General features: G+C 41.9%; 5 protein-coding genes across 10 annotated transcripts; 3 read left to right on the top strand and 2 right to left on the bottom strand.

The window, feature by feature from the left end:
* Window positions 1-39,895: 39,895 nt before the first annotated feature.
* LOC106611231 (protein transport protein Sec23A) lies at window positions 39,896-77,422 on the bottom strand. Of its 2 annotated transcripts, XM_014211225.3 has the most exons (18): window positions 77,271-77,422; window positions 72,967-73,200; window positions 68,075-68,219; window positions 67,356-67,672; window positions 65,949-66,093; window positions 65,315-65,473; window positions 64,375-64,490; window positions 63,914-64,037; window positions 63,540-63,620; window positions 63,212-63,301; window positions 55,503-55,609; window positions 54,549-54,702; window positions 54,064-54,141; window positions 53,702-53,863; window positions 52,084-52,170; window positions 43,509-43,664; window positions 43,355-43,420; window positions 39,896-41,366 (listed from the first exon to the last, which is right to left on the bottom strand). In XM_014211225.3, the coding sequence occupies exons 2-18, from the start codon at window positions 73,185-73,187 to the stop codon at window positions 41,277-41,279; spliced, it is 2,298 nt and encodes a 765-aa protein (XP_014066700.1). In that variant the 5' UTR covers window positions 73,188-73,200; window positions 77,271-77,422; the 3' UTR covers window positions 39,896-41,276. The 2 variants fall into 2 exon arrangements, with proteins under 2 accessions (XP_014066700.1, XP_014066701.1); XM_014211226.3 differs by lacking the exons at window positions 39,896-41,366; window positions 43,355-43,420; window positions 43,509-43,664; window positions 52,084-52,170 and adding an exon at window positions 52,200-53,321.
* Window positions 77,423-78,035: 613 nt separating this feature from the next.
* LOC106611232 (signal recognition particle subunit SRP54) lies at window positions 78,036-84,918 on the bottom strand. Its single transcript, XM_014211227.1, has 17 exons — window positions 84,831-84,918; window positions 84,326-84,440; window positions 84,130-84,227; window positions 83,889-83,980; window positions 83,717-83,801; window positions 82,958-83,062; window positions 82,783-82,849; window positions 82,624-82,681; window positions 82,297-82,447; window positions 80,561-80,709; window positions 80,321-80,421; window positions 80,135-80,221; window positions 79,908-79,981; window positions 79,547-79,655; window positions 79,264-79,434; window positions 78,868-78,963; window positions 78,036-78,626 (listed from the first exon to the last, which is right to left on the bottom strand). Exons 3-17 carry the CDS (start codon window positions 84,205-84,207, stop codon window positions 78,535-78,537), a joined length of 1,515 nt encoding a protein of 504 aa, XP_014066702.1. The 5' UTR covers window positions 84,208-84,227; window positions 84,326-84,440; window positions 84,831-84,918; the 3' UTR covers window positions 78,036-78,534.
* A 234-nt stretch (window positions 84,919-85,152) lies between these two features.
* Window positions 85,153-89,863, top strand: zgc:109986 (class I SAM-dependent methyltransferase). Its single transcript, XM_014211224.3, has 8 exons — window positions 85,153-85,320; window positions 85,432-85,553; window positions 86,167-86,305; window positions 88,085-88,206; window positions 88,361-88,471; window positions 88,581-88,687; window positions 89,263-89,353; window positions 89,467-89,863. Exons 1-8 carry the CDS (start codon window positions 85,224-85,226, stop codon window positions 89,581-89,583), a joined length of 906 nt encoding a protein of 301 aa, XP_014066699.1. The 5' UTR covers window positions 85,153-85,223; the 3' UTR covers window positions 89,584-89,863.
* Window positions 89,864-90,684: 821 nt separating this feature from the next.
* LOC106611229 (bromodomain adjacent to zinc finger domain protein 1A) lies at window positions 90,685-129,282 on the top strand. 5 transcript variants are annotated; one of them, XM_045723601.2, is made up of 26 exons: window positions 90,685-90,809; window positions 91,135-91,285; window positions 92,682-92,960; window positions 99,546-99,695; window positions 99,875-99,973; window positions 100,101-100,188; window positions 102,504-102,638; window positions 102,889-102,943; window positions 103,162-103,322; window positions 103,449-103,544; window positions 103,820-103,958; window positions 104,132-104,278; window positions 104,499-104,594; window positions 104,698-104,922; window positions 105,390-105,743; window positions 105,961-106,548; window positions 106,826-106,989; window positions 108,022-108,164; window positions 110,897-111,066; window positions 117,595-117,666; window positions 120,929-121,176; window positions 121,455-121,627; window positions 125,207-125,562; window positions 125,841-126,019; window positions 128,128-128,215; window positions 128,317-129,282. In XM_045723601.2, the coding sequence occupies exons 2-26, from the start codon at window positions 91,173-91,175 to the stop codon at window positions 128,487-128,489; spliced, it is 4,491 nt and encodes a 1,496-aa protein (XP_045579557.1). In that variant the 5' UTR covers window positions 90,685-90,809; window positions 91,135-91,172; the 3' UTR covers window positions 128,490-129,282. The 5 variants fall into 5 exon arrangements, with proteins under 5 accessions (XP_045579557.1, XP_014066694.1, XP_014066695.1 ...); XM_014211219.3 differs by having other exon boundaries at window positions 125,838-126,019; XM_014211220.3 differs by having other exon boundaries at window positions 90,685-90,923; window positions 91,143-91,285; window positions 125,838-126,019.
* A 267-nt stretch (window positions 129,283-129,549) lies between these two features.
* cf12 (cofilin 2) lies at window positions 129,550-133,841 on the top strand. Its single transcript, NM_001139701.1, is given in 4 exon segments — window positions 129,550-129,664; window positions 131,696-132,003; window positions 132,339-132,415; window positions 132,813-133,841. Coding segments are annotated over 4 exon segments (501 nt in total). The 5' UTR covers window positions 129,550-129,661; the 3' UTR covers window positions 132,926-133,841.
* The last annotated feature ends 10,338 nt before the right edge of the window (window positions 133,842-144,179 follow it).

Below are 144,179 nucleotides of genomic sequence, written 5' to 3'. Positions count from 1 at the left end.
GGGTCATATTATTCCACAGAGGAAGGAAGAAGGAGCCATGCTGTTGCTGTTGGTGGTAATGCACATCCCACCTGGAGGACTCCAGGACCCCTGGAGGACACTGTAGCTCAGTTGGTAGAGCAAGGTGCTTGCACCGCCAGGGTTGTGGGTTTGATTCCTGAGGCCTCCCATACGTAAAATGTATGCCCACATCATTATAATCACTTCGGGAAAAAGCATCTGCAAAATGGCCTAGATTATATTTTCAGTTCACATCATTGCTATTCATACTCACAATGATGAACAACAACCTTATGTCGTCACCCTTTCCTCCAGAATTAAAGTCTATCATGAAGTCTATTCCCCTCACACTCATTATAGCCTTCATCACCCTTTCCTCCAGAAGTACAGAAATACTGTTATAAAGCATTTAAAGAATAGTCTATTCCCCTCACACTATGCCTTTAACCCAAATGGCACCCTATTCCCTATATAGTGCACTACTTTTGACCGGAGCCCGATGGGAGCCTCACGGAAGCCCTATGGGCCCTGATCAAAAGTAGTGACTCAAGGCTGTGAAGTTAAAGATGCCTTCCGGTATCTTAAGCACGAATTGGATTTGTAACGTATCATACAAATTGCAAAAAACTAAACATGCAGGGTCACTTTAATTGAGTATAACAGGGCACAGGTAGCCAGGCTTGGATGGCAGCTGCATGCTGAGTCTGTCATCATTAAGGCTGACCTTGGGCCACAGGACACAAGGACGGCTGAGAGGGCTGGGACTGACTGAGAGAGGAGGAAGCACTGGGGAAGGCAGAGGCTGCGTCCCAAATGGCTCCCTATCCCCAGGACCTGGTCAAAAGTAGTGCATTATATAGGGAATTATTGAACTACATAGGGAATAGGGTGCTATTTGGGACAAAGTTTCAGTGACAACAAACTACAGTGGCAGCAGCCGACCATCCACCTGTACCAGGTCATTCTAGGGGACAGACAGAAGGCAAAGTCAGAAGCCAAAGTGCTGGGCAGGCAGCAGAGAGAGAGATTCATCACTATGTATCGCATCATCAGCTCGGGCCTCATTGTCTATTTAGGACCCATTTGCTCTGATAAAGCTTTATTACTGCCTGCGTTTCCCATTTGAAGCACCTCATAGTATTTATCATAAATGCCCTTCAGGGGCCAGTGATTTCGCTGGCTCACAGGCTGGCATGAAAGGACGATTGCAGATAAAATATTAAAGTAAAAGGTCCTCAGGGTATCTAGTGTGGATACATATTCACCTATAGTGTACCTGTTACTAATGATGAATGTAAAGGCATTGTGATTACTGTTTTATATGCATATCAGGTTAGGATGGGGGGTGTCTTTGTATGAAAGCCATCAAGACAACCCCAACGTCAGTTTACACAGCAGTTGGTGTCATCATCAAACACAACAAAGCAGGACCACATTAAAACGCATCAATGATTACAGCATATTATACAACGGGTGGGTCTATTCCTGGATTCTGATTGGTGTCTATTCCACAAGTTACCACCGGCTAAAGCTATGAGGTTGAAATGCCGATTTACTCTGTTCTATATGACTGCACAATCCACTGTCTCATCAACTTGATCTATACATTATCTCCCATTTCTTTTAGACTAGCTTTTGGTTTTTAACAGCAGAGATTTGTATAAACCTTGCTGTCTGTCTCTCCGACATTTGCAACATTCTTTCAATACTGAAATGAGATATTCAGCTGTCCCGTAGTAATGAACATGTCGGGAGTCGGGATGAGACAGACAGGCACACAGCTTTTCTCAGCTAGTCAAAATCATGAATCAGCTGGCATCATTTTTCAAGACATGTTAATAGAAAACAGCTAAAACTAAACGAAGTGCAGCTAGTTTTCAGTCTTTCCAGCTTCAGTTTGAAGTGATTGTGTTAGCTGTGTTGTTGGCTAGCTCCTCATTATTATGGATGTATCCAGATAAATGTCCATAGAAAACAGCTTTTAAACAAACGTAAATACAGCTATTTTGCTGTTATTCTGGCTGCGCTGTAAATTAGCCATAGTTGGCTAGCTAGCAAGCAAAGGATAAGAACTTTGCCAGCCAGTATGGCAACGGAACATTCAGAATGAATGACTGTCCATAGATACAGAACAAAAATACTTAACAACTGGGTCGCATCTCTGGCAACCGAACTGATAGAACGAATGACCAGCCGGCTTGGGTAGCAACCTTAGATGTGTGTCGGGACTATATCTCGTGGAAGGATGAAATAGTATGAATAAATTAATAAAAATAAAATTACTGAAAATATGTCAAACCTTATTTGAGTATGTTGGTAACTGTCACGTCCTGACCATGGTAAGCTGTTATTTTCTATGGTAGAGTAGGTCAGGGCGTGACAGGGGGGTTTTCTAGTTTAGTTTTTCTATCTCTATGTTGGGCTTTGTTTGAGATGATCTCCAATTAGAGGCAGCTGGTCATCGTTGTCTCTAATTGGAGGTCATATTTAAGTTGGTGTTTGTCCCACCTGGGTTTGTGGGTGATTCATTTTGAGTTGTGTATGTTTCACCTCTGCTTCACAATTTGTTGTTTTTGTCTTTCAGTTTATTTATGTATAGCATAGTTTCACAGTGTAAATAAAAATGTTGAACGACACACACGCTGCACCTTGCTCTTCTCATTCCTACGACAACTGTGACAGTAACCTGTTGTATAAAAGTTATAATGCCCTCGAAGCCGGTGTTTGGAGGATATATTGGCATGGTTCGCCGGCCCTCGACTTTGTCACCCATGCCAATAAATCCTCCAAACATGGGCTTCTCCTACATTATCACTTAAATAGACAATCAGGTATAATATCTGTTTGGCTAGTAATGCTGAGAAGGACTGCAATATGTGCTGAGGGTAAATGTGGAAAGATTATCGATGACAAACTATCATCAATCATCAGTTAATTTGATGTTATTTTTTTCTTTAGTTAATTTGGTAAATAACTCTTCTTGAACTGCACTGTTGGTTAAGGGCTTGTAAGTAAGCATTTCACGGTAATGTCTACACTTGTTGTATAAAGTTTGATTTGATTTGTTTCAGATGAGCACTGTAATTACTATATTATTGGCTGTTGAGCAAATGCTTGTAAACATTTAGATGAGGTGAGCTGAAGTAAATCATATGATGCATTTGACTATTCATAAATGCAAACACTACGACATGCCGGTAATGTAAATACATTAGCTTACTAATGATTGTTTATTGTTGAACAACATGTTAGTTCCAGGAAGTACGCAACACCACTTCACCTCGTTATGACACCTACAGCATACAAGACTCAGAACTACACTACAGGGGAAAACAAGCAGACCTGAGTTCACATATTTCAAATATTTGATCTGTGCTCGATTGAGCTTGCCTGGCATAATGGAACCAATAGAATAGTCTCAAAAGTGCAACCCCCACACATCTGGCACTCCAAGAAGACTCAACAAACAAGATTTCCAATATTATCTGAACCCAGATCTGGTGACGGGCAACAGTCAGGACTTTGCTAAACTGAGTAACAGTAATATGTTGAAGAGTCCGTGTTAACTCAGTGAAAACGAGATGCAGCACAACTCTAAAGATGTGACAGTGGCACACCATTTTCCTATGCAGTGATTTGAGATGTTCTGTTCTCAGACGTCTGTCTAATCAGTTGTAGTTCTATTTTCAGGTGTCTGTCTGTAACTGTTCTAGTTCTGTTTTCAGGTGTCTGTCTAATCAGTTGTAGTTCTATTTTCAGGTGTCTGTCTGTAACTGTTCTAGTTCTGTTTTCAGGTGTCTGTCTAATCAGTTGTAGTTCTATTTTCAGGTGTCTGTCTGTAAGTGTTCTAGTTCTGTTTTCAGGTGTCTGTCTAATCAGTTGTAGTTCTATTTTCAGGTGTCTGTCTGTAACTGTTCTAGTTCTGTTTTCAGGTGTCTGTCTAATCAGTTGTAGTTCTATTTTCAGGTGTCTGTCTGTAACTGTTCTAGTTCTGTTTTCAGGTGTCTGTCTAATCAGTTGTAGTTCTATTTTCAGGTGTCTGTCTGTAACTGTTCTAGTTCTGTTTTCAGGTGTCTGTCTAATCAGTTGTAGTTCTTGTGCATAGATGTGTGCCAACGTGAACGCCATAAACATGCATCGTAATCAATGAAGCCCGAGAATATGGGGACCCTGTCTTTCAAAGATAATTCGTAAAAATCCTAATAACTTCACAGATCTTCATTGTAAAGGGTTTAAACACTATTTCCCATGCTTGTTCAATGAACCATAAACAATTAATAAACATGCACCGGTGGAACGATCGTTAAGACACTAACAGCTTACAGATGGTAGGCAATTAAGGTCACAGTTATTAAAACTTAGGACACTAAAGAGGCCTTTCTACTGACTCTGAAAAACACCAAAAGAAAGATGCCCAGAGTTCCTGCTCATCTACGTGAACGTGCCTTTGGCATGCTGCAAGGAGGCATGAGGACTGCAGATGTGTGCAGGGCAATAAATTGCAGTGTTCTGCCATGGCCAGCAAATAGCCCAGATCTCAATCCAATTGAGCACGTCTGGGACCTGTTGTATCGAAGGGTGAGGGCTAGGGCCATTCCACCAAGAAATGTCCGGGAACTTGCAGGTGCCTTGGTGGAAGAGTGGGGTAACATCTCACAGCAAGAACTGGCAAATCTGGTGCAGTCCATGAGGAGGAGATGCACTGCAGTACTTAATGCAGCTGGTGGCCACACCAGATACTGACTGTTACTTTTGATTTTGACCCCCCTTTGTTCAGGGACACATTATTCCATTTCTGTTAATCACATGTCTGTGGCACTTGTTCAGTTTACGTCTCAGTTGTTGAATCTTGTTATGTTCATACAAATATTTACACATGTTAAGTTTGCTGAAAATAAACGCAGTTGACAGTGAGAGGACGTTTCTTTTTTTGCTGAGTTTAGAAGCGTCAGTATGTTAACTGGAGAATGACTGCCTTGTTGTTTGGTTAGACATTGTGTCTGGGGGTGATATGGGCAAGCAGCTTTTGTGTAAAATTACCAGTGGGCTTTCATCGATGTGAACATTAAACATAGCCTTTGTTTCGTGCAGTTACTGCTCATTACTCAAGGTGTCAAAGGTATCTTAGAATGCACAGCCGTTACCATAGAGACAGAAAGGCCCTGAGATAAAACTGGAGAACTGGATGCATATTAGTACAATATATGATAGATCTAACTCATGCGTAATATTCCCTGTATGACTTGATGAACTCGCTCTCTCACAGTGTACTCACACAGTATATTTTTACTCTCTGAAAGTGGAATGAGTTAACTTTTCTTTTCACAGAACTTTTCTATGTAATTCCACAAAATGTATTTATTTTATTCTGAACAAAAATATAAAAGCAACATGCAATAATTTCTAAGATTTTACTGTTACAGTTCATATAAGGAAATCAGTCAATTGACATAACTTCATTAGGCCCTAATCTATGGATTTCACATGACTGGAAATCCCACTTGGGAGCCAGGTCCAGCCAGTCAAAATGACTTTTACCCCTCAGAAGGGCTTTATTAGAGACAGAAATACTCCTCAGTTTTATCAGCTGTCAGGGTGACTGGTCTCAGACGATCCCGCAGATGAAGATGCCAGATGTGGAGATCCTGGGCTGGCGTGTTGTGAGGCCGGTTGGACGTACTGCCAAATTCTCTAAAACGACGTTGGAGGCGGCTTATGGTAGAGGAATGAACATTCAATTAAGCTTTGGGGGACATTCCTGCTGTCAGCATGCCAATTGCATGCTGCTTCAAAACTTCAAAACATCTGTGGCATTGTGTTGTGTGACAAAACTGCACATTTTAGAGTGCCTTTTATTGTCCCCAACACAAGGTGCGCCTGTGTAATGATCATGCTGTTTAATCAGATTCTTGATATGCCACACCTGTCAGGTTGATGGATTATCTTGGCAAAGGAGAAATGCTCACTAACAGGGATGTAAACAAATGTGTGTGTCACGTAGAGTAGGCCAGAAGGCTAAACTGGAAAACCTAACCTCTATCAAAATAAAAAGATTGCGGAGCCGCAAAAGTTCTTCTGTGCAAGGGTGTTTATTTACATAGTGATTCTGGAACAAAAACAACAGTACTGCCATCAAACGTATACCTTATGGGACAGCTAAAAACAATGCTGCCCCATCCACAGCTCAATCCAAAATGCCTCTCCATGAACTGAAAGAGAGGCTCCTTTTGTAGGGGTAGCCCCTCCCCTCAGAACAATTAACACTAATTAATTAAGCAATTACCTATTCAAACCTACATTTTCCATTTAACTAAACATACTAAAGTATATACATTGCAACACGTTTTTTATTAAACAATATCACAATATAACATTTACAAAATTACATCATTACTGACAGTGTCTTTCAATATGTCCATTTACATTAATGAGCCACTCGGGACAGGCACTACAAAGTCAACCCAATTCCCTTAGCTCGGGTCCTTATCCAGCATACCCGTAAACTACAGAGATGGAGAGAGAGAGGAACAGAACAAACAAACAACGCGCTCATCCATAACATCTAAGTATAATAAATATTGCTTATATTAAATATGAACACTTGTCTGTTTATTTCTTTTTACCATAACCGGTTACTGACGTAAGTGTGAAATGCATGTACTAAGATAGAGAAGTTAACTTGTGTCGACCCACATTTATCTGATAACGGAGCAGGGATGAGTGATGAATGTCTGTGTGCGTTAAAGTTCCAAATTCTGCCCGCGGCCAGTGACGGACTTCTACGTCACATTGTGTACAAAATGTGAGAAATATCAACTCCTGTATATATGGGAACTAAGGACTAGAGCTGGGCTGACATCTTCTCATCCAGTCCTTGTTACACCATCCTGTCTAATTGTTAGACAATCCAGTACTACTGAAACAGAGGAGTCTGCATCCCAAATGACACACTATTCCCTATACAGCCCACATACATTGATTGTGGATAGATACTCATTAGAGCAATGTGTCCGGACCTATATTATCCACCAAAGGAATAAATCTCAGGATTACCTGTCAAACTAGGATTATAGCACAGCAGAAAATTATTTAGAATTTCTCCCAATGTGTATCTCCTGTGTATCTAAAGTCAATGTATAGACAGCACATGTCCAATATGGTGTGGAATAATATGAATCAAGAGGAAAGGAAATGAAAGGAGAAGGGAAAGTGATATTAGAATTATGTTCTCAATGTTAACTTCAATTAAAATACTCAGTCTGCCACCTAGAATGTGTAAGATTCTGGTTGAATAACACAGACGGAGGCCCGGCTTACAAGAATCAGACGTGTTTATTCAGGAGAGCGCTCTGCCGTTCATTGTACAGAAACATCATTATATACCAGGCGCCGTATTTACACACACACACATACACACTAACATTAAGGCCCAGATCCCTTAACCTGTTGGGGCTAGGGGGCAGTATTTGCACGGCCGGATAAAAAACGTACCCGATTTAAACTGGTTACTACTCTTGCCCAGAAACGAGAATATGCATATAATTAGTAGATTTGGATGGAAAACACTCTAAAGTTTCTAAAACTGTTTGAATGGTGTCTGTGAGTATAACAGAACTCATATGGCAGGCCAAAACCTAAGAAGATTCCATACAGGAAGTGCCCTGTCTGACAATTTGTTATCCTTCTGTTGCATCTCTATCGAAAATACAGCATCTCTGCTGTAACGTGACATTTTCTAAGGCTTCCATTGGCTCTCAGAAGGCGCCAGAAAGTGGAATGATGTGTCTCCTGTCTCTGGGAGAAGAACAGCAGGAGATTTTGTGAGTGGTCAGGCTGGGAACAGTGACACTGGAGATGCGCATTCATGAGAATTCTCCATTTTTTTTCTTTCAGCCTTTGAATGAATACAACGTCGCCCGGTTGGAATATTATCGCTATTTTACGAGAAAAATAGCATAAAAATGAATTTTAAACAGCGTTTGACATGCTTCGAAGTACAGTAATGGAATATTTTGAAATTCTTTGTCACGAAATGCGTTCGCGCGTCACCCTTCGGATAGTGACTTGAACACACGAACAAAATGGAGCTATTTGGATATAACTATGGATTATTTGGAACCAAAACAACATTTGTTGTTGAAGTAGAAGTCCTGGGAGTGCATTCTGATGAAGAACAGCAAAGGTAATCCAATTTTTCTTATAGTAAATCTGAGTTTGGTGAGGGCCAAACTTCATGGGTGTCAAATTAGCTAGCCGTGATGGCCGGGCTATGTACTCAGAATATTGCAAAATGTGCTTTCGACGAAAAGCTATTTTAAAATCTGACACCGCGATTGCATAAAGGAGTTCTGTATCTATAATTCTTAAAATAATTGTTATGTATTTTGTCAAAGGGAAGTTAAAACTGTAGATCATTACCCAGCCGACAGTTTCATTCCTCTGAGATTAGGAAAACCTTGAGGGGGACTCCCTCTCATATCTTAAACCCTCAGAGTTCAAGCTAGGGCAGGTCAACCACAGTTTAACAGTTCTTGATGTTTACTTAAACACACAGACACAAATTCTTCTCTTATCCTAGTCCAACCTCGTTATACTTATGTTTAACCCTTTAGTTACTCATTCTACATGCTATATAGACCATATCCCTAATAGTTAAGTCTCAGGGTAGAATTATTTAATCACTACATTCAAACATATAAATCCCTTAACAATCCACCCTTAATTACTAAATAATACACACTGATACACCAAACGCTTATATGGGATCCTAAATGTCTACCTCAGAATAAACAAAAACAATACATGTATTTACATTCGATACTCATCAATGATTGTCCTAGGCCTACATCCAATTATAACTCTTCCGGTTAGGATTTTTATCATAATATTCATGAAAGGAACAATCAATCTAAACATGGAAGATTGTTTCATCAAACGTTGGCTCCTTGTAATTGAATGAATCCTCCACCAGACTCCGCTGCATGCATTTGTTGTCCCACTGGTCTGAACTTGGGATCGGTCCATATCTCACCATCTGTTGCGTCATTGATCTCTCCAGAATCCTATTAATCAAACCTCTCACACAAGGAATCAAACAACAACCACTCAACAATAACACACTAATACAGGTGAAAACAGCCCAGAACACAGTGATTCCAACATTTTTCCATTTCCCGAACATACTATCGAACCACCCTGTCAGGGAAGACTCCACCCCAGCGTTCTCTGCTAACTCATTTGCCAATGTGGTTAAACCAGCCAGGGCCTTGGTCACTGAACCATCTGGAGCTTTGTTATTTGGGATGAAAGTACAGCACATTGACCCCAATATCACACACATACCCTTCTCAGCCAGCAACATATCCAATACTATTCTATTCTGCCAGGCCATCAAACTAGTTGCTTCCATCTGTACGGCTAATCCTTTTATCGCATCTCTAGTATATTTGATGAAGCGCTGTTGATTATAATAGATATAATTTATCAATCCACATTCTTATTTAAGGTGGACGACCAGAAGATGCTTGATTCTAACCCTGCTAATATTTGGTTTCTTGCTTTAAATTCATCTGGCACCCCTCATGGAACCCCAATAATATCAATGTATACTCTATCGTCGAAGGACCCTAACGGAGCACTCCTCCTCTCTCTTCTACCTTGCTCTAGGTCTTTGTGTTGAATAAGGGTGAAAGGCATGCCTAAATGTATCAATGCACAAATACCTGTCCAATTCACAGGTAAATTCGGCCACAATTTCACCCCTCCACACAACCACCAGACATCAGCTCTTGGCTTCTCAATTTTACTGAAGTCCTCGGATCTCAACCATCCTGTCAGATCCCTCATAGTCTCATCAGTAGTAACATTTTCAGTCCTGTTACATCTTGCCACCTCCCTCACGTCTCTCCCATGAGTATTGTACCTGACCAAACAGTAATAGTCTCCTCCAGCCACTGCAAAGGGGGGAAGCCTAGATCTAATAGGCACATAGGGATACATATAATGTAGATCAGTACAGCTATCATTGTCAGGCTTTCCTGCTTTCAGGAAAAGCTTTACCATACACGCTACCCCTCTAGGTGAATTAGTCCCCTCAAGTGGGAATGGTGTAGTCGTTAATGGGGGTTTGGCTGTTCCACAGGCATCTTCCTTAGCCATAGACCTTGCTGTATATTGGATCCACTCCATCCATAAATTTGTATCCGCAAACCCTGGTTCTACCTCTATAACTTCATTAAGATCTTTAGTTTGAACTATCCTCACCGGTTCTAGACTCTGAATGACTCCCCGTGGGACATCCATTTTATCAGGGGTATTGCTTGTATCCTGGCTAGTCGTAGAACCATCTCTTATTTTGACCTCTACTACCCTGAATGGTACTATAGTGTCACCCAAGGTCTGGTCAAATCCCACATACCATATCCCAAAATCCTCTTGCTTTACGCCTTTAATGGTTATTCGTACCTTTAAACAATACCTCCCTTGTTCCGGATTACAGTCAAACACCTTGATTTTTACTATGCTCCATCTGTTTTTATATTGGGTGTGTGGATTGACATAGCCTTCTCTCTCTGTGTGAGCTATGACCTGCTTCCATGAGTTACACGGCGATCTACATAGATATCTTCCCCATGAAGTCAGAATCCTAGATTGCCATGAGGTTAGGGACCCTATTTGGTCTACATAGAACTCAACCGACACATCCTTTCCTAACTCTACTCTCACTTTCTTTTTATCCAGATTAAGTGACCTTTTGAACTTTAGTAATACAAAATCATCATCTTCTACATTATGGGTCAAATTACCACCTTCTGGCTTCTTGAGGGGTTCATGGTGTATTAGGCATATGGCTCCCACAATCAGACAGCTCAGACTGACCAGTACCCCTGTAAAGCCCCACCCCTTCCCGGAGAACATATCATTGGCTAGAGGTCAACCCATACTTTCACTTCTATGAACACACACAGTGAGGATCGGGCGGGTTAGGGAATCTTCGTTAGAGAGGTAACCCCCGAACCTTATTGGTATTCGGTTCTTCTCCTAACTCTGTGATTGTTCGACAGTGTCAGTGTGTCTTACCCTCCTGCAATTTCTGATATGAACCCAGGTAGCTCTTTCAGCTATCCTTATGGCGAAGGCTGTCAACAGGAGTACTTGGTATGGGCCCTCCCACCGTGGTTGCTTCCAGTCCATTTTCTTTAGTGATTGGACCCAGACCCAGTCTCCTGGTTGCATTGAGTGAATCACCTTCTCCTGTAAGTCACCTGTTGGACACACAATCTTGGACATACGGGTTTGGTTAACCTGTTAGGGCTAGGGGGCAGTATTGACACGGCCGGATAAAAAACGTACCCGATTTAATCTGGTTACTACTCCTGCCCAGTAACTAGAATATGCATATAATTATTGGCTTTGGATAGAAAACACCCTAAAGTTTCTAAAACTGTTTGAATGGTGTCTGTGAGTATAACAGAACTCAAATGGCAGGCCAAAACCTGAGAAGATTCCATGCAGGAAGTGGCCTGTCTGACAAGTTGTGTTTCATCTTGGCTCTTTTTATTGAAGACTGAGGATCTTTGCTCTAACGTGACACTTCCTACGGCTCCCATAGGCTCTCAGAGCCCAGGAAAAAGCTGAACGATATCGAGGCAGCCTCTGGCTGAAACACATTATCGCTTTTGGCAAGTGGCCGATCAGAGGACTATGGGCTTAGGCGCGTGCACGAGTCGACCGAATGCTTTATTTTCTTTCGTCTGTTTACCTAAACGCAGATTCCCGGTCGGAATATTATCGCTTTTTTATGAGAAAAATTGCATAAAAATTGATTTTAAACAGCCGTTGACATGCTTCGAAGTACGGTAATGGAATATTTAGAATTTTTTGTCACGAATTGCGCCATGCTCGTGACCCTTATTTACCCTTTCGGATAGTGTCTTGAACGCACGAACAAAACGCCACTATTTGGATATAACAATGGATTATTTTGAACCAAACCAACATTTGTTATTGAAGTAGAAGTCCTGGGAGTGCATTCTGACGAAGACAGCAAAGGTAATAACATTTTTCTTATAGTAAATCTGACTTTGGTGAGTGCTAAACTTGCTGGGTGTCTAAATAGCTAGCCCTGTGATGCCGGTCTATCTACTGAGAATATTGAAAAATGTGCTTTCACCGAAAAGCTACATATCGAGTGCATAGAGGAGTTCTGTATCTATAATTCTTAAAGTAATTGTTATGCTTTTTGTGAACGTTTATCGTGAGTAATTTAGTAAATTCACCGGCAGTGTTCGGTGGGAATGCTAGTCACATGCTAGTCACATGCTAATGTAAAAAGCTGTTTTTTGATATAAATATGAACTTGATTGAACAAAACATGCATGTATTGTATAACATAATGTCCTAGGGTTGTCATCTGATGAAGATCATCAAAGGTTAGTGCTGCATTTAGCTGTGGTTTGGGTTTATGTGACATTATATGCTAGCTTGAAAAATGGGTGTCTGATTATTTCTGGCTGGGTACTCTGCTGACATAATCTAATGTTTTGCTTTCGTTGTAAATCCTTTTTGAAATCGGACAGTGTGGTTAGATTAACCTGTTAGGGCTAGGGGGCAGTATTGACACGGCTGGATAAAAAAACATACCCGATTTAATCTGGTTACCACTCCTACCCAGTAACTAGAATATGCATATACTTATTACATATGGATAGAAAACACCCTAACTTTTCTAAAACTGTTTGAATGGTGTCTGTGAGTATAACAGAACTCATTTGGCAGGCAAAACCCTGAGACATTTTCTGACAGGAAGTGGATACCTGATGTGTTGTATTACCTTTAAACCTATCCCATTGAAAAACACAGGGGCTGAGGAATATTTTGGCACTTCCTATTGCTTCCACTAGATGTCACCAGCCTTTACAAAGTGTTTTGAGTCTTCTGGAGGGAGATCTGACCGAACAAGAGCCATGGAACGATGATGGCCCATTAGACACCTGGCGCGCGAGTTCATGTTGGGTACCCTCGTTCCAATACGTTATAAAAGAGTATGCATTCGTCCACCTTGAATATTATTCATGTTCTGGTTAAAAAAGGCCCTAATGATTTATGCTATACAACGTTTGACATGTTTGAACGAACGTAAATATATTTTTTCCCCTCGTTCATGACGAGAAGTCCGGCTGGCTTAGATCATGTGCTAACAAGACGGAGATTTTTGGACATAAATGATGAGCTTTTTTGAACAAAACTACATTTGTTATGGACCTGTGATACCTGGAAGTGACATCTGATGAAGAGAATCAAAGGTAATGGATTATTTACATAGTATTTTCGATTTTAGATCTCCCCAACATGACGTCTAGTCTGTATCGCAACGCGTATTTTTCTGGGCGCAGTGCTCAGATTATTGCAAAGTGTGATTTCCCAGTAAGGTTATTTTTAAATCTGGCAAGTTGATTGCGTTCAAGAGATGTAAATCTATAATTCTTTAAATGACAATATAATATTTTACCAATGTTTTCTAATTTGAATTATTTAATTTGTGACGCTGACTTGACTGCCGGTTATTGGAGGGAAACGATTTCCTCAACATCAATGCCATAGTAAAACGCTGTTTTTGGATATAAATATGAACTTGATAGAACTAAAAATGCATGCATTGTCTAACATAATGTCCTAGGAGTGTCATCTGATGGAGATTGTAAAAGGTTAGTGCATCATTTTAGCTGGTTTTATGGTTTTGGTGACCCTGTCTTTGAATTGACAAAACATTACACACAACTCTTGTAAATGTACTGTCCTAACATACTCTAAATTTATGCTTTCGCCGTAAAACCTTTTTGAAATCGTAAAACGTGGTTAGATTAAGGAGATGTTTATCTTTCAAAGGGTGTAAAATAGTTGTATGTTTGAAAAATTTGAATTTTGACATTTATTTGGATTCAAATTTGCCGCTCTTGAAATGCACCTGCTGTTGATGGAGTGCACCACGGGTGGCACGCTAGCGTCCCACCTAGCCCATAGAGGTTAACGAGAGTCTTGTCTTTAAAATGGTGTAAAATAGTCATATGTTTGAAAAATTGAAGTTTTTGCATTTTTGAGGTTTTTGAATAACGCGCCACGGGATTACACTGGCTGTTACGTAGGTGGGACGATTTGGTGCCACCTACCCTAGAGAGGTTAACAAACAGTCTTCTCATGTGCTCTGCTTGTATATCTTCAACTTCTATGTCTACCTGTTCTGGTCTCTCTAACTCTGGCCTTTCTATATGGTCTACCTGATTAGCTGAAATCTAATCCATTGCTTAACCTGTTGGGTCTAGGGGGCAGCATTTGCACGTCTGGATAAAAAAAATGTACCCGATTTAATCTGGTTACTAATCCTACCCAGTAACTAGAATATGCATATACTTATTATATATGGATAGAAAACACTCTAAAGTTTCCAAAACTGTTTGAATGGTGTCTGTGAGTATAACAGAACTCATTTGGCAGGCAAAACCCTGAGACATTTTCTGACAGGAAGTGGATACCTGATGTGTTGTATTGACTTTAAACCTATCCCATTGAAAAACACAGGGGTTTAGGAATATTTTGGCACTTCCTATTGCTTCCACTAGATGTCACCAGCCTTTACAAAGTGTTTTGAGTCTTCTGGAGGGAGATCTGACCGAACAAGAGCCATGGAACGGTGATGTCCCATTAGACACCTGGCGCGCTACTTCATGTTGGGTACCCTCGTTCCAATACGTTATAAAAGGCTATGCATTCGTCCACCTTGAATATTATTCATGTTCTGGTTAAAAAAGGCCCTAATGATTTATGCTATACAACGTTTGACATGTTTGAACGAACGGAAATATATTTTTTCCCCTCGTTCATGACGAGAAGTCCGGCTGGCTTACATCATGTGCTAACGAGACGGAGATTTTTGGACATAAATGATGAGCTTTTTTGAACAAAACTACATTCGTTATGGACCTGTGATACCTGGAAGTGACATCTGATGAAGAGAATCAAAGGTAATGGATTATTTACATAGTATTTTCGATTTTAGATCTCCCCAACATGACGTCTAGTCTGTATCGCAACGCGTATTTTTCTGGGCACAGTGCTCAGATTATTGCAAAGTGTGATTTCCCAGTAAGGTTATTTTTAAATCTGGCAAGTTGATTGCGTTCAAAAGATGTAAATCTATAATTCTTTAAATGACAATATAATATTTTACCAATGTTTTCTAATTTTAATTATTTAATTTGTGACGCTGACTTGACTGCCGGTTATTGGAGGGAAACGATTTCCTCAACATCAATGCCATAGTAAAACGCTGTTTTTGTATATAAATATGAACTTGATAGAACTAAAAATGCATGCATTGTCTAACATAATGTCCTAGGAGTGTCATCTGATGGAGATTGTAAAAGGTTAGTGTATCATTTTAGCTGGTTTTATGGTTTTGGTGACCCTGTCTTTGACTTGACAAAACATTACACACAACTCTTGTAAATGTACTGTCCTAACATACTCTAAATTTATGCTTTCGCCGTAAAACCTTTTTGAAATCGTAAAACGTGGTTAGATTAAGGAGATGTTTATCTTTCAAATGGTGTAACATAGTTGTATTTTTCAAAAATTTGAATTTTGACATTTATTTGGATTCAAATTTGCCGCTCTTGAAATGCACCTGCTGTTGATGGAGTGCACCACAGGTGGCACGCTAGCGTCCCACCTAGCCCCAAGAGGTTAAAGAAATAGATCCTAGTAAACCAACTCTAGGGATAATATCTGGACCTAATATTTTAGCTACCATAATCGTGTCCGCCAAGTAATTTGGGAACGCTTCTACCCATTTACTATTCTTATCTATTATTGCAAAACACCCTTCTTTCCCTCACTTTGGAATAGGTTATAACATATATCAATGAAGTCCATTTCTAATTGATGGAATGGATATTGTACCTGGGGGGTATTCTCCCAGTGGTGCTCTTACTCTACCTTGATGATTATTCTATGCACAAATAACACATCTGGAACAATTTTTTTTAAGTAATTTGTAATTCCGTATGCCTTTCCTAACTATTTCCATCATCCCCCCTGTTGATACATGGCTTTGCCCATGTATCAATATTGCTGCATATCTGAACAATGACTTCGGTAGTATGGGTAACTTATCCCTTTACCAAATCCCATCTGTATAGACCGCTCCTAACTTTTCCCATTTTGAAATCTCCTTAACTGGTGCTCTACTTTGACAGTTCTGTAATACCGTTTTGTCTATGTTCACTTCTTCTTTTAACAATTACTGTTTAAATGGCCATGGTTTAAGACTGGCCTTTTATGCTTCCTCATCTGCTTTCCTGTTGCCCTTGCTAATTTTATCCATTCCTTTAGAGTGAGCTTCACACCTACAAATAGCTAACTTTTCTGGCAACTGTACAGTATCTAATAAATTCAAAATCAACTGGGCATGTGTAATAGGTGTACCAGAAGTGATCACCATTCCCCTTGTAACAGAATCCTCAACTACCCGCACTGCCCCCCCCCCCCCCCCCCCCCACTCTAAATCACTCTTTATAGAAGCTGAGTCTATATAACATTCTTCAGTCATACCTCGGGATGATTTCTTTACCAAAACATTGGAGAATTGCATTGTGCATCTCTTTCTCTAATTACACCCCCCTCTAATAAGTCCTCAAAGGTGGGAGTAATCTTTTTTATGGCCTCGGCTTTTCTGTGGGGGTAACAACCACATTCAACAGGTTATCTAACCATTCTGTGTCACTTCTTTCTTCTCCTCCTCCTGGCCCCCCTCCTTTCTTCCTACTACCTCCCAAACCTTCAAGGTTCCAGCAGTGCGGGGGAGGACTTCTCCGTCTGCCCTCAAACTATCTGTCTGTCGCTCTTTCTCATAACAGTCAGTATCAAATATGGGTTGTTTCCAAATATTGACTAAATGTCTCCCTGTTTCCCTGTTGGCCCTCATGGTTTTAAGAAAAATCAACAAGTCTATAGTAGTAATCTCTGAGAGTATTCTATAGCTACTTAAGTTTCTCGATACCCTCTATGATCCTAAATACTTAACCTAAGTCTTCCATTATTAACTTATTCTTGCTACTTTATACCCTTATTCAACAACAAAATATAATAATACTATTATATCAATTTCACAGCCTTGTTGTGTTACATTTAATACACTGCCTTCCCATATGCTTAAATTACTAATTTGTCTAAGAACTCTTAACTTCTATGGGCTAGGTGGGACGCTAGCGGGACACAGCCCGTGGAATATCAGGGCGGCAAATTCAAAAACAACAAAATGTCATAATTCAACTTTCTCAAACATACAACTATTTTACACCATTTTAAAAATACACTTCTCCTTGATGTAACCACATTGTCCGATTTCAAAAAGGCTTTACAGCGAAAGCAAAACATTAGATTATGTTAGGAGAGTACATAGACAAAAATAATCACACAGTCATTTTCCAAGCAAGGACATGTGTCAATAAAACCCAAAACACAGCTAAATGAAGCACTAACCTTTGATGATCTTCATCAGATGACACTCCTAGGACATTATGTTACACAATACATGTATGTTTTGTTCGATAAAGTTCATATTTATATCCAAAAACAGCATTTTACATTGGCGCGTGAGTTTCTGAAAAAGTATTCCCACCAAAACGTCCGGTGAATGTGCACATCAATTTACAAAAATACTCATCATAAACGTTGACAAAATATATAACAATTATTTAAAGAATTATAGATGGACTACCCCTGGATGCAACCGCTGTGTCAGATTTTAAAATAGCTTTACGGAGAAAGCACATTTTTCAATATTCTGAGTACATAGCTCAGCCATCACGGTGAGCTATTCAGACACCCGCCAAGATCGGGGCAACCTACACTCAGAATTAGTATTAGAAATATTCTCTTACCTTATGTTGTTTTTGTTCCAAATAATCCATATTTATGTACAAATACCTCCGTTTTGTTCGTGGGTACAGATCAATTATCCAAAGGCATAACGCGCGAGCGCGGAACGAGAGATGAAAAGTCAAAATGTTCCATTACCGTACTTAGAAGCATGTCAAACGCTGTTTAAAATTAATCTTTATGGTATTTTTAATGAAGAATTGCGATAATATTCCAACCGGACAATAGCCTATTCATTCAAGAAGAAAAAGAAGGAACGGCGTGCTCGCGTGACCGCGCATATCCAATGCCAGGCAGACCACTCAGTAACTGAGCTCCTATACTCTGCCCAGTGACAGGAGAATGCTCAAACCACTTTCTGAAGGCTGTTGACAGCCAATGGAAGCCTTAGGAAGTGCAACGTCCCCCACAGACACTGTAGCTTCGATAGAGAATCAAAAGAAGAACTACAATTCTCAGACTTTCCACTTCCTGCTTGAATGTTTCTCAGGTTTTTGCCTGCCATATGAGTCCTGTTATACTCACAGACACCATTCAAACAGTTTTAGAAACTTCAGGGTGTTTTCTATCCAAATCTACTAATTATATGCATATTCAAGTTTCTGGGCCAGAGTAGTAACCTGTTTAAATTGGGTACGTTTTTCATCCGGCCGTGAAAATACTGCTCCCTAGCCCAGACAGGTTAACTCCATCATAATGATCAATTACACAAATTACCTTAAAATCCGTATCTTAAATGACCTTAAATTCACTATCCAAATGGCCCTCCCATGAGGCTGATCAGACCACAAAGGAACGCCATGATAGAGATCAAGAGTCATACCACCCCTTCACAGAAGTGTTTCTTACTATCTTAGACAAATTAAAGTTGACTTAACCTGTTAGGGCTAGGGGGCAGTATTGACACGGCTGGATAAAAAACATACCCGATTTAATCTGGTTACCACTCCTACCCAGTAACTAGAATATGCATATACTTATTACATATGGATAGAAAACACCCTAAAGTTTCTAAAACTGTTTGAATGGTGTCTGTGAGTATAACAGAACTCAAATGGCAGGTCAAAACCTGAGAGATTCCTTTACAGGAAGTGGCCTGTCTGACCATTTCTTGAACTTCTTTTCCATCTCTATCTTTTACTAAGGATCTCTGCTCTAACGTGACACTTCCTACGTCGTCCATAGGCGCTCAGAGCCCGGGAAAAAACAGAATGTCGTCATCCCAGCCTCAGGCTGAAACACATTATCGCCTTTCTCAAGTGGCCGATCAAGGGACTCTGGGCTTAGGCGCGTGACCCGACCGCCCCCGCCTTTGTGATTTTTTCCTCTGTTTGCCGAAAAGGAGATTCCCTGTCGGAATATTATCGCTTTTCTACGAGAAAAATGGCGTAAAAATTGATTTTAAACAGCGGTTGACATGCTTCGAAGTACGGTAATGGAATATTTAGAATTTTTTTGTCACGAATTGCGCCATGCGCACGACCCTTCTTTACCATTTCGGATAGTGTCTGGAACGCACGAACAAAACGCCGCTATTCGGATATAACGATGGATTATTTTGGACCAAACCAACATTTGTTATTGAAGTAGCAGTCCTGGGAGTGCATTCTGACGAAGACAACAAAAGGTAATCAAACTTTTATAATAGTAAATATGATTATGGTGAGTGCTAAACTTGCCGGGTGTCTAAATAGCTAGCCCGTGATGCCTGGGCTATGTACTTAGAATATTGCAAAATGTGCTTTCACCAAAAAGCTATTTTAAAATCGGACATATCGAGTGCATAGAGGAGGTCTGTATCTATAATTCTTAAAATAATTGTTATGCTTTTTGTGAACGTTTATCGTGAGTAATTTAGTAAAATGTTAGCGAATTCCCCGGAAGTTTGCGGGGGGTATGCTAGTTCTGAACGTCACATGCTAATGTAAAAAGCTGGTTTTTGATATAAATATGAACTTGATTGAACAAAACATGCATGTATTGTATAACATAATGTCCTAGGGTTGTCATCTGATGAAGATCATCAAAGGTGAGTGCTGCATTTAGCTGTTTTCTGGGTTTTGGTGACATTATATGCTAGCTTGAAAAATGGGTGTCTGATTATTTCTGGCTTGGTACTCTGCTGACATAATCTAATGTTTTGCTTTCGTTGTAAAGCCTTTTTGAAATCGGACAGTGTGGTTAGATTAATGAGAGTCTTGTCTTTAAATAGCTGTAAAATAGTCATATGTTTGAGAAATTGAAGTAATAGGATTTTTAAGGTTTTGAAAATCGCGCCACAGGCTTCAAGTGGCTGTTACGTAGGTGGGACGAATTCGTCCCGCCTAGCCCATAGAGGTTAAAACTCAGAAAATAAAACTTCAACGATTCCATGTGTGTGTAACTTCTAAGATTCCATATGTGTGTATACCCCTTTAAGAAATCTTGGCTCTAGGAAACATTCCAAAGAGAGACAATGAAGCACTCATTTTCCCAGAGAAATAAAAACACAAACACTTGGTCAGCATTCATTATACTACACCAATTCAGAACCCCAAACGTTGACTATAAACAAAACCTAATAATAATTCCACTGTAAACCCCTCAAATCATTAATCATTAGTTTTAAACTTCCTCAATGGTTATGTGTACTTAATTGAACATGCGCTACCCTTGGATACAATATTTTACTTCAAATCTATGAAACTCCTCTATTTAACATACAATTTGGCCCAAGCTTGCTTTACAACATTAAAACCCCTTCAGTCTGTCTTCAAACAGGCTCTCAAAGTGTTTGATAGGACTACCCTGCCATAAGACGCACACTACTGTGATTAATGTGCACGGTACCTGTAAAATAAAATTAACTCAACCTACAATTCACTTCACTGACCTGACGTTGTTCCACGTAATGGAAACAGATTTATAATGTTAGAATACTTTAACTTCCTGCCTAAATTCACTGGTGTTAACTAAACAATCAAACCAAGAATCATTAACCAGAAACTATCACACAACTTTTACAATTCAACTATCCAGACTTGAATCGCTTTACAGCCAATCTATATCCCAGCGAGTGCAACTAGCTCCCCTATTCTTTCCAGCAGACAAAAATATAATCTCTACTCAAACAACATTCTACCTTACCTCTATCGTAAGATTAAAACATATGTTACAACTTTCTCCTCTCTTTCGGCTTCACACTTATGAAATGTCTACGACTTTAAAAGTACCATGTAGATCGCCAAATTTATCAAATACTTCATTCAACTCCTTTCAACTAAAAAACAAATTTCGGTGGGTTCTACTCAATCGCAATCACTTATCCGCTCATTATAATTCATTAGATTTAGGTAACTGTCTCTTCCATTGAAACTGAACAAGCTATCAAAACGTTCAGTTTATATCTTAAACAACCACTAACAACCGTATCTTTCCAGGTAAAACATACCAACAGTTGAATGACAATCCGCACCTACAATTTTAATCAACTGATGCATAGGCTGAGAAACAAACCCAGGTCTCCCACATGGTAGGCAAGGATTCTACCTCTGAACCACCAATGCTATTGCTTAGGGTTGCAATTTCGGTGGTTTTGTCCTACTCGGCCACAATGTTTACAGGGAGCCTTACCTTCTCGAGCGAATTGTCCTGTCTTATTGCAATTCGAACACTTTCTATCGTCTGGTTCCATCCATTTTCTACTCTCCCTTTTCCCCCCTTTCTCTTTCTTCTTCTGACAATCTCGGTTTTTATGTCCTGTTTTGTTACAATGTTTACACGATGCCTCACAATCCCTTGCATAATGCATAATGCCCCGACTTCTGACAGTTGAAACATGTATTTTCCTTATTCCTATCCATTTATTTTTTCTTAAACACAGTTACCCCGATAGTTACTGTTAGATGCTCTAACTCAACCGGTTCACTCTTTTCCCAGTCTCGGTGATTATGGCCTACTTTATTGTAGTGTTTACACGGTGCCTCACAATCCCTTGCATAATGCATAATGCCCCGACTTCTGACAGTTGAAACATGTATTTTCCTTATTCCTATCCATTTATTTTTTCTTAAACACAGTTACCCCGATAGTTACTGTTAGATGCTCTAACTCAACCGGTTCACTCTTTTCCCAGTCTCGGTGATTATGGCCTACTTTATTGTAGTGTTTACACGGTGCCTCACAATCTCTAGCAAAATTACCCGGTTTGTGACAGTTAAAGCATCTATTTCCCCCTTTCTTTTGACTGTCTCTATCCACTTTTCTCGACTTTCTCAATAAGTTTGCTAAATCCTGTTCTCCTTTACTGTGTCTCTGTGGGGGCCTTGGGAGTCCTCTCCGTCTGAGAGGATTTACTACTCATGTTCGTTGAATTACTATCAGAGTTATTATGCTTCATCACACAATCTGTGTGTTATCTATTACTCTCTATGTGTGTTTTCTACCGTTATTATCCTTAACCTATATTACAAAATACATACCGTAATCTTTCCTAGAATATTAGAATATTTATTTGTATGAATCCTGATATATTATTTAGATCTCACACGTATACCACCATAAGTTATACTTATTTTTATGTCGTTCCTTGCGACTTTTGACTGATCAATATGTCTATCTCACACGCAAATAATTATCTCCTTATTCTATGTGTGTGCTTTTAAAACTCTGATTCAATTACTTCTATGTGTATTCCTTACCTACTGTTAATTTCCTCTAGGATCTTAGAATAATATTTTTTATGACTTTTGATAGATTATTAGGTCTCACATGTATACAACAATAAGCTATTTACCAGAGGTTGTAAGGCCCTGGTCAACAGCCCATTTTTCCGTTGTTCCTTATGGCTTTTGACTGATCAATATATCTCTCACACGCAATTATCTTCTTACCCCCGTGGAAATTTCCCAATGTGTCTGTGTTGCAATTACTATCTCTTTCTTGAAACTTTATCTATAGAGGTGACTTTTGATCGGACATTAGGTCTCATACGTATATGACTATAAGCTATTTTCCAGGGGTTGTAAAGCCCTAGTTAACAGCCTATTTTTCTGTCGTTCCTTGCAATTATTGACTCGTTAATATCACGTATCTCACTCCGCTATATTAGGTTTCCTTTCTTAAATGGATAATCAGACCTAGATGTGCGCCTCTGGAAGATCTGACCATCCCCCTTCTATCGTCGTTATTTAATTACTTCTATGTGTATTCAATTACTTCTATGTGTATTCCTTCTTTCCACTAGTTTCCAGTGGTAAATACCTCGTTATTCAGCTTGCATAATATATCCTTGATCAGGTTTAACAAATCGTTCTCTTAGATCTCAATATTAGCTAGTTTACTCTGGTAGTGCAGATACCCTATGTCATTTCGGACAAAGTCACTGAGGATTTAACAATTCCTAGGTGGCTTCTACTCCCAATTCCATAGAATAGTACCTATATCAGGGTTCTCTACACAACATTCTAAAGATAGGTCACCAGGTTAGGTCACCAGGTTAGAATACGCAATCAGATCTAGAGATCAATGTCCAAACCACACAAGAATCATAAAAATATTTCTCTGAAAGTAGCCTAGACGTCAATTCCCCAAATCCGTGAATAAAGACTTACTGACCTTTGTCTTGTAGGCTGGGAAAAGCAATGTAGGTTGGATCCCGTCACCGTCTCTGTCAACCTTAGATATTTACCGGCCTGTTATGGAACCCCAATTTCAGGGGACAGGTCTTTAATTAACGAGTCAATGACCCGCCCATGCACGGTTTTCGGCGTGTTACCTTAGGAAGACAGGGACAGATTTTTGGATCCGGCTCAAAGGACCAATTGATATGAGAATTATGTTCTCAATGTTAACTTCAATTAAAATACTCAGTCTGCCACCCAGAATGTGTAAGATTCTGGTTGAATAACACAGACGGAGGCCCAGCTTACAAGAATCAGACGTGTTTATTCAGGAGAGCGCTCTGCCTTCCATTGTACAGAAACATCATTATATACCAGGCTCCGTATTTACACACACACATACACACAAACATTAAGGCCCAGATCCCTTAACACTGTAGATCATTACCCAGCCGACAGTTTCATTCCTCTGAGATTAGGAAAACCTTGAGGGGGACTCCCTCTCATATCTTAAACCCTCAGAGTTCAAGCTAGGGCAGGTCAACCACAGTTTAACAGTTCTTGATGTTTACTTAAACACACACAGACACAAATTCTTTTCTTATCCTAGTCCAACCTCGTTATACTTATGTTTAACCCTTTAGTTACTCATTCTACATGTTATATAGACCACATCCCTAATAGTTAAGTTTCAGGGTAGAATTATTTAATCATTACATTCAAACATATAAATCCCTTAACAGAAAGCAAGGAAAGAAAGCATTTCCTCCTCCCTCAACAAAACACATTCTTTGACGTGAGGAATAAGGAAAACAATGCACATCTGTCTTTATATTCCTTTGACCTTTGTAACCGTGAGGCACATGCAATGAAAGTCATTCTGACAGCTACCAGCTCAGTGAAGGGACTGGCTGACCGTGTCTTGGGCAGAATGACAGGGGAGGCAAAAAGGCAGAGCGACCTGGAAAAAACTGGACTGGAGAGACCTGGACTAGACTGGATTGGAGAGACCTGGACTAGACTGGACTGGAGAGACCTGGACTAGACTGGATTGGAGAGACCTGGACTAGACTGGATTGGAGAGACCTGGACTAGACTGGATTGGAGACACCTGGACTAGGCTGGACTGGAGAGAAGAGGCAGACAGTAGAGAGGAGGAAAATGATGAAGGCTTCTTTCCAGAAAGTTAGATGACACATTCAGATTCCACTATAAATTAACTGACGTGATTTGACAAAAGTGTAAAAACAATACAATGACACAATGTTCTCTTCTAAAATGTGGCTGCCTGGCCATGTATTATAGCAGTATTGTTTATTCAGTCACATTACTTAGGCAACTGTCCTCTGCTGTCATTGCAATCAAGGGCTTGGAGGATTGAGTAACGGACAAACAGAGGATGAGCCTTACTGATCCGGTCCAAAGCAACACCACATCTAATCCACTGTTAATTAGCTCACAGAAAATGGTTCCAGCCATAAAAATCGCCTTATGTGAGAAAGTGAAGCTGAGTTAGTGATTGCTTAATACAGCTGAAAATCACGTCAGTAGGATAATTTTTTAGACATGAACGTTTTTCTTTAAGTGCATGGTAGCTCAATAAATCCATGAAATGGTTCACAGTCATATGTATATTTGGTTACGCTTTCTCAGATTTCTCAAGGTTAAATGTCAAATACACACAGGAGAGTATCTTGAATGTCAGCCCAAATGGACATCTGCTGAATCTGCAGAATGAATGAAAGAAATTCCTGAGGGATAATCTGAAACACATGGTCCTATGTTCCTATGGGACTTGAGCTGTAGTAGTAGTAGCTTTCTCAGGACGTCTGCTATTTGATATCCATCGGGACATGAGTCTTATCATTACATTGTCATACATAAGGCCTATTAAAGAGACTGGAAGTAGAACTAATCAACCAAAACATTTGTGCAAAGTGAGGCACATCGTTATTGGGTAATTTTTCTCAGTTGCAGTTTGATTTCTCGTCCTGGATTGGTCAAACTCGCTCTAAATAATTCATTTGACAGCCTTGGCAACAGAGCTATGTCATGAAAGTTCAGTTGATTGGCACAGAACATCAAGCTAAAATACCTTTTCACAGCTAAATGGTGAGAGATTTCTCTAACAACAGAAGGCAAATACTTTGATTCAGTCTACACGTCATTTAACTGCTACGGCCAATTCATACATCAGTGGTGTGTTTCACCCAAACTCTGGACTCTGTGATGAGCCTATAAAATAGCATGGCTATTGAAGCCAATTGAAGCACTAGAAAACAGGGACAAATTAGTATGAAAATAAAATATATATTTCAGAACTATTGTGTAGGTTGTGATGAATGTTAGTGAATGGCTCATTCATTATGTATAGTCAGATTATGAGATAAGTACAGCATTGCCTCATAAATCTAGTCACAGTCTCTTGGTATTACTATCATCAATAAACAAGTGTGCTGCCTACTTGAATAGCAATTAAACTCATGATGAGTGCATGCACGATATTATCACGTGATGATGTATGGAGTTTGATTGACTCTTCAGCACAGCGTACAAGCCGACCGCCATATAACCTTTAAACCTCCATATAGGCTTTAGTTCAATCAATAGCCATTAATTGAAATAATATACTTATGTGTAAAATGTTCATTCGAGCCAAAGTTGCCATGGAAACTCAACTGCAATTTATATCACTGTATAGGTCCCTTCATGTATTCATGTTGTATAAAAGCCTTTATAACTTCATGTTCTCTTTCACTGACCAGATCAAATGAAAACAAACTCAAATGTCACGCTTTATGCATCATGGATGTGTCATAGGGCAGATACGTGTTCTCACATCTGAATATATGGTTTCAAGTGCTGTACCATAAATACATGTTCAGCACAATGAATATATTGTCAGTCAGCCCGGAGCTGCTTATTACATGTATTTCTTTTGGTGTGCCAATCTGCCTCTGCTGAACTCTAATGATGTTGCCGCCTATCTAGCTCTCTGGGGGGTTGTTTGTCTCCATATATTACATTACAGCGTGTCTTCGATGTGAGACTGGGTGGAGGTTTAAGGTTGGAGAGTAAATCGGGAAAAGCAATCTTATAGCTGAGCTATAGCACTCTGTTCTGCTCTGACCTGAACATGACCTAGGCTGACAGCTTCCTCCTGATTGGATGGGGATGTTCCAGGCTCTATTCAATTCACATTGTGGAAGTTCAGCTTGACAGCGTGATTTAAATGTAAAAGGCAATGTTCTCACTTTAGCGGTAGTTCATGGTAAACGCTGCATATGTCGGCTGAATCGAAAATTACCTTCAGCTTTACGCCATGATTGAAATTTAAAAGTCAATGTTCCCGTTTTAGCTGAGACTGCATTCACGGTAAATGCTGCATATGTCGGCTCAATCGAAAATTACCTTTACATTTCTATCGTGGAATCTGTAACGCTTCAGCTTTCCAGACTGAACAGAGCCCCAAAAGCCTAAGAGATGGTCCTATTTGAAGGAACACGGCAGAAATTGATAAAGCAGACATTTCCATTGGACATTTGAGTAAATTGGACCAAATCTGAGAACATTCCTTGTCTCACCGTACAAAAGCCATAGATGATTAGTGAAATCTGTCCTCCACCCCCAGACATACCCGCAGGAATTTGGAGTGAAAATAGTGCCAACAGATTCAAAAAGGTTAAATACAGATTCAATTTATGTTGGCACTAATATAACTCCATATAGACATGCCTAAACCTTGCCATGTCTCTCTGATCAGTCCAGCTCTACAGCTGTATAGAAATGCATGGATCAAAACACATTTTCTTCCCTCCCCAATAACCTGTGCATGGTTGAATAAAAAAACAGATACTGTAAAATTGGTCACATAATTACTAAACAAGTTGTAGGAAAAACTGAAATGGATTTAAATTACTGGTACATTCAACCAAACTTGAAATTCTCTGCTGCAAGGCTCTATATACAGTTGAAGTCGATAGTTTACATACACCTTAGCCAAATACTTTTAAACTCAGTTTTCACAATTCCTGACATGTAATCCTAGTAAAAATTCCCTGTCTTACATCAGTTAGGATCACCACTTTATTTTAAGAATGTGAAATGTCCGAATAATATTAGAGAGAATTATTTATTTCAGCTAACTTGAGTCTAACGTTTCGGGTAGCCTTCCACAAGCTTCCTACAATAAGTTGGGTGAATTTTGTCCCATTCCTCCTGACACAGCTGGTATAACGTAGTCAGGTTTGTAGGCCTCCTTGCTCGCACACACTATTTCAGTTCTGCCCACAAATCTTCTATAGGATTGAGGTCAGGGCTTTGTGATGGCCACTCCAATACCTTGACTTGCTGTTAAGCCATTTTGCCACAACTTTGGAAGTATGCTTGGGGTCATTGTCCATTTGGAAGACCCATTTGCGACCAAGATTTAACTTCCTGACTGATGTCTTGAGATGTTGTTTCAATATATCCACCTAATTTTCTCCCCATGATGCCATCCATTTTGTGAAGTGCACCAGCCCCTCCTGCAGCAAAGCACCCCCACAACATGATGCTGCCACTCCCGTGCTTCACGGTTGGGATGGTGTTCTTCGGCTTGCAATCCTCACCCTTTTTCCTCCAAACATAACGATGGTCATTATGGCCAAGAAGTTCTATTTTTGTTTCATCAGACCAGAGGACATTTCTCCAAAAAGTATGATCGTTGTCCCCGTGTGCAGTTGCAAACCGTAGTCTGGCTTTTTTATGGCGGTTTTGGAGCAGTGGCTTCTTCCTTGCTGAGCGGACTTTCAGGTTATGTCGATATAGGACTCGTTTTACTGTGGATATAGATACTTTTGTACCTGTTTCCTCCAGCATCTTCACAAGGTCCTTTGCTGTTGTTCTGGGATTGATTTGCACTTTTCGCACCAAAGTACGTTCATCTCTAGGAGAAAGAACGCGTCTCCTTCCTGAGCGGTATGACGGCTGCATGATCCCATGGTGTTTATACTTGTGAACTATTGTTTGTACAGATGAACGTGATACCTTCAGGCATTTAGAAATTGCTCCCAAGGATGAACCAGACTTGTGGAGGTCTACAATTTTTTTTCTGAGGTCTTGGCTGATTTCTTTTGATTTTCCAATAATGTCAAGCAAAAAGGCACTGAGTTTGAAGGTAGGCCTTGAAATACATCCTCCAATTGACTCAAATGATGTCAATTGGCCTATCAGAAGCTTCTATAGCCATGACATAATTTTCTGTAATTTTCCAAGCTGTTTAAAGGCACAGTCAACTTAGTGTATGTAAACTTCTGACCCACTGGAATTGTGTTACAGTAGATTATAAGTGAAATAATCTGTCTGTAAACAATTGTTGTAAAAATGACTTGTGTCATGCACAAGGTAGATGTCCTATCCGACTTGCCAAAACTATAGTTTGTTAACAAGACATTTGTGGAGTGGTTGAAAAACTCCAACCTAAGTGTATGTAAACTTCCGACTTCAGCTGTAAATGCAAAGTACTACTACGGCACGGGGGGCTGCCAGGTCCCTCACAAAAGAGGTTTCTAAAGAACGGTTAAATTGCACCCTATTCCCTTTACAGTCTACTACACTTGTACTTGAGAGGTATAGACATGTTGAATGCACTGAGCTGGTTGTTTGAACTTCTGGCACACAGCTCGGACACCCATGCATGCCCCACAAGACATGCCACCAGAGGTCTCTTCACAGTCCCCAAGTCCAGAACAGACTATGGGAGGCGCACAGTAATACATAGAGCCATGACTACATGGAACTCTATTTCACATCAAGTAACTCATGCAAGCAGTAGATTTAAAAAACAGATAAAAATATACTTTATGGAACAGCGGGGACTGTGAAGCAACACAAAATGGGCACAGACGCATGCATACACACACATAACATACGCAATATACACACACGTACACATGGATTTTGTGTTGTAGATATGTGATAGTGGAGTAGGGGCCTGAGGGCACACACTTAGTGTGTTGTGAAATCTGTTGTAAATGTATTGTCATGTTTTTTTAAATTGCATAACTGCCTCAATTTGCTGGACCTCAGGAAGAGCTAATGGGGATCCATAATAAATCCAAATTGGATCAGGGTCCTTACTTAGAATGTCTGCTCACTTGTTCTCATGGCAACATACATACAGTACATACAACACTTTGATTTGTCTATTTCAGTGCCTTTTTTCATCAACAGACTACCCATTCTCTCTGCTGTTGTTAGTCTATTCTGTTATTTTCTTGTATTATATATACATTTAATATTTATACAGTATTTGTGTGGCTGATCTTGCCTATTGGTGTTATGTATTTTGTCATGTGTTCATGTTTTGTGCCGACCCCAGGAAGAGTAGCTGCTTCTTCTGCAACAGCTAATGGGGATCCTAATAAAATACCAAATAGTATGCTCTTGTATCTTTTCTTGTATGCTCTTGTCATTTGCTCATAACACTATATCAGTGGCTGACATGAAAAAAAAAATGGTGCTTTGCTTACTTTGAACAAATAGTACAGCTTATTAGGGAACGATGAGTAATTTGCCCTATGTAACCTGTAACGTGTGACCAACAATGCCTCATGTAAGGTTACAAGAAAATGTGCCGCTAAATGCAAAAGCTGACTCATCTCTCTTCAAATGTAATTTCAGGTTGTGTAATTTTGAGCCCTGATTGGAGTCCTTTAGGGCGGAACACAATTGGCCCAGTGTCGTCTGTCATTGTAAATAAGAATTTGCTCTTAACTGACTTGCCAAGTTAAATAAAGGTTACATTTTAAAAATGTAAACGTAACAATAACAATAGATACATTTTGAGGTCTGATCCAGTGAAAAGCTGCTTGCACAATGGCTGTGGTGCTATTCTACAACTGAAATGCCACACAGTGAACGTTCTCACTGTAAATTGATAACCTCAGTGTTCAGTGAGATCTGCTGCGCTCTGCTGGTATACAGTGCATTTGAAAATTATTCAGACCCCTTAACTTTTCCACATTTTGTTACGTTACAGCCTTAATCTAAGATGGATTTTTTATTTTTTTTGCCTCATCAATCTACAAACAATACCCCATAATGACAAAGCAAAAACAGGTTCAGAAATGTTTTCTAATTTAGAAAAATGAAATATCACATTTGCATAAGTATTCAGACCCTTTACTCAGTACTTTCTTGAAGCACCTTTGGCAGCGATTACAGCCTCGAGTCTTCTTGGGTATGAAGCTACAAGCTTGGCACACCTGTATTTGGGGAGTTTCTCCCATTCTTTTCTGCAGATCCTCTCAAGCTCTGTCAGCTGCACAGCTATTTTCAGGTCTCTCCATAGATGTTCGATCAGGTTCAAATCCGGGCTCTGGCTGGACCACTCAAGGACATTCAGAGACTTATCCCAAAGCCACTCCTGCGTTGTCTTGGCTGTGTGCTTAGGGTCGTTATCCTGATGGAAGGTGAACCTTCGCCCGAGTCTGAGGTCCAGAGCTCTCTGAAGCAGGTATTCATCAAGGATCTCTCTGTACTTTGTTCCGTTCATCTTTCCCTCGATCCTGACTAGTCTCCCAGTCCCTGCCGCTGAAAAATATCCCCAAGGGCATGATGCTGTCACCACCATGCTTCAACGTAGGGATAGTGCCAGGTTTCCTCCAGATGTGACGCTTGGTATTCAGGCCAAAGAGTTCCATCTTTGTTTTTTCAGACCAGAAAATCTTGTTTCTCATGGTCTGAGTCTCCTTTAGGTGCCTTTTGGCAAACTCTAAGCCGGCTGTCATGTGCCTTTTACTGAGGAGTGGCTTCCGTTTGGCCACTACCATAAAGACCTGATTGGTGGAATGCTGCAGAGATGGTTGTCCTTCTGGAAGGTTCTCCCATCACAGAGGAACTCTGGAGCTCTGTCAGAGTGACCATCGGGTTCCCCCGATTGCTCAGTTTGGTCGGGCAGCCAGCTCTAGGAAGAGTCTTGGTGGTTCCAAACTTCTTCCATTTAAGAATGATGGAGGCAACTGTGTTCTTGGGGACCTTCAATGCTGCAGAAATGTTTTGGTACCCTTCCCCAGATCTGTGCCTTGACACAATCCTGTCTCGGAGGTATACGGACAATTCCTCCGACCTCATAGCTTGGTTTTTGCTCTGACATGCACTGTCAACTGTGGGACCTTATATAGACAGGTGTGTGCCTTTCCAAATCATGTCCAATCAATTGAATTTACCACAGGTTGACTCCAAGTTGTAGAAACATCTCAAGCATGATCAATGAAAACAGGATGTACGTGGGCTTAATTTCGAGTCTCATAGTAAAAGGGTCTGAATACTTATGTAAATAAGGTATTTATTTTTTCTTTTCTATTTTACATTTGGAAAAATCTAAAAAAAACTGTTTTCGCTTTGTCGTTATGGGGTATTGTGTGTACTGAATGTCAGAGAATAGCTTTGTATCCATTGCAGTGCTCTGGATGTTCTATCGTGCTTTCTTTGAATGCCTGACTTTCAAACCGACATGTCTTTTCAATAAAGAACATTTATGCCAATTCAGTTAACTGCTCTGGTTCGCTTAAGTTCAGGTTGTGATTGTGCTTTACAACTTCAAGGAGATGGGCAGCATGTAGGAACATACAGGTAACTGCCAAAATAAAGGAAACAAATGAGTAAATTAGGAATACAAAGTATATTGAAAGCAGGTGCTTCCACACAGGTGTGGTTCCTGAGTTAATTAAGCAATTAACATCCCATCATGCTCAGGGTCATGTATAAAAATGCCCAATTGTCCATTGTTTTGGCTACCATGGCTAGAAGAGAGCTCAGTGACTTTGAAAGAGGGGTCTCAAAGGAGCATAGGGGGTTTAAAGTGTGTGTGTGTGTGTGTGTGTGTGTGTGTGTGTGTGTGTGTGTGTGTGTGTGTGTGTGTGTGTGTGTGTGTGTGTGTGTGTGTCAGTCACCAGATCTCAACCCAATTAAACACTTATGTGAGATTCTGGAACAGCGCCCGAGACAGCGTTTTTCACCACCAACAATACACCAAATTATGGAATTTTTCATGGGTCAATGGTGTCGCATCCCTCCAAAAGAGTTCCAGACACTTGGAGAATCTATGCCAAGGCACATTGAAGCTGTTCTGGTGGCTCGTGGTGGCCCAACGCCCTATTAAGATACTTTATGTTGGTGTTTTCTTTAGTGCTGACCCCATTTAGTCGACTGGTCGATTGTTTGGTCGTTAGGTTATTGGTCGACTGAGATTTCTTTAGTTGAGTAGCAGCAAAACATATAGATTTTTTAAAAATCATGGTGCGATTGGCACCTGTCTGAGCGGACTAATCCATTGTGGAGGCCATGGGGATGGCACAGTTCATCAGTCTAATATGTGCTACTGAAATTGTATCTGGTTAAATTACATAAGAACAATGGTGCAACACTAATAAAAATTATATTTATAACAAATGCGCTTTCTCCCGCGTTGGATAGTGGTCGGGGTCCGCGGTTCAGAAGCACATCAGTGAGCTGTTGAATTGGTGCCTTTTCCTAGACCATGTTGCTATGTGCATAATAGCAAAGTTAACCAGCATATTGGTGTTAAGAACAATGTGGGGGAAACAGCAGCAGAATGAGATGAGAAAACAGGCCTTGCCTTATTGTCTAAGAAAAGTGACGAGAGAGCAAACCTCAACTTAATTAGATCTATAATCAATAACCTAACGAATAAATGTGCCTGGATTTATAAATAATCAATATATCTACAGAAATAAGACAGATCCTGCTTCTGTTGCCTGTTTGAGTTTTTGTTTAATAATAGCCTACTGATTCCGCAAGCACCAAGCCTCACTCAATGACATGTCAAGTAAACTATTTTACAAATAATCTTTGCTATACTGTAATTTGTCATTTGTATTAGGATCCCCATTAGCTAACGCCGTAACGCTAGCTAATCTTACTGGGGTCCAACACCAATTAATAAGACTTTACAAACAATAACAAATCAAGACTTCACAAACATTCAACAAGTAGACAATTAAAATACCTGACAGGAAACACATTTAACATTCAGTTGATGCAAAAGGCTGCAGGGCCAGACGGATTACCAGGACGTGTACTGCGAGCATGCGCTGACCAACTGGCAAGTGTCTTCACTGACATTTTCAACCTCTCACTGTCCGAGTCTGTAATACCAACATGTTTTAAGCAGACCACCATTGTGTCTGTGCCCAAGAACATTAAGATAACCTGCCTAAATGACTACTGACCCATAGCACTCACGACTGTAGCCATGAAGTGCTTTGAAAGGCTGGTCATGGCTCACATCACCATTATCCCAGAAACCCTAGACCCACTCCAATTTGCATACCGCCCCAACAGATCCACAGATGATGCAGTCTCTATTGCACTCCACACTGCCCTTTCTCACCTGGACAAAAGGAACACCTATGTGAGAATGCTGTTCATTGACTACAGCTCAGCATTCAACACCAGTGTGCCCTCAAAGCTCATCAACAAGCTAAGGACCCTGGGACTAAACACCTCCCTCTGCAACTGGATCCTGGACTTCCTGACAGGCCGCCCCCAGGTGGTAAGGGTGGGTAACAACACATCCGCCACGCTGATCCTCAACACAGGTGCCCCTCAGGGGTGCGTGCTCACTCCCCTCCTGTACTCCCTGTTCACTCATGACTGCACGGCCAGGCACGACTCCAACACCATCATTAAATTTGCCGATGACACAACAGTGGCCCTGCAGCCTGATCACCGACAACGACGAGACAGCCTATAGGGAGGAGGTCAGAGACCTGGCCGTGTGGTGCCAGGACAACAACCTCTCCCTCATCGTGATCAAGACAAAGGAGATGTTTGTGGACTACAGGAAAAAGAAAACCGAGCACGCTCCCATTCTCATCGACGGGGCTGCAGTGGAGCAGGTTGAGAGCTTCAAGTTCTTTGCTGTCCACATCACCAGCAAACTAACATGGTCCAAGCACACCAAGACAGTCATGAAGAGGGAACAAGAAAACGTATTCCCCCTCAGGAGACTGAAAAGATTTGGCATGGGTCCTCAGATCCTCAAAAGGTTCTACAGCTGCACCATCGAGAGCATCCTGACTGGTTGCATCACTGCCTGGTATGGCAACTGCTCGGCCTCCGACCACAAGGCACTGCAGGGGGTAGTGCGAATGGTCCAGTACATCACTGGGGCCAAGCTTCCTGCCATCCAGGACCTCTATACCAGGTGGTGTCAGAGGAAGGCCCTAAAAATGGTCAAAGACTCCAGCCACCCTAATCATACACTATTCTCTCTGCTACCGCACGGTGCCAAGTCTAGGTCCAAGAGGCTTCTAAACAGCTTCTACCCCCAAGCCATAAGACTCCTGAACATTTAATCAAATGACTATCCAGACTCTTTACACCGCTGCTACTCTCTGTTGTTGTCATCTATGCATAGTCACTTCAGTAACTCTACCTACATGTACATACTACCTCAACTAACCGGTGCCCCCCGCACATTGACTCTGTACAGGTACCCCCCTGTACAGTCGTGGCCAAAAGTTTTGAGAATGACACAAATATTAATTTCCACATAGTTTGCTGCTTCAGTGTCTTTAGATATTTTTGTCAGATGTTACTATGGAATGTTGAAGTATAATTACAAGCATTACATAAGCGTCAAAAGCTTTTATTGACAATTACATGAAGTTGATGCAAAGAGTCAATATTTGCAGTGTTGACCGTTCTTTTTCAAGACCTCTGCAATCCGACCTGGCATGCTGTCAATTAACTTCTGGGCCACATCCTGACTGATGGCAGCCCATTCTTGCATAATCAATGCTTGGAGTTTGTCAGAATTTGTGGGTTTTTGTTTGTCCACCCACCTCTTGAGGATTGACCACAAGTTCTCAATGGGATTAAGGTCTGGGGAGTTTCCTGGCCATGGACCCAAAATATTGATGTTTTGTTCCCCGAGCCACTTATGCCTTATGGCAAGGTGCTCCATCATGCTGGAAAAGGCATTGTTCGTCACCAAACTGTTCCTGGATGGTTGGGAGAAGTTGCTCTCGGAGGATGTGTTGGTACCATTCTTTATACGGAGGATGGATGTGTTGGTACCAATCTTTATACATGGCAAAATTGTGAGTGAGCCCACTCCCTTGGCTGAGAAGCAACCCCACACATGAATGGTCTCAAGATGCTTTACTGTTGGCATGACACAGGACTGATGGTAGCGCTCACCTTGTCTTCTCCGGACAAGCTTTTTTCCGGATGCCCCAAACAATCGGAAAGGGGATTCATCAGAGAAAAGGACTTTGCCACAGTCCTCAGCAGTCCAATCCCTGTACCTTTTGCAGAATATCAGTCTGTCCCTGATGTTTTTCCTGGAGAGAAGTGGCTTCTTTGCTGCCCTTCTTGACACCAGGCCATCCTCCAAAAGTATTCGCCTCACTGTGCGTGCAGATGCACTCACACCTGCCTGCTGCCATTCCTGAGCAAGCTCTGTACTGGTGGTGATCCGATCCCGCAGCTGAATCAACTTTAGGAGACGGTCCTGGTGCTTGCTGGACTTTCTTGGGCGCCCTGAAGCCTTCTTTACAACAATTGAACCGCTCTCCTTGAAGTTCTTGATGATCCGATAAATGGTTGATTTAGGTGCAATCTTACTAACAGCAATATCCTTGCCTGTGAAGCCCTTTTTGTGCAAAGCAATGATGACGGCACGTGTTTCCTTGCAGGTAACCATCGTTGACAGATGAAGAACAATGATTCCAAGCACCAACCTCCTTTTGAAGCTTCCAGTCTGTTATTCGAACTCAATCAGCATGACAGAGTGATCTCCAGCCTTGTCCTCGTCAACACTCACACCTGTGTTAATGAGAGAATCACTGACATGATGTCAGCTGGTCCTTTTGTGGCCGGGCTGAAATGCAGTGGAAATGTTTTTTTGGGATTCAGTTCATTTGCATGGCAAAGAGGGACTTTGCAATTAATTGCAATTCATCTGATCACTCTTCATAACATTCTGGAGTATATGCAAATTGCCATCATACTAACTGAGGCAGCAGACTTTGTGAAAATTAATATTTGTGTCATTCTCAAAACTTTTGGCCACGACTGTACAGTCTCGCTATTGTTGTTTTACTGCTGCTCTTTAATTACTTGTTACTTTTCTCTTATTCTTGTCCGTATTTTTGAAACTGCATTGTTGGTTGGGGGCTCGTAAGTACCGTAATTTCCGGACTATTAAGCGCACCTGAATATAAGCCGCACCCACTGAATTTAAAAAAAAGTATTATTTTGAACATAAATAAGCCGCACATGTCTATAAGCCGCAGGTGCCTACCGGTACATTGAAACAAATTAACTTTACACAGGCTTTAACGAAACACGGCTTGTAACAAAAATAAATAGGCTTTAACGAAACATGGCTTGTAACAAAAATAAATAGGCTTTAACGAAGCACGGCTTGTAACAAAAATAAATAGGCTTTAACGAAACACGGCTTGTAACAAAAATAAATAGGCTTTAACGAAGCACGGCTTGTAACAAAAATAAATAGGCTTTAACGAAACACGGCTTGTAACAAAAAAATTGCAGTAAACAGTAGCCTACCAAGAAAGTCATTGGTCACCATCTTCCTTCTCCTGTGCACTGAAACCATCTCCTTCAGTGTCGGAGTTGAATAGCCTCAGAATTGCTTAATCCGATATTGGATCGTTTTCAGTGTCGCTCTCGTCACTTTCATCCGGAGGCAAATCCCCCGCTGAGCCCTCTTCAACATGCAGCAGTCCAGCCTTTCGAAACCCGTTGATGATAGTGGATTTTTTGACAATGCTCCACGCTGTCAGGACCCACTGGCAGACTTGACCATAAGTTGCTCTTCGCATGCAGCCCGTTTTAGTGAAGGATTTCTCCCCACTTGTCATCCAAGCCTCCCGCTGAACACGGAGCGCCACCTTAAATGCACGATTTACACTGATGTCGAGTGGCTGCAAATACTTTGTTGTACCCCGAGGGATCAGGGTGACAAAATGACTACCGTAATCAGAATGATGGAAGTTTGAGAGCGCTCGATTTAATCTAAACAATAAACAAAAAAGTTGTTTGACCTTAACCCGTTCGGCAATTTCATTGGTCTAATGAAAGCTTCATGCCGCCAAAAAACTGAGCACGTCACAGAATGTGTTTTTTTGGAGAAAAAAAATCCATATATTAGCCACGTCATTGTTTAAGCCGCGAGGCTCAAAGCGTGGGAAAAAAGTTGCGGTTTATAGTCCGGAAATTACGGTAAGCATTTCACTGTAAGGTCTACACCTGTTGTGTTCGGTGCATGGGACTAATAACATTTGATTTGATACACTTTGATGTTATATGGTGGTCGGTGGAGGAGGGAGGAGAAACAACGGGTGCTCGTCACACAGTCACTCGCTGTCTCTTTTTAAAACACAGAGTAACAAGTCTGGGCCCGGCACAATCAATTTGCTGGTTGGACTTCCTCTTGTAATTTGTGTTTAGTCATTGTTTAATCAAACAGTGTGCTTAAAACATCAGATAAGCTCAGTACATATATACTGCTCAAAAAATAAAGGGAACACTTAAACAACACATCCTAGATCTGAATGAAATAAATAATCTTATTAAATACTTTTTTCTTTACTTAGTTGAATGTGCTGACAACAAAATCACACAAAAATAATCAATGGAAATCCAATTTATCAACCCATGGAGGTCTGGATTTGGAGTCACACTCAAAATTAAAGTGGAAAACAACACTACAGGGTGATCCAACTTTGATGTAATGTCCTTAAAACAAGTCAAAATGAGGCTCAGTAGTGTGTGTGGCCTCCACGTGCCTGTATGACGTCCCTACAACGGCTGGGCATGCTCCTGATGAGGTGGCGGATGGTCTCCTGAGGGATCTCTTCCCAGACCTGGACTAAAGCATCCGCCAACTCCTGGACAGTCTGTGGTGCAACGTGGCGTTGGTGGACGGAGCGAGACATGATGTCCCAGATGTGCTCAATTGGATTCAGGTCTGGGGAACGGGCGGGCCAGTCCATAGCATCAATGCCTTCCTCTTGCAGGAACTGCTGACACACTCCAGCCACATGAGGTCTAGCATTGTCTTGCATTAGGAGGAACCCAGGGCCAACCGCACCAGCATATGGTCTCACAAGAGGTCTGAGGATCTCATCTCGGTACCTAACGGCAGTCAGGCTACCTCTGGCGAGCACATGGAGGGCTGTGCGGCCCCCCCAAAGAAATGCCACCCCACACCATGACTGACCCACCGCCAAACCGGTCATGCTGGAGGATGTTGCAGGCAGCAGAACGTTCTCCACGGCGTCTCCAGACTCTGTCACATCTGTCACGTGCTCAGTGTGAACCTGCTTTCATCTGTGAAGAGCACAGGGCGCTAGTGGCGAATTTGCCAATCTTGGTGTTCTCTGGCAAATGCCAAACGTCCTGCACGGTGTTGGGCTGTAAGCACAACCCCCACCTGTGGACGTCGGGCCCTCATACAACCCTCATGGAGTCTGTTTCTGACCGTTTGAGCAGACACATGCACATTTGTGGCCTGCTGGAGGTCATTTTGTAGGGCTCTGGCAGTGCTCCTCCTGCTCCTCCTTGTACAAAGGTGGAGGTAGCGGTCCTGCTGCTGGGTTGTTGCCCTCCTACGGCCTCCTCCACGTCTCCTGATGTACTGGCCTGTCTCCTGGTAGCGCCTCCATGCTCTGGACACTACGCTGACAGACACAGCAAACCTTCTTGCCACAGCTCGCATTGATGTGCCATCCTGGATGAGCTGCACTACCTGAGCCACTTGTGTGGGTTGTAGACTCCGTCTCATGCTACCACTGGAGTGAAAGCACCGCCAGCATTCAAAAGTGACCAAAACATCAGCCAGGAAGCATAGGAACTGAGAAGTGGTCTGTGGTCCCCACCTGCCGAACCACTCCTTTATTGGGGGTGTCTTGCTAATTGCCTATAATTTCCACCTGTTGTCTATTCCATTTGCACAACGGCATGTGAAATTTATTGTCAATCAGTGTTGCTTCCTAAGTGGACAGTTTGATTTCACAGAAGTGTGATTGACTTGGAGTTACATTGTGTTGTTTAAGTGTTCCCTTTATTTTTTTTGAGCAGTGTAGTTGATTTGATTAAACCACATAGGAAGTGTCAATATAAGAAAAATACACTTGAAAATTTGGACCAATCAATTGGACGACTCTTGGTTGACCAAGATTTATTTTAGTCGGGGACAGCCCTAGTTTCCTTTATTTTGGCAGTTACCTGTACAAGTTCATAAAATCAGATAAAACATCTAGTTGAAAACAGCATCACTCAAAGTAAATCAAATAGAAAGTGTTAATACACAACAAAAATGATTTTTACAGTAAGGTATTTTATTAGAAATGTCAAAAATAACACTGTTAGTAACAAGGCAGATATGATATGAGATCCGGAGAATAGGAAGGGTAGGTTTAATACCCTGCAAATCTGTCTGTATCGTGGAGCATGTTAGTACCACTGTCTGTGTAGTACAGATGTAGGATCTTCATTTGAGCTAGTTTGCTACAGCAGGAAAATAATCCTGCAGAAATAGAAAATGTAAATTATGTGGATTATAATTAATGCCATTTTTCTAGGGGTTGATACAATTTTTGTAAAGGAAAAGTCTGACATAACAAACTTCCGAAGCCTTTTTAAACCTCAAATACACTACAACTGTTAAATATAATGCATTGCAGGAAAGTTATTCCACAACAAGGTGATCAAATTACGATCCAACCTCTGTACTAGGCAGGGTTTTGTACCACAATGAGTGTTTGATATGAATGACTAACATTAATTAGATAGCACACACTAAAGGTCTGAAAATAACCTATTATTCTGTGGCATATGCAGGGAGAACAGAAAACGAATTAAATTAAGTTGTATTGGATTCCCCAAGCTTTACCAACTGACGATACAACACCCACCTGTTCTCTTTCTGTAGCCTGCAGCTATGACAGCTCTGACTGACTGGACGATAGTATTATACATTTCTCTGTTTGATATATATTTTTTTATAGAAACACAGACAGAAAATATAATATAAAGTAAGTCTGGATGCTGTATTGTTCTAGATAAAGTAGACGTATTGCCATTGAAGCATCAAAATAAAACATCCAATAAAATGTCTCCAACTGGATGTTGGGTTAGTTAGTGTTCTGAGGGGAAAGTACATCTACATAAATATCAGACTCATCTTACGATTCATATACTGATCCGGGACCAAACATTTAAGCTAGTAGTCACCAACTGATGTTTTCTTTTGTTTGTTCTTTTTACAATCATTGACCACCGACTAGTCGCATAAAAAGGCTGTTCTGCAGATCATTTTCTGTATTTCGTCACATTCCTGTATATAGCCATTTCCAATATTAAAAAGGAGAAAGAGGAAGACATATCGACTTCTGGTTGTTGACTCTCCCAAGTATAGTATGAGTTGACTGCTGTTGAGCAAACCTGGGTTCATATAGTATTTGTTTTCTCCAAATACTTTAAGTGTTTGAGCCTGTCTCGAGTGCCAGATGGGAGGGGTTTGCTTTTGGGTCTATTCCATTGGCTTTATTGCGCCAGACAAGCTCAATCAAGCGCAGATTAAGTACTTGAAAGAAAACAAATACAATCTGCACCCAGGTCTGCTGTTGAGTGGATGATGAGGTGGAACCATGGTCTGTGATGCTGACGTTCAGTGGTTACATAGGATCTGTCTCAGTCTCAGGCAGCGCTGGACACAGCCAGCTTCTTCAGGTGGTCCATGAATACCTGTAGACTGACATCATCTGTCAGGATTGGGGCTCCCGACTCCTACACAGAGGACGAGAGTGTAATTCAGTTATATAACCTGGAAAAGTGGTTACACCCTGGAGGCTCCTCAGAGGAGGAAAGGGAGGACCATCCTCAGTGAATTTCATAAAAATAATTAAACATGAAAAAAAGTGATCATTTTTAAATAAAACTATTCACGTCACCAAATAACGTATTCAAAAACACACTGTTTTGCAAAGGTCTACAGTAGCCTCAACAGCACTCTGTAGGGTAGCACCTTGGTGTAGCAGGAGGACCGGTTCTCACCCCCTTCCATAGACTTACACAGTAATTATGACAATTTTCGGAGGACGTCCTCCAACCTATCAGAGCTCTTGTAGGATGAACTGACATGTTGTCCACCCAATCAAAGGATCAGAGAATAAATAGTACTGAAAGCATAAGCTACATCTAGCTAGCGTTGCAGTGCATAAAATGTAGTGAGTAATTGACACAGAGAGAGAAAGACAATAGTTGAACAGTTTAACAAACTAATTTCTTCAAGGCAAGAGAGAGCTATATTTCGTTGTATTTTATCCACTTTCACTTATCTAATGAATGCAGCTAGCTAGTTTAGCCTACTCAAACACCCGGCTCAAACAGAGAGGGATGCTATGTTAGCTAGCTGGCTATGGCTATCCAACACGGTAACTCTTCCAAGTCAAGGTAAGCTTTTGGCTTTATCAATTTATTACCACTGGGGCCCACTGGTGTAACTGCTAAACTGCTTGCTGACTGTACTGCATGATTGTAGCTAGCGGGTTCACTATTGCGTTAGTTCTAGTAGCTATGTTGACTATGACGTCAGCTAATATGGTTACAAAGATGTATGCTGTTTGTAGCGATTAGCGGTTATGATATGAAGGTTTGGCTTGGAAAGTTTTTTTTGCATGGTCACAGACAGTTGATGTGTTGTACACTGAAGTCCACAAGCAAAGGGAAAAGGTGAGAGGAGGAGAGTGCGTAGATATAAGTAGGAATTATACAACGCGTAAAGTGATCATGCTGTTTGAATGTGGTAGCTATGAAAGTAAATTGTGTTTGCACGTGATCAGGGGTGTATTCATTCCACTGATTCTGTTGAATGAAATGGGGATAAACATACCTGAATTTGTCCAATAGAAACTCGTTTTCAACTGTTGGACTAATGATTACACCCTAGGTCAACTAGCTGCAGGCAATAGTGTGCAATGCGGTATTGAATGTGCCACTGTGTCACCATGATTACTCAAAATGTTCTCTCGAACTGTGCACTTAAGTTCTAAACTTTCATTCATAGACAAGGTTGTAGCAACCTCATGATCATTCGCTATAGGAAAAATCTGAGTATCCCGTAGTAGCCTAAACCTATCGATGTTACATTGAGCTGGATGAATGGATTATGAATGACAGTCATCCAATGTGCTGTAATAGAAATAAGGCCATGCTCATGAACAAAATGAGTGTCCTCCCTCATCTTAAATGGCACCGACCGCCACTAAGTTACACCTTCATTATCCACTAAAGAATGTAAGATGACTACACTAATTTGTGTAGACTTTACCAGCTTGTGTAAAAGAAACAGACAAGTAAGAGTTGAAGAAAAATTATTAGTCAAGAACAGGAGTAGGATTGTGTGCGTCTCAGGAGGAGTGTAATAATAATTCAAAAGGATCCATAGGTCCAGTACTCTCTGTGTGTCTCCTCTAATAAGCTGTAGTAGCAGCTGTAAGCCATGACAAACTGGTACAGGGACTCTCTCTCCAGCTACATAATGACTTTCAATACGACATTAAGCTGAGTCAGGCTGAACCACAGTGGACCCTATGCTCCTCCAGGATCAACAGTCACTATTGCACACACATGCCATTCAGAAAGAGACAACGTGCTTATCCTTTACATTATAAAATACTAAAAACACCATCCTTAGCAGTATGTACTTTTTATTAATAGTATCTTCTCTAGTTCCTGGGTAAAAAAATAAATGAAATAATCAGTAGAAGTCTTACCTGGCCCCATGCATACATGTTGTTGTGGGTTTGTGATGGGTTAACTTTAGATAGCAGGAAACGAGCCTAGAAAACAACAAGAACATCCATACAGGAAGTTGAATAGACTTGACAGTTGACATTCACATACATTTTAGCGAGTGTGTGTATGTACCTGTGATCCGCCAAACTCTGTGTCTATGTAGCGGGGCATAGGGAAGCGGCTGTGCAGGATCTCCTGGGCGTCGTCCGCTGGAGCCTGCAGCAGGTGGCGGAAGTTCTCGTACTCGGGCATCTCCTGGTAGCCTGCCTTACGCCACTGAGACACAGTCTGATGGATAGACAGAGAGAAAGGGTTAGAGAGAGGCCAGTTAGAGATGTCCTGAAGACATGAACAATTACATGTAGACGTTTACAGATCTGAGAAATTAAGAGAAGTCTGTTTAGGAGCAGATTGGTTTTGCTTGACATTATTTCAATAGCAATCAATGACACTGTGTTTAATGTATTTCTTTACAAAACAATACAAAACATACACATACAAACGCACACAAACATCAACGACCTCACACCCCCATCTCCAGCGCCCGCATCCCTCTCCGCCACATGGCCTCAAACTGCACCATTTTATTTCTCTCCGTCGACGACGCATTTTCAATATTTAGATAACAAAGCATCTGACATCTCCATTGTGTTAACTATGGAGTATTGGTTGATTTCCAATTTAAGTATACATTTTTTAAAGATGATTGCTGAGAAAAGTATCTCTATGCACCCTCATATGCCATATCTTGAAATATGCAAACAGATGAAAAGTACATTTACATTGTAATACTTCTGACAGCTAACTTTCTAACTCCACCCATAACTTTTGGACTTTATATCATTACCAGAAGGCATGGATAATTGAGTCATTGTTAGTTTTACACTTAAGACAGGTCGCTTGTATAATATTAAGCGTACATTTCTGTAAAATAATTTCGTTAGTTATGCTCCAACATTCCCTCCATCTTGTGCTAATATAAGTCTTGGTTCCAATAGTTTATATTTTTTCTAAGAGGTTGTCAGTTGGATATGCTCTCTGCAAGGTTCTGTATAGGTTACCTATCATATGAACATCCTTTTCTGACTCAAATAGGATTCCCTCAAGATTGCGCTGATGACCAAGAGATTTCAAATCAAACATTTTTAAGCTGCATGTATTTGAAAATATCTACATTGGTCAGTCCAAAATTGCTTTTTAATTTTGTCAAAGAAATAAATATATTTCCTATTACCAAGTCAGTTTTCCATGTGGACCATATTAAATCGGTGAATTGTGAAAAGCTATCCAAGGATTGTTCCATTGGGTTGTGTTTTTAGGTAGTGATAATAGTTATTGTAGAATATGTATCATTTTCATCAATATTGTTATAGTGTTCTTAACTATGAAGTTAATGTTATTAGCTTTATCCTTTGAAAATAGACACGTGAAAAGATTCTGGGGATGCACATGCTCATCTTCAATATGTACCCATTGTTCCTCTTTAGTGCACTTAACTATATGTCGCAAATAAAAGCCTTGGGTGGCGAGTTGATACAATTCCAAGTCTGGAAGGTTAAAACCCCCCTCAGACTTAGGAAGATCTAAAACTTAAATTTTTATTTCTATGAGTGTTATTTGCCCATAAAAAAGTATGTTATGAAGGAGTATAGTTTTTTTTAAAGAATGTCTTTGGTGGGGTATTTAGAATCACCGAGAATAAATATAAAATATTTGGGAGCTATGCCATTTTGAAGAGGTTTAATCTACATGTAAGATTTATTGGTCCATTTAATAAGATCTGCTTTCATATTGGTAAGTAATGGGATTAAGTCATCTTTATATACAGTTGAAGTCGGAAGTTTACATACCCCTTAGCCAAATACATTTAAACTCAGTTTTTCACAATTCTAGACATTTAAGTAAAAATTCCCTGTCTTAGTTCAGTTAGGATCACCACTTTAAAGAATGTGAAATGTCAAAATAATAGGAGAGAGAAGGATTTATCTCAGCTTTTATTTCTTTCATCACATTCCCAGTGGGTCAGACGTTTACATACACTCAATTAGTATTTGGTAGCATTGCCTTTAAATTGCTTAACTTGGATCAAACATTTCGGGTAGCCTTCCACAAGCTTCCCACAATAAGTTGGGTGAATTTTGGCCCATTCCTCCTAACAGAGCTGGTGTAACTGAGTCAGGCTTGTAGGCCTCCTTGCTCGCACACGCTTTTTCAGTTGTGCCCACAAATTTTCTATAGGATTGAGGTCAGGGCTTTGTGATGGCCACTCCAATACCTTGACTTTGTTGTACTTAAGCCATTTTGCCACAACTTTGAATATGCTTGGGGTCATTGTCCATTTGGAAGACCCATTTGCGACCAAGCTTTAACTTCCTGACTGATGTCTTGAGATGTTGCTTCAAAATATCCACATCATTTTCTCCCTCATGGTGCCATCTATTTTGTGAAGTGCACCAGTCCCTCCTGCAGCAAACCACCCCCACAACATGATGCTGCCACCCTTGTGCTTCACGGTTGGTATGGTGTTCTTCAGCTTGCAAGCATCCCCCCTTTTCCACCAAACATAACGATGGTCATTATGGCCAAACAGTTCTATTTTTCTTTCATCAGACCAGAGGACATTTCTCCAAAAAGTACAATCTTTGTCCCCATGTGCAGTTGCAAACTGTAGTCTGGCTTTTTTTATGGCGGTTTTGGAGCAGTGACTTCTTCCTTGCTGAGCGGCCTTTCAGGTTATGTAAATATAGGACTCGTTTTACTGTGGATATACTTTTGTACCTGTTTCCTCCAGCATCTTCACAAGGTCCTTTGCTGTTATTCTGGGATTGATTTGCACTTTTCGCACCAAAGTACATTCATCTCTAGGAGACAGAACGCGTCTCCTTCCTGAGCGGTATGACGCTGCGTGGTCCCATGGTGTTTATATTTGCGTGCTATTGTTTGTACAGATGAACGTGGTACCTTCAGGCATTTGGAAATTGCTCCCAAGGATGAACCAGACTTCTGGAGGTCTACAATTCTTTTTCTGAGGTCTTGGCTGATTTCTTTTGATTTTCCCATGATGTCAAGCAGAGGCACTGCGTTTGAAGTTAGGCCTTGAAATGCATCCACAGGTACACCTCTAAGTGACTCAAATGATGTCAAGTAGCCTATCAGAAGCTTCTAAAGCCATGACATCATTTTCTGGAATTTTCCAAGCTTTTTAAAGGCACAGTCAACTTAGTGTATGTAAACTTCTGACCCACTGGAATTGTGACACAGTGAATTATAAGTGAAATAATCTGTCTGTAAACAATAGTTGGAAAAATGACTTGTGTCATGCACAAAGTAGATGTCCTAACCGAAACTATAAACTATAAACTGTTAACAAGAAATTTGTGGAGTGGTTGAAAAACAAGTTTAAATGACTCCAACCTAAGTGTATGTAAACTTCCGACTTCAACTGTATGTGTTGTGTGTTGTCACTAATTAAGCATCCTAAGTATTTAATATTTTTTTGTGGTCAATATAAAGGATTGTTGTAGATCATGAGTTATTATTTTTCTTATTGCCATTATTTCGTTTTTTTCCACTTGAATTTGAGTATTCAGAAAGTATTTTTAGCGGGGGGGGCTTCCCTGTCTTGTACCTCTTTCTAAAGCAATTTCATGAGAAAATATAAACGCAACATGCAACAATTTCAAGATTTTACTGAGTTCCAGTTCATATAAGGAAATCAGTCAATTGAAAAATGTATTAGGCCCTAATCTATGGATTTCACATGACTAGGCAGGGGCGCAACCATAGGTGGGCTAAGGGCACAGGCCCATCCACTTGGGAGCCAGCCCCTCCCACTGGGGAGCCAGGCCCAGCCAATCAGAATTAGTTTTTCCCCATGTTATGTGACAAGACTGCACATTTTAGAGTGGCCTTCTATTGTCCGCTCTTGATATGCCACACCTGTCAGGTGGATGGATTATCTTGGCACAGGAGAAAGGCTCACTAACAGGATGTAAACAAATTCTTCCACCAAATTTGAGAGAAATAAGCTTTTGTGTGTATGGAACATTTCTGGGATCTTTTATTTCAGCTCCTGAAATGAACAGTTTACATGTTGCATTAAAATATTTTTGTTGACTATATTATTTCTGTATATTTTTGCTTAAGGTCAAAAGATTTGAATAGAAAAGACCATTCAAGACAGTCGAAAGCCTTTTAGTATCAACAGCCATTATTGATAAAGCGGGTGTAAAAAAACATTAGGAATACTTGTTCTTTCCATGACAGACTGACCAGGTGAATCCAGGTGAAAGCTATGATCTCTTATTGATGTCACCTGTTAAATCCACTTCAATCAGTGTTCACCAACCGGTCGTTTGCGATCGACTGGTCGATCTCCAAACCATTCTTAGTCGATCCCCATCGAAACATTTCTGAAAAAACCCAACAATAAAGCCTTGCGTACCTAATTTTTGCATTTGTTTTGCATTGTTGGCGGTAGGTGCATGTGATTCAGCAGCCCTAGTGCCGGGAAGGCAAAGTGTTCTCATTTTGAATCATTTCATGTGTCTGAAGGTTGAACTCTGCCTACTCGGCAGGCCCAGAGATCAAATCAAGGGCACCTAAAGGCCTACCGCTGGCCAATCAGACAGTGTCTTTCTCCACAGTTTCCACACGCCATATACTGTAAAAGGAAGCCTCTAACGCACAGAAAAGTTGATCATGTGAGATTTCAAAACTTTTAAAACCATAACTAGAGACAGACTCAACTAATACAGCAAAGAGCTGCTGTTTTATTGAGTAAGTTCATTTTAAGTTGTTATTCAGCACTATCAACACTTTGTTCAACAGTTTTATAAGCCATTAAATGCGTGTTCTCCCTACTTCCACTCACGCTACAACCAGCACTTAAGCTGCAATAAAAGAGTATAGCTCTTTTATTGCATTTCGATAAGCCTGCATTGTTATTATTTGCGGCTTGTTTTTTTTTGTATCAAGGAATACATTGCTTTCTCTGGTCATAGGAGTAACATGAATTGCTGCAAGAGGCAGAAATAATGCAATGCGACTTAGTCTTCCAACTGATGGCAAAACTTGTCTCCTTTTCTCAGTGGAGAGAGGAGGGACGGTGAGTCGGGTGACCAGCAGCCTCACCGCTGCTCCCTCCCTACCCTCAGACTGACTGTCAGATGCAGGCCATCAGTCCAGTAAATAAAGGCTAATTATTATGCTCACTCAGCTGTCTCACAAGTAATACAACAAATTATATATTACCAGTGTGATCATTTACAGTGAGGGAAAAAAGTATTCGATCCCCTGCTGATTTTGTACGCTTGCCCACTGACAAAGAAATGATCAGTCTATAATTTTAATGGTAGGTTTATTTGAACAGTGAGAGACAGAATAACAACAAAAAAATCCAGAAAAACGCATGTCAAAAACGTTATAAAATGATTTGCATTTTAATGAGGAAAATAAGTATTGGACTGGGGACTGTCGCCGGAAGCTCTGGACTGTTGATGCGCACTGGAGGCCTAGTGCGTGGAGCCGTTACAGGTGGCACTGGACTGGTGACACGCACTTCAGGGCGAGTGCGGGGAGCAGGCACAGGACATGCCGGACTGGGGGGCGCACTGGAGGCCTGACGCGTGGGACCGGCACAGGTTGCACCAGACTGGTGACACGCTCTTCAGGGCGAGTGCGAGGAGCTGGCACAGGACGTACTGGGCTGTGGAGGCGCACTGGAGACCTGGTGCGTAGAGCCGGCACAAATTGTACCGGAACGATGACACATTTCGCACGGCGAGTGCGGGGAGCTGGCACAGGACGTACAGGTCTGTGAAGGCATACTGGAGACCTGGTGCGTGGAGCTGGCACAGTTTTTACCAGACTGCTAGCATGCTCCTCAGGACGAGTACGGAGAGCTGACTCAGGTGGCATCAAACAGATAACACGCTCCTTAGGGCGAATGTCGTGCATCATACACCAACACAACAACTCTCTCATTTCTCTCTCCTCCAATTTCTCCCTCTTCTCCCAGATTGGCTCTGGTTCACTCCTCGGCTCCGCCGACCACCTCGTGTGCCCCCCCCCCCCCCCCCCAAAAAATGTGGGCTGTCCTTTGGGTTTTCTTGTTGCTGCGAACCCCGGCGTCGTCGCTGTCCTCCCTTCTCTCCTTGCGTCTGCCGCCAAGGAAGGCAATCCTGTCCTGCAAGGATTTCCTCCCAAGTCCAGGATCACTTCCCATCCAAAATCTCCTCCCAAGTCCAAGATGCTCTCTCCTCCTGGGCACGCTGCTTGGTCCTGTTGTGGTGGGATCTTCTGTCACGATCGTCGTAAGAACATTCAGACCAAAGCGCAGCGTGAAATCGGTTCGACATTTTATTTGAAGTGAACCGCACAAAAAAACAATAAAGAACAAACGAAAAGTGACGTTCTGGAGTGCTCACAGGCAACTACACAAAAATAAAACAAGATCCCACAAAACACAGTGGGGAAACGGCTGCCTAAATATGATCCCCAATCAGAGACAACGATAAACGGCTGCCTCTGATTGGGAACCATACCAACATAGAAATAAAACAACCTAGATTACCCACCCTAGTCACACCCCGACCTAACCAACATAGAGAATAAAAGGCTCTCTATTGTCAGGGCGTGACACATAGTATGAATACATAGTTATTGAATACATCACATATATACACTACCGGTCAAAAGTTTTAGAACACCTACTAATTCAAGGGTTTTTATTTATTTTTACTATTTTCTACATTGTAGATTAATAGTGAAGACATAAAAACTATGAAATAACACATCATGTAGAAACCAGAAAAGTGTTAAACAAATCAAAACATATTTTATATTTGAGATTCTTCAAATAGCCACCCTTTACCTTGATGACATCTTTGCACACTCTTGGCATTCTCTCAACCAGTATCACCTGGAATGCTTTTCCAACAGTCTTGAAGGAGTTCCCACAAATGCTAAGCACTTGTTGGCTGCTTTCCCTTCACTCTGCGGTCAGACTCATCCCAAGCCATCTGAATTTGGTTGAGGTCAGGGGATTGTGGAGGCCAGGTCATCTGATGCAGCACTCCATCGCTCTCCTTCTTGGTCAAATAGCCCTTGCACAGCCTGGAGATGTGTTGGGTCATTGTCCTGCTGAAAAACAAATTATAGTACCACTAAGCCCAAACCAGATGGGATGGCGTATCGCTGCAGAATGCTGTGGTAGCCATGCTGTTTAAGTGTGCCTTGAATTCTAAATAAATCACAGATAGTGTCACCAGCAAATTACCCCCACACCATAACACCTCCTCCTCCATGGTTTACGGTGGGAAATACACATGCGGAGATCATCCCTTCACCCACACCGCGTCTCACAAAGACACGGCGGTTGGAACCAAAAATCTCCAATTTGGACTCCAGACCAAAGGACAAATTTCCACGAGTCTAATGTCCTTTGTTTGTGTTTCTTGGCCCAAGCAAGTCTCTTCTTCTTATTAGTGTCCTTTAGTAGTGGTTTCTTTGCAGCAATTCGACCATGAAGGCCTGATTCACACAGTCTCCTCTGAACAGTTGATGTTGAGATGTGTATGTTACTTGAACTCTGTGAAGCATTTATTTGGGCTGCAATTTCTGAGACTGGTAACTCTAATGAACGTATCCTCTGCAGCAGAGATAACTCAGGGTCTTCCATTCCAGTGGCAGTCCGCATGAAAGCCAGTTTCATCATTGCGCTTGATGGTTTTTGTGACTGCACTTGAAGAAACTTTCAAAGTTCTTAAAATGTTCCGTATTGACTGACCTTTACATCTTTGTATACCCCCCTAACTGATTGGCTCAAACGCATTAAGAAGGAAAGAAATTCCACAAATTAACTTTTAAGAAGGCACATCTGCTAATTGAAATGCATTCCAGGTGACTACCTCATGAAGCTGGTTGAGAGAACGCCAAGAGTGTGCAAAGCTGTCATCAAGGCAAAGGGTGGCTATTTGAAGAATCTCAAATATAAAATATATTTGGATTTGTTTAACACTTTTCTGGTTGCTATATGATTCCATATGTGTTATTTAATAGTTTTGATGTCTTCACTATTATTCTATAATGTAGAAAATAGTAAAAATAAAGAAACCCTTGAATGAGTAGGTGTGTCCAAACACTTTTTTTGGGGGGGTGCATAAAAGACAAAAAATACCAGCAAATCAGGTCCAAGTGATTTTAATTATGGAAATCTGTCCCAAAGTATTCTGACGCATAATAGAGAGGTATACAAATGTAAGGTTTGAAATGATTATGTTTTAGTCAAATACTATATCTGTTTGGGCTACTTGCAGTCAATTTGCAGTCTGCAAATTATGTGTAATTATGTTCCGGCACCCTGACCATCCACTGCGGCTGAATCTAGTTGATGATCCCTGCACTAGTGCAACACTGGCATTACAGTCCCTACTACTCCCTCATCTATTCACAAATGTCAAATAAGGACAATAGTATCTGGCTGCAACCTGAAATGAAATCAGTCTAGTGTTACGATAGAACAGGGATCATCAAATAGATTCAGCCGCGTGATGATTTTTTCTTGAGCGGATGGTGAAGGGGCTGGAACATAATACAAAATAACTTGTAGACTGCAAATTGACCGCAAGAAGCCCAAACAGATATAATATTTGATGTAGTCTGTTAATAGGTATGTTGATTATGATTGGATGACTGATGAACATACCTCGCCATGGTAGATGAGGATCTGGAAGAAGGTGTCCATGAGAAGGATGCGATCAGGAAGGATACTGCTACTGTCCAGCAACACAGGCTAGGAGAAGAAAAGTTGAAAAGGTTCTACATTTAAACCACATGTAAACAATACTAATAGCAGGATACTGAACACAGGCTAGGAGGAGAGAAACATGACACCATCTTAAACCACTGCCCTCTAATTGAAATGTCATCCTTCTAATGCAGCTCCAATCAATAATACTGTTTAATGACTAAACCAGGTTTGTTGAGGTATGGGGTGGGGGTTAATCCCAGATACTGATAGGAATGTCACAATATCGGCATATTCCAAAACAAATGTCACAACACACCAACTCTCATCTCAGGTACAAAAAAATGTGTTGGTGTTTTAAAGGACACAAACAGCACAGATAGAGTGGTTCTGTTTAACTTTCAATGTTTAACAGGCGAGTAGACAGAATATAAAGTCAGAGCCAGTGGAAACATTACAACTGAATCCCAAATGGCACCCTATATAGTGCACTAAGGTCAAAACTAGTGCACTATATAGGGAATAGGGAGCCATTTGAAAACGTAGCCTAGGTCTCTGCTAATCTAAAAAAGGAATAGAGGTCGACCGATTAAATCGGAATGGCCAATTAATTCGGGCCAATTTCAAGTTTTCATAACAATCGGTAATCGGCATTTTTGGACACCGATTGTGGCCGATTACATTGCACTCCACGAGGAGACTGCGTGGCAGGCTGACTACCTGTTACGCGAGTGCAGCAAGAAGCCAAGGTAAGTTGCTAGCTAGGATTAAATGTGTGGATTAATTGTCGGAGTAGAGGACCTTGTGCATTTCAGGTAAAATAACAACCAATCTTTATATCCCAGGACAAATTAGCTAGCAACAGCAAGCTAGCTAGCTAAATTGCCATAAATGTTTAATGCTTTTCGACCTGTCCCCAAATTAATATAATTGGTTCAGAGTTTGTTTTGATATTTCAACCTGCGTGTCGTGATCGTGTTTGGTGTGAGGGTACAAAATCAACAGGCGCAGGCAGGTGACACGCGCGCGTCCGGTTTGGTCAGCATGTAAGTCCCAAATGGCACCCTATTTCCAACGTAGTGCACTATTTTTGACTAGAACCCCGTAGTGCACTATGTAGGGAATAAGGAGCCATTTGATGCAACCACTGTTAAATAACTTACCCATTTCAGAGAGGTGTGTACTACGCTGTCTGTCTGTAAGTTGTTAAAAATCACACTGTTGATATCTGCACTGAAAGAAACGCTTGTCTGGAACACATTACTGTACTCACACACACTACACTAATTAACCACAAGGTTATCTGTAATAAAAGGACCGGGGAATTTGTGCACTCTCTCTCTGTTGACCTGAGGAACACAGCTTGGCTTGTAGAATGTGAGTGGGAGGGAGGTGGGAGAGTCAGAGAGATTGAGGTCTTCATTAGGCATCCATGATTTACGTTTAGAAAGAAGACGGAAAGCACATTTTTCAATGGAAAAATTTGTTTGTGAGTGTCTGTGTGTGTGTGTCTGCTTGTGCATGTCTGTGTCTGTGCGCGCGTGTGTGTGTTGGTCTGTGTGTGTGTCGGTCTTACCTCTGGGGGCCCGTTGAAGGAGTAGGCATAGAGAATGGGTTGTATCATGATTAGAGACTGGGTCAGGTCCTGACGCATGAACTGGTGTCTGTAGTACGAGCTCTCATCTGGACTGTTGTTGAACACTTGCAGAAAGGGAGACCTTCTCAGATGGAACATAAACTGAGGGACAAATGAGAAGCAGGTTTTAAAAAGCATTCCATCATGCTGCCAAAGCTATAATGTGCATTTTAAAATCCTCTTCATACAAAGACTGAAACATTACTTAAAAATATATATTTTTACCGTTAAGCTATTTATAACACATCTGTGTACTAGCTATAACTAAGAGCCAATCAGTCATTCAGCACATGATCACTTACCTGGGGATAGAGAGAAAAGGTTTCTGAGAAGCGGAAGGAGTTGGGATCATCCTTATGATAATCTCCAAACTTCTGACACTGGAAAGGAGAGAGAAAAAGGCAATGAAACAGGAGACCAACCAGAAAGTCCTGCCTGCAACAGAGTCTACACTTAAAAATAAAACGTGACTTCACACTTCATCACACTACTTGAGCATGCCTGCTAGCCTGGAAATCGCTACTTTCACTGGTTAGCAGTAGGAAATAATGATATTGTTACATTTCAACATCTCCATTTACATTTTTTTTTTTTAAATGGTCCATTTATGAAGGCTCTGTGGAGGGGAAAATAAAGTAGCCCCCTGCCTTGACCCCTGCCAATCTTCCATGTCATGTGTTGCTTTGTCTTACCTATAAGGCTCTGGCCAAAAGTGGTGCACTATAAAAGGAATGGGGTGCCATTTGGGATGCAACGACTAGGAATAGTAGTGAGAATACTGTCTTACCAGTCGGATGAGCTGTCTGTCCAGCCAGCGTAGCACGTCAGGACCCTCCTCCGTCTCAGCGCGATACACAGCCAGTCTAGCCATCAGGATGGCTGAGGCCTCCTGGTCAAATGATGCTGCAATGCTCTGGATCTGGGTCCCTGCATCTGCCCAGCTGAGAGGGAGGGGTGAGAGAGGCAGAGACAGAAAGAGGAGAGAGAAACAACCTGCATAAGCATTGCATATCATTTGACGCAAACACCTTTCTTTATTTCAGTTGTAAGGTTCTCCTTTATAAGGCAAGTGATACTACCAACACGAATCTCTACTATAGTTAGTATGGCTACATGAGTTAAATAAGGGATATGATTTCAGATGTTTTGTTCTGGTTGCTTTGACATCGAAAAGCCTTTAAGCATAATAAGCCCTTTAAATGAGTAAGTCCACCCCAAGTAAATTGAACTGATGTTTTAAAAACAGTCTGGGACTGCTTATCTATACAAATTTCCACTTGCCACTGCCCTGTCACATGCTGAGCATTGTATAAACACAGATCTCATAAGGTAAAATACAATAAAATACAATAACAAACATGAACTTCAACACTGATCAAACCCCATACTGAGAGTTACATCACAGCTCAGTTAGTATCTACATAAATACACATTTAACAGTAACAACCAAGATAATCCCCTCCTCTGATCACAAGACAACAAACACACTTTGCCCTCTTTCCCTATCGTGTTGCTATGGAAACAAGATGCATTTGCAGATGTAGTTCCATAGTGGAATAAAAAGTGGTAGATAAACCTTAAAGTCTATAGTTACTTTGAAAAGAAGATGTAAATGATGAATCAAATCCAGATGAATATGTTTGTGTGTTTTTATAAGTTTTATGTTTTGAAGTGAGTTAAATACTCAATCTGTGTGTGTGTGTGTGTGTGTGTGCGCGCGCGCATGTCTGTGTGTATTTACTTTCTGGCTGTGGTGGTGACTCGGATGCGTTTCTGTCCACTGGAGTGTTGGTACTGGGTGACGTACTGGACCGCGCCTCGGCCCCCCTGGGGTATAGGTGCATTATGCTGTGTAGAGAGGAGACAAGAACGGTTGGTAGGATCATTAGAAAACAATTGAGAACAAGATATCTGATTATAAATGTGCACATGTTATAAAACAACGCCAAGATATGATAAATGTAAATTACCCATCTAACTAGGCTAATATAAGTGGGTGGTGCCTGTGAGTTTTATTAAAATGGTTTGCCCTGTACAAACACACAACTGCTACTGCCTTCTGGACAACTTTCAGAACAACTGAAATAATTGTGTGATATGAGGGGGCTTAATAATTCATTAATAATTCATGATTGGGAGCTTAGATCAAATTAGAGGCATGCTCCTTACCAATAACCCCAAAAACACTCCAGAGCCAAATGGCTCATTAACTGTGCTGCAGCCATTAGAGTGGAGGAGAGGATATTGGATCTCAAGCTTCTGTTTACACAGAGAGCATCTCTCTCCCTCTCTCACTCCTCAAAAATCTAGTGCTTGAAAGTGAGTTGTTCTGGTCTGTTTCTCTTTCCCTTCCACACTCTAATAGTGTATAGTAAGGAGCAAGCTAAGCCTTTGTACTGGACTCCACAGGCCGGAGAATAGGAGGATAGCTTGATGACTTGGAGGACCATCCCCTCCCAGAGAACAGCAGGAGACTGACACATCACAACATCAACCGGCTCCCTGGAGCCCCAGAGGATCGACACACACAGGATAACGTGACTTTACACGTCAGACTCTGTCCACCAGTCAGTCAAGTCAGCCAGTCAAGTCAGCCAGTCAGTGCTCATGGACTGAACCAGGTGAGAGGAGAGTTAGCAGCCAGCCAACCCAGGGAGGCCGTGAGGATGCCGGTGGCCCAGGTCTATGCAGCTCTGATGGTGGTCTCCAGTCTGTGCTCTGTGTGTGGTAATGTGGTTTTATTACTGGTGGTTCTTCTCAACAAGGAGCTCCGCACCGAAACCTGGGCCCTGACCCTGAGCTTCTGCCTAAGTGACCTAGCCCTTGGTCTCTCCATCATTCCCTTCGGAGTCCACAACAGCCTGTTCAGAACGCAGGGCTACCCCAGCGACGGGCCCCTCTGCCAGGGCAGTGCCTTCCTCTACCTGCTTCTTCAGCTGGCCTCCATCCACTCCCTGACCTGGGCCACCATCGACAAGTTTACAGAGATCTGTTTCGCCCTGAGCTACAGCACCATCTGCACGGCCAGGAGAACCAGGGTGGTGCTGGTTCTGGTGTGGCTCTACGGCCTGATCAACGCAGCCTTGCCACTGCTGGGCTTCGGCCGCTACACCTACAGCAGCACCAGGTTCCTATGTGCCCCCAGCTTCCAGCCAGACTACAAGGGCTTCAGTCTGCTCTTCATCGTGGTCGGGATCATAGCACCCATACTCATCATGTGCTCCACGTATGCGTACATTGTGTATATTGTGAGGAAACAGGTGCGGCGAGGGACGTTTGTTTGCAATGACCAGCACTGTTTTTATGTCCCTGCTAATAACTACTTCAGGAGCTCCTTAGTGATGGTGGCAACTGTGGGTGAGTCTCACTGGTGCTTAACCTTGTGAATAGTACAGTGAAGCTATTGATTTCTTGATGTAATTTATTTAAAACAAAGCCTTTGATATAACCCTTTGATATACTCTGAGCACTGAGCACAGACACAGAATAAAAGCCTTTTATGTAAGGAACAAATGCAAACAAAATGTCAAGGTCCATCAGTGGCTGTTACTCACATTTTTCTGTTGGCTACATTTGTAGATGGTGAAATTCAGTCTTCTTGAATTTGTTAATATTAATGTGCTACAATAACATTACACGCATCACAATAAGGCTCATTGTTATATATTTGCGAGATTCCATAAATATACCAAATAGAATTATTGTAACGTTCCCGTAATTAGTAAAATAACCGCCTTTCTGTATTTTTCCATAAATATACTTTAACGTAATTACTCTGATAATCTCCTGTCTTAATTCTCTCCATTGTAAGTGTGCCTGCTAGTGTGCTGGCTGCCTTACATCACCACCTGTTTCTATGAGACGTTCAGTGGCCATGACCCGCCAGCAGCAGCCTCAGCCGTGGCTACCTGGCTCATCCTCCTCACCTCCGCTCTCAACCCATGGATCAACTCCATGACGCAGACGTAAGCAATAGCCAACAACTGCTCGCTGGGCGCCGATGACATGGACGTCGATTAAGGCAGCCCCTTGCACCTCTCTGATTCAGAGGGGTTGGGTTAAATGCGGAAGAAACATTTCAATTGAATGCATTCAGTTGTGCAACTGACTAGGTATCCCCTTTCAACTTCCCCTTAATAGCCCCAAACAAACAGTCATTCAGACAATATAAAGAAATTTCAATGCTGTGTCTCAGGAAGAATAAGGCTCAATATTATGAAGCTGTTATACCTCAATATAAATTCACTCAATATCCTTGTGGCCCATCAATGGCCACATGAAACCAAAATCAGAGGGAATTGAGAAGTGATCAACTCCATGATTCAGAAGGGATAACCAATAGGGCTGGGACCTCACAATACTATCAAGATACTTAGGTGTCAATACAATATGTATTGCAATTCTCACAATTGTATATGTATTGCGATTCGATACTGCGACTTTATTGTGATTTGATGTTCCAAACGTTGTAGGGCGTTCACTCATGCTCTAGTATGTAGTGAAATACAGGTCAATTCAAGAGGGTGCTACTAAATTAATGTCTAAATGTGGCCGATGTCATTATGAATCACATAAAATAAATCATCAGATAGTTGTCTACAATATTACAACCTTTATATGCTTGTGCTTAACAGTATTGATGAAATAAGAACGTTTGCTGTGACCACTGCTAGTTTAGATCGCACAGCTCTTTGTTGTATCTCTTCCATATTTTAGTGTTGGGAGGTGGTAACATTTGGTCCAAAGCACAGAAACACCTCCAATCAAAATCAACTTGATACCCGCCTCTTTTTCATCTCCAAATCCATGGCTTTCTATTCCTGTAACCTCAGTCAATCAACGTTGAGAGGGGCTGTTTCTATGGAGATTTAAATAGAAATACTTTCTTTTTTTGGTTAGTTTTGTGTGTCTGTGTGTGTGTGTGTGTGTGTGTGTGTATACAGTGCCTTCGGAAAGAATTCAGACCCCTTGACTTTTTCCACATTTTGTTACGTTACAGCCTTATTCAAAAATTTATTAAATAAAACAAATCCTCAGTAATCTACACACAATACCCCATCATAACAAAGCGAAAACAGGATTAGAAACTTTTGCAAATTTAATAAAAACAGAAATACCTTATTTACAGAAGTATTGAGCCCCTTTGCTATGAGACTCGAAATTGAGCTCAGGTGCATCCTGTTTCCATTTGTCACGGTTGTCGTAAGGAGAAGCGGACCAAAGTGCAGCGTGTGTGTCGTTCCACATTTTATTTACACTGTGAAACTGTTTCGATACATAAACATAAACTAAAGAACAAAACAACAAACCGTGACGCAGAGTCGAAACATACACTACTCAAAAAACTATCTCCCACAAACCCAGGTGGAAAAAAACCCTACTTAAGTATGATCTCCAATTAGAGACAACGAGGACCAGCTGCCTCTAATTGGAGATCATCCCAAACAAAACCCCAACATAGAAATAGAAAACAGAGGAAAAAACGTCACACCCTGACCTACTCTACCATAGAAAATAACATCTTTCTATGGTCAGGACGTGACACCATTGATCATCCTTGAGATGTTTCTACAATTTGATTGGAGTCCACTTGTGGTAAATTTAATTGATTGGACACTATTTGGAAAGGCACAGCCTGTCTATAAGGTCCCACAATTGACAGTGCATGTCAGAGCAAAAACCAAGCTATGAGGTCGAAGGAATTGTCCGTTGAGCTCCGAGACAGGATTGTGTTGAGGCATAGGTCTTGGGAAGGGTACCAAAACATTTCTGCAGCATTGAAGGTCCCCAAGAACACAAATGGCCTCCGTCATTCTTAAATGGAAGAAGTTTAGAACCACTAAGAGACTCTTCCTAGAGCTGGCCGCCCGGCCAAACTGAGCAATAGGGGGAGAAGGGCCTTGGTCAGGGAGGTGACCAAGAACCCAATGGTCACTCTGACAGAGCTCTAGACTTCCTCTGTGGAGATGGGAGAACCTTCCAGAAGGACAACCATCTCTGCAGCACTCCACCAATCAGGCCTTTATGGTAGAGTGGCCAGGCGGAAGCTACTCCTCAGTAAAAGGCACATGACAGCCCGCTTGGAGTTGGCCAAAAGGCACCTAAAGACTCTCAGACCATGAGAAACAAGATTGTCTGGTCTGATAAACTCTTTGGCCTGAATGCCAAGCGTCACATCTGGAGGAAACCTGGCACCATCCCTACGGTGAAGCATGGTGGTGGCAGCATCATGCTGTGTGGATGTTTTTAAGCGGCAGGGACTGGGAGACTAGTCAGGATCGAGGCAAAGATGAACGGAGCAAAGTACAGAGAGATCCTTGATGAAAACCTGATCCAGAGCGCTCAGGACCTGACTGGGGCGAAGGATCACCTTGCAACAGGACAATGACCCTAAGCACACAGCCAAGACAACGCAGAAGTGCTTCGGGATAAGTCTGAATGTCCTTGAGTGTCCCAGCCAAAGCCCGGACTTGAACCCGATCGAACATCTTTGGAGAGACCTGAAAATAGCTGTGCATCGAAGCTCCCCATCCAACCTGACAGAGCTTGAGAGGATCTGCAGAGAAGAATGTGAGAAACTCCCCAAATACAGGTGTGCCAAGCTTGCAGCGTCATACCCAAGAAAACTCCAGGCCATAATCGCTGCCAAAGGTGCTTCAACAAAGTACTGAGTAAAGGGTCTACTTATGTAAATGTGATATCAGTTTTTATAAGTAATAAATTAGCTAACATTTCTAAAAACCTGTTTTTGCTTTGTCATTATGGGGTATTGTGTGTAGATTGATGAGGGGGAAAAAACAATTTAATACATTTTAGAACAAAGCCGTAACGTAACAAAATGTGGTAAAAGTCAAGAGGTCTGAAGACTTTCTATATGTAAAGACAAGACTACATTAAGAATAGTCTGACGCATGCCTTTTTTGTGCGACTTTTTCAAATCATAGTCGCACACCTCATCTAGCCTAGCCCATAGGCCTATATGTTTGATAAGGATTGTATCACAACTAAAGCGTCCTAATAACTTAAAATTAAGCACATTAATCCGCTTTGCAACTGGTGTAGAGCCTAACTGGCATACATTGGATGACATGGGTCCCATTATGCCTGGCAAAAACCAAACACTGCATTCCACAGTAAGAGCCTCATATCAACGGTCAAGCATGGTGATGGTTTGGGAATGCTTTGCTGCCTCAGGACCTGGACGACTTGCTTTAATAGAAGGAATCATGAATTCTGCTTTGTATCAGAGAATTGAGCTGAAGTTAAAGTGCAGCTGGGTCATGCAGCAAGACAATGATCCAAAACAAACAATCAAGTCTACATGAAAATGGCTAAAAAGCAACACATTTGAAGTTTTGGAATGGCCTAGTCAAAGTCTAGACCTAATCCCAATTGGGATGTAGTGGCAGGACTTGAAACAAGCAGTTCATGCTTGAAAACCCACAAATGTCACTGAGTTACAGCAGTTCTATATGAAGGAGTGGGCCAAAATTCATCCACAGCGTTGTGAGAGACTGATCAACAACTACAGAAAGCGTTCGGTTGGTTGGAGTCATTGCAGTTAAAGGTGGCACAACCAGTTATTGAGTGTAAGGGGGCAATTACTTTTTCACACAGGGGCATTGGGTGTTGCATAACTTTGTTTATGAAATATGGAATTGTGGTGTTATTTGTTCACTCAGGTTCCCTTTATCTAATATCAGGTTTTGGTTAAAGATCAGATAACATTCAGTATCAAAAATATGCAAAAGTAGAGTAAATTAGAAGGGGGACAAATACTTTTTCATGGCACTGTATATAATATTTCTACAAATCGATACTTGGGAGTCAAAATATTGAGATAAAATCATCCAAAATAATAATATGTAACTCTAGGGTTTTTTCCAACAACACTTACAATCAATATCCCAAACAGTCATTCAATAATGTAGTGAGTAGTTCTCTCTCTCATTCAACAAATATAAAGACTAGTCCAACTTCCCCCACCCCCATATCTCAAGAACGAGGCTCAATCTTGTACAGGTGATATGAATTGCCAATAGCCAATTGAAACAAATCCTGATGGAATTGACAAGCTAGCTCCAGTACATTTCTAAATGACGACTGTTATGAGGGGGAAAAGCTGAGCGTTTGAGATTATGAATTGAACTTCTCAGTGATGGAGCAGAGCTGTAGAGCCGATGAGGCCGAGTGGCTGGCTACACTGCATTGTTGGTTATTTATTTATTCTCTCTCTCTCTCCCTCCCATCTCTTTCTCCCTCTCAGGCGCTACAGAGCGGCTCTGCGGAAAAGCCTGAATAAAATACGATGGCTGTTCCAGCACCCTCTGAAGAACTCCTGCCCACAGAGCACCGCCATCCAACTTGAGATAGTGAGCCAAGATCACCAGCATCACAACATCTCCAACCCATCACTCCTGTCAGAAACCAACTCCAAAATAGGGTCACCAGAGGCCAAGTCTATGTCAGAGGTGACTATGAAAGGATGGTAAAGACACTATGGACACTACACTAGGCCAGGACTCTGTCACTGTGGTGCCATCTGGAAAACTAGCCTGACTACAGATTAAAATACAGACAAACTACAGACTTGATTTTATGAATCCCAGGACTCCCTGAAAAAAAAGTGCCAATTGTTACTGAGTGAACAAGATGAATGAAATGAAATACAATACAGGTTGGGACTAAACACCAGAGAAGGACCATATGAAGGATCATTGTGGTGACAGGATGCAACAGACTGACAGTCTCTAGTGGATCTATACACCAAGATCATCATATCAGCGATCTTATCTGTTCTGTTTCTAACTGAAAAGGTTAGCTTACAATGCACATTGTACAGTCAATCAGAGACATTGGACCATTGTCTGTTTGAACTACAATGTTGAACTACAATGTTTGAACTAGATTGCAGACAGTACTAAACTGTACATATACAAACATTACTGTCTATCCAAACGTTTTCTTCCTCAATAAATATACCTATGGCAACACTGCCCATCTAAAATCATTTAAATGTAATCTTTCAGTTTATCATAAGTGGATGTATTGGATTAAAATGAATGTGATCATCTCAATTACATTTATAGATCCATTTTATACTACTGTATGTTTCATAAAGAGGCCATAGTGGTTTAATATACAAGCACACCATCTGGTGGCACAGTGATACTGTTGCACCTCTATCCAGTACCTCTGACCAGCCCAGTACAGCAGTGGAAGAGATCACTATGGAACAGCTAGTACCCTCTATGGTGGTGCAATCAAATTCTCTGAGTCTTTGGCACAAGTGGAATATTGCTCTGTGGATCACCTAATCTCAGATTACTGTGATATAAAAACGACTACTTAGCGATCTTGACAATAAAAAGCTTTTAACACAAAACATGGCAGTTATTGACAAAAGTAGCTTAGTGATCACAATCCAGAGTGTGTAATATGAAGGCATACCTGATTGACCACCTCAAAGTACACTGCCAGAGTGGTGTTATGGTCAAGACCACATATCTTCCATTGAGATGTACCCCCTGTTCCAATTTCCTTTAAGGAAACAAACAGAAGGTATCAGTATCAGAATGACATTGTTCTAGAAGGGATCAGAAACAGAGCAACGTTGTTGCATCTCCTTCGGCAGAGATTCAGGACACACAATATTCTGGATAAACAACTACAGTTACAAAAGGGTTGACCGGTCAAAAGTACAAGTCTGTTCTGCATATCAGCTGATTGATGACGTAGAGTATTCGGTCACTGGTCTATGTATTTGACATGGACTCACATTTTCAGACACACACGGTCCTTTGGCATTTAATGACACACATGGCCCGATGGCTCCTGAAATCTTGATCTCTCGAGACGTCTGAAATGAAGAAGGACAGGTGATATTAGAAGATATTAGCAGTTTGCACACAATTCTATTTGGTAAAATACAAAGTCAAGAAATCTGAAATTTCCCATCGAGTTTTATGGATAGAATCAACTGTCCAAGAGAGCATGTCGCTCTGTTCCAATATCCACACTACGTAGAAGCAATGTATTGGGTATGCGTGGACAGTGGCCGTGTTCTAAAATGACACCCTATTCCTTAAAAGTGCACTACATTAGGTAAAACGGTACCATTTCAGACACAGCCAGTCTGTGCAATGGCTCTACCTTTATCTCCAGAGTGCCAGCGAAGGCCATCTTGAAGGCTCCAGACACATCTTTGGTAAAGACCCTCTGGAAGGTTTGTTTGAATAGTGAGGTGTTGAAAGAGTCTGCCATCACCATGTAGCCTCTGCAAAACAAATATACTCATAGGAGTTCAACTATACATAGGGTGAATCTCAGAAGTCTCTCTTCGCCGCCTCCTTTCTCCTCGCCTTCCTTCTCTTCCTCAAAGCATCAGACGAGAGCATTGGAGAAGAAGAACAGAGGACAAACTCTCCTCTTACTATGGGAGGAGCCAGTGTTATTGACATATGTGTGTGTGTTCAGCGTATCAAATGGCACTCTATTCCCTATATAGTGCAATACTTTTGACAGGGCCCTGTAAGCCCTGGTCAAAAGTAGTGAACTATATAGGGAGCCATTTTGGACTCAGCCTGTGTGTTCACCAGACAGAGCGTCCTCACCCGGTGTGATTGGAACAACACTTCATCTCCAGCAGTCCGGTCTGGTCCAGAGCACAGGCATAGATGTCTATGATGTGGCCGTTGGTGGAGGCACGGCTCGCCAATGCCTCGTAATGCTGAAAATGAAGAAAAGGGTTTTACCCCAACTTCATACAGGATAAAAAGAGGATCCAATATCAGGTTGTTTTCTGGATCAAAAAGGGGTGGTGTGCGTGGCAGGGGGCGTGGCACTACGCTCACTGGGCGTGGTTGAATTTCAGAGAACATTTTAGAGGCCTCCCATCTTGGTGGTGTAGAGATGTTTTTGCATTTTCAGTCAATTTCCTGTAATTCTACACATTTCTTCATTGAGGTGAGAGAAATGTTTAAACGTGTAAAGGACATTTCTGCAATTCTACACATTTTGCTATGGATCTGAAAGAAAAATGTTGCAGTTTTAAAGCTATTTTACATCGAATCTTCATATTCTGCCATGGAGCTGAGATAGCAATCAGTTTTAAAGCTAATTTCCTGCAATTCTAATGCTATGTTCCTTTGCTCAAACATAATCAAATCTTTACTGATAAATTCATTGTTTGGGGAATTTTCTATTCTACCTAACTGTCTAGCTTTTATGGTGATTATTAGTTCTCAAATATTATAAAAATAAATTTAAACATTTAGGCGGCCGAAAAAAACACTTAGGAAGCCCGCCCAAGGATTTCCATGGCAGAAAAATCCCATAATATAATATACAGAAAAAGGTAATACCTGTCTGTAACTTGTTATGCTATAACACACATCTAGCCATTTAACTGATTGTCTCACTTTAATGTGGTGTAACACACGACTTCATCATCATTCACAGACAGTGGCAACGGACCTGAAAAAAGTTCAGATCATGGTAAACTCATCTAAATAACAGGAAAAGTGAACAGTCAAAGGTTGAGCCAAAACTTACTTTGGTCCCCTTTTTCATGAACTTGGCGTTGTCCTTCTCAATGTCGTGCCAGGAGCGAATAGGGGTCTTTAGCTCATCTCCTACCACCATACCTGGACCCTGAGTGGCTGGTCCACCGATAAAGGTCATGATGCGTGCCCCAGTGTTAGGGAAGGTGCACTGGATGGTGGAAAAAAGGGACATTTTATTACGAAACATTTCTATGAAGCTGAGTAAACAATGCAACCCAACACAGACTAAAGCTAGTAATTCTGGCCTGTTCCCACGGCATAATAGGTTTATACATCTTACAAATCCTACTTCATACAGAGGAACACAGGGAAATATGAATTTGAAGTAGTGTGCGGGGGCTGATCAGACTAAAACGGTAATATTGAAAATGGTGTCATTGAAATATGTACCATTATATTCCAATAACAAATATGAACAGACCTGGGTTTAAATATTATTTAAAATCTTTCAAACACTTTGAAAACACTTGCTTGAGTCTGCCTGAGATGCCAGATAACTATTTTATTGGTGAGGTTGGGTAAGGAAAAATCTATCAAATCAAGCAAAAGTATTTTAAATATTTAAAATACTATTTCAACCCAGGTCTGCATTGAGGCAGTTTATATTTCTGTCTAGGTCTAACCTCCAGCAAGCCAACAGCGATGGACATGGCCGACCCTAACGAGCGGAGGGGCCGTTTGCCCTGAGTGACAGGCCAGGGATCCCTCTGGAGCTCTCCGAGCAGGTCTGTCAGGTTCATGTCAATCTTCTGGACAGGCTGGAGGAATCTAGGCAAAAGGAAATAAATCCTAAGATTAGACTCATTTTGTGTCATGCTAAATTATTTTAATGTACAGTACCAGTCAAAAGTTTGGACACACCAACTCTATCCAGAGTTTTTCTTTATTTTTACTATTTTCTACAATGTAGAAAACTATGCGGACACATATGGGAAATAAAGAAAAAAAAAAGTGTTAAACAAATCAAAATATATTCTTCAATGCAGCCACCATTTGCCTTGATGACACCTATTTCATAGGTTTGATGTCTTCACTATTATTTTACAATGTAGAAAATAATAAAAATAAAGAAAAACCCTTGAGTGTCCAAACTTTTGACTGGTACTGTATGTACTGCCATGGCATTGGTGTGTGGCTGTATGTGTATTTTTTTTCTTATACATTCAATAAATCAGCCAATTCAACCAATCTACAGACCAGAATAAAAAAGTTACTATACTGAACAAAAATATAAACGCAACATGCAACAATTTCAATGATTATACTGAGTTTATGTAAGGAAATAAGTCAATTGAAATTAATTAATCTATTGATTTCACATGACTGGGCAGGGGCGCAGCCATGGGTGGGCATGAGCCCACTCACTTAGGAGCCAGGCCCACCCACTGGGGAGCCATGCCCAGCCAATCAGAATAAGTTTTTCCCCACAAAAGGGCTTTATTACAGACAGAAATACTCCTCAGTTTCATCAGCTATCCAGATAGCTGGTCTCAAATGATCCCACAGGTAAAGAAGCCGGATGTGGAGTCCCTGGGCGAAAACTGCGTTGGAGGCGGCTTATGGTAGAGAAATTAACATTTAATTATCTGGCAACAGCTCTGGTGGACATTCCTGCAGTCAACATGCCAATAGCATGCTCCGTCAAAACATGAGGCATTTGTGGCATTGTGTTGTGTGACAAAACTGCACATTTTAGAGTGGCCTTTTAGATTCCCCAGCACAAGGTGCACCTGTGAAATGATTATGCTGTTTAAATCAGCTTCTTGATATGCCACACCCGTCAGGTGGATGGATTATCTTTGCAAAGGAGAAATGCTCACTAACAGGGATGTAAAAAAAATGTGCGCGCAAACTTTGAGAGAAAAAAGCTTTTTCGTGGTCTGAAAAATGCCTGGGATCTTTTATTTCAGCTCATGAAAAGATGGGACCAACACTTTAGATGGTGCGTTTATATTTTTGTTCAGTATACAATGTCAAAACAATGCTGTAGACTGTAGCTTTGTAGACTGTAGCTTTGAAGAGTGGTTTACCTGTTGGAGAGGGGGGGCTGTGGAGCTTGTGGTCCCCGTCCTGCCTGTGCAGCAGTGGGTTTGGTCAAGCCCAGCATCTCCTGCAGCTGCTTGGCGTTAAGGTCTTTAGTTCCCCTGAAGACGTAGCTCTTTGAGATGCCATCGCAGCCCAGCTCGTGGACCTGGATCATGCGTCCGAAGGTGACGAGGCCAACCAGGGCTGTAGGAGGCAGCAGCGACAGGGACATCTGTAAGGACTCCTTCAGGGCCTGCAGGTCTTCATCCTCCATGCAGGTGTCCACCACGTACAGGAAGACCAGAGGCATCTGGGGACCTCTCTGTGGGGTAAAGAGAGAGAACCTGGTCAACTATCCTATTGCATAAAACAGTGAAAGGATGCTAGAATCCAACAGATGACTGACAGTTTCATTTTTACCTCTCTGTGGGGGTCAGGGGGACAGCAAACTCATTTTAAGGTGGAGTAATAAAAAAATGACAAAATGGTTTTCAAGTAACATTATCAAGATGTATGAGAGGTCCATCACAGGCCTTGTTTTAATGCACTAAATGAAAATGAAATAACATAAATGTGTAGGAAAGATGAGATCTTATTCTGAATGCTGTTAAAAACTATTATAAAACGGATAAAATTGAGATAAATGAAAATATTTTGATTTGGGGGAAAAAAAAATACTGTATTACAATATGAGAATCCAGCATCGATCAAATAGAAACATTACCTGGACAACATATTCAATGGTGGAGAACTGTGGCAGCAGCTCAGCTGGCTGGTTCACCTCTGATATCCCAGCATAGGTAGGTGGAAACTGATTTCTCTGATAGCAGAAGTTGCAAGCCCATAGTTTGGCTCCGTAATCCACTTGGCTAGGTTGAGAGACAAAATGATTGTGGTAAAAATCTGAGAGAGAATGACCACACAGTTTAGTGGAAATTCCACTGTAACAGAATTACGCTTTGACTCACATTTTTCAACAAAAAACATTGATTTCAAAGTTTAACAAACAATACAACTCTATGCACAAGGATTACTGTCACGTCCTGACCAGTAGAGGGTGTAGTTGGGTCAGGACGTGGCAGAAGAGAAGTGTGTTTTTTGATTGTTTCGTTTATTTTGGCCGTGTGACTTCCAATCAGGCACAGCTGTAGAGGGTTGTGGCTGATTGGGAGTCACACATAAGTAGCCTACTTTTCCTTTGGGGGTTGTGGGTAATTGTTTCTGTTCGGTACTGTTTAGCTGTCGGTACTGTTTAGCTGTCGGTACTGTTTAGCTGTCGGTACTGTTTAGCTGTCGGTACTGTTTAGCTGTCGGTACTGTTTAGCTGTCGGTACTGTTTAGCTGTCGGTTGTTTCTTGTTTTGTAATTATATCTTGTTTTGTAATTATATCGTGTTCTTTCTGAATTAAATTATGAACACTAACTCCGCTGCACCTTGGTCTTCTTCCGACGACAGCCGTTACAATTACGAAGAAAATGTACACAGAACAATTCACATACACATTTACTGGAAGAATGTGCAGATGCAAAGTTTGGTAACAGAACTACGGTAAAATGTCTCAGTTTGTTATGCAACCACATTTTCCAAAAGCTCTTAATCGGTTCTGAATTACAATTCAAAGATGTGGCATGACACATTGAGTTTGAAAAAAATACATACAGTATTTTGGTTATTCAAATACAGTAGGAGACAGACTCCGGTAACAGAATAACGGTTCCCTGATCTGTACTACACAGAAATTCATTATGGATATGTATATCATTCCCGTCATGGTGATGTATCCTGAATAGGTACACAAAGGTAGAAATAGGCAATATCCTTTATTTGCATATTTGGGTATTATTCTAAACACTGGCTATTATTGTAATGAGCTCAGCCCCTAACAAGACCACATCAGGCCCACCGCGGCCCATAGTTTGGGAAACACTGTCAGAAAGAGCCGTGAGAGGTGACATTAACTTGAGAGAAAAGAGAGAGAGCGGCAGAGAGACAAAGGGAGGGGTTGTTCAGACTCTTTTCACAGTCTTGCTTTGACCACCAGACAGAAAGAGAAAAAAATAAACAATTATGAGCTGAACATAATAGTATGCCAGAGGAATGGAGGACAGTAGCAGGTGACCTAACTGTGATTTGTGACTACTGATTTCCTATTGTAGCCAATTCAATTGCAGTAATTTCATTACTGATTTGGTAACAGACTTACAAGTTTTAATCACTTAATAATTCATAAACAAACTTGATATCAGTAAAAACACAAACTAAATTGGTAGGTCTACCTTTACTTGTTACTTCTGTGAACTTTCATTATCCTCCCTCCTCACGAGGGATCGAAATTAGGAAATATCTTCAAGATATGTAGATTTTTGAGTTACAAGGCACAAGGCAATGTTTCTTAAACTTACAGAAGGCAAATAATTTATCCAAAACTAAATAGAAGTGCTGATATCAGTTGGAAGGGGTATTTACTTCAACATTAGTGTTTTGATGTATTTCTAATACCTTTTAGACAACATCTACCATAAGGTCTCAAGACCCCTTTTCCATATTTTTGACCAGAAACCAAAGCCTTTACTTACTCAATTTTTATATGCCTTAATTTCTCAAACATATAGACTCTTAGCTTTCATTTGACACCCAATTTGACATGCTCCTATGAACGTCACATGTTGGTGGTCATGGGTCCTTTTACATGGAAATGCTCCCAGACTACAACTATTTAAACAGTACATGTGAACCTTCTGAAGGCTGAGGATGTGTAAATCACCTGATTACAGTTAGGCTACAAATGGAGGAGTAGACTACAAGTCATGAATGAGGAAGAGAGAGAATAGGGCAGGGGTCTCCAACCTTTGAGCATGAGTGCTACTTTTACAAAATGAAACGTTGTGAGCTACTGATGTTTTTTCTTTAAAGAAAAAGCACATTCTTCTCCTCTCCCCTCCCCTGCAACACAACTCAGCTCCAGGTCCTTAGTGTAAAAGAGAAAGACGTGCACTGTTTTCCGTCAATATACCTGGTAAAATAATGGTTAATAAAAAAAACTCTAAAGGGGCCCTATAAAATCTGTTTTTTTTCTCCCCAAATTATGTTTAATATTTTCCAAAATTATGTTCCTAGTTTTATTTTTCCTGGCTTTAATTAATTTCACACTCAAATTTACAATGGTTCATCAAAATTGGATGTTCCGAGTCAATGTCAATGCTTAAATCACATCAGAAGACCATTTTTGGGGGGAGGTATAGAAAAAAAAGGGTAACAAATGTAGATTTGTGTAATTCCCCTTTAATTGGGACCTTTAATTGCACATCTAGTGTGCCATCTAATGTGCCAGTCTAGCAATGATTCTGTACTGCTGCTGCTCATTTCATGGCAAAGTTTTTAAATAACAAATAGATACAAATGATATACTTTTACCAGGTAAGCCAACTGTGCAGTTAACATTTAATTGAGAAGGTTTTGGGGAAAGTATTTCTGTCAACTCACAAGACGGTTATCACATCAACTGCCAGTGATGGGCATTCCAAGTCTTTTCGAAGTAGATGTCCTAACCGACTTGCCAAAACTATAGTTTGTTAACAAGAAATTTGTGGAGTGGTTGAAAAATGAGTTTTAATGACTCCAACCTAAGTGTATGTAATCTTCCGACTTCAACTGTATATTACTGTAAATATTGATCACTTTCCCTGTGTATGATCATATATTCTGATACATTGAATGTTAATACTGTGAAACTGTTATACTTTTTTTACCTCCTGTTTCAGGAAGTGATGTCACTGAATACTGCCCCTATATATATATATATTACCTTCCACCATCACCTGGGATATGGATGCCTGATGATGACCTAAGGGTCGAAACGTTGTTGTAAATAAATATCACCTGGGAGCATGAGCAGCAGTGTGCGGCGTTGTCCTTTCTGTTTTCCGTGAGTTTGCCTACAACTCCAGCTCCTGTGGAAAGTACCTGGATGTGTGTATGTTCAGCTTTTGTATCAGACCGTATACCACGGGTATGACAAAACATGTATTTGTACTGCTCTAATTACATTGGTAACCAGTTTATAATAGCAATAAGGCACCTCGGGGGTTTGTGGTATATGGCCAATATACCACGGCAAAGGGCTGTTCTTATGCACGACGCATCGCGGAGTACCACACCCCCTCGGGACTTGTTTTAATAATCGACATCTGCGGCTCAAAAAGCAATAGAAATAGCATGCAAATCAGGGAGCCAAATTACATTTGCGATTCGGGTTACCGACATTCACCAAAAAGAGCCGTTCAAAAAAGAGCCATTCGTTTGCAAACGACCCATCACTACTGACTACACAAGGAGTGCTAGACAAACGCCCGCACTACACAGACAGAAACGGGCAATATTTCTGGAAATTATTTGGCAGATATTGGCTTTATAAGCCAGTAGTGTCTAACCAGGGGTGGGATAATGTCAATGTTGAGTTGGTTAGATAGCAGCTGGAGTTTCCGGTGTCTGATACAAGGTAGATTTGGTTATGACAGAGGTGGAACACGTGAAAATTGCATGTACTTTCAGAATTGTTTGGCGAGCTACACATAGGTGGTCGGCAAGCTACTGGTAGCTCGCAATTTACCTGTTGGAGACCCCTGGAATAGGGAATGCTGCTTTGTTCCAGTGAAAAATAAAAAAGATTTGGAGCACAATTATCAAAATGTACCAGGCATTTATTCACTCAGTGGCCAGTTTATTAGGTAAACCACCCTGTTCACAAAAATGGTTCGCTCCTACAGGCAGTGAGTCACGTGGCCATGCTATATAAAGCAGACGGGCATCCAGTTAGTGCTTGAGTGAACGTTAGAATGGGCAAAACGAGTGACCTAAGCGACCTGAGCGTGGAATGATTGTCAATACCAGGCCTGCCGGTTCCAGTATCTCAGAAATGGCCGGCCTCCTGGGCTTTTTACGCACGACAGTCTCTAGGGTTTACCGAGAATGGTGCAACAAACAAAAAACATCCATTCAGCGGCAGTCCTGTGGGCGAAAACAGCTCGTTGATGAGAGAGGTTGAAGGAGAATGGCAAGAATTGTGCAAGCTAACAGGCAGGCCACAAACAGCGCAGTAAAACAGGGGTGTGCAGAACGGCATCTCAGAACGCACAACTAGTCGGTCCTTGTCACGGATGGGCTATTGCAGCAGACGATCAGTACAGGTTCCACTCCTATCAGCTAAAAACAAGAATAATTGGCTACAGTGGGCAGGCAATCACCAAAACTTAACAATTAAGGAGTGGAAAAACATTGCCTGGTCTGACGAATCCCGGTTCCTATTGTGTCATGCTGGTGGCAGTCAAGATATAGCATAAGCATCATAAGTCCATGGCCCCTCCTGCCTTGTGTCAAAGGTACAGGCTGTTGGTGTAATGGTGTGGTGAATGTTTTCCTGGCACACGTTAGGTCCCTTGATACCAATTGAGCAGCGTTTCTATGTCCCAAAGAATTCAGGCTGTTCTGGAGGCAATGGGGGGGGTCTGACACAGTACTAGATGGGTGTGCCTAATAAATGGGCCACCGAGTGTAGTGTATATCTGCTTTATTTGAACCGTGAAAAATACAAAAGTGAAAAAGTATTGTTGTCTCACCAGAGCGGGTTAAGGACAGCGCGGCAGGTCGCCCTGCTACACAGCACAGGCTCATACTGGATGGGGGGCAAGTCTGGGCGCTCCTTCAGGGGGGTGAACAAAGAGGCCACGGGGACCACCATGCGGGTGGCCTCCAGACGACTGGAGGGCCAGACGTTCCAGCTGAAACGCACCCCATCACGCTCCTCATTCTGGGCGATAAACTCTGGGAAGGTCGCCATTGCACCCTACAGACTGAGAAGGAGAGAAAGGAGTTTCTGCGTGTTATAGCAATATAGGCTATACATTTTATGGTCATGATTCCATTTGACATTTCAACATAGCATTAATTATATAATAGTCCACTGCACTGCAAGGAGTCTCATAATATTATATTTTTATAATTGCTTGGCTTTTTACCTTTGCAGTGTCCTGAGATACCCTTTTGGACTTTGAGCATAATGTTACACTCCAGCATGTTTACTTCCAATTTGAATGTGTCATATCAATAGACGGGTAGAGGAAATGCAGTCAAATGTGATGTAACCTATGCTATGGGAAATTCTGGCTTACTTCTACATGGGGGAAAAAATGGGTCTAAAAGTCATGGCTAGAACCTGGCTAAGGTACAGAATATGATCCTGACTGTGACCCACTTCTTCACCCACTGTCTGATCAAATGTTCAAAATAATTTACTTTGAAAACACACTGAATCTGAATAGAAGTCCAATCAAATCGTATTAGTCACACACGCTGAATACAACAGGTGTAGACCTTACAGTGAAGCCCCTAACCGACAGTGCAGTTTTAAAAAATACGGATAAGAATAAGAGATAAAAGTAACAAGTAATTAAAGAGCAGCAGTAAAAAAATAACAATATATACAGGGGGGTGCAGGTACAGAGTCAATGTGTGGGGGTACCGGTTAGTTGAGGTAGTATGTACATGTAGGTAGAGTTAATTAAAGTGACTATGCACAGATGGCAACAGAGAGTGGCAGTGGTATGGAGAGTGGAGGGGCAATATGAATAGTCTGGGTAGCCATTTGACTAGATGTTCAGGAGTCTTATGGCTTGGGGGTAGAAGCTGATTGAAAGCCTCTTGGACCTAGACTTGGCGCTCTGGTACCGCTTGCTGTGTGGTAGCAGAGAGAACAGTCTATGACTAGGGTGGCTGGAGTCTGACAATTTTTAGGGCCTTCCTTTGACACCACCTGGTATAGAGGTCCTGGATGGCAGGAAGCTTAGCCCCAGTGATGTACTGGGACGTCCGCACTACCCCCTGCAGTGCCTTGCGGTCGGAGCCCGAACAGTTGCCATACTAGGCAGTGATGCAACCAGTCAGGATGCTCTCGATGGTGCAGCTGTAGAACCTTTTGAGGATCTGAGGACCCATTCCAAATCTTTTCAGTCTGCTGAGGGGGAATAGGTTTTGTCATGCCCGCTTCATGACTGTCATGGTGTGCTTGGACCATGTTAGTTTGTTGGTGATGTGGACACCAAGGAACTTGAAGCTCTCAACCTGCTCCACTGCAGCCCCATCGATGAGAATGGGGGCGTGCTCGGTCCTCTTTTTCCTGTAGTCCACAATCATCTCCTTTGCCTTGATCACGTTGAGGGAGAGGTTGTTGTCCTGGCACCACACGGCCAGGTCTCTGACCTCCTCCCTATAGGCTGTCTCGTTGTTGTCGGTGATCAGGCCTACCACTGTTGTGTCATCGGCAAATTTAATGATGGTGTTGGAGTCGTGCCTGGCCGTGCAGTCCTGAGTGAACAGGGAGTACAGGAGGGGGCTGAGCTCGCACCCCTGAGGGGCACCTGTGTTGAAGATCAGCATGGCGGATGTGTTGTTACCTACCCTTACCACCTAGGGGTGGCCGTCAGGAAGTCCAGGATCCAGTTGCAGAGGGAGGTGTTTAGTCCCAGGGTCCTTAGCTTATTGATGAGCTTTGAGGGCACTATGGTGTTGAACGCTGAGCTGTAGTCAATGAATAGCATTCTCACATAGGTGTTCCTTTTGTCCAGGTGGGAAAGGGCAGTGTGGAGAGCAATAGAGACGGCATCATCTGTGGATCTGTTGGGGCGGTATGCAAATTAGAGTGGGTCTAGGGTTTCTGGGATGATGGTGTTTATGTGTGCCATGACCAGCCTTTCAAAGCACTTCATGGCTTCAGTGAGTGCTACGGGTCGGTAGTCATTTAGGGAGGTTACCTTAGTGTTCTTGGGCACAGGCACTATGGTGGTCTGCTTAAAACATGTTGGTATTATAGACTCGTACAGGGAGAGGTTGAAAATGTCAGTGAAGACACTTGCCAGTTGGTCAGCGCATGCTCGCAGTACACGTCCTGGTAATCCGTCTGGCCCTGCGGCCTTGTGAATGTTGACCTGTTTAAAGGTCTTACTCACATCGGCTGCGGAGAGCGTGCTCACACAGTCTTCCAGTACAGCTGGTGCTCTCATGTATGTTTCAGTGTTATTTGCCTCAAAGCGAGCATAGAAGTAGTTTAGCTCGTCCGGTAGGGTCCTGTGACTGGGCAGCTCTCGGCTGTGCTTCCCTTTGTAGTCTGTAATGGTTTGCAGGCCCTGCCACATCCGGCGAGCGTCAGAGCCGGAGTAGTACGACTCGATCTTAGTCCTGTATTGAAGCTTTGCCTGTTTGATGGTTCGTCGCAGGGCATAGCGGGATTTCTTATAAGCTTCCGGGTTAGAATCCCGCTCCTTGAAAGCGGCAGCTCTAGCCTTTAGCTCAGTGCGGCTGCTGCCTGTAATCCATGGCTTCTGGTTGGGGTATGTACATACGGTCACTGTGGGGACGACGTCATTGATACACTTATTGATGAAGCTAATGACAGATATGGTGTACTCCTCAATGCCATTAAAGGAATCCCGGAACATATTCCAGTCTGTGCTAGCAAAACAGTCCTGTAGTTTAGCATCTGCTTCATCTGACCACTTTTTTATTTATCTAGTCACTGGTACTTCCTGCTTTAATTTTTCCTTGTGAGCAGGAATCAGGAGGATGGAATTATGGTCAGATTTGCCAAATGGAGGGTAAGGGAGAGCTTTGTATCTCTGTGTGTGGGGTATAGGTGGTCCAGAGTTATTTTCCCTCTGGGTGCACATTTCACATGCTGATAGAAATTTGGTAAAACTGATTTAAGTTTCCCTGCATTAAAGTCCCCGGCTACTTGGAGTCCTGTGTCTCTGTGAGCGTTTTCTTGTTTGCTTATGGCGGAATACAGCTCATTCAATGCTAGTGAATGCATAGTGGTGCCAGCTAGTAGTAAGCTCATTGTATTGAACCATCACTAACCTTTGGTCTCCTGAAGTCACAATATTTGACCTGATGAGATTCTATCAGATGCAAATGTTCACAATTCCTTAATAGTTAACAAAGGTCTTTCAAAATGGAAACACTCACTGTATTGGGCTTTTATCTAGCTAGTTAAGTATCTGACCTGAATCAAACACTAAGTGTAACCGATGTGAAATGGCTAGCTAGTTGGCGGTGGTGCGCGCTAATAGCGTTTCAATCGGCGACCTCACTCGCTCTGAGACCTTGAAGTAGTTGTTCCCCTTGCTCTGCAAGGCCCGCAGCTTTTGTGGAGCAATGGGTAACGATGCTTTGAGAGTCCCTGTTGTCTGTGTGCAGAGGGTCCCTGGTTCGAGCCCAGGTAGGGACTGAAGTTAAACTGTTACATAAACACGCGTACATTGTGGTATAACACATTTTGTATTGTAGATATGTAGTGTAATAATGTTATCATGTACTGTTTTATCTTTTGTGTGATGTAAGTGCTTTAATGTGTTTAAACCTAGTAGTTGCTGCCTTGGCAGGAACAACTGTAATGGGGATCCCTAATAAATACAAATGGTGACTCAATCAACAGGATTTACAAACGGATGCTGGATTAACAGCAAAGCTATTTTGATTGAATGAACAACCAGTCTCTGTACAACAACATTAGCTAGATACAGTAGCTAACAAGGGCACGCCAAAAATAATTACAATTGTTGAGAAGATTTCACGAGAGAAACTCACATCACAAAAAAGATAGCCAACCAAAAAAGTAGACAAGCTAGCTAACTAGAATAAATCATTGCATTCACCATGTTAACTACCTAATTTAGCTTCAGAGTTAGCGGACCGACCGGCGAATGCAATGTGTAATTTTTTTTTTTTTAAATCACCCTGCTCAGCTCGCTAAACAGCTACACAACTGTAACTTAAGTATTACATCCAAAATACATTACGTAATACACATATCCCAAAGATATGTCTTAGTCAATATTTACAGCAAATAGTAGCACATTTGAATATTTACCTGATGTCCTCAGACTGGTTGTCTGCTACGTACTGTAGTGACAGTGAACAGCGCCAAGCACAACGTTGGCTGACAACGTAGCAAACAACATGGCTGCGAGGAGTAATGCCACGTCAAGAGGTGTCCAATCATAGCCCCTCACCCAAAATAGTTTTAAGGGCCGTTTAATGAGAGTTGTTAACTAGGTTTCATCACATTCTTATTTATTTTCAACAGTAATGTTTTGGACCTGTCTGGCTTTGTTCCAAAAGACAGAACTACCTATACAACACGTTCTGTTTGTTGGACTGATAAGAATAGGGAGACTATTGGTTCAACGTTTCCTTTGGAACACATTTAATATGTGAAGTGCTTGACTTGGGCTGAAATAGATGCCTTTACTCATTTTCAGGGCAGGTAACGTTACTGTTTACATGTAGATACAGAAACTCTGCAATACTTTTGAGCTAATATTCTATAAGAGGTGCTGGTACTCAGCTCCCATGATCTCCTGCCCAAGTTAAGTGCTGTATGTGATAAACACCACAAATCAACATGAAAATCAGTAGCTTTATGTACATTTACATTTTCTGCTCAGTTTCCTTTGAAATGCAGTGCCCCAATAATAACACATTTCAACAGCCATAGGTAGCTCATACTAGTACTGTATATTAAAGGATGTGGTCTAATCTTTATGACAAGAGTTCAATCGATAGAGCGATAACAAATACGATTGACAACTATGACAATCATTGCTCAACCAAACAGAGAAAAGGAGACACTGGCTTTTTAAAACATTGCAATACAAATTTTATTACATTATGACAACAAAAAATGTCCAACTAATTTCAGCATATCCTTTGCAACATCTCCAAATAAGGGTTGGGTTCATTAGAGCACACCGGAAAACATTTTAAATTATTTTGCAATTAAAAACACAAAAGGTTAGGGTATCTTATTGGACAAGTCCAATAGTGACTCCCGGTTGAAGTCCATTTTCTTCTGTTTGGTGCCTAATGAACATGACTCAGGACAAGCATCATAATCCCATTATTTATGTATCTTTTGTGCCTAATTTACAATTAGTGTAAAAATCACAGAACTTCTTTTGATTTATCCTGATAAGTAAATAAGCCTCTGCATAATTTTATACAAACATCTTAATGAATTATATTACAGAGGCAAAATAACTCGTCTCTCATCTCCTCGTTGCTAAATATTCTTCACACCTTCTTGCTAAATCCAAATGACAACCTTTTATTTAACCGGGTTAAGGCTCAGTGGTTCACATATTGTTGAATCCCATCATTCCTTTCGCGTTGCCAGCTGCACCCTGTTGGAACTGTCTCATCATGGACTGGAGACCAGACATTCCACCTGAAGAGAAATGATAATCAGAGTTTTTCAGGGGGATCAGTTAAACTCCAGAGCAAGGCAGAGAGGCACAGAATCGCTAAACAAGATCAAATAGAGGTTATTTGGGTTGCAAGGCGATTTGTAGATCAGGGATTCTGCAGTCTATATCACATCTATGTCATTACGTTTGGACCAACCATGCTCAAAGTAACAAAGGAAGTTAAGGTAAAGTGAAATTACTTATTGTAAAAGTCAAGCCTACCCATATGGTGGAGAACCCTTGGGTCCATCATCTTTGCCATCTGTTGGTTCAACTTAGCCATCTGAGAGGGGTTGACATTCTTGGACATATCACCACCTGCAAACATGTAAAAGTGCAAAATAATTTAGAGACATTCTACTGCTTGATGAAAGCAAAATTGTGTAATTGGACCAGTGCTTCCGTTTCCGGGGTGAAACGTGTCTGAAAACATGACTAGTCATGAAATCCTTGCTTCCTCTGTCCTTGTTTCCTCCCCTCACAGAGTGCATTGAAGGAGAGGATCCAAGGTCCTTCCCAGACCTCCTCCAATGCGATTTGAGAGGGAAATGGAGGAAACGTGGACAGAGGAAGCAAGAATGACAACTCGTAATGTTTTAAGAGCCAAAAAGTGCATACCTTTGAACAGGCCTTTAATGCCACCCATCTTCTTCACCATCTGGGCAAACTTAGTGTACTGGGTGAGCAGCTCCTGGACGTCCCTGGTGGCAACCCCTGAACCGCGTGCCACTCTGGCGATTCGGTTCGGCCCCTTGCTGAAGAGCTTTGCACCGTCTTTGTTGTCAAGTTCTGCAAAAACCAAAGAAAGAAACCAGTGAGGAAAACATGTACGCATTTTGTATAACCCTTTTGTTTGTATCACTTACTGTTGTTAATTGATGAAAGTGGATTGCATCTTTACCTTGGTCGTTCATGCTGTCCATAATTGTCATGAGTTTCTTCAACCTAGCCATGGACTCCTGCTCGTTGCCTTTGCTCATAAAGTCTGTTCCGAAGCCTGGGATCATACCCTTGTGACATTAACAGAAGTAAGATTAGCATTGTCATCTTTAAATACATCCCACACATGACCAGAAGAATATAAAATATTCTTAGGTATTCATTATTTACCAAGGGGGGGGGGGGGGTAAATACAGTTGAGATTGTTTTCGAAAGGCCTTTGTGCTGAGACGTTGACCGTCTTCTTGTTTCATCTATAGTATGTACCCCTATGGGGACCTACATTTTTCCCCTATTAGGTATTCTGGTTGCCGCTTACTTACCATGATCTGTCCGAAAGGTCCCATCTTCATGATGTTCTGAAACTGCTCGTACATGTCACGAAGAGTGAACTGACCTGCGGTGCAAATTGTGATTAGAAGAAACTTAAAAACCATACCGCATAACAATGTACAACTATGTTATAGACTACAGAGCATATGCATACTGTATGTCAGTTATGATATGGGGCTGGTATTACAAGTATGTCAGCTGATGATCTCATTCTCACCATGTTTCAGCTTGTCAATCAACTCCTCGTTGTCATCCAGCTTGAGTTCATTGACTTTGTCTATCAAACCTTCAATGTCTCCCATGCCTGAGGACAAAATACACACAACTCCTTCAATACTGGTTGTACATAATGTAAATGTAATGTCTTATGATGATCCATGATTCAAAAGGGAAAACAGTTTACCCAGTAGCTTGCTGATGAAGGGTTGGGTCTTAAATGGCTCCAAGTCATCAATGTGTTCTCCAGTACCAATGAAAATGATGGGACTCTTAGTAGCAGCCACTCTATAAAAAGGCAACATGAGTATGAAACATTACCTAACCATCAGGATTATCATGGAGTTAATGAATTCTGCAGTCGTAAGGAAACTCAGTTGACCCTAACTTGGATAAACTGTCAAAACAAAGAGTGACATTTACTTACGCACTGAGAGCACCACCACCTTTGGCGTGACCATCCAGCTTTGTCACTATGACGGAAGCAACTTCTACTTTGTCTTTGAAGGCCTTCGCCTGGGCTTCACAAGCTTGGCCAATGGAGGCATCCATTACGTACACAATGTTGTCAGGTTGCTGGAGGAAATAGAAACATGCTTGGGGTAAGACCATGCATGCATTGATGCATTTTCTCTAAAGCAATACAGTGCATTCGGAAAGTATTCAGGCCCCTTGACCTTTTCCACATTTTGTAACGTTACAGTCTTTTTCTAAAATGTATTAAGTTGTCGTCCCATCCCCCCCAATCAATCTACACACAATAGCCCATGATGACAAAGCAAAAACAGGTTTTAATAAATAAAATATCACATTTACATAAATATTCAGACCCTTTACTCAGTACTTTGTTGAAGCACCTTTTGCAACGATTACAGCCTCGAGTCTTCTTGGGTATGACGCTACAAGCTTGGCATACCTCTATTTGGGGAGTTTATCCCACTCTTCTCTGCAGATCATCTCAAGCTCTGTCAGGTTGGATGGGGAGCATTGCTGCACAGCTATTTTCAGGTTTCTCCAGAGAAGTTCAATCTGGTTCAAGACCAGTCTCTGGCTGGGCCACTCAAGGACATTCAGAGACTTCTCCCGAAGCCACTCCTGTGTTGTCTTAGCTGTGTGCTTAGGGTCATTGTCCTGTTTTTTTCCCCATCAAGGATCTCTGTACTTTGCTCCGTTCAGCTTTTCCTCGATCTTGACTAGTCTCTCAGTAAATGCTGCTGAAAAACATCCTCACCGTAGGAATGGTGCCAGGTTTCCTCCAGACGTGACGCTTGGCAATCAGGCCAAATAGTTACATTTTGGTTTCATCAGACGAGAGAATCTTGTTTCTCATGGTCAGAGTCCTTTAGGAGCAGTGGCTTCCATATGGTCACTAACATAAAGGCCTGATTGGTGGAGTGCTGCAGAGATGGTTGTCCTTCTGGAAGGTTCTCCCACCACAGAGGAACTCTAGAGCTCTCTCAGAGTGATCATCGGGTTATTGGTCACCTCCCTGACCAAGGCCCTTCTCCCTCGATTGCTCAGTTTGGCCTGGCAGCCAGCTCTAGGAAGAGTCTTGATGGTTCCAAACATCTTCCAATTAAGAATGATGGAGGCCACTGTATTCTTGGTGACCTTCAATGCTGCAGAAATGTTTTGGTACCATTCCCCAGATCTGTGCCTCGGGGCGCAAAGGACAAATCCGTTGACCTCATAGCTTGGTTTTAGCTCTGACACCCACTGTCAACTGTGGGACCTTATATAGACAGGTGTGTGCCTTACCAATTCATGTCCAATCAATTTAATTTACCACAGGTGGACTCTAATCAAGTTGTAGAAACATCTCAAGGATGATCAATGGAAATAGGATGCACCTGACCTCAATTTTGAGTCTCATAGCAAAGGGCCTGAATATTTACGTAAATGTGATACTTCCATTTTTATTTGTAATAAATTTGCAAACCCTCCCAAAATAACTTTTCTCTTTGTCATTATGGGCTATTGTGTGTAGATTGATGTTGGGAAAAAATTATTTCATCAATCTGAGAACAAGGCTGTAACGTAACATAATGTGGAAAAAGTCAGGGGGTCTGAATACTTTCCGAACGCACTGTACATTTTATAATGACGATGCAAAAGCTCAGGCTGGCAGAGAGATGATCACAGCGGCACAAAAATACTACTTACCACTGCATTGGAAACCTGCAACATCTCCTCAAAAAGGGAATCTTCTTGCTTGTGTCGGCCACTGGTATCAACAATGATTATTTCAAAGCTCTCATTTTTGAACTTTTCCACACCTTCCGCAGCTATGACGACAGGGTCCATCTCTGTGTAACTGGATTTAACAACGTTAGTGTACCGTATGCAGCAAAGGCCCTGTAAAAGACTTGCGTCCTGTCTAGGGGGTGTACTTGTACATCAAGGTTCCTTACCATATACACTAGCATAAAAAAAATGACTTGAGATGCATCACATACAGATTAGAAGCAACCAAATGCAAAGCATACATACCTTCCATAGAATGGAATTCTGGCTTTTGTTGCATTTTGCTTCAACTGATCGAAGGCACCTGCACACACATAAAAATGTTGTTGACTTAATTTTCTTTTAGCTAATTTTCTTTCTTTTGAGAAGGAATATCAAACAGATAGATTTTGAAAATGAAACTACCAGCTCTGAAAGTGTCAGCGCATATCAAACAGGTTTTCCACCCTTTTCTTTGGTAGTAGTACGCCAGCTGTGGAAAAGGTATTCAATACAGAACATTAGTGATGGCATAATATATTTTGTACAAATGACCACCTGAATGTGCACATCTTTAGGCTGAAATCCAGGAATGGCTCACCTTGGAACACGTTGTAGTTTTCCCACTGCCCTGAAGACCCACAAACATGATGACATTGTTCTTTCCCTTTGTGGGTGTCCAAGCCTTGACTCCTGGATCCACCAGCTGAGACACAACCACAACATTAAATCTTAGACACACTCACATCGCATCAAATGCAACAAACACAGAAACATTGCATCTTTGTAAAATATGTGAAGTGAGAACATAGGGACGGCCTCTCCCAACCACACAAGCCTCTTTTAAAAAAAAAAAAAAGTGGAAACAAGCCATCTAAAAGTACTTGGAAAGTCTTCTCCCCACCCAAAGACCCACATGAAATCTAAACTGATCAGTTGAGTATCCATGTCCGAGGGTAGGCCTTCTAATGTGAAACTAATTATGTATTGAGCTGAGCAATCAAAACCTTTAAATACAGGTAGACTACAGCTACTGGATCCCTTAGTTCAATTAAGGTCATTGTTTGATGGGGATGACTGTTTTGATGGTATAGTACATTGCTGAAACAGTTCACAAAACACCGTGGAATATCAATAGACCAAATGACTTTTGAAAACCACTAATATAAAAAATAACCAGGAAATCCCACCAACAACTGTCAGTCATCTACCCAAGTTTTCAATCAAAAATGAACTCCTTGGTTACTTTACACTAGACCATCATTAAAGTAATACTAATGTATTACAATACGTTCACTTTCACACCATAACACCTGACTAACAAACAATGAAGTAAGAATAGTCAGAGAATGACACTGACCTTGACGAGCTCCTTGAACACAGAATGCTGGATCATTCTCCTCTTGTTCAGCCCAGAGGCCATCTCCTCCAGGTCAATGGATGATCTGTGGTCAAAGAAAGATTACATTAGTAGGATACAGAATGCAGCTTGTCTACTACAGTACAATGTGTTCCTGAATAATGCTACTCACTTTACATTTTCTCTGAGCTGCTTTACCAACTTGATGTTGACATCAGCTTCCAGGAGGGCAGCACACACTTCTTTCAGCATGGCATTTAATACCTAGAGAAAGTTAGAAGACATTATCTATGAGAAATATCATATGGTCTTGCATGGTTGAAACCTGGCAACATATGTAACTACTATTTAGTTAACAACACTTTGCCAAAAGTTGTACAAAAATAACAAGTCTGATTTGGTACTAGATATACCTCCTCATTGATGATGGTGGCATTGCTCAGTGATCGCAACGCCGAGGTGATTTTTCTTCCCAAATCGGCTAACACCATGTTGGCAGGTCTTGTTGAACCTGTAAAAAATATTTTGATTGTTACAATGGTTATACTGCCATTGCCAACTACTATACTACTTCAATGTTGGATAATAATGTTATGGAAAGGGACTTACAAAATCAGTTGAGAAATACGGCCTCTTCGGCTTCAATGTTGAGGGAAACCCCCTTGTCTCCACACCTTTCACTGCCACTTATTGGTGATCAAACGTCCGTTGTTGACTTCCTTAACTGAGAAATGAACGAAAACAATGAGTGAAATCTAGAGATTAGTTCAGCATATAGTCAGGACAACATGACAAAAATTCTTCAATAACTTTTCGACAAATTAGCTAGAAAAATACCGTAGTTAACTAATACAACACGTGTATGTAAAGAATACATAATATTGACCCGACTGCATCCACACAGCTCAAAACTATCTAGCTAGATAAATTGCTAGCTAGCTAACGTTAACATCGACAACTCGAGTAAGGCCGTGGTTCTCTGAGAATGTGATACATATAAAGACAGCATCATCATTTCATTCGATGGATAGCTATCGTGCTAACATTACGACATTTACAAAACAGTAGCTAGCTACTAAATTACCATTATTATAATTTGAAAGATGATCGTTACCTAAAGCTTGCCAACTTGCTTGAGAAAAGCAACCAAACGAACGTCATCTCAATCCCAGATATCCCAGAATGCCTATCTACTTCCGGGGTTATGTTTACTTCTTTGTAACCCCTGTATTTTAAGGTCGTCTGAAATGTCATGTTTTCTACTTAGAGTAAACGGTCATTTCATACAACACGTGTCCATTTAATTTGCCAAAATCAATATATTTCTACAATATCAGTTACTTTAAATGAAATAATATATACTAAATTCTCTCCATTTCACCACTACTATTAATAGGGCTCCAATTATCGCGCCTCCTTAAATCTCAAATACGTATCTGGTGTTTTCTACACATGCGTTCAATACATTCAAGCGTGAGCAATCGTATGTGGCAAAATATTTGTTGAAATGAACTTTTCAGACGCAAAAAACGAAATCGTACGATTACTCTCCAGAGTAAATTCCAAGGACCTGCCACGTTTAATTGACTGGATGAAAAACTCTGGTATTTAACCCTGGCATGAGCTATTTTAAGCCTAAACCAACCATCCCATGTTCATGTTGGATTATGATGCTTCAACTGTATAACATTAGCTATTCATTTTGTTTCTTGTAGATGAAGTGGATGATGGATTGGTTGACAATCAAAAGGTTATACTTCAAAGTATTTCAGAGGATCTTAGGGCATGTCTTCCTTTGGAGGCTGTGCTCTCCTCCGAGTCCTTGGCTATTCAGAAGGTGGGTTACTGTAATTGCTTTCATTCCTCAACATCTTTACTCAGGGCCAAATGTACTTGCTGGGTGCTTGTATTTGGTGCAAGGTGTGTATTTTATTTTCAGAGAGGAATAAAAAATACTCACACTTAAAATGTGACTTTTAAAATGTTAAAGGGCTAGTTCACCCAAATTACGTTGGTTTCCTTACACTCTAAGCAGTCTATGGACAAGGTATGACAACAATCCATGCTTTGGTTTAGTTTCCCTGGAACTGTTTCCACATGCTAATGTGTCTGGTATAAATCCCAATCAAGTCATGGGACTGTTTTTCACACATCTCCAAATAATCAAAAAGTATCTAAACTTGTGAAGCTCAACAAGTCACAGATGATTTGAACACGTGTGAAAAATGTATTATCGGTCCCATGACTTGAATGGGATTTGTGTCACAAATGCTAAAATGTTAGCATGTGGAAACTGTGCCAGGGAAACTAAACCAAAGCATGGATTGCTGTCATACCTTGTCCAGAGACTGCTTACAGTGTAAGGAAACCAAGGTCTTTTTGTAATTTCGTGGGACTATCCCTTTGACTAACACAAATTAACTAATTCTGTTCATCAATTGATTATTCAGACCCAACAGAACCCCCAGCCCACACTGCATGTGGATGCTTTCCTGTATGACGAGGACACCGTGGATACACTCTGTGAGGAGGGCAAGATGAGCCGCAACTACTGCCTGAACTGTGGCACTCACAGAACAGCTCCCCTGGGTAGGTTTGCCTTGCATGGGCCTCCCGAGTGACGCAGCGGTCTAAGGCACAGCAAAGCAGTGCTTGAGGCGTAACTAGAGACCCGGGTTTGATCCCAGGCTGTGTCGAAGCCAGCCACGACCGGAGACCCATGAGGCGGCGCACAATTGGCCCAGCGTCGTCTGGGTTAGGGGAGGGTTTGCCCGGCCAGGATGTCCTTTTCCCACCGCGCTCTAGAGACTCCTTGTGATGGGCCAGGCACATGCACGCTGACTTAGGTCGCCAGTTTTACGGTGTTTCCTCCGACACGTTGGTGCGGCTGGCTTCCTGGTTAAGCAAGCATTGTGTCAAGAAGCAGAGAGACTTGGCAGGGTCGTATTTCGGAGGATGCATGGCTCTCGACCTTCGCCTCTCCCGAGTCAGTACGGGAGTTGCAGCGATGGTACAAGACTGTAACTACCAATTGGATATCACGAAATTGGGGAGAAAAAGGTGTAAAAAGTAGAAGGGAAAAAAATGTTTGCCTTGCCTGGTTAATCATTGTACTTGTTCTGAAGGATCATGCCATCTCACCAACAATCCAATTACCCAAAGCCCATCAATAATCATACTGAACAAAAATATAAACGCAGCATGTAAAGTATTGGTTTCATGAGCTGAAATAAAATATCCCATAAATGTTCCATACGCACAAAAATATTATTTCTCCCAAATGTTGTGCACAAATGTGTTTACATCCCTGTTAGTGAGCATTTCTCCTTTGCCAAGATAATCCATCAACATGACAGGTGTGGCATATCAGGAAGCTGATTAAACAGCATAATCATCACACAGGTGCACCTTGTGCTGGGGACAATAAAAGGCCACTCTAAAATGTGCAGTTTTATCACACAACACAATGCCACAGATGTCGCACATTTTGAGAGAGCGTGCAATTGACATGCTGAATATAGGAATGTCCACCAGAGCTTTTGCCAGAGAATTGAATGTTCATTTCTCTATCATAAGCCACCTCCAACGTAGTTTTAGAGAATTTGGCAGTACGTCCAACCGGCCTCACAACCTCGGACCTCATGTATGGTGTGTGGGTTGAGCGGTTTGATGATGTTAACGTTCTGAACAGTGCCCCATGGTGATGGGGTTATGGTGTGGGTAGGCATAAGCTATGGACAATGAACACAATTGCATTTTATGGATGGCAATTTGAATGCACAGAGATACCGTGACGAGATCCTGAGGCCCATTAGCGTGCCATTCATCCACCGCCATCACCTCATGTTTCAGCATGATAATGCACTGCCCCATGTCACAAGGATCTGTACACAATTCCTAATGCTGAAAATGTCCCAGTTATTCCATGGCTTGCATACTCACCAGACATGTCACCCATTGAGCATGTTTGGGATGCCCTGGATCGACGTGTACGACAGTGTGTTCCACTTCCCGACAGTATTCAGCAACTTTGCACAGCCATTGAAGAGGAGTGGGACAACATTCCACAGGCCACAATCAACAGCTTGATCATGCGAATGAGAAAATGGCCAGATTATTATAATTTTTTTAAAGGTATTTATGACCAACAGTTGCATATCTTTATTCCCAGTCAAGTGAAATCTGTAGATTATGGCCTAATTTATTTATTTAAATTGACTGATTTCCTTATGAACTGTAACTCACTAAAATCTTTGAAATTGTTGCTAGTTGCGTTCATATTTTCGTTCAGCATAGATGTGTAAGATAAGGGTGGGTTTATAACCCTCATGTTGCAGCATTGTGTCAAATGAATGTTTATTTTCGCAGAGTTCATCTCTCACTCCTTCTCGATATTGGAGCTCCAGTTCCTATTCCAGCATGTCCTACCAGACCTGACTGGGAGACTAGTGGTGGATGTGGGTTCCAGGCTAGGGGCAGTACTCTATGGGGTAAATTACAGTTTGTTTTGGAATGAAATGGAAACCATTTATGGCATTGAGATGTATGGTAATGTTAAAGGTTATGTGAAAATATTGCAGGAAAATGTCATGAATTCTTTGGCAAAAAAGTATTTACTCTTCCAGTCATCTGTTTGTGCTTCAGGGGTACCTGTACAGCTCTGCAGTTCGGCTTGTTGGGGTAGAGATCAGTGCAGAGTTTGTCAGGCTTCAGAATATGGCTGTGGAGAAGTATGGCTTCAGTGACCGAATACAGGTAAAGCGATTATTAGTATCATTTTACATATATTTATCTTGATCTTTATTTTATGTTTTTAAAGAATGTAAGTGCCACAGCTTTCTCTCATTGTCTCACATTTCTGCAGGTCATCCATGGAAATATCAGTACTCAGGATTCCCTGTTACAGAATGCAGATGTTCTCATCATGAACAATGTGTTTGAGTACTTTCTACAGCCCAATGACCAAATTAAGTAGGTAAACCTTGGACACCACACCAGTGTATTCATTAGGACATATCGTTTCAAAACATTTTCCAACAGAAAATATCATTATCCTATAATGCAGCGTTTCCCAAACTCGGTCCTCAGGAACCCAAGGGGTGCACATTTTGTTTTTTGCCCTAACACTACACAGCTGATTCAAATGATCAAAGCTTGATGATTATTTGAATCAGCTGTGTAGTACCAGGACAAAAACCAACACGTGCACCCTTTGGGCTCCCAAGGACCGAGTTTGGGAAACGCTGCAATATAGGATGCAGTAAGTGATCATTGGAAGATTTCAATTGAATACTCCTCGTGTCCTGTCTCCTTCTCAAAATCCATTGGATGAGAAAGCCAGAGGTCCCGCTCCTCTGACCTTTTCCTCCAATGGGTTTTGATGAGGAGTGAGGGGTAAGGATGCAATTGAGATCTTCCTCATATATTGTATCTGGTAATGATGCTGTGCAGTACCAAGACAAAAACCAACATGTGCAACTCTTGGGGTCCCGAGGATGGAGTTTGGGAAACCCTGCTCTAATGTCTCTATCCTCTTGCTTTTGTAGAGCCTGGTATTTTATCGTTCACAATTTCCGCAAGAAAGGTGCTCTATTGGTTACAGTTCCAAGCCTCCAGGAAGCACTTTCTTCACATCAGGTAAGTACTGAAAATGCCTGTAAAAACTGTCTGTTTTCCACACTTTGATAATTGAATGTTTCTATGATGCGTAATGCACACCTCTCTATTGCTGTACTGTGCTCCTCCTTCAGGGAGGGATCAACCTCAGCAAGTGGGTAGAGGAACTACCTCTGGATTACAACGTCTATCTGGGGAAGGACGGTGACCCGGACGCATTCAAAAATATACGCCTGTATAGGGTACTGTGACCCTGAGTGAAGACCAAACATCCGCTCAGACTTTCTGTCCCTTGGATATTGACTTTCTGCTGCTTTTTGCAGATGGATTTTCTTCTAGGACTGTGCCCTACCATATCATGTTCAAGGTATAACAATCTATAAAGATGACCGAGTGATCTGTGACAAGAAATCCCAAATATCACTCTGATAATGTTATGTACTTTACAGTTCAGTGAATGATTTGTCAGCCTTTTTACATAAAATGTTTGACAAATGTCTGAAATACTGTAGTAAATGAGTGGTTAAAACATTTGCCTGATGGTTCTTGTACGTTCCCCTCTCACCCACACTACTGAAACAGGAAGCATGGGAGGGTAGCATAATTACAGCAGAAAGTGGCTATTAAATGGCACCAGCTCTGAGGAACTTCTGTGTTGCCTTCTTTACCAACAGCATGGCATCACATCTCTTTTGCAGTGCTTTAATAGTGTTTCATTTTGGACTCTGTGGCCATTGTAATTACCACCTCTTTGATGGATTTTGCACCTTAGTTATGAGGCTCTCTAACCACACCAGACAGGCATCATGCAGTCATGTTATAGTAAACAAACCATTGTTGAACATTGGCCTTATTGAAATATGACAGAAGCCAAACTAAGGCTGCATTTACACACGCTGACCCGTTATTATTTTTTTTACCAATCATATAAGCTCTTATGCAAATAATTGGTCAAGATATCAGAATAGGGCTGCCTGAGTAAACGCAGCATAAGAACAAAGCACGTACATATTGGTGATTCATACCCCCTCATGTCGGACAGACGTGAAGTTGGATGCATGTGGAAAATGTTAGGCGCTTTAATATGTTGTAACTGATTATGATCACTCACTTAAACCTGTACAAAAGTTGCGTATCAGTTAAAAGTATGTTTTACCAGAACAGATATGTTATGTTTTACTATTAATTTGTGTGATGCTCTGATTCAAGTAGTAACAAATCCCATATTGCTTCTCCACTCCTCTGACGTTCAACGAACATAAATATGATTGGTGGTGATGATGATGCGAGTGGCGGGATAAACAACCAATGGAGATAACATAGTCTTCACTCAAGCTACGCCCTCCTCATCTGTGAAATAGAGCGGATCAAATTTATAGTCAACACGCAGTCCGTCCGCTGGAAAAGTAGGACAGGCCGTTGAGTTTTTGTATTTTTCTCCCGCGGATTATTGTTTTAACATTACATAACCGATCCGGTAAATCTCTTGAATTCTTCCTCTAGTATGCGAAAATGTTCTCAGGTGGTTTAAACATCGAGGTTTTTAATTGATCATATCAGACAGATTCCCATTATTTCAGCACATTTTCATGTGAGTTGGTTGGAAAAGCGTCACTTTTGTGTGTTACTGGAAGTGTGTGTCATTAACAAAGGCTAGATTTCCTCTTAAAATTGTAGATTATCACGACCATTTTTTGTATGTTTGGGTCACTGTCCTCATGTCTGAGTTTATTGCCGATGAATACTGATTTAAAACTTTATGTAATTACATGGTTGGCTTTCTTTTTCCCTCCTTTTTTGAGTCTCAAAGAGGACAAATCGGAGACGAAGATAAAGAAAGATGCCGCTTCTCCACAGAAAGCCGTTTGTCAGACAGAAGCCCCCAGCGGACCTCAAACCAGATGAAGAAGTGTTTCTTTGCAAAGTCACACATGAAATCTTCAGGACATACGAGTACGTTAAGACCAAACTGATAAATGAATTAACGTTAAAGAATGATCAATGTTAGTTAGCTATCAAATGACCATCCGACTTTGGCTCAACTCAAATTAGGAATGTTTAACCATAGTGACAGCAAACATTAGCTAGCTTGCTAAGAAGCTAAAATCCACTGCAGTGCTGGAAGATGGACAAAGTTCTACTTATTATAAACTAGTTGGTAAATCATTAATAATGTGTTGTCTGGTTGACACCTATTTAGCTAGTCATCAGATGAAATGGGTCGGAACTGTTATTTCTGTCCAGTTGTCAAACTTAGTTTATAGCAGGTGTAGCCAGCTTGATCACCGCTAGTTTAGCGGCTACTATAGCTAGTTAGTAGTGTTGGAGCGACTACCATTTAACGTTACCAGCCGTGTTAACCAAGTATTTGGGCCTGCTACCAGCTTGAAGCTAGCGTTGCAAAATATCCAATTTGAGTCAACTTTATTTGACTAGGATATAATTATTGCCGTAATTTACTGTCATATCTATCGAGTAACTGGTTGGTAAATCTAGCCAGTCTTGTTAGAAGTTATCGGATGCTCTCTTAGATACTTTTACATAGTCCTAAAATGAGAGCAGAGCAGTTCGCGCTCGTCACAACTCGTCTTGCCTCAGTTCCCTTCTGAAACTTCGGCAGGGCTATTGTGTGATTGTTTTATAGCTAGCTAACTAGGAAGCAACATGTTAACTAGTGTGTTTATTTGAGAAGTTTATAGTGAAATATTTTAGCAATTTGTAACCCATAGCATAAACAAACTTTTTATGTAGGACTTGCCTACGAATAATACTCTGACTTATTTCAAGGGGGTCTTGAAAGGTAAACAATTTTCACCCTGGCCCTAATATTCCAGAGACCGCAAGTTCGCATGTTACTGTAAATTTAGTAGAGGGACAGTGACAGACATCTTTTAGTTCTGTTCATTATTTTATAACTATTTTGAAGATGGGCTGTTTTATATTTGTGGTTTTGTTTTAAGGTATGATTTCTTTGGAATTGTATTTAGTCAGCATGTGTGACCGACTGATCAACATGACTTTGGAAGACTTTGAGGTCCTATCGATGCAGAAACTGTGGAAAAGCATCTCGATGTTTACAGTGTACACAGATGAGCAAGGTATTTGTTCATGTTGTGCAAGTGAGGTTGTTATATTTTTAACGCTGATTTGGGGTGAGCATTGGTTTTCGTTTCCTCCTATGATTATGTGGGCAGCAATATTTTGCATGTGTCCAGTCCAACATGCAAAATTAGTGAGCAATTTCATTTCATGCCCTTAAACATTAGGGCCCTTGTCAAAAGTAGTAACGTTACACTATAGGAATATGCAATTACCTGTACTGACTAGAATCACCCTGTCTCCCCACAAGTGACTTCTTTGAGAGGACCATCCTGTGCAACAGCCTGGTGTGGAGCTGTGCGGTGACGGGCAAGCCTGGCCTGACCTACCTGGAAGCTCTGGACTGTGAGAAGAGAGGTCGTCAGAGCCTCCAGAGCTTCCCCTCAGCTCTGGTGATCCCCCTGCTGCACCTCACAGCCCTCACATACCGTACCCGGCTGCACGAGATCTGTGATGATGTGTATTCTTACGTCAAGGAGAGGTTCTTCCCTGGGGAGATCGTGGACGTTGTGACCCGCTCCGGTACCAGGTAAAGCGTTAATTTAACCACATGACCTCACCAAGCATCGTCAGTTGTACTCAACTTTACTGTAATCTGGGTGTTCTGAGCCGCACCAGTGTCGGGTAATGTGTTAATTTTATCCATATGATGACCTCCCCGACAGTCATCAGTTTCACTTTATTTTATACATATGACCTCATCTAGTGTCATCAGTTTCACTTCTAACCATGGGTCTGATATCATTTTGGTGTTATACCACCTTCCTGAAGGACTACAATGCCTTTTCCGTTCTCTCCCTATGAGTCTGTGCTTTGATAGTTCCCGTATTTAGCCAAAGGAGTATTCATCCAACGTCTTGTTTATTTATGTTCACTAGCATTACCTCGGTGAATGTAGATCCCAGCTCTTTGACAGTGAAATCATGTTCTCTGTAGTAAACCGATACATGGATTTTTGTCAATGTAGTTGAGAGTTGACTATGACCTCTTTGGAGGGGTTCACCAGAGGAGCTCTAATATAAAATTGTATTCGTCACAATGCGCCGAATACAACAGGTGTATACCTTACTGTGAAATGCTTACTTACAAAGTAAAAAATAAACTAGCATTAATAACAATAAGGCTATATGCAGGGGGTACAGGTTTGTCGAGGTAATATGTACAGTACCAGTCAAAAGTTTGGACACACTCATTCAAGGATTTCTTTATTTGTACAATTTTCTACATTGTAGAATAATAGTGAAGATGTCAAAACTACGAAATAACACATGGAATCATGTAGTAACCAAAAAAGTGTTAAACAAATCAATCTATTTTTATATTTGAGATTCTTCAAAGTCGCCACCCTTTGCCTTGATGACAGCTTTGCACTTGTTGGCTGCTTTTCCTTCACTCTGCGGTCCAACTCATCCCAAACCATCTCAATTGGGTTGAAGTCGGGTGATTGTGGAGGCCAGGTCATCTGATGCAGCACTCTCCTTCTTGGTCAAATAGCCCTTACACAGCCTAGAGGTGTGTTGGGTCATTGTCCTGTTGAAAAACAAATGATAGTACCACTAAGCGCAAACCAGATGGGATGGCTTGTCACTGTAGAATGCTGTGGTAGCCATGCTGGTTAAGTGTGCCTTGAATTCTAAATAAATCTGTGCCACCAGCAAAGCACCATCTCCATGCTTCATGGTCGGAACTGCACATGCAGAGATTGTCTGTTCATCTACTCTGCGTCTCACGAAGACATGGCAAATGTCCATTCATCCTGTTTCTTGGCCCAGACAAGTTTCAAATCAAATTGTGTCACATTTCACCTTACAGTGAAATGCTTACTTACAAGCCCTTAACCAACAATGCAGTTTTAAGATTATTATTATTCTTTTTTTTAAGTAAGAGAAGAATAACAAATAATTAAAGAGCAGCAGTAAATAACAAGAGCGGGGTGGTATACATGCGCTACCGGTACAGAGTCGATGTGCGGGGGAACCGGTTAGTTGAGGTAGTATGTATATGTAGGTAGAGTTATTAAAGTGTCTAAGCATAGATAATAACAGAGTAGCAGCAGCATAGGTGGTGGGGGGGGTCGCAATGCAAATAGTCTGGGTTGCCATTTTGATTAGCTGTTCAGGAGTCTTATGGCTTGGGGGTAGAAGCTGTTTAGAAGCCTCTTGGACCTAGACTTGGCGTTCCGGTACTGCTTGCCGTGCGGTAGCAGAGAGAACAGTCTATGACTAGGGTGGCTGGGGTCTTTGACAATTTTTAGGGCCTTCCTCTGACACCGCCTGGTGTAGAGGTCCTGGATGGCAGGAAGCTTGACCCCAGTGATGTACTGAGCCGTACACACTACCCTTTGTAGTGCCTTGCGGTCGGAGCCCTTGCAGTTGCCATACCAGGCAGTGATGCAACCTGTCAAGATGCTCTCGATGGTGCAGCTGTAGAACCTTTTTGAGGATTATGGTCAGATTTGCCAAATGGAGGGCGAGGGAGAGCTTTGTACTTTTCACTCTGTGTGTGGAGTGAAGGTGGTCTAGAACTTTTTTCCCCTCTGGTTGCACATTTAACATGCAGATGGAAATTGGGTAAAAATGATTTAAGTTTCCCTGCATTAAAGTCCCCAGCCGTTAGGAGCACTGTCTCTGGATGAGCGTTTTCCTGTTTGCTTATGGCGGTTTACAGCTCGTTGAGTGCAGTTTTAGTGCCAGCATCGGTCTGGTGGTATGTAGATTATGTGGTCTATAGGGTAGATTGTGTGGTCTACAGTTTATCATGAGATCCTCTACCTCAGGTGAGCAAAACCTTAAGACTTCCTTTAGATATCGTGCACCAGCTGTTGTTAACATGTATGCATAGACCCCCGCCCTGTGTCTTACCAGAGGCTGGTGTTCTGTCCTGCCGATGGCGTGTATAACCCACCAGCTGTATGTTCTTAATGTCGTCGTTCAGCCACGACTCGGTGAAACATAAGACATTACAGTTTTTAATGTCCCATTGGTAGGATATACGTGCTCTCAGTTCGTCCCATCTATTTTCCAGCGATTAAATGTTAGCTAGCAGGACAGAAGGCAAATGCAGATTAGCCACTCGTCACCTGATCCTCACAAGGCACCCTGATCTTTTTCTGCGAAATCTCAATTTCCTTCTCCAGCGAATGCCGGGGATCTTGGCCTGGTCTGGTGTCTGTAGTATCTCCCTCCCGTCCGACTCACTGAGGAACTCTTCGTCCAGTTTGAGGTGAGTAATCGCAGTTCTGATGTCCAGAAGCTCTTTTCGGTCATAAGAGACCATAGCAGCAACATTATGTACAAAACAAGTTACGAACAACGTGATAAAACAAACAAAACAGCATGGTTGGTTAAGAGCCGATAAGACTGCAGCCATCCCCTCCGGCGCCATCTTCAAACACATTGGCTGTCTCTTCTTATTCGTGTCCTTTTAATAGTGGTGTCTTTGCAGAAATTCGACGATGAAGGCCTGATTTCACGCGGCCTTCTCCAAGGAGTTGTTATTTATGTGTCTGTTACATTTATTTAGGCTGCAATTTTTGAGGCTGGTAACTGGAATGAACTCATCCTCTGCAGCAGAGGTAACTCTGGGTCTTCCTTTCCTGTTGCGGTCCACATGAGAGCCAGTTTCATCATAGTTCTTGATGGTTTTTGTGACTGCACTTGAAGAAACGTTCAAAGTTCATAATTTTCCAGATTGACTGACCTTCATGTCTTAAAGTAATGATGGACTGTTATTTCTTTGCTTATTTGTGCTGTTCTTGCCATAATATGAACTTGGTCTTTTACCAAATAGGGCTATCTTCTGTATACCAACCCTACCTTGTCACAACACAACTGATTGGATCAAATGCATTAAGAAGGAAAGAAATGCCACAAATTAACTTTAAACAAGGCACACCTCATGAAGCTGGTTGAGAGATTGCCAAGAATGTCCAAAGCTGTCTTCAAGGCAAAGGGTGGCTACTTTAAAGAATCTAACACTTAATTTTTTTTGGTTACTACATGATTCCATATTTGTTATTTCATAGATTTGATGACTTCACTATTCTACAATGTAGAAAATAGTAAAAATAAAGAAATCCTTGAATGAGTGTGGGTCCCAACTTTTGACTGGTACTGTAAATAATTTCTTCAACTTCCTGAGATGGAAGTTGACTGACTCCTTCTGGACCTCCCCCCTACATAACATTTAGGCCTACGTCAGCACCACCTTCTCAGAAAATCCTAGCGAGTGCCCTGATTGTACATTTTTAAATGAATTTCTTGTTAGTTACTGAAGAGCAGCCAGTTACCCATAACATTAAGTCTATAGTTACCATTTCTACTAAGGGTAGTCTTCTGCCAGCATTATTAGGCAACAAAAAATATGCTTTGGCCTTTTGATTTGAGTAGTGTGGATGTCACGTGCCATTGTAGGGTCCTTGGGACCGGGGTACCGCCGCTGCACAGAAGTGGTATTGGGAAACATTCTTCAAGATTGACAAGTCTGCTGCATCGAGGTAGATGGGGGCATGCTCTTCCCTCTTATTCCTGTAGTCCACGATCAGCTCCTTGGTTTTATTGATGTTGAAGGAGAGGTTATTTTCCTGGGACCACACTAAGTCTCAGACCTCCCCTCTGTAGGCTGTCTCCTCACTGTCATAATCCTGTGGCTACTAGATTATAGAAGCCACTGGGCATATGGATCTAAATAAATGAGCCCTCTTTATTCCAAGAGAACATCGGTCAGCCATCATAAACTGAACTTTGAAAATAACACAATGGTAGTGACTGAGTGGATGGACCTAAGGCAGGCTCTGTGATTGGCTGTGCCAGCAAAAGGAGTTGACCCAGACATTACATTATCACAGCTTCGCAGTAGGCAGCTGAGCGAGAGAATGCCAGACAAGAAGCAACATGCACCCACAGCAGGGAGGGGCGGAGGGAAGGGGGGGTAGGCCAGTGGTTTAGGTATTAGTGTGAACATGTATTGTTACAAATATTCTTAAGTCTGGGCCTCAACAATGACCATTCTTTAAATTCTGCTACTATGACTATTGTTACAAGTACAGTTACTAAATCTGCTCAATCTCATTGTAAACACAAGTTAATGAACTGGACCTAGAGCCTTGCACGGCATGAATTTTAAGCCCTACCCATGCTCGTGACGTTCAGACCCTACCCTACCTAGGCCCAATTTGCTTCTGTGAAATTTAAGCCCCCGTTCTGCCCTACATCAGAAATAACTTCCATTAGCTGCTCATCTGTCCTGCGCTGCATACACTCCATGCATGACTTGAGTATCCATAGCAACACTTCTGCTCGGTGACGAGACCGAGAGCAGTTAGCTGTGAACCAGCTACTTTTCATCACTCTAAACTCAAGGAACATTTTATTTTCGGGAAAATTATCTCTCCTGTGGAGTCAGTCAATGTTCTAGTCTTATTTTTAAAGAGGTTGAAGCACTTCTGACGCTATATGTACATGTGATATGTACTACGCAGCAGAGCATAAGCAAATGGCTCAGCTTCAAAATGTTAATGATACCTGGGCACTAGCCGTACCTTAGTTATTGATGAAAAAACAGGCTCTACCTTAACTCTGTAGACCTCCACAAGTCTGGTTCATCCTTGGGAGCAATTTCCAAATGCCTGAAGGTACCACGTTCATCTGTACAAGCATTAGTACGCAAGCATGAACACCATGGGACCACGCAGCCATCATACCGCTCAGGAAGGAGACGTGTTCGATTTCCTAGAGATTAATGTACTTTGGTGCAAAAAGTGCAAATCAATCCCAGAACAACAGCAAAGGATCTTGTGAAGATGCTGGAGCAAACAGGTACAAAAGTATCTATATCCACAGTAAAACGAGTCCTATATCGACATAACCTTCAAGGCCCCTTAGCAAGGAAGAAGCCACTGCTCTAAAACCGCCATATAAAAGCCAGGCTACGGTTTTGCAACTGCACATGGGGACAAGATTGTACTTCTGGAGAAATGTCCGATGAGACAAAAATAGAACTTATGTTTGGAGGAAAAATGGGGAGGATTGCAAGCCGAAGAACACCATCCCAACCATGAAGCACGGGGGTGGCAGCATCGTGTTGTGGGGGTGCTTTGCTGCAGGAGGGACTGGTGCACTTCACAAAATAGATGGCATCATGAACAGGAAAATTATGTGGATATATTGAAGCAACTTCTCAAGACATTCAGTCAGGAAGTTAAAGCTTGGTCACAAATGGGTCTTACAAATGAACAATGACCCCAAGCATACTTCCAAAGTTGTGGCAAAATGGCTTAAGGGGTACAAAGTCAAGGTATTGGAGTGGCCATCACAAAGCCCTGACCTCAATCCCATAGAAAATGTGGGCAGAACTGAAAGCCTAGGCCTCCTACAAACCTGACTCAGTTACACCAGCTCTGTCAGGAGAAATGGGACAAAATTCACCCAACTTATTGTAGGAAGTTTGTGGAAGGCTACCCGAAACATTTGACCCAAGTTAAGCAATTTAAAGGCAATGCTACCAAATACTAATTGAGTGTATGTAAACTCTGACCCACTGGGAATGTGATGAAAGAAATAAAAGCTGAAATAAATAATTCTCTTATTCTGACATTTCACGTTCTTAAAGTGGTGATCCTAACTGACCTGAAACGGGGAATTTTTACAAGGATTAAATGTCTGGAATTGTGAAACTGAGTTGAAATGTATTTGGTGTATGTGTTTTGCCCCCATTTTTCTCACCAATTGCTGGTTATGACGTTGTCTCATTGCAACTCCTCAATGGGCTCGGGAGAGGCGACGGTCGAGACATGCGTCCTCTAAAACATAACCGCCTAGCCACCTGCTTCACACTGCTCACTTTACCTGGAAGTCAGCGGAGGGCTCCGTATAGCTCCGCATTGACATGATTGGTTGACGGTAGGTGGGGGCGGTAAGGTCCTGTTTAAACAAGCTCACTTCCTAGACAACTTCCTTCACAACAGCTCTGCTACACGAAGTGGAAGAAGTATAAATGCCCTGACTTCTGCAGAGGCCTTATCGCCGTAAGTGCTGCACGGCCAATGCAGGCATCGGTTTGACCATGCAGCTGTGTTTTTCAATCAATTGAAATGTGTTATGAATATTTCCTACAGGCAGCTATGTGAAATCCTGGATGTGCAGTCTCCCCACCATTCCAATGGGCCGGTCAATGGGCATGCCAGACTTCAGATGGAGGGGGACTTCATCGTCATCAGTGATAGTGAGGAGGACACTCCTAAAAGCCCCAAATCAAAGGCCAATGGGTCAGTCTAAGCCAAGCTATTCAGAGCTGCATCTGCATCCTAATCCCTATGGTCAAAAGTAGTGCACTTTATAGGGACTAGGGTGCCATTGCACATGCACACCAAGTCTTTGCCCCTGTTTAGTACCTTTGTTAGCATGGATTAATACCTTTTTGTTTCCCCCCCCCTCGTGTTTAAAGCAAGAAAAAGAAATCTGTCAACCCGTCTGTGTTCAAGTACAAAGTACGGCCCATCAAGGAAGGCAGTGTTCCCATATTCACCAAGGCTGGTCAGATGAGGTGAGACTGACCTACTGACTAACAATGTTCTGTTAGCTTGTATTGTTATTATTCAACAGTTAATCCCCACTGACTTTTTAAATGGAACCACTAACTGTTATTCCTGTCTCTTGCTCGCTTATTTTAGCCGTAAGAAGAACACTTTTTCACGGGACAGACTAAAGCTGCTGCTCAAACAGCACTGTGAACCACAGAACGGAGTCGTTATGATCAAGGTATTAAGATTGAACTTTAAAGTATTATGAAATATGCCCGTTGGTGTGAGTTCCTTTTTAAGCAAAAACTCTAAGGATCTTGTGGCCATTTGAATCAAGTAGGGCTGTCCCCAACTAGAGAACCTTGGTCAACCAAAATGTGTCTGTTCTTTCGACCAATCGATTTGTAAATGTGTATTTTTCCATATAGACAGACCCTATGTGTTATTTTTATAAAAATCCACTGTATGCATTGAGCTTATCTGATGCTTTAAGCTTACTGTTCGATGAAATAACACACAAATTACTCGAAGGAGCCAGAGATCTAGATGACCCAACCATTCTCTTCAAACTACTGCTGGCTTTCGCATTGTCATTACTCTCCTGAAGTTGCTTATAATAGGCTATACGAGGAGTCGGCAACCTTTCTCATGTGGAATGCCAATTTCTTACCGATTCTACCAATCTGTGTGCCTGTTATGTTTTTCATATTAACATTTCTGTGGAACAGTTTCATTTATAATAAGTCTTCATATCTCAATCATTGTCATGTGATTTAATAAAAATTAGATCTTAAAAGAAAATTATACTTTTTAGGTGTAACTTCTATTTAATCCCAGCCCCCGTCCCCGCAGGAGGTCTTTTGCCTCTTGGTAGGCCGTCATTGTAAATAAGAATTTGTTCTTAACTGACTTGCCTTGTTAAATAAAATAAATGAATAAATATTGCCAACTATGTAAAAATAGCCTAATTAAATCTAACAAATTAAACATTAAGTCACATTGTCTAAGCATGGCCTGTCTGCAATGAACTGGAAACTTTGTATTAACTTGGCTCAGGCCTGAAGCTGGTGCTAGTGAACTTGCAACATTGTATCAAATTTCTGGGCCCTCAGTTTCCTGCACCAGTGAGCTTGGGACAGACAGCTGTTTGTTCGGAAAGTTCTCAGACCCCTTGACTTCTTCCACATTTTGCTACATTGCAGCCTTATTCTAAAATTAAAATCTACACACAATACCCCATAATTACAAAGCGAAAACATGTTTTTAGAAATGTTCACATTTTATTAAAAAAAATAAACATACCTTACAAGTATTCAGACCCTTTGCTATGAGACTCGAAATTGAGCTCCGGTACATCCTGTTTCCATTGATCATCCTTGATGTTTCTGCAACTTGATTGGAGTCCATGTGGTAAATTCAATTAATTGGACATGATTTGGAAAGGCACATACCTGTCTGTATAAGGTCCCACAGTTGACAGTGCATGTCAGAGCAAAAACCAAGCTATGAGGTCGAAGGAATTGTCCGTAGAGCTCCGAGACAGGATTGTGTCGAGGTAAAGATCTGCGGAAGGGTAATAAAACATTTCTGCAGCATTGAAAGGTCCCTAAGAACACCGTTGCCTCCATCATTCTTAAATGGAAGAAGTTTGGAACCACCAAGACTCTTGCTAGAGCTGGCCGCCCAGCCAAACTGAGCAATCGGGGGAGAAGGGGCCTTGGTCAGGGAGGTGACCAAGAACCCGGTGGTCAGTCTGACAGAGCTCCAGAGTTCCTCTGTGGAGATGGGAGAACCTTCCAGAAGGACAACCATCTCTCTGCAGCACTCCACCAATCAGGCCTTTATGGTAGTGGCCAAATGGAAGCCACTCCTCAGTAAATGGCACATCACAGCCTGCTTGGAGTCTTCCTAAAGCTCTCTGACCATGAGAAACAAGGTTCTCTGCTCTGATGAAACCAAGATTGATCTCTTTGGCCTGAATGCCAAACATCACGTCTGGAGGAAACCTGGCACCATCCCTATGGGGAGTGTGGTGGCAGCATCATGCTGTGGGGATGTTTTTCAGTGGCAGGGACTGAACGATTGAGGCAAAGATGAACGGAGCAAAGTACAGAGAGATCCTTGCTGAAGCCCAGTCAGAGGCCCTGAGCAGGTTAACAGGACAACGACCTTAAGCAGACAGCCAAGACAACGCAGGACTGGCTTCGGGACAAGTCTCAATGTCCTTAAGTGGCCCAGCCAGAGCCCAGACTTGAACCTGATCGAACATGTGGAGAGACCTGAAAAATAGTTGTGATGCGACGCTTCCCATCCAACCTGACACAGCTTGAGAGGATCTGCAGAGAAGAATAAGGCTGTAATATAACAATGTGGGAAAAGTCTAGGGGTCTGAATACTTCCCGACGTGTGTGCACGCTACTGCTTGACGACAAAAAAAAAAACATCTTTGTCAACCAACAGCCTGTCGACTAATTTGGGTCAGCCCTAGAATCAAGTAACTGTCATTTTGTGCTAGTGTTGTTGCCATCAGTTTCTTATGTGTTTCATGCTTAGGCATCAACTGTTGCTAAGTACAAGTTGGCAGAACAGCACTTCTCCCAGTTTTTCCCTGACCAGCCGCCTGTGTTCGTCTTCAGTCCTCCTCCTAAAGGGCGGAGCAGGCCCAAGAATGATTCTTCTCCTCGAGAGGTGAGGTTTGCAATGTAGTTGTCCCAAATGGCCCTACAGGCCCTGGTCAAGTCCTACACTGAATAGGGTGCCATTTGGGACACATCCCATATGTACACCCTTTGTTATGCTTCGCTGAGCGAAGCATAACAATCTTATTATATTGTAATACTAACCTTTTGTTTGACTTCCACCATGAATTTGCTCAGTATGACTTGTGAAGCATTTTAAGAGACGATTGCGTTTCGATTATTTATTTCCTTTACTGAAGGCAGCAGAGGAAAAGCTTCGTCTGATGCAGCAGAAAGAGGAGATGATGGCTACGGGTGAGTGCAGTAGATTAGTTGGATATTGGTAGATTGTTATCATGTAAGTACAGAAAGTAGTGCACTGTTAGCATGTAAGTGCTAATGAGTCTGTGCCAAAAGATGTACGAACGATCCCATGGTTTGGCTGTCACATTTAATCTATATATCAAGAATGGTGACTTTCACAGCATTAAAACAATATGCGTTTGTTTATACAATAAATCTGTCGTGTTCAGCACATGAAAAGGCCAATCGGGAGAGGGAAGATGACCTGGGGGCCAAAAAGAAAGAGAAGGAGGACAAAGAAAAGAAGCGGGAAGAGATGAAAAAGATGTTTGAAGAGGAGAAGCAGAGGAGGAAAGACGAGAAAGAACGCATGAAAGTGGAAAAGGAAAAAGTACGTTACGATTAACGTTATTTTTGATCGAGGTCGCTGGGTTTTTAATTTACGTTTGTACACCATACAACGTCTCAGATCACTTAATATAGATTATACTGTATGTATCGTTATACTATATTGCAGGAGAGAGAGAAGCTGAAGGAGGAGAAGAAGAAATATGCAGAGAGACTAAAGATCTGGAGCAAACCCAGAGAAGACATGGAGTGTGACGACCTGAAGGTAAGCAGCCCCAACCTTAGCTAGTTTTTGTTTGGCCTCATCCTCCGTAATTGAAACGCTTACTTTTTCTAATTGATACAAGAAAGTTGGTGCTGTATAGACTTCTGTGTTCGATATGAGTTGGCTATACAGCAGAAACACATCTGCGACCATGTTAGCCTTTTGTGTTTTAAGACACAAAGGTTGTGAAACATTGTCCTAAATGGGATCTCTAAGTTGGTAAGTAAAGTTAGCATGTTTAGGCCTCTGACTCTCCTATATGGAATCATGTCCAGGATCTCCCAGCCCCTGTCCCGGTGGAGACCCGTCTGCCTGCAGAGCTGTTTGGAGATGCTCTCATGGTGCTGGAGTTCCTCAAAGCCTTCGGAGAGCTCTTTGACCTCAAGGACGAGTTCCCAGAAGGCCTCACGCTCGGTGAGAAACACTGGCAAAACGTTGTAAAAATACAATCACCTGTTCTACAACTTTAGGTTTATCACCCATGTTTGATATTAGAATATAGTTCATTGTGTGAAAGTAGTGACAGTCTGGTTTAGTGTTTGTTGTCAAGAGTTTTCTGACTGTTGGGCCTTGTCTGTGTGTTCCAGAGGTTCTGGAGGAGGCCCTGGTGGGGTCGGACCCTGAGGGGCCACTTTGTGAGCTGCTCTTCTTCTTCCTGTCGGCCATCTTCCAGGCCCTGGCTGAGGAGCAGGAGGAGGTGGCCCGCGACCAGGTGGCTGAGGTTGACGCCAAAGGTAGGGACAGAAACGGGCCTCGACAACACTTGTTTACTGTCAACACCCTGTTTAGTCTACTTAACCGATCGTGATTGGTCACCAAATATACTTTGGTAGTGAGCAATACAAAGTTATCAATGGTGACATTTCACCCAGGCTGTAGAATTGACTGACTAATGACAAAGTTTAGCATATTGCAAATATATTAGTTTGTCAGTGTGTGAATCTTCCTTGTTAGATCTGAGTGAGGCTCTGGATGATGATGCGGACCCCACCCAGTCTGCCATCAGTGCTGTGGCTTCCCTGGCTGCTGCCTGGCCTCAGCTCTACCAAGGTGAGAGAAGGACGACAGTCTTTAATATAGTCAATGTTCATATACAACTACTCGCATATTTCTTTCTTTTGTACTGAGAGCCTGACTCTTCATGTCTCTGTAGGCTGCAGTCTGAAGCAGTTGGACCTGGACAGCTGTACTCTGTCAGAGATCCTGAGGCTGCACATCCTGGCATCGGGGGCTGACTGCAACTCTGCCAACGCCAAGTTCCGCTACCAGAAACGTGGAGGATTCGGCTCTACAGACGACCCCTGTGTTGAGCTAAGGCTGGCCAACCCTGGGTTGCTCAAGAGGCTGTCCTGCACTGCTGTCTACGACCTGCTGCCAGGTGACACTGAGACAAGCATATATATATATATATATACACACACACACACAGCCTCTTCAGGTTGTTGCTTAAGGAAAGAAGCTTCTTCAGTTCTGCTATCTCTTTTTCTTTCTGTGCCCCCAAGTGTTCGGATGTAGGCTACTAGTAAAGTTATCAGGCCTGTCAATTAGACAGGAAGAAAACCAGTTTCCCAGTAATATGGGTCATATCTGGTGAACTGTTTGGTCTAGAAACATGCCATTTAAGCTGTAGTAATGGTACCACCACAGAGTTAACGACTGCAAACTTTTTTTTTCTCTCTCTAGGGTTCCTGGAAACAACGGTAGAGCGAGGCTTAATCATTACAACATATCTGGCTTTTATTAGAATTCCAGTTCTCACTCCAAAATTGTCGCACTTCAGAGCCATGCTTGGGAATAAGTACTGTTTATCGAATTGAGTGTAATTTGTCTGGTGTTCTGTCCCAGGTGAGAAGCTGAAGATCCTCCATGCGTTGTGTGGTAAGCTGCTGACTCTGGTGTCTACCAGGGACTTCATAGAGGACAGCGCTGACGAGCAGAGACAGGCCAAGCAGGAGCTCAGGGAACTGAAGGCTGAGCAGCACCGCAGAGAGAGGGAAGAGGCTGCAATCAGAGTACGGAAGAGGAAGGAGGAGAAGTTAAAAGAACAGGAGATGAAATTGAAAGAGAAACATGAAAAGCTGATGGAAGGAAGAAACGGCGACATGAAAACTGAAGAGATGAACACCAGCACTGAGAGCCTGAAGGAGGAACATCAGACCGAAGACGAGGAGGAGCAGACGATCAACAGGACTAGGAAGAGTAATAGCCTTCAGTCCTCTTGGCATACTGCTAGCAATCATAGAAAGCGTTCACATAGTGTGACTCGATCAATTGTTGCGGATAACAATAGAATGCACATTTTGCAATGGAAATGTTTTATATTCTGTAGTCCAGTTCTATATGCATCGTCAAATATTTTCACCTCTGGTTAGTACCATATTGCCATTCTAACACAACCCTTTGATTTCACCCTTAGTGATGGGCAGCAATCTCAAGGAGATGCAGCCTAAAGAGGTGAGCCCAGGCCTGACCCCAGAAGAGCTCACTGAGCAGCAGCCGAGGGAGAAGGATCTCCAGGAGCGCATCCAGAAGGTTGCAGCCTGCACTTATATCCTCCCCCTGGGGCGCGACCGCCTATACCGTCGTTACTGGCTCTTCCCTTCCACATCTGCCCTCTTCGTGGAGGATGACTACTTCGGCCTGACTGAGGACATGCTGGAACCCCAGGAACCGACCTCTGAACAGGAGCCAGCCAAGGCTGAGGAGATGGAGGTGTCTCCGAACGAGGCCGGAGAACCAGAGGACCTCTCCCAGACAGGCTCGACCCCAGACCCTGACTCCAAAACCATCTTCCCAGCCCCCGTCCAGAGCAGCTCTGCTCCCCCAGTGAACCGTCCTAACCACTGGGCCTTCTACAGCAGTCCCCAGGAGGTGGAGGCACTGATCGAGGCCCTGAATCCACGGGGTCACAGGGAGAGCACCCTGAAGGAGGTCCTGGTGCAGGAGAAGGAACGTATTGCACAGCTCCTCGGTACAGCAACCGCTGACCGCTACCACCAGACAGGTACTGACTACTGCAGTCTACCAGACTGTAGAGGAGAGGCCTCTGGCTAGACTAGAGCAACCTGATCCAAATGGCAAATCAATCAAATGTATTTTTGAATCACTTTTTTTATTATTTTACATCAATTGTCATCAAGTCGACTATGTTGGTTTGTCTCACTGCACTTCAGCTGACAATCGCTTCAGGAGTGAATGATTGGAGTATTGAGAGAGTGGAGTATCCCAAACTACTGGACGTTTGGGATACTCACTGTTTTGCCTGTCTTTTCTCTCTCCAGATATTAAACCAGAGGCTGGTGTTAACAAAGCTGTCTCAGCCAAGTCTGCTCCTCTCCCAGAGGGCACAGCGGCTCCTGCTGAGGACTTCATGGGCAACAGGCTGAGAGACCTGCTGCTAGATATAGAGGACCGCATCTACCAGGGTACACTGGGACAAGTCAAGGTAAGACTACATCTGCCAGTGTACACGGGGAATAGTCGAGGTTAGACTACATCTGCCAGGGTACACTGGGGAATAGTCGAGGTTAGACTACATCTGCCAGGGTACACTGGGGAATAGTCGAGGTTAGACTACATCTGCCAGGGTACACTGGGGAATAGTCGAGGTTAGACTACATCTGCCAGGGTACACTGGGGAATAGTCGAGGTTAGACTACATCTGCCAGGGTACACTGGGGAATAGTCGAGGTTAGACTACATCTGCCAGGGTACACTGGGGAATAGTCGAGGTTAGACTACATCTGCCAGGGTACACTGGGGAATAGTCGAGGTTAGACTACATCTGCCAGGGTACACTGGGGAATAGTCGAGGTTAGACTACATCTGCCAGGGTACACTGGGGAATAGTCGAGGTTAGACTACATCTGCCAGGGTACACTGGGGAATAGTCGAGGTTAGACTACATCTGCCAGGGTACACTGGGGAATAGTCGAGGTTAGACTACATCTGCCAGGGTACACTGGGGAATAGTCGAGGTTAGACTACATCTGCCAGGGTACACTGGGGAATAGTCGAGGTTAGACTACATCTGCCAGGGTACACTGGGGAATAGTCGAGGTTAGACTACATCTGCCAGGGTACACTGGGGAATAGTCGAGGTTAGACTACATCTGCCAGGGTACACTGGGGAATAGTCGAGGCTTTGGTTGGGCAATAGCTCTTTCTGATTAATAATTTGTTTTATTTCACATAGTAATTAAGTTGAGATGCAACCGCATTACATTTACATTTGAGTCATTTAGCATACCATCTTATCCAGAGGGACTTCCATTAGTGCAAATCAGTTCATTCTTATAGTAATGATTAGGTAATTACACTTGGGTAAGATGAGGAATGAGCTGGTATGCAGAAGTGCTGTATGTTGAGTCATGAATTGCATCTGAATGCAACAAAAAACCAACTCCCAAACTTTAAATCCGAACGTAATTTTCAGTGAGTAAAAACATGGGTGCTTATTGTCTGTCTTGTATGGTAGGTGATGGAGAGGAGTGTATGGAGGAAAGCACTGGAGGAAGGACACTATGAACTACTGAGCCCTGAGCTGAAGGAGAATGGTGTCACGAAAGGAGAGAACTGTGACGTGGAGAACATGGAAATACATTACTTGAAAAAAGACAGGTAAGTACTGTACACTCACCACATCATAGTCCAGTCTGTCATCTTGTGCACTGACATTAGCTAGCTATAATGAATATTGTTTAGGGGTGTAAACGTTAAAACAAAGTTGGGAACCGAACTGAAACCCCCCCACATAATTAAAATCAGTGCCGTTAGGCTATAACACAGAGAATAATGCTGTGCTAACTAAACGATATGGTTATAAAGGCTTGGGGAAAGTCGTGTAATTGAAATAAAACCAGAGGAAGAGGAACTTTAGGCAACAAGGTGAATTTGCAAGACAATTGCGAGATGTAGATTACCAAAACATGCTCATGCCTGCTCCGCCTCTCGCACTGCCTGCTTTTTCTCTTTGCTACTGACGAGTGTTCAGTCTTTGGTATGCTGCGTGTAGAATATCCTAGCTTAGGCTATTCATGGGACCGAGATGGAAGTACAGTATCTTCAGGCCAGTCTTTCGAGCACGGGGTTGGCTAATCTTCGTTGCTGAGTGGGTGGGGGGGTGTTTGCCTCATATATGAAATGACCGTAGGCTACCGGTATAGCCTGTATCGGTTAGGCCTACGCTTTTCAGATAGACTGGTATGTGGCCCTTTGAAAGTGCTACGGCATGTATTTTAGGCTAGGCTACATTACGGCTTCTAAACGTCGACACGAAACCTTCTCATACAGTTCATATAATTTACTTGTCTGTAAAGTAACGCTGCTTCTGAAGTGGGACTCACTTCCATCAATAGGCAACCAGAACTGTCAATCCTAGCATGCCTGCTGCCTTGCGCGCTGACTGCTCTTTCCTTAAAGTACTTTAGTTTTTTAATCATCGACTTACCAAGACATTTACTTACCAAACAATATAACATTTATATGACGGCACAGAATTTTACTGTCTGCAAAGGTACAGACGCTTCTGATGCAGCACTTTTAAGTGTCTGGAAGGTTATAAATTATCGCCATGTTACTGTAGCTGCATTCTGTGTTTTTAAAGGTTTGCGGGAGAGAACTTCATTGCCCGGCACTAGTGGTCATACGGATGTAATTGGACCATTAAAGGCTCTGCATGGTCAATCCAATCTCTGCAGTGGCCGTGCAGCATTTACTGTGATACGGCCTCTGGAGAAGTCAGGGCATTCATACTTCTTGCGCTTTGCAGAGCTGTTGTGTGAGGAAGTTATCAAGGAAGTGAGTTTGTTTATACAGCACCTCCCGCCCCCACCAACCGTCAATCAATCATGTCAATATTGACATAAAATTGTATGATTTTTTTTTATTTTTTATTAAAAGATGGGGGGGGGGAAACCCCGATAAAATGGCAGTTTAAACGTTAAGAAAAGTTGTCCATTTGTCACATCCCTAATATGGTTACATTGAGTTCAATTATGTTTGAGAAAAAGGCATAGCCACCAGACACTTAAAAATGAGTAACTTTTTTTATTCACAGTATCTTTATTGACTCCCTGAGCTGAGACTGCACCGGATCAGTAAAAAGCATTTATTTTTTTTCTTCAGGTGACAGGTTTCACTGGTCAGGTGACAGGTTTCACTGGTCAGGTGACAGGTTTCACTGGTCAGGTGACAGGTTTCACTGGTCAGGTGACAGGTTTCACTGGTCAGGTGACAGGTTTCACTGGTCAGGTGACAGGAGCTGAAGCCTGAGACCAAGAGGTTAGCTAGATATATGGTTACAGTGTGAGTTAGTTGAGAAAAGGCTTTCTGTTGACTAACCCCAGTCCATACAAATTTGCGCAACCGCGACTTTCAATCAGGCTGCAATGAAAACTAATGGAACTGTAGCGACTGTGTTGTCATCAAAATCTGGGGTGTGTTGTAGGTTCCTATTCAAGCATTGATTGACATGGTAATGGCTCGATAGTATTGGAGAAAAGTAGAAAAAACCGGACCCCTCTGACGCTGTACGTTAAATTGTGACGTGTCGTACAGCCTCTCTCCACCAGGTGTAGCGCTTCTCTCACGGATTAAAAACAGGAAAGGGACAGGGTAAGGAGGGATACCTAGTCAATTGTACAACCTGAATGTATTCATTTTTTGCGTCATCACTGCAAGCCACCATGACTCTCAAAAGCCGTGACAGCCGCTGTTTACTTCTGAAGATAACTTTAGCGCCGCCCTAAAAACCTGACTCAAATTCGACACACCTTCAAATGGGTATTTAATGACACACTATAAAACACTAAAGAGTTTATATTTACATTTTAGAGGTGATAAGTTGGACAGGTCAGGTGAAAAAAGCAGTTTCCCCACACAGCTTATCTTTCACTATCACGCAGGTTTCGCTTCCCCACCTGACATTTTTAAAAAGACCCGACGGCGCTCGTTGCCTTCTTCAATCATGCAGAGACGGGCAGCATGAAGGTCTCGTCATTGATATTGTGGAAAGGGTACAAATTGTGCTTTACAATGGTTTTCATATTACAGTTGACCTGGAAGTATTACGTTTTTATGGCCGCTAAAATAAGGTAAATTGTAAGTTACAGTGCGATGTACAAAAGTGCGTTAGCTAACTATAGGTAACAGACTTGTTGAACTCTTTTTGTCAATGTTTGTAATGGGGAAACTCATGACCCCAAGAACAAGCGACATCTGGTACAATAAGTCATACATTCCACATACCTTCCTGTTTTCTTTTTTTTTTACCCCCCACAGTATCTTAGACTGCGCTTCCCCAGGAATCAAAGTTTAACACAATCTCTCTCGGTCTTGTCCGTGTTGTGCAGGTTACAGGTGTCATTGTTCAGGGTACAGGAACTGAAGGGGGAGAGTATGAGCACAGCGTCCCCCAGCCCCAACACCCCTCAGATGGTCAACAACACTGTCCACTACCTGGCTCAGGCCCTGGCCCACATCCAACAGGGAATTGAGAGAAAGTTCCTCAAGGCTCCACTGGGTAGGCCAGCAAAACTCCTCCTCACATCATAATGCCTTCCTGCAAAGAAGAGGAATTGTCCCAATTGGCACTCTAATACCTTTTATAGTGCACTACTTTTGACTAGGGCTCATAGGGAATAGGGTGCCATTTGGGACGCACAGTGTGCACACTTAGATCAATGCTAAATGTAGTAATTTTGAGATCCAGAATGAGACTTTTCCTGGATAAAAAAAATTGTAATTGAGCATCTCTTAATGCTTTTTAGGCCAAGCTTCTAGTCACAGATGATGTTCCCTCTAAGCTACGAGTGTGCGCAGTAGGCCCATGACTTCTGCGCACCTCCCCGCTACTGCTGCGCAGAAATATCAGCCCACAGAGAGAAGCACGAGATTTAACTTCTTTACTCAACTTTCTAGAGCAGTGGTCACCAACTGGGTGATCTCCAAGGCATTCTTATTCCATCACCAAACATTTCTGTAAAAAACCCAACGATAAAGCCTTGTGTTCCCTTTTTTTTATGTTCATCACGGGCTGTTGACGGTAGGTACACCCGCTTCAGCTGCCCTGCGCACCGGGTAGGCCAACTGTTGCCATTTTGAACCATTTCATGTGTCTGAAGGTACAAACTCTGCCTTCCCGGCGGGCCCAGGGAGGCCTACCTCTAGCCTCTCGGATGGCTTAGATGACCTTGTCTGCAGTATCGTTGCAGGCATAAAAGAAAGCTCCAGCTAAGTTGATACTGTGAGATTTCAAAATGTTTAAAACCATAACTAGAGAGATTATCAATGAATACAGCAAAGAGCTGCTGTTTTTGAGTGAGTTCATGTTTAAGTTATAAGCCATAAAAAGCGCCTTCTGCCTTTTTCCACTCAGCGCTACAACAAGCACTGCAGCAGTAATGAATGAGTAGGATTTTTTTATTTATTTTTACCTTTATTTAACCAGGTAGGCCAGTTGAGAATAAGTTCTCATTTACAACTGCGACCTGGCCAAGATAAAGCAAAGCAGTGCGACAACAACACAGTTACACATGGGATAAACAAACGTACAGTCAATAACACAATAGAAAAATATATGTACAGTGTGTGCAAATGTAGTAAGTTAAGGGAGGTAAGGCAATAAATCTGCCATAGAGGTGAAGTAATTACAATTTAGCATTAATACTGGAGTGATAGATGTGCAGATGATGATGATGTGCAAGTAGAGATACTGGGGTGCAAAAGAGCAAAAATAAATAAATAACAAAATGGGGATGAGGTAGTTGGGTGTGCTGTGTACAGGGATCGGTAAGCTGCTCTGACAGCTGATGCTTAAAGTTAGTGAGGGAGATATGTCTCCAGCTTCAGTGACATTTGCAATTCGTTCCAGTCATTGGTAACAGAGAACTGGAAGGAAAGGTGGCCAAAGTAGGAATTGGCTTTGGGGATAACCAGTGAAATATACCTGCTGGAGCGTGTGCTACGGGTGGGTGTTGATATCGTGACCAGTGAGCTGAGATAAGGCGGGCTTTACCTAGTAAAGACTTTTAGATGACCTGGAGCCAGTGGGTTTGGCAACGAATATGTAGCGAGAGCATACAGGTCGCAGTGGAGGGTAGTATTTGGTGACAAAACGGATGGCACTGTGATAGACTACATCCAGTTTGCTGAGTAGAGTGTTGGAGGCTATTTTGTAAATGACATCGCCGAAGTCGAGGATCGGTAGGATAGTCAGTTTTACGAGGGTATATTTGGCGTCATGAGTGACGGAGGCTTTGTTGCAAAATAGGAAGCCGATTTTTGGATTGGAGATGCTTAATGTGAGTCTGGAAGGAGAGTTTACAGTCTAACCAGACACCTAGGTAGTTGTCCACATATTCTATGTCCGAACCGTCCAGAGTAGCGATGCTAGTCGGGCAGGCGGGTGCGGGCAGCGATCGATTGAAGAGCATGCATTTAAAAGCAGTTGGAGGCCATGGAAGAGTGTTGTATGGCATTGAAGCTCATTTGGAGGTTTAAGTGTCCAAAGAAGGAAGGGCCAGATGAATACAGAATGGTGTCATCTGCGTAGAGGTAGATCAGAGAATCACCAGCAGCAAGAGCAACATCATTGAGAGAGATATAGATATAGACAGACAGACCGACAAAAGTGTCGGTCTGAGATTTGAACCCTGTGGCACCCCCATAGAGACTGCCAGAGGTCTGGACAACAGGCCCTCCGATTTGACACACTGAACTCTCTGAGAAGTAATTGGTAAACCAGGCGAGGCAGTCATTAGAGAAACCAAGGCTGTTGAGTCTGCTGATAGGAATACAGTGATTGACACAGTCGAAAGCCTTGGCCAGGTCGACGAATACAGCTGCACAGTATTGTCCCTGGCCAAGGCTTATATCGTTTAGGACCTTGATCGTGGCTGAGGCGCACCCATGACCAGCTCGGAAACCAAATTGCATAGTGGAGAAGGTACGGGGGGATTCAAAATGGTCGGTGATCTGTATTTGTTAACTTGGCTTTCGAAGATTTTAGAAAGGCAGGGCAGGATGGATATAGGTCTATAACAGTTTGGGTCTAGAGTGTCTCCCCCTTTGAAGAGGAGGATGAGTGCGGCAGCTTTCCAATCTTTGGGGATCTCGGGCGATACGAAAGAGGTTGAATAGGCTAGTAATAGGGGTTGCAACAATTTCGGCTGATAATTTTAGAGGGTCCAGATGATTCTAGCCCAGCTGATTTGTAGGGATGCAGTTCTTTCCGAACATCTGCTGTCTGGATTTGGGTGAATGAGAAATGGGGGGGGGGGGGACTTGGGCAAGTTTCTGCGGGGGGTACAGAGCTGTTGGTAGGGGTAGCTAGGTGGAAAGCATGGCCAGCCGTAGAGATGCATATTGAAATTCTCGATTATCGTGGATTTATCGGTAGTGACAGTGTTTCCTAGCCTCTCCTAGTACAGTGGGCAGCTGAGCTGGGAGGAGGTGCTCTTATTCTCTATGGACTTTAGAGTGTCCCAGAACTTTTTTGAGTTTGTGTTGCAGGAAGCAAATTTCTGCTTGAAAAAGCTAGCCTTGGCTTTTCTAACTGCCTGTGTATATTGGTTTCTAACTTCCCTGAAAAGTTGCATATCACGGGGGCTGTTCGATGCTAATGCAGAACACCACAGGATGTTTTTGTGCTGGTCAATGGCAGTCAAGTCCGGGGTGAACCACGGGCTATATCTGTTCTTTGTTCTACTTTTTTTTTTTTTTTAAATGGGGCATGCTTATATACGATGGTGAGGAAAGCACTTTTTAAAGAGCAACCAGGCATCCTCTACTGACGGGATGAGGTTAATGTCCTTCCAGGATACCTGGGCCAGGTCCATTAGAAAGGCCTGCTCGCTGAAGTGTTTTAGGGAGCGTTTGACAGTGATGGTCGTTTGACCGCGGACCCATTATGGACGCAGGCAATGAGGCAGTGATCACTGAGATCCTGGTTGAAGACAGAGGTGTATTAGGAGGGCAAGTTGGTCAGGATGATATCTGAGGGTGCCCATGTTTATGGATTTAGATTTGTACCTGGTAGGGTCCTTGATAATTTGTGTGAGATTGAGGGCATCTAGTTTAGATTCTAGGATGGCCGGTGTGTTAAGCATGTCCCAGTTTAGGTCACCGAACAGTACGAACTCCCATCTTCAATCAATTCACATATGGTGTCCAGGGCACAGCTGGGGGCTGAGGGGGGTGTCTATAACAAGTGGCAATGGTGTGAGACTTGTTTCTGGAAAGGTGGATTTTTAAAAGTAGAAGCTCTAATTGTTTGGGCACAGACCTGGATAGTATGACAGAACTCTGCAGGCTATCTCTGCAGTAGATTGCAACTCCACCCCCTGGCAGTTATATCTTGTTGGAAAATGAAATTTCAGCATTTTTGGTGGCCGGCCTTAGCCAGGATTCAGATGGGCTAAGACATCAGGGTTGGCGGAGTGTATCGATAGGCTTGCGTTATTAGTGGCTTGGGTATTTTTTTAAACTTCAATGAACATTTCACTTTCTCTGTTCATAGGAGTAACAACATGAATTTGTTCATGAGGCAGAAATAATGCGGTGCAACTCGAGTTTCACCATGAGCTGGAAGATGGTGTCCGTTTTTTGGTCAGTGGAGGAAAGGGATAGTGGAGTGATGTTGAGAAGCAGGCCCTCAGTCTGCTGTGCTCTCCCTCCACTAAGACTGACCATATCCAGGCACCATCCACCCAGTAAAATAAATAGCAAATTAATAAAAATGTATGCTCACTCAGCTGTACTTCACAAGTAATACAACAATGGATATATTACCGGTGTGATCATATAGCATGCCTCAAATTATGAAATATAATTTTAAAAAATGGCCTGAACAACAATGCATTCATTGGCAGGGCAATTCAAGCAAAGCCAATATGTGGTGATAAGGTTTTGGGCCTATAGCTTACTGCACAAACCTCATTGCCACAGTACTGTTTTTAATTGGTTAATGTTGCATAGGCTTACGTTTTTTTCAAGTCATATTAAAAAATAATCTGTGCGGTAGATCTCGGCTTGCATTTTGACTGAAAGTTATCTTGACTCAGAACAGTGTTCACCAACCTTTTTCTAAAGTTTTCCCTGTTAACACTATCAACATTTCCATTTACTGTGGCAATTGTGATTGTGTTGATTCAATGTTAGCCATTTTCAATGCAACATATCAAATAAAACAAACAATGCAAGAGATTTTATTGTAGGCAGAACATATCAGAGTAGGATTCTATTGCAATGACACGCATGACTCAACCTGTAGTTTATGCAACACTGGTCTATATAAAGTATGCAAATAGACCATTGCCATATGGATTTGTGCCATTTACTTTGAACTGGACTGTGTTTACAGCATGAGCGGTCATGAGTAGATGCGCTGGTTTTGAGATCAAAGCAGAGGCTGCATGTAGCCACGTGTTCATATCCTTTGCTAGTTAGTGAGTTATTAGCTAAGTTATAGATCATTTGTTGTCAGGAATAGGGGAGTGATTGCTTCCTACAAGAGCACAAAAGGTGTACGTTTCTAGACATCTTTGAAAAGTGAGTCAGGTGAAGTTCTTTTATTTTTTTCTTAAAGGGACAGTGTTGTATTTTGAAACGGGCTTGAATAAATCAAGTCGGCAGAGGGTAGCATAATTTGTCTGCTTCTTTGTAATAATGGTATGGGAATAATAGTGCATTTTATTTTGTAAAGTGGTTTCTTGCATCAACCACATTTTCAGTTGCGTCTGAAAGGCAAAGTGGATAAACAGGTAAATGTCAAGCCCTGCATGTTTTTTTCAAAAGTCTCATGGAATGTAGGCCTACATTGAATATCTCACATTGGCTGCTACTGTAGGCTGAACGATAGAACAGTTTTTTTTTTCTCCCCATGTTAAAATGTTATGGGATGCATTTTCTCCATTGTTTTTGATGGTAGGTCACTCTGGTAGGTCACTCTGGTAGGCCTTAATTATGATCAAATAGCCACAGTAGCCAACTTGGTCACCGTTATAACTGTAACTTAAAGTGGGTACAGCCTCAGTGTTCAAAGTAAATGCACGCTGGAAGTTGGACAGACTTTTCACAACGTTCAAGTCTGCACTCAGCAGACCTGAAATTTGCTCCATGCCGGAAAAAATTGGAGGGGACATGGTCAGAGGCCTTTATCTGAGCATATTTTAACTAGGGCTGAGCACTTAGTGCTTACTTGAGGTCAGTTCGATTTATTTAAATAATCACTGATTTTGATTGTTTGGGTTGAATTCTGTAACAATAAAACAATTAATACAAGTCCTGTGATGGTAGTGATTGCCCATTACTGCTTATCACTAATTAACCATTTATTCGCATTACTTTTAATTTATTTTATTTGACTTTATTTAATTACTAGTCATCTCTATAGAGCTGCTTCCTATGCTGTCTGACAAAATCACTATTTTGTAGTTCTTCAAACTAAGGCATACTTTTATGACTGCTGAATACCAACTATCAGTCACTTAGATGATGTGTTTTCAGGGAGAGATACCTCGCCAAGCAACAGCTGCTCTGTATATCCCCTCACGATCACGAATTCCTCTTCCATACCAGGCATAAAAAAAAACAGACCGGACAAGTAGCTGCACAATGGCTTATGGTCATTGTAGGTAGTTTAGCGCATAAAATGAAGAATATTGGCCTGTTGGCAACTACAACTCCCTTCTACATCACACAGGCTGGATCTGATTCATCTTTAGAGATTGAGCTCACAGAAAAAAAAATTGAATTCAAATAATTGAATCGATGTCAGTCAGTTGTTTTAAAAACTGAAAAATAAGACATTTTGGTTAATCTCGCAGCGCTACTTTCAACAGACCTTATCTGCCAGCCAGGCAGGGAATGAGTGCTCCCTGTGATTTAATGTCTGCTGTGACCTGTATTTTTCACTCTAAACTGGTCATTTGAACAGTCCTCGCTTATTATCTTTTAGGGTTTAGCACTTTTTGATTATGTTTGACATACAAATTGATATCTCTTGACTCTCATGGCAAAACATTGCCTCACCTTATTTCCCCTCCAACAGGTGACGAAGACTCTAAAAAGGACCAGAAGGCAAAGAAGAAGGAGAAGAAAGATGAGGATCAACACAGTGAAGGTAAGGATGATAGGAAGCAAGAAAGGCAAAATGAAATCTTGTACTTTTTCCTCTAGCATAACGGATTTGATGGTCTTACTCAAGACTGGTTGTACCCCAATAAAGGTAACCTGAAATTAGATGACAATATACAGTGAGAGGAAAAAAGTATTTGATCCCCTGCTGATTTTGTACGTTTGCCCACAGACTGATCATTTCTTTGTTAATCATTTTAATGGTAGGTTAATTTGAACAGTGAGAGACAGAATAACAACAAAAAATCAATGTAAAAAATGTTATAAATTGATTTGCATTTTAATGAGGGAAATAAGTATTTGACCCCTCTGCAAAACATGACTTAGTACTTGGTGGCAAAACCCTTGTTGGCAATCACAGAGGTCAGACGTTTCTTATAGTTGGCCACCAGGTTTGCACACATCTCAGGAGGGATTTTGTCCCACTCCTCTTTGCAGATCTTCTCCAAGTCATTAAGGTTTCAAGGCTGACGTTTGGCAACTCGAACCTTCAGCTCCCTCCACAGATTTTATATGGGATTAAGGTCTGGAGACTGGCTAGGCCACTCCAGGACCTTAATGTGCTTCTTCTTGAGCCACTCCTTTGTTGCCTTGGCCGTGTGTTTTGGGTCATTGTCATGCTGGAATACCCATCCACGACCCATTTTCAATGCCCTGGCTGAGGGAAGGAGGTTCTCGCCCAAGATTTGACGGTACATGGCCCCGTCTATCGTCCCTTTGATGCGGTGAAGTTGTCCTGTCCCCTTAGCAGAAAAACACCCCCAAAGCATAATGTTTCCACCTCCATGTTTGACGGTGGGGATGGTGTTCTTGGGGTCATAGGTAGCATTCCTCTTCCAAACACGGCGAGTTGAGTTGATGCCAAAGAGCTCCATTTTGGTCTCATCTGACCACAACACTTTCACCCAGTTGTCCTCTGAATCATTCAGATGTTCATTGGCAAACTTCAGACGGGCATGTATATGTGCTTTCTTGAGCAGGGGGACCTTGCGGGCGCTGCAGGATTTCAGTCCTTCACGGCGTAGTGTGTTAACAATTGTTTTCTTGGTGACTATGGTCACAGCTGCCTTGAAATCATTGACAAGATCCTCCCGTGTAGTTCTGGGCTGATTCCTCACCGTTCTCATGATCATTGCAACTCCACGAGGTGAGATCTTTCATGGAGCCCCAGGCCGAGGGAGATTGACAGTTCTTTTGTGTTTCTTTCATTTGCCAATAATTGCACCAACTGTTGTCACCTTCTCACCAAGCTGCTTGGCGATGGTCTTGTAGCCCATTCCAGCCTTGTGAAGGTCTACAATCTTGTCCCTGACATCCTTGGAGAGCTCTTTGGTCTTGGCCATGGTGGAGAGTTTGGAATCTGTTTGATTGCTTCTGTGGACAGGTGTCTTTTATACAGGTAACAAGCTGAGATTATGAGCACTCCTTTTAAGATTGTGCTCCTAATCTCAACTCGTTACCTGTATAAAAGACACCTGGGAGCCAGAAATCTTTCTGATTGAGAGGGGGTCAAATACTTATTTCCCTCATTAAAATGCATATCAATTTATAACATTTTTGACATGTTTTTCTGGATTTTTTTGTTATTATGTCTCACACTGTTCAAATAAACCTACCAATAAAATTATAGACTGATCCTTTCTTTGTCAGTGGGCAAACGTACAAAATCAGCAGGGGATCAAATACTTTTTTCCCTCGCTGTATAATAATTAATTATATATTTTAAGGGAATTAGTGAGTGATTGCTGTTGATCTGACAGTTTGTCTCCCCTCTGAGTGCTGTGACAGTGGTGGGGTGGTGAAGACTGTTGGCTTATTGTAGATGATGGAGAGGAGTGTTGCATTCTGTGACATGTTTCAAGTTTTTTATGTCATGTGCACAAGAAAAGTGAAATGCCTTTCTTGCGAGCTCTAAACCCAATAATGTAGTAATCAATGTAGCACTAAAAATAACAAGGTAGAACAAAAACACACGAAGGTAAGAAGCTATATGCAGGAATACTGTAGTGTTGGCGGTAGAAATGTATAGGGGTAAGGTGACTAGGCATCAGGATATATGATAAACAATAGCAGTGTGTGAGTCCTGTGTAACAATAAAATACAAGGGTGGGTCAACTCAGTCCTTGTAGCTCTTTAGCAGTCTTATGGCTTTGGGATAGATTCTGTTCAGGACTCTTGGTGTCAGACTTGATGTACCACTAGCCATGCGGAAGCAGAAAGGACAGTCTATGGCTTGGGTGGCTGCATCTTCTGGGCCTTCCGGTCTCTCTTCTCTCTCTGAACCTCAGACGGTAGGGATGGTGGTCGGGTCTAGGGATAGGCACGGATATTTGAATAGCCAAATGGACGTCAGTATTTGATTACTTGTGAGTATACTTTTTTTTTTTTTTTAATAAGAGGCCTATTTTTAAGAAATGTAATTATCGACGAGACAGTGCTACATACAAGGATAGATCATGATATTAGACATTTTAATGAAACAGGTTGACTGAGTGCGCCCTGATAAAGTAAGATGTACTGGTCGACAACACACTTGGTGCATGTAGCTTTTTGTCTGACGATCAAAGCAGCACTACTGTCAGAGGCTCCTTGTGTAGCAAGTGAAGTGGGAGGTTTCTAATCGATTCAAAAAGGAATAAATATTACAGAAATAAGTTGGCTAAATGAGAAGTAGTAGGCTGCAATGATCAACCAACAGGTAGGCTGTTTTTTAATATGAATGGATGTGGGGAGTGCAGCCTTAAGTTAGCCAGCTAGCAAGGCTAAGTAACTAACTGGCTAGTGTAGTTAGCTAGCTTCTTTAACCTATCGCAGCAAGTTTGTCTAACTTGCGCAAATAGGTTTGGCTACTTTCTCTCTCCTTCCGTGTCAGACACACTGGCCCCTGCTCATCTCGCACCCCTCCCCACCATCTGTGCTGAAACGAGTGCACCTCCGCGTGAGCGAGAACCCATTGCAGTAGGAAAAGTTGTTTCTTTTAAACGCATGTATTTCAACTATCCGGATATCTGAAATACATTGTGACATCTTAAATGCCCATCCCTAGTTGGGTGGTGAATACTACTGTAATAATGTCTGTCTGTGTGTGTCTTCTCTCTCTGACCAGACGGTAGTGACGGGGTGGTGAATACTACTGTAATAATGTCTGTCTGTGTGTGTCTTCTCTCTCTGACCAGACGGTAGTGACGGGGTGGTGAATACTACTGTAATAATGTCTGTCTGTGTGTGTCTCTTCTCTCTCTGACCAGACGGTAGTGACAGTGGTCGGGTGGTGAAGACGGTCCAGGAGCGTTGGAGGGAGTCTCTGCTGGGTTGTTCCAGCATGTCCCAGGTCTTCCTCCACCTCTCCACCCTGGAGCGCAGTGTCATCTGGGCGAAGTCCCTGCTCAACGCCCGCTGTAAGGTCTGTCGCAGGAAGGGAGATGCAGAGAACATGCTGCTGTGTGACTGCTGCGATCGAGGACACCACATCCACTGTGTCCGCCCCAAACTCAAGGTAGGATGGATGATGCTTTTCTTCACACATGGCCTATGGATACCCTGTGTTTCCCCTACAATGTTAATGGTGGGGAAAGCACCCTCTGCCCCCCCCCCCCCCTTAAAATAATTGGAACTATATCGATACAATTGGTATGAAACCTTTTTGAGGTTCATTTGGGGACCCTGTTGTCTTATAAAGTAACCTGCTGAAAGGGTGTAGTTCCCGGTCGCCTGTAACTCTGCTGTCTACTGTACCGGTGTAATCTAAACCTCTTTGCTCTGTGTTGTGTCCAGGCCGTCCCAGAAGGGGACTGGTTCTGCCCGGAGTGCCGTCCCAAACAGCGAGCCAACCGCCTCCCCTCCCGCCAACGGCCCTCTGTCGACTCTGAGGAATTGGAGGAAGAGGAGGAGGACTCTGAGGAAGGAGACTCTGGGGAGGAGACGACGGAGGAGGAAGAGGAGAAGAGGTGTGTTCTGGGCGTCACTGTACTTCATTGGGTTGATATTAGGCAGACCCCGTTTAGGCTGTTGGTCGACCGAGACTTCTTTAGTCAAGTAGTCACAAATTATATATATTTTTGTAGTTCAAAACACCTGTCTAATTTGCGCCTTTCTCAGTGGACTAATCCATTGTGGAGGCCGTGGGGATGGCACAGTCCATCACTCCAAGACGTGCTACTGAAGTTGTACGTGTTGCTATTACATAAGAACAATGGTGCAACCGAAATAAAAAATATTTATTCTATAACAAATGCGCTTTCTCCTGCGTTAGTGGTCGCTGTCCACGGTTCTGACACGTAATCTTCAGTATGCAGTTGAATTGGCGCCTTTCCCTATATGTTGCTATGTGCATAATAGCGAAGTTAACCAGTATATCGGTGTTGAGAACAATACGGCGTGGCAGCAACGAAGTGAGGAAATGGGCCTTGCCTTAATTGTCTAAGAAAATTTAGGAGAGGAAACCCCAATTTTAATTAGGTCTATTATCCAATAACCTAACTGTTTAATTTGCCTGGCTTTATAAATCCATATATATAGTTGCAGTGTTTACATACACCTTAGCCAAATATATTTAAACTCAGTTTTTCACAATTCCTGACATTGAATCCGAGTAAAAAAATCCCTGTCTTAGGGCAGTTAGGATCACCATTTTATTTTAAGAATGTGAAATGTCAGGATAATAGTAGAGAGTGATTTATTTCAGCTTTTATTTCTTTCAGCACATTCCCAGTGCGTCAGAAGTTTACATGCACTCAATTAGTATTTGGTAGCATTGCCTTTAAATTGTTTCACTTGGGTCAAATGTTTCAGGTAGCCTTCCACAAGCTCCCCACAATAAGTTAGGTGAATTTTGTCCCATTCCTCCTGACAGAGCTGGTGTAACTGAGTCAGGTTTGTAGGCCTCCTTGCTCGCACATGCTTTTTCAGTTCTGCCCTCAAATTTTCTATAGGATTGAGGTCAGGGCTTTGTGATGGCCACTCCAATACCTTGACTTTGTTGTCCTTAAGCCATTTTGCCACAACTTTGGGAGTATGCTTGAGATCATTGTCCATTTGGAAGACCCATTTGCGACCAAGCTTTAACTTCCTGACTGATGTCTTGATGTTGCTTCAATATATCCACATAATTTTCCTGCCTCATGATGCCATCTATTTTGTGAAGTGCACCAGTCCCTCCTGCAGCAAAGCACCCCCACAACATGATGCTGCCACCCCCGTTCTTCACGGTTGAGATGGTGTTCTTTGGCTTGCAAGCGTCCCCCTTTTTCCTCCAAACATAACGATGGTCATTATGGCCAAGGAGTTCTATTTTTGTTTCATCAGATCAGAGGACATTTCTCCAAAAAGTACGATCTTTGTCCCCATGTGCAGTTGCAAACCGTAGTCTGGCTTTTTTATGCCGGTTTTGGAGCAGTGGCTTCTTCCTTGCTAAGCGGCCTTTCAAGTTATGTCAATATAGGACTCCTTTTACTGTGGATATAGATACTTTTGTACCCGTTTCTGCCAGCATCTTCACAAGGTCCTTTGCTGTTGTTCTGGGATTGTTTTGCACTTTTCGCACCAATGTATGTTCATCTCTAGGAAACAGAAAGCGTCTCCTTCCTGAGCGGTATAACGGCTGCGTGGTCCCATGGTGTTTATACTTGCGTACTATTGTTTGTACAGATGAACGTGGTACCTTCAGGCGTTTGGAAATTGCTCCCAGGGACGAACCAGACTTGTGAAGGTCTACAATTTTTTTTTAATCTGAGATCTTGGCAGATTATTATTTGATTTTCCAATGATGTCAAGTAAAGAGGCACTGAGTTTAAAGGTAGGCCTTGAAATACATCCACAAATACACCTCCAAATGACTCAAATGATGTCAATTAGCCTATCAGAAGCTTCTAAAGCCATGATGTCATTTTCTGAAATTTTCCAAGCTGTTTTAAAGGCACAGTCAACTTAGTGCATGTAAACTTTTGACCCACTTGTGATACGGTGAATTATAAGTGAAATAATCTGTCTGTAAACAATAGTTGGAAAAATGACATCATGCACAAAGTAGATGTTCTAACCAACTTATCTAAACTATAGTTTGTTAACAAGAAATTTGTGGAGTGGTTGAAAAACGAGTTTTAATGACTCCAACCTAAGTGTATGTAAACTTCAGACTTCAACTGTATCTACAGAAATAAGGCGTATCCTGTTTTGTGTTTGTTTAATAGTCTACTGATTCTGCGAGGACCAAGCCTCACAACCACATGTCAGATAAAGCAATTTCACAAATTCGTCTTTTGTCATATCTTTGCTATGCTGTAATAAAGGCTTTAAAAATATATATAATAATTTAACAAACTCTGGTATTATAATTGATTTAGTGTTTACACTGTTCCAAGTGGTCAGAAAAGTAATATTGGCATCTAACAGCACTTAATAATATGTACGCAGCTCTTGCTCCTATACCCTCCTTTTTCATGATCTCCTTATTGTTATTACAATAATTATAATCTGTAGCCCTAAGAGTGCGTCTGGTTTAGACTTAATACTGTAATTTACGCCTATTTCAATATAGGCTACTGTATCAATTATTCCTTCATGTAATCACTCAGCATGCATGCTTTGAAATGCAATCAAGCATTTTTGTTTTTAAAATGCAATAACAAAGGAAGCCTTGAATAATTAGCCTAAACAATAAATGTTTTTTGTCTTTGCTGTAATAAAGGCTTCATAAAAAATATAATTAGGACAGTCTATGGTACTTATAATTTCTGTGTTTACACTGTTCCAAATGCTCAATTATTATTTTTTTTATTGTAATCTGACCGCACTTGTTTGGCACATATAATCCTCATGCAGCACTTGCTCCCATAACCTCCTTTCCACAACTAAGTAAAATGTCTTACCCAGATCTAACTTCCCCCTTCCCTCCTGAGCAACCAGTAAACATTCATGTTTCGAGTTTATTTTTCATGTCCACTGCATCCATTTTGCTGTCACGTATAGAGTTTATAACCAATTTATTAATGCGATTATGATAGGCTATAGGTCAGGCCTTATTGGTCACGAGCATGCAATGCACACATTTCAAACAAAGAGCGCAAATGTTGAGGGAATAAGGAATATTTTTCCTAAACAAATGACGGATTTCGGTAACAGAACTTTTCAGTCCAGAAATAACAAACTAAATGGCTGTAATTATGTTGCAGCTTCAGCACAGACGGCGAGATAAACACATGCTGTGCTGCCTGTCAGATGCAGCAGGGAGGAGCGAGACCACATGCGCCAGACACACTCGCTGTCTTTTTTGTTTCCTTTTGAGCCATTTGTGTGTCATTATTTCATCAAACGGTGCACTTAAAGCATTAGACAAGCTCAGTGCATAGGTGTCTATATCGATTGATCGAAAGAACAAACTACTCTCGGTCAACCAAGATTTTTGTTGTACAGCCGTAGTTTCTATTAAATTGAATACTTTAAAACAATAAAAACAACCCAACACATTTAGTTTATTCAGATATCTGAAGTTTCCCTCCCACAATTCTGTCTCCCTCTTCTCCTTTTAGTGCCGCTAAAAAGGTCCGGACTGCTGTGAAGCCTCCTGTGCCTACTACCAAAGGAAGTCGGTTGAACAGCAGGACCAACTCAAGTCATTCCACCCCCCGGAGCCAGCAGACCACCCCCAAACAGGCCCTCTCAGCTGGGAAGGGAGCCGCTTCCAGGTCCTCAGGGAAGAAGCCCACCCCAGTCTCCAATAAGCCCTCCCCAGTCTCCAACGGCAGACCTCCACCACGGCCAGGCAGCAGAGTCAGCTCCCGGCTCAGTCATGAGATATTGGCAACCAACGGTACCTCTAGCAGGCCAGGCAGCCAGCCTGCTCCATCTCCCTCTCTGGCAGTCTCCCGTAAAAGACCAATCTCAGGTAAGACCAGTTAAGACAGTGGAGGGGGAGATGGAAGAGGGTTGTGTTGGGTGATTTAAAAATACAAAAATGTGTTCTTGTAAAGTAGTGTGTCAACATGATGTGCCAGGGTCTTTATATTGCTGAAGATGTAATGCAAAAAAAATGTATGTCTGTATAGAAGTGTTGAATGTTAATTTTGTCATGTATCAATTACACAACTTCCCTCTAGTTGGGGCTTTCTCACTTACTGTGCTCATCTTTGGGTTTATATTCTCCTTCCGCTGTTTCTCCAGCAGAGGTCTCCCACAAGCCCAGGCTGGTCCTGACTCCCTCAGTCTCAGGTTCTTCTTCCAATCGCCGCAGCTCAGGGAGGAACCTAGGAGTCCATGAGCTGTCTGCCTGCGAGCAGTTGACTGTAGAGCTAGTCAGACATGAAGACAGCTGGCCCTTCATGAAACTGGTGTCTAGGACACAGGTAATACATGACTTAAAGGCTGATAGGAGAGGCACGCAGAGCGACATGCATGCATTTAGAAAAAACAGCACACACACATGCAAGCACTTCTATGAATACGTTTTCCTATACTTTTACATAACTAGCTACGTCACTAGTGACACGCATACAGTGCCTTCAGAAAGTATGATTATACCCCTTGACTTATTCCAAATTTTTGTTATTACAGCCTGAATTCAAAATGGATTCAATTGATTTGTTTCTCACCCATCTGCCACATAATGATAAAGTGAAAACATGTTTTTTGAAATGTTTGCACGTTTATTGAAAATTAAATCCAGAAATATCTTATTTACATAAGAATTCACACCTCTGAGAGTAAATACTTTTGTAAAAGCACATTTGGCAGTGATTACAGCTGGGAGTCTTTCAGGGTAAGTCTCTAAGAGCATTCCACACCTGGATTGTGCAACATTTACCCATTTATTCTTTTCAAAATTCTGCAAGCTCTGTCAAATTGGTGTTTGGTCATTGCTAGACAACCATTTTCAGGTCTTGCTGTAGATTTAAGTCAACTGTAACTCTGCCACTCAGGAACCTTCACTGTCTTATTGGTAAGCGACTTTGGCCTTTGTGTGTTAGGTTATTGTCCTGCTGAAAGGTGTCTGGTGGAAAGCAGACTGAACCAGGTTTTCCTCTAGGACTTTACCTATACTTAGCTCCATTTCTTTTTATCCTTAACTCCCCAGTCCTTAACAATTACAAGCATACCCATAACATGATGCAGCCACCACTATGCTGGAGAATATGGTGATTGGTACTTAGTAATCTGTTGTGTTGGATTTGCCCCATACATAACACTTTGTATTCAGGAATAAAATAAATTGCTTTGACATTTTTTGCAGTGTTACTTTAGTGCCTTGTTGCAAAAAGGATGATGTTTTGGAATATTTTTATTTTGTAGAGGCTTCCTCTTTTTCACTCAGTTAGTATTGTGGATTAACTACAATGTTGATCTATTCTCCGTTTTCTTCTATCACAGCCATTAAACTTGAACTGTTTTATAGTCACCATTGGCATCATGGTGAAACCCTTGAGTGATTTCCTTCCTCTCCGGCAACTGAGTTAGGAAGGACGCCTGAATCTTTGTAGTGACACACAATCGAAAGGGTAATTAATAATTTCACCATGTTCAAAGGGGGATATTCAAAGTCTTTTTGTTTTTTTACCCATCTACCAATAGGTGCCCTCCTTTTGCAAAAACCTCCCTGGTCTTTGTGGTTGAATCTGTTTGTTTGAAATTCACTGCTCGACTGAGGGACCTTACTTACAGATAATTGTATGTGTGTGGTACAGAGATGAGGTAGTCATTCAAAAATCATGTTGAACACTATTGCACACAGTGAGTCCATGCAACTTAAAACCTCTTAAGGATCGGACCCTTTTTTTTCCATTTTTGCCTAAGATGACATACCCGTAGCTGTAGCTCAGGACCTGAAGCAAGGATATGCATATTCTTGAAACAGTTTGTGGAAATGGGAAATTAATGTAGGAGAATAACACATTAGATCTGGTAAAAGATAATACAAAGGGGGGGGGGAAACTTGTTAATTTTATTTTTTTCCCCCATCTTTGAAATGCAAGAGAAAGGCCATAAAGTATTATTCCAGTTTAGGCGCAATTTAGATTTTGGCCACTGTTCAGTTTTGACTGATCCAATGACCCATTGCATTTCTGTTCAAAATGTTGTATCAAGTCTGCCCAAATGTGCCTAATTGGTTTATTAATACATTTAAGTTCATAACTGCACTTTCCTCAAACGATAGCATGGTATTATTTCACTGTAATAGGTATTATAAATCGGACAGTACAGTTTTACATTAACAAGAATTTAAGCTTTCTGCCCATATCAGATGTCTATGTCCTGGGAATTGTTCTTGTTACTTACAACCTTATGCTAATCACATTAGCGCACGTTAGCTCAACCGTCCTGCGGGGGAGCACCGATCCTGTAGAGGTTTTAACTACTTCACTAGTCAACCTCAATACTACCTTGTTGTATTGCTTTGAGATTTGTGGATTGTTTTGTCTTTTTTAAATGACCTGATTTTGTCTCCTCACTTCTGCAGGTTCCAGACTACTTTGACATTATCAAAAAGCCCATTGCGCTGAGCACTATCCGAGAAAAGGTTAACAACTGTGCATATAAAACAGCCAGTAAGTTGATATTTTGCTTTTCTGTGTTAACTAACACATGTTTATGCCGTCATGTTTCTGTACTTCACCAGATGGGGACTTTTTTTCTCTCTCTCTCACAGCGGCATACGTTGAGGACGTGGAACTCATGTTCGCCAACTGTTTACAATACAACCCTCAGCACACAAATGAAGCTAAAGCAGGAGCAAGGCTCCAAGCCTTCTTCAACTCCGAGATCTCTAACCTGGGGCTGGCGGACCGGACCACTCCTCCACCGAAGCGGTCCCGGATGTAAAGCTGACTGACTGAAACTACTTGGTCGTATTCATTAATGCACACCGTAGCAAAATGTTTTTTGACATAAACAAGTTTATTGGACAAATTCAGGTAGTCCCTTCCTGTTTTGCTTTTGTCTTCATCCATTTGTTTTCTAGTGAATACCATCATTCATTGGAAAGTCTGAACATTCCCAAAGCATTGTGCAGTGTAATATCATTCCCTCAAGATAATGCAGGAACAACTATCTCGCTGTGAAAAGTATTTGCACTGAATATTTGAAAACTACTCTTTTCTATTCGTATTCACTCAGGGAAAACGAATTGTGGTTGGAAATAAGTGTTTAACAGTGCATTTTTATATTTTGTATCTTGTGAGCATTTCTACACTTTCTTTGTGCACATACTTTTCTTTGACCATTTCAGTTAATTTAGATGACTTGAGTATTAAGTTTAATATGGACAATTTTGCATTTGTTCGTTTCACAGTAAAAACTCATTTTGCATGGACTGTTTCAGGTTCCCATCTTTCAGGGAAACACTACACTGGAATCTGATTTACTGTTCCTTATTTCCTATAATTCATTGGTTATTTATTTTAGTTAAGCTAAGAACTTGCTTTAAATTATATTTTTATAGAACATGTTTGTTTTTGTAAAGAATTATTGGCCTAGTTTTTAGTTCAAACTATAGGAAACTGTTTGGGGTAGGGTTTAAATACTGAGTTTTGTCCCCATATCTTTCTCACCTCAGCTTTTGTATTTGCTATCGTGTATATTTTCTATATGTAAAAATAAATTCACTGTTTTAATATTTCTTGGTCAGCTCTCACTTGTGTTGCCAATCTCTGATGCATAAATATGAAGTGCATGAATATATTAAAGTCTATATTTTAGGTAATTTTTTTCTACACCTCAGAGATAAAATGGGCTCGATCTTTTGATAGGGTTTGAGAAATAACACCAACTTCCCCACCAGGAAAGTTAAGTTAAGTGTAGAAGTCCGCAAGTCAATTTAGCTTTATTGTCAACCGTATGTCACAGGACAAATTCCCCTTATCCCATTGCTGAGCCCGCCCGCCGCAAGTGCAGTGGCTCATACCACCCGGTCAGGACGTTCATTCCCATATCGCTATACCCCTAAAGATTTCACCACATAATAGCAAATCTCACGGGACCGACGATCTTACAACATGGTAGGATAATTTACTCTTCTAGTTGAGTGCTGAAGCTACTCTGGTAGTTTCTAGTTGAGTGATGATTTTAACTTTTTGTAACTTTGTTGCAACATTGGGTAGTGTTCGACAGTAACATTGGTTTGCTTGCTTACGCACCAACGTATTGATTGCTGGTTACAGTTCGACATTCCGCAGTGGTGAGCTATAGCTACAATGTTTGTTATATATATAAACGTGATTTCGTTTGTAAAATCAGTTCCAATTTAGGATTGTCACAGGGCCTGCATCCTCAGGCGGCCATTTTAACCTAATTATAGCGCAGTCCGCTATCTAACTGTAACGTTTCTCACTCTACTACTGACAGTTTACCTTCATGATCTGAAAGTTTAGCCAAGTTGGCTTGCTAGCTAATAACATAGCTACCTGATAGCGATTACCTTTTCTACACGACAAGCTACCTTTAATGATTGGGACAATCTAACGTCAACTTGTAATTGTCTTGCCTGCCTCCTGTTTTGTTTGATTGCACTCAAGCCAATACGCCCATGCGGATTTGCAAATTAATACTCTTCCCATAGCTACTGGTTTACTGTAGTGGGCCTAACCGACTAAACTCAACTATTTACAATATAGTTGAGTGGCGACGCACTGGTGCTCCGAAGTCACACAATTATTTCAGGACCCAAAAGACAAGTGTGCAATTGCAGTTTATCCTTTGCGTACTCAAATCAGTCGTTTTTAAAAACGTCATTTTCTGACGTCGTAGCTCCAGTCCGCCCATACTGATCGCACCTCAACACAGCTCGTGGAGTTGAGTTTAATCGGCTACGGTGGGCGTTGACACATGCACATGTTGCTATACACCAAGCGAGTTACCTGTCTCATTCACTGACGGTTGACAGTGTGGTGGTCACCAACTAGTCACTGGTCAGCGAGTTTCGTGCACTCTTTTGATATATTGAGGGTGGCTAATCAGCAGTCACCACTGTTGGAATGTCCTAATATTGCCACAGCTTGGCTTTCTGGTCCAATTGTCATCTTTAATAGAGAGAACACTTTGGCCAACTGACATAGCAGCCTATGTAGTAGCCCAAAGGCCGATAGATGGCGATATTGTTGATCCAAACGCATGTGTATGCAGTCGGTAATACACTCCAATACCCCGTGGACCGGTTCGTACCTAAAACGTTCTCCATTCAGGCCGAAAAGTCGTCGATTTCCTCCTTAACTACATTTACTGGCGAGAAGACCATTTCCACCACCATGATAATGTTACATCCTGATGTTGCGCCCTGCTTTCAGCCAGAGTTAACAACGGACTGCTGCAAGCTAATTGGCTGAACGCGATTCGCAACATCCAGGACCAGCATTCCTAGGCGCATTAGCGCTTTAGCGTTGTAGTGGAAATGTGTGTCTCATAAAGAAAGTACCCATATTTTACGTTTTTTAAGTCTACTCCAAGACAAAATAAAAAAGGTGAACAAATAAGAATCTATGCCTTTGCAGCCTGAATCGAGAATGTTTTAGGTACGAACCGGTCCGAGGGGGATATGAGTGTATTGCCGGCTGCATACAAAGCTTTTGGACGGTAAAATGAAACCATCAATACGCCATCTGCCGGCCTGCAGCCTATGCAAAATGACTCGGCATGTGTGGCGGTAGGTAGTGTCAGAGTAAAATGGTGTTGATTCGTTGTGAGTGTCAAAGGAAAGAAAGGCTATGATCAATGCTGCAGTCACTTGTTATTCTGTCTGCATGACTACTGGTAGCTAGCTACATACTGTATGTGTGAAGGTTTGTATTTGTAATACCTTGTTAAGGAAAGCATTTCCCATCTCCATGCTGTTAGCTATAGACCTAGATTCAATGTCCACATCATAAATAAACAGGATGTCTTTGCAGTCTTTAATATCAGCCATGTACCCTGTGTTTACTAGCTATTGAAGAGACGACAACAATAATCTAGGCTGCTATATCATCTGGTTCACATTTGAGTTCTAAATCACACCTTGAATGAACCTTGTATATCATTCTCCCCTCTTTCCACAGGCCTCAGGTGTCACTGTCAACGATGAAGTCATCAAGGTCTTCAATGACATGAAGGTCAGGAAGTCATCCTCTACCGAAGATGTAAAAAAGCGTAAAAAGGCTGTGCTGTTTTGCCTCAGCGATGACAAGAAGAAGATCATCGTAGAGGAGGGCAAGTGGATCCTCGTTGGTGACATTGGGGAGTCGGTGGACGACCCATACGCCTGTTTTGTCAAGCTTTTACCGCTCAACGATTGCAGATACGGCTTATACGATGCCACATACGAAACAAAAGAATCCAAGAAAGAAGACCTGGTATTTATATTTTGGTAAGTTTGTACGTTGCCCTTTGTTAGTTTGAAAGGTGCAAAGCTACTGTCAATAATGTTTCTTAAAAGCCTATATTCCCTAGCTTGGCTGGGGTGTCATTTGGTAGGCACTCTAGATCAGTGGCTGTGTCAACCACTGGTTCAATCGCTGGGATCTGACACCGAATTAGTCAATTCTTATTAAGTGTTGTCAGGAGGACCATAGCTTGGTGGTCCCTGGTATAAAAAGTTTGAGAAACATTGCTGCTGCTTTCATTTGTGTAGTATGGATTCCTATGGAATAAGCCGTTATTAGCTAGGCTTATTAAGTCATTGTGTTTCCTTCCTCATTCCAGGGCACCTGAGGGTGCGCCCTTGAAAAGCAAGATGATCTATGCTAGCTCTAAAGATGCCATTAAAAAGAAGTTCACAGGTAAGTGAAAATTGCTATATACAATCACTATTCCTGTATGTTTGACCCTATATTGAATGATCGTGTGGTTCAGTAATTTATTCAGGTGATGTCAGAGAATTTGCATGGTAAAAACTAGGCTATCTTATCAAAACTATCAATTATTAATAACTACGAGTTATTTTCTTTTCGTATTCATGTTCTATGAAAGTGTCGTGAATGTCTGGCGGTTCAAATTTTTCAAAATACCATTTAATTTCTACCCCATAGATCCATTGAAAGTTTAGAGAAGAATGTGTGGGATCAAACAAAATTCCCCCAGATTCCCCTGCAATTTTTGAAAGTGCTTCCTTAGTATTCAACACAACAGTATAAAACAGATGGGAATTAACTTGATATACTCCCCTTGGTTTTTTAGGTATCAAACACGAATGGCAAGTCAACGGATTAGACGACATCCAGGACCGCGCCACCCTGGCAGACAAGTTGGGAGGAAACGTGGTGGTATCACTCGAAGGGTTACCATTGTAAATGGGAAATACTACGTGCCATCTGGATTCCAGACGCTTTCATCTTAGCAGCTGTATCTATAGCATTTGAGTCTAAAGGAATAGCTTTAGCCTTTTTTGGTCTGTATTTTTTCCACACAATGGAAGGAGATCTCATTAACATATGCGGAAGCCTACAAGTTATTTTGCCAGACAACTTCTTCAAAAAAATCTGTGTATTTTTTTTATTTTTTTTAACCTTCAAGGAATGATCACACATCACGGGTTTTTCCAAACAAATATGAACAGCAACGCCACACTACCTGAGATTAATAACACTCCCACAACAAAAACATTAAGATTAGCACTGTTTTTGCGTTCTCTGCCACTTAAACAATGATGACTAAATGCTCAGTAGTGTAGGAAAATGTGAATGCTTTCTATAATGCCTTGACAGTCATATTCACTGCCCAGGTTACAGCTAATAGCAAGTATTTTGCACTCATGAGGTTTTCATAAGACTGACTTATTTATTTTCAATGTTCTATCTTATCCAATATGTTATTTGACATGGCAAAACACGTAATAGACTATGCATATACTAAGCACTTTGTTAATACACTACAAAAGTTTAGGCAAAAAGGTCAAGAATAACTAAAGAATATCTGTATTTATGTTAACTAGATAGAGATGTTACCGGTTTTCATTCCTTTTATCCATATGGACAAGAACAGATTAGTATTTGACTGTTCAATTGCCGCCTTACTTTCATTTGAATGTACAGGACACCACAGTAAAAAGGAGGGTTGGTGCTTGCAGTTTTTTTAACACTAAAAGAAAGATATTTCAAATATGTCAATAAAGATGGCAATATGTGCATTTGGAGCCTTAAGTGGAACATTGTTTTTGAGATTGGGTGAGGAGGTTGCCACTTTACAATAAAACCTTGTGGCAGATAACAAAAAGAAGTGTCTTTTGTTCTGTGTTGTCTGTCTGTGTACATCTGTTCATCAGGAGGGCTGGGTAACAATAAAGAGATACGCGACTGATTTCCTCTAACAGGAAATAGAAAAGATCTGGTCTACATGCTGTGTTCTGCTACATTGTACTGGTTAATGTTTTATTCAATTAAACCTGATGCAGTGGGTGACGATCTTCTTGGCTCAGTTCAGAACAGTACAATGTTACAGAACATTCGCATAGAAATATATTGTTTAGAATAGATAGCATTCTCTGTTGTGTAGAAGAAGGAATCATTTCAGGTCTATAATTTCTGTGTAAGGTGGTTTCTCTGATGCTTTTTATATGTAATGTCTACAGTCTTATGAGGGAAGCCAAACTATTAAGGCTATTTCTGTAGGAGTACAGTAAATCATTCATGACCGATCATACTGTATGTCATGATGAATTGGAGTACTGTCAACTGTTTTTATTTTATTTAACTAGGCATTTGGTATTTTATTATTGCAAAAGCATCAGCTGCTCTTCCTGGGGTCCACACAAAACATGAAACATAATACAAAATGACATAATACAGAACATCAATAAACAAGAACTGCTCAAGGACAGAACTACATACATTTTTAAAAAGGCACACGCAGCCTACATATCAATGCATACACACAAACTATCTAGGTCAAATAGGGGAGAGGCGTTGTGCCGCGAGGTGTTACTTTATCTGTTTTTTGAAACCAGGTTTGCTGTTTATTTGAGCATTATGAGATGGTAGGAAGTTCCATGCAATAAGGGCTCTAAATTATACTGTATGTTGTATTGAATTTTTTCTGGATTTGGGGACTATGAAAAGAGGTCTGGTGGGATAAGTGTGTGTCAGAGCAGTGTGTAAGTTGACTATGGAAACAATTTGAGATTTTCAACACAATGTTTCTTATAAAAAGAAGTGATGCAGTCAGTCTCTCAACTCTTAGCCAAGAAAGACTGGCATGCATAGTATTTATATCAGCCCTCTGATTACAATTAAGAGCAAAACGTGCCGCTCTGTTCTGGGCCAGCTGCAGCTTAACTAGGTCTTTCCTTGCCGCACTGGACTACACAAATGGACAATAATCAAGATTAGACAAAACTCGAGCCTGCAGAACTTGATTTTTGGAGTGTGGTGTCAAAAAAGCAGAGCATCTCTTTATTATGACTAGACCTCTCCCCATCTTTGCAACCATTGAATCTATATGTTTTGACCATGACAGTTTACAATCTAAGGTAATGCCAAGTAATTTAGTCTCCTCAACTTGTTCAACAGCCACACCATTCATTACCAGATTCAGCTGAGGGCTAGCACATAATGAATGATTTGTACCAAATACAATGCTCTTAGTTTTAGAGATGTTCAGGACCAGTTTATTACTGGCCACCCATTCCAAAACAGACTGCAACTCTTTGTTAAGGGTTTCAGTGACTTCATTAGCTGTGGTTGCTGATGCGTATATGGTTGAATCATCAGCATACACCAGCCAGTGGCAGGTCATTGGTAAAAATAGAAAAGTGTAGAGGGCCTTGAGAGCTGCCTTGCAGTACACCACACTTTACATGTTTGACATTAGAGACGCTTCCATTAAAGAAACCCTTTGAGTTCTATTAGATAGATAGCTCTGAATCCACGATATGGCAGAGGTTGAAAAGCCATAGCACATACGTTTTTTTCAACAACAGGTTATGGTCAATAATATCAAAGGTTGCACTGAAATCTAACAGTACATCTCCCACAATCTTCTTATTATCAATTTCTTTCAACCAATCATCAGTCATTTCTGTCAGTGCAGTACATGTTAAGTGCCCTTCTTTATAAGCATGCTGAACGTCTGTTGTTAATTTGTTTACAGACAAATAGTATTGTATTTGGTCAAACACAATTTTTACCAACAGTTTGCTAAGAGCTGGCAGCAAGCTTATAGGTCTGCTGTTAGAACCAGTAAAGGCTGCTTTACCACTCTGGGAGACGGAATTACTTTGGCTTCCCTCCAGACCTGAGGACAAAGACTATCCTCTAGGCTCAGATTAAAAATATGACAGATAGGAGTGGCTATAGAGTCAGCCACCATCCTCAGTAGCTTTAATCTAAGTTGTCAATGCCAGGAGGTTTGACATTATTGATAGTTAACAATTTTTCCACCTCTCCCACACTAACTTTACAAAATTCAAACTTGCACAGCTTTTCTTTCATGATTTGTTTTTTGTCGTGGGCATTTCCCGACTAAGTTTGCCCACTTTGCCAATGAAATAATCATTAAAATAATTGGCAACATTAAATGGTTTTGTGATGAATAAGCCATCTGATTCGATGAAAGATGGAGTTGAATTTGTCTTTCTGCCCATAATTTCATTGAAAGTACTCCAAGTTTTTTCCATCATTCTTTATATCATTGATCTTGGCTTCATAATAAAGTTTCTTCTTCTTTTTGTTGAGTTTAGTCACATAATTTCTCAATTTGCAGTAAATAAGCCAGTCAGATGTACAGCCAGACTTATTAGCCACTCTTTTTGCCCCATCTCTTTCAACCATACAGTTTTTCAATTCCTCATCAATCCACGGAGCCTTAACAGTTCTAACTGTCAGTTTCTTAACAGGTGCATGTTTATCAATAATTGGACGAAGCAATTTCATAAATTCATCAAGAGCAGAGTCTGGATGCTCCTCATTAATCACATCAGACCAACAAATATTGTTTAACTGACCAGCAAGTCAGTTAAGAACAAATTCTTATTTTACAATGACGGCTTACCCCGGCCAAACCCTCCCCTAACCCGGACAACGCTGGGAAAATTGTGCGCTGCCCTATGGGACTCCAAATCATGGCCAGCTGTGATACAGCCCGGAACTGAACCAGGGTCTGTAGTGACGCCTCTAGCACTTAGATGCAGTGCCTTAGACTGCTGCGCCACTCGGGAGCCAACTGTAATTTGAACATCTATAGATTAACTCATATTTGTAATTTATTTTATGCAGCGATCTTTCAACCTTAACACTAATAGTACTGCAGCTTCCCAAATTAATGTAGCCAGCTTTTCTTAAGGTCTAAGTTTCAACGAACAGCCAGTCCGGTTGTTCCCTGTCCCTTCATTTGAGCAGGGCCGAGTGTTTCTAGGAGAGCGAGCAGACCGGTGTGTCTTCCACTGCAACTGGGCTGGGGGCCAGGCCTGCTGCTTGCTCCCTGTAGAGAATTTGATCTGCAGGCAGTGAGCAATCCTCTGCTGGTCAGAGCTATTTATGGCCAACACATGCTTTTGTGTCTTGTCGTCGTTGTCCACAAATGGCAAAACGGACAAGCTTCCAAAGAGCAACGAAAGGGAAGCCCTGTTAGAGGAGGAGAGCAGGCAGTTAGAGTACACACACCCACTGCCCCCTACCAAGAATGCTTTGCACACTCAAGGAACAGAATAGGAGAGGAAAGAAAGGAATGGAAAAACACATTGAAAAAATCCTTGAAGTATTATAAGATGTAAACCCCTGCTTATGGGAACTATATACAGTTGAAGTCGGAAGTTTACATACACTGAGGTTGGAGTCATTAAAACTTGTTTTCAACCACTCCACAAATGTCTTGTTAACAAACTATAGTTTCGGCAAGTCGGTTAGGACATCTACTTTGTGCATGACACAAGTTATTTTTACAACAATTGTTTATAGACAGATTATTTCACTTATAATTCACTGTATCACAATTCCAGTGGGTCAGAAGTTTACATACACTAAGTTGACTGTGCCTTTAAACAGCTTGGAAAATTCCAGAAAATGATGTCATGGCTTTAGAAGCTTCTGATAGGCTAACTGACATAATTTGAGTCAATTGGAAGTGTACCTGTAGATGTATTTCAAGGCCTACCTTCAAACTCAGTGCCTCTTTGCTTGACATCATGGGAAAATCAAAAGAATTCAGCCAAGACCTCAGAAAAAACATTGTAGACCTGCACAAGTCTGGTTCATTCTTGGGAGCAATTTAAAAATGGCTGAAGGTACCACGTTCATCTGTACAAACATTAGTACGCAAGCACAAACACCATGGGACCACGCAGCCATCATACCGCTCAGGAAGGAGACGCGTTCTGTCTCCTAGAGATGAACGTACTTTGGTGTGAAAAGTGCAAATCAATCCCAGAACAACAGCAAAGGATCTTGTGAAGATGATGGAGGACACAGGTACAAAAGTATCTATATCCACAGTAAAACAAGTCCTATATCGACATAACCTGAAAGGCCGCACAGTAAGGAAGAAGCCACTGCTCCAAAACCGCCATAAAAAAGCCAGACGACGGTTTGCAACTGCACATGGAGAAATGTCCTCTGGTCTGATAAAACAAAAATAGAACTGTTTGGTCACAATGACCATTGTTATGTTTGGAGGAAAAAGGGGGAGGCTTGCAAGCCAAAGAACACCATCCCAACCGTGAAGCACAGGTGTGGCAGCATCATGTTGTGGGGGTGATTTGCTGCAGGAGGGACTGGTGCACTTCACAAAATAGATGGCATCATGAAGAAGGAATATTATGTGGATATATTGAAGCAACATCTCAAGACATCAGTCAGGAAGTTAAAGCTTGGTCGCAAATGGGTCTTCCAAAAGGACAATGACCCCAAGCATACGTCCAAAGTTGTGGCAAAATGGCTTAAGGACAACAAAGTCAAAGTATTGGAATGACCATCACAAAGCTCTGACCTCAATCCCATAGAAAATTTGTGGGCAGAACTGAAAAAGCGTGTGCGAGCAAGGAGGCCTACAATCCTGACTCAGTTACACCAGCTCTGTCAGGAGGAACGGGCCAAAATTCACCCAACATATTGAGGGAAGCTTGTGGAAGGCTACCTGAAACATTTGACCCAAGTGAAGCACTTTAAAGGCAATGTTACCAAATACTAATTGAGTGTAAAAAAATTGTAGACCTCCACAAGTCTGGTTCATCCTTGGGAGCAATTTCCAAACACCTGAAGGTACAACGTTCATCTGTACAAACAATAGTACGCAAGTTTAAACACAATGGGACCACGCATCCATCATACCCCTCAGGAAGGAGACGCGTTCAATCTCCTAGAGATGAACGTACTTTGGTGCGAAAGGTGCAAAAAAATCCCACAACAACAGCAAAGGACCTTGTGAAGATGTTGGAGGAAACAGGTATAGCAGTATTTATATCCACAGTAAAATTAGTCCTATATCGACATAACCTGAAAGGCTGCTCAGCAAGGAAGAAGCCACTGCTCCAAAACCGCCATAAAAAAGCCAGACTACGGTTTGCAACTGCACATGGGGACAAAGATCGTACTTTTTGGAGAAATGTCATCTGGTCTGATGAAACAAAAATAGAACTGTTTGACCATAATGACCATCGTTATGTTTGGAGGAAAAAGGGGGAGGCTTGCAAGCCGAAAAACACCATCCCAACCATGAAGCACGGGGGTGACAGCATCATGTTGTGGGGGTGCTTTGCTGCAGGAGTGTGACGTCCTGACCCTAGTAAGATGTAATTTTCTATAGTAGAGTAGGGCAGGGCGTGACAGGGGGTGTTTTGGGTTGTTCTATGTTTTCTATTTCTATGTTTAAGTTCTAGTTTGTCTATTTCTCTGTTGGGATTGAAGTCAGTACAGGAGTCAAGCGCGGAGCTCGACGTGAGATTCCGAAGGGAAGTACTGGCAGAAAGAGCATGGCGGAGCGGGCGTGTGGAGGAGCGAGCGATGAGTTACGGTGTGGTGCGCACTATATCGCCCATACGCACTCACAGCCCGGTGCGGTCGGTGCAAGCTCCTCGCCGGTGTAGGGCGAAGATGGTCATTGAACCCGGAAGGAGTAGGCCTGCTCAGCATGCCAGGTCCCCAGTTCGCCTACATAGCCCGGTACGTCCTGTTCCTTCTCCCTGCACTCGTCTTGAGGTGCGTGTTACCAGTCTGGCGCCACCTAAGCCAGTTCCGCGCATCAGACCTCCAGTGCGCATACCCAGTCCGGAGTGTCCTGTTCCTGCTCCCTGCACAAGTCCTGAGGTGCGTGTTACCAGTCTGGAGCCACCCAAGCCAGTACCACGCACCAAGTCTGCAGTGCGCATCCATAACCCGGTACAGCCAGTGCCTGCTGTGAGCACTCGGCCCTTAGTGCGTCTCCCCAGTCCGGTGAGACCGATTCTTGCTCCTCGCACTATTCCTCCAGTGCGCATCCATAACCCGGTATAGCCAGTGCCTGCTGTGAGCACTCGGCCCTTAGTGCGTCTCCCCAGTCCGGTGAGACCGATTCCTGCTCCTCGCACTCTCCCTCCAGTGCGCCTCCATAGCCCAGTATGTCCTGTCCCTGCTCCCCGCACTAGCCCTGAGGTGCGTGTTACTAGTCTGGCGCCTCCTATGCCAGTCCCATGCATCAGGCCTCCAGTGCGCCTGCCCAGTCTGGGGTGTCCTGTTCCTGCTCCCTGCACTCGCCCTGAGGTGCGTGTTACTAGTCTGGCGCCTCCTATGCCAGTCCCACACATCAGGCCTCCAGCGACGCTCCTCAGCCCGGAGCCTCCAGCGACGCTCTTCGGCCCGGAGCCTCCAGCGGTGGTCTGCAACGCGGAGCCTTCAGCGGCGGTCTGCAACCCAGAGCCTTCAGCGGCGGTCTGCAACCCAGAGCCTTCAGCGGCGGTCTGCAACCCAGAGCCTTCAGCGGCGGTCTGCAGCCAAGAGCCTTCAGCGGCGGTCTGCAGCCAAGAGCCTTCAGCGGCGGTCTACAGCCCAGTGTCTTCAGCGGCGGTCTACAGTCCAGTGTCTTCAGCGGCGGCCTTTAGCCCAGAGTCTTCAGCGGCGGTTGGCGCTCCGAAGCCTCCGGCGATGATCCATGGTCTGGTTCCTCCGGACATACAGAAGTGAGGGGATCAGCGGGCGGTGGGGGTACTACGCCCGGAACCAGAGCCGCCGCCATAGACATTAGTCACCCACCCTACCCTCCCTTTGTGTTTTGTGGTTGTTATGTTGTTGTTTTTTGTTCGTTTGCATTCAGAGTCTGCACCTTTGGGGGGGGGGGGGGGGGGTACTGTCACGTCCTGACCCTAGTAAGATGTCATTTTCTATAGTAGAGTAGGGCAGGGCGTGACAGGGGGTGTTTTGGGTTGTTCTATGTTTTCTATTTCTATGTTTAAATTCTAGTTTGTCTATTTCTCTGTTGGGATTGTTTGGGGTTGATCTCTAATTGGAGGCAGCTGATCCTCATTGCCTCTGATTAGAGATCATATTTAAGTAGGGGTTTTTCTTATTGTTGTTTGTGGGTTATTATCTTTTGAGTAGTGTGTTGTCCTCTCTGCGTCACGGTTTGTTGTTGTATATTCAAGTATTTAAGTGTATTGCATTCAGTTTCACGTTTAATAAATATGTGGAACTACGAACACGCTGCATTTTGGTCCGATCCTTCAGACAGCCGTGACAAGGAGGGACTGGTGCGCTTCACAAAATAGATGGCATAATGATGAAGGAAAATGATGTGGATATTTTGAAGCAACATCTCAAGACATAAGTCAAGAAGTTAAAGCTTGGTCACAAATGGGTCTTCCAAATGGACAATGACCCCAAGCATTCCAAAGTTGTGGCAAAATTGCTTAAGGACAACAAAGTCAAGGTATTGGAGTGGCCATCACAAAGCCCTGACCTCAATCCTATATTACATTTGTGGGCAGATCTGAAAAAGCGTGTGCGAGCAAGGAGGCCTACAAACCTGACTCAGTTACACCAGCTCTGTCAGGAGGAACGGGCCAAAATTCACCCAACTTATTGTAGGAAGCTTGTGGAAGGCTACCTGAAACATTTGACCCAAGTGAAACAATTTAAAGGCAATGCTACCAAATACTAATTGAGTGTATGTAAACGTCTGACACACTGGGAATGTGATGAAAGAAATAAAAGCTGAAAGAAATGATTCTCTCTACTATTATTCTGACCTTTCACATTCTTAAAATAAAGTGATGATCTAACTGACCTAAAACAGGAAATTTTTACAAGGATTAAATGTCAAGAGTTGTTAAACTGAGTTTAAACGTATTTGGCTAAGGTGTAAGGTGTATGTAAACTTCCGACTTCAACTGTACATATGTTAAACAAAGTGCTTGTCATTCATGACAACTCAGAAAATATGTCAGGACAAGTGAGCTGAAAATAAAAAAGTGACCTCTCCTTGCTCTCAACAAAGATTGTCCATGCAAACAGGATGAGCACAGCCAGCCAGCACATGTAGCCTTTTCCAGCTACAATAGTAATTTACAACATTCATTAACAATGTCTACACTGTATTTCGGATCAATTTGATGTTATTTTAATGGACAAAAAATGATGTGCTTTTCTTTCAAAAACAAGGACATTTCTAAGTGAGCACAAACGTTTGAACGGTAGTGTAGGCGTCAAAATTATTGCTACACGTTTTGTCATACTTTGTGCACCCTTCCCTTGCTAGGATAACAGCACTGAGCCCTTTTCTATGTTTTATGAGATTGGAGAACACATTGGGAGGGATTTATTCCTCCATACAGAAGCAGGAAATCATGGCAGGCCCCAATACAGACCATTAAGCTCAGATGAACTTAAGAAAGTAGAATGTTAATGCATTTCTTTTAATAATTTTATTTATTTATAACAATCTTAAGGGTGCCAATAATTTTGACACCTAATATTTTCTGTATTTTTTTGTATTACTTGTTAAACAAAATATCTTTCTCTAAGCAATTGTATTAGTGTAAAGTAATATAATTTCCCTATTTATTTTAGCATACAATGTAGCTCAGTATTTGTAATTTTAATTTTATACAGTTTTTTGCTCATCTTTATCAAGGCTGCCAATAATTTGGGGAGGTGACTGTATAGTCAAACCTAGAAGTCAAGCAAAACATCAGAGATGTAATGATGAAAGGGCATACATACTACAGTATCTAGTTGTGTGGATCAAACGGTAATGTATCGTTATGAAGTAACAAGGTGTTGTCACAGTTCTGCACCATGTCAAAACATATTTCTCAATTTATAAGGATTGCAAAATAGAACAACAACAAGCCTTGTTGATGCTGTGATAATGTTACACTCACGTCTAGAATTGAAGCGATCCATTACATTGTTTGTGCGTGTTTTGTATAATTGCATCAAATCACAGCAAGACACAATACATGTTTTGTAGTTAATATAATGAATATTTAAGATATTACTTTCAAGGTAAGAAAACGGAAAGATTTGATGCAATATATTACATGGTAATAACATGGCATCATACCAACACTCGCGGACTTGTTATCACTGTGTGAGTTTTGTGCCATCTATTGGTTGTTATAATATATACATGCCAAAGCTTTATGTATTTCAACAAATTGTAGTCAGCACACAGAACAAAGTTCACACCACAACTGTACCTCCAAGACAAGTTGTAGACACGCCTCTTACCCCCTTTGCTTAATACTGTCCAGTATATATTTTTCCTTCTGTTTCTCCCCCTTTCACACCCAGCTAATGCAATTACAAAGACAACAGAACTAATATAATTTGAGGTCAGCTGTTCTGGACTGTCAGATTGTCGTTTATAACCATCACATTTCAAAGTATATATTCTGCCAGGTGTTAGGTAGAGAAGCAGATCAGTAGCCAGAAGATATTCTATTCCATTATATTCTTACAAAACATATTAGTTTAATTGATTTTGATGTAGCTATGGTAGCTATGGTAGCTATTGCACACACATGCACGCGTACACACACAAAAACACAAATGAATTAGGGAAAAAGTCATGAAATGCTAAGAATTATGGAAAACCTTTTGCTGTTGATTCTGAATCAATAGGTTATTTAGATTCTAGATCACATGATCACTAACTCAGGGGGGTTAAGCACTGAGGCAGCCCTCATTCTCCACATACAACACCTGTTCTTCCAGTCACATTCTGTTAAAGGTCCCCAAAACATACACATCCCTGGGTCGCTCCTCTTTTCAGTTCGCTGCAGCAAGCGACTGGAACGAGCTGCAACAAACACTCAAACTGGACAGCTTTATCTCAATCTCTTCATTCAAAGACTCAATCATGGACACTCTTACTGACAGTTGTGGGTGCTTTGTATGATGTATTGTTGTCTCTACCTTTTTGACCTTTGTGCTGTTGACTTTGCCCAATGTTTGTACCATGTTTTTGTGTTGCTACCATGTTGTCGTCATGTTGTGTTGCTACCATGCTGTTTTGTCATGTGTTGCTGCCTTATGTTGTTGTCTTAGGTCTCTCTTTATGTAGTGTTGTCTCTCTTGTTGTGATGTGTGTTTTGTCCTATATTTATATTGGATTTATTTTGTATTTATTTTTAATCCCAGGCCC

The sequence above is a fragment of the Salmo salar genome, chromosome 09 (genome assembly GCF_965601325.2).
Source record: "Salmo salar chromosome 09, fSalSal1, whole genome shotgun sequence".
In the NCBI taxonomy this organism is placed as follows: domain Eukaryota; kingdom Metazoa; phylum Chordata; class Actinopteri; order Salmoniformes; family Salmonidae; genus Salmo; species Salmo salar.
The sequence above is the reverse complement of the archived record's forward strand: the minus strand, read 5'-3'. Positions and strand labels throughout refer to the sequence as shown.

Coding starts and splice junctions, on each gene's coding strand:
- LOC106611229 (XM_014211219.3), top strand. CDS start 91,173: ATGCCGCTTCTCCACAGAAAGCCGTTTGTCAGACAGAAGCCCCCAGCG. Junction 103,545..103,819: donor TGGAGTGTGACGACCTGAAG/GTAAGCAGCCCC, acceptor AATCATGTCCAG/GATCTCCCAGCCCCTGTCCC. Junction 103,959..104,131: donor CCCAGAAGGCCTCACGCTCG/GTGAGAAACACT, acceptor TGTGTGTTCCAG/AGGTTCTGGAGGAGGCCCTG.
- zgc:109986 (XM_014211224.3), top strand. CDS start 85,224: ATGAACTTTTCAGACGCAAAAAACGAAATCGTACGATTACTCTCCAGA. Junction 86,306..88,084: donor TCACAGAACAGCTCCCCTGG/GTAGGTTTGCCT, acceptor TTATTTTCGCAG/AGTTCATCTCTCACTCCTTC. Junction 89,354..89,466: donor AAGCACTTTCTTCACATCAG/GTAAGTACTGAA, acceptor CTCCTCCTTCAG/GGAGGGATCAACCTCAGCAA.
- LOC106611231 (XM_014211225.3), bottom strand. CDS start 73,187: ATGGCGACCTTCCCAGAGTTTATCGCCCAGAATGAGGAGCGTGATGGG. Junction 65,474..65,948: donor TCGCTGTTGGCTTGCTGGAG/GTTAGACCTAGA, acceptor TCCACCATCCAG/TGCACCTTCCCTAACACTGG. Junction 53,864..54,063: donor CCTTTTCTCTCTATCCCCAG/GTAAGTGATCAT, acceptor TTTGTCCCTCAG/TTTATGTTCCATCTGAGAAG.
- LOC106611232 (XM_014211227.1), bottom strand. CDS start 84,207: ATGGTGTTAGCCGATTTGGGAAGAAAAATCACCTCGGCGTTGCGATCA. Junction 83,802..83,888: donor CAGCTCAGAGAAAATGTAAA/GTGAGTAGCATT, acceptor CTTTGACCACAG/ATCATCCATTGACCTGGAGG. Junction 80,222..80,320: donor CTTCATCAGCAAGCTACTGG/GTAAACTGTTTT, acceptor TTTTGTCCTCAG/GCATGGGAGACATTGAAGGT.